The sequence below is a fragment of the Triticum aestivum genome, chromosome 7D (assembly GCF_018294505.1).
Source record: "Triticum aestivum cultivar Chinese Spring chromosome 7D, IWGSC CS RefSeq v2.1, whole genome shotgun sequence".
NCBI classification, from domain to species: Eukaryota; Viridiplantae; Streptophyta; class Magnoliopsida; order Poales; family Poaceae; genus Triticum; species Triticum aestivum.
This window is the reverse complement of record NC_057814.1, coordinates 580,849,780-580,993,958: the sequence shown is the minus strand read 5'-3', so window position 1 is coordinate 580,993,958 and position 144,179 is coordinate 580,849,780. Positions and strand designations below refer to the sequence as shown.

At 44.9% G+C, this 144,179-nt stretch overlaps 4 protein-coding genes and 1 pseudogene across 6 annotated transcripts; 2 read left to right on the top strand and 3 right to left on the bottom strand.

Moving 5' to 3' along the window:
- Positions 1-10,380: 10,380 nt before the first annotated feature.
- On the top strand, positions 10,381-11,030 carry LOC123169571 (uncharacterized). Its single transcript, XM_044587436.1, has one exon. The coding sequence runs from the start codon at positions 10,502-10,504 to the stop codon at positions 10,823-10,825; it is 324 nt and encodes a 107-aa protein (XP_044443371.1). The 5' UTR covers positions 10,381-10,501; the 3' UTR covers positions 10,826-11,030.
- Positions 11,031-14,869: 3,839 nt separating this feature from the next.
- Positions 14,870-18,356, top strand: LOC123169880 (receptor kinase-like protein Xa21). Its single transcript, XM_044587741.1, has 2 exons — positions 14,870-17,679; positions 17,814-18,356. Exons 1-2 carry the CDS (start codon positions 14,925-14,927, stop codon positions 18,164-18,166), a joined length of 3,108 nt encoding a protein of 1,035 aa, XP_044443676.1. The 5' UTR covers positions 14,870-14,924; the 3' UTR covers positions 18,167-18,356.
- An 8,955-nt stretch (positions 18,357-27,311) lies between these two features.
- Positions 27,312-30,391, bottom strand: LOC123165305 (wall-associated receptor kinase 2-like). Its single transcript, XM_044582932.1, has 3 exons — positions 29,452-30,391; positions 29,166-29,333; positions 27,312-28,513 (listed from the first exon to the last, which is right to left on the bottom strand). The coding sequence occupies exons 1-3, from the start codon at positions 30,389-30,391 to the stop codon at positions 27,312-27,314; spliced, it is 2,310 nt and encodes a 769-aa protein (XP_044438867.1).
- An 8,916-nt stretch (positions 30,392-39,307) lies between these two features.
- Positions 39,308-89,453, bottom strand: LOC123169126 (wall-associated receptor kinase 5-like; annotated as a pseudogene).
- Positions 89,454-97,038: 7,585 nt separating this feature from the next.
- Positions 97,039-105,272, bottom strand: LOC123169778 (tau-cadinol synthase). Of its 3 annotated transcripts, XM_044587645.1 has the most exons (8): positions 105,077-105,252; positions 101,186-103,848; positions 100,506-100,761; positions 99,113-99,485; positions 98,768-98,995; positions 98,215-98,350; positions 97,877-98,125; positions 97,039-97,498 (listed from the first exon to the last, which is right to left on the bottom strand). In XM_044587645.1, the coding sequence occupies exons 3-8, from the start codon at positions 100,747-100,749 to the stop codon at positions 97,208-97,210; spliced, it is 1,521 nt and encodes a 506-aa protein (XP_044443580.1). In that variant the 5' UTR covers positions 100,750-100,761; positions 101,186-103,848; positions 105,077-105,252; the 3' UTR covers positions 97,039-97,207. The 3 variants fall into 3 exon arrangements, with proteins under 3 accessions (XP_044443580.1, XP_044443578.1, XP_044443579.1); XM_044587643.1 differs by lacking the exon at positions 101,186-103,848 and having other exon boundaries at positions 105,077-105,272; XM_044587644.1 differs by lacking the exon at positions 101,186-103,848 and having other exon boundaries at positions 98,768-98,986; positions 105,077-105,272.
- Between the last annotated feature and the right edge of the window lie 38,907 nt (positions 105,273-144,179).

Genomic DNA, 144,179 nt, shown 5'->3' with positions numbered 1-144,179 from the left:
CCTTGCCTTGGGGGGCAAGGCACCCCTTCCCCCCCTTTGGCCGCCGCCCCCCCTTGGAGATCCCATCTCCCTGGGCCGGCGCCCCCCCAGGGGGCCTATATAAAGGGGGGGAGGGAGGGCAGCAACCTACAGCTTTGGGCGCCTCCCTCCTCCCCTGCAACACCTCTCTCTCTCTCGCAGAAGCTCGGCGAAGCCCTGCCGGAAACCCGCTACATCCACCACCACGCCGTCGTGCTGTTGGATCTCCATCAACCTCTCCTTCCCCCTTGCTGGATCAAGAAGGAGGAGACGTCGCTGCACCGTACGTGTGTTGAACGCGGAGGTGCCGTCCGTTCGGCACTCGGTCATCGGTGATTTGGATCATGGCGAGTACGACTCCGTCATCCACGTTCATTGGAACGCTTCCGCTCGCGATCTACAAGGGTATGTAGATGCACTCCTTTTCCCTCGTTGCTAGTATACTCCATAGATGCATCCTGGTGAGCGTAGGAAAATTTTAAAATTATGCTACGATTCCCAACAGTTTTTTCTTTTATGTTTCCCCTTTTTACGTTTTCCGTTTTCCCTTTTCTTTTTTTCATGTTTGTTTTTACTTTATGAAAGCCTAGGTCTGACCGAGTTGGGTATACCTGGCAATGACGATGTTTTACATCATTACCTTGTTGAAGGCATTGTTCGGAATGCTCAGACTGATTCTTCAGGATTAAAGTCTAGATTCTAGCCCTGGGTGGCTGGATCCGATGACGGCGACACTTGAGTGTCGCTCCCTTCCTGAAGGTGTTGCTGTTGAAAAATCTCGTCGTCCATGTGGTGTCATGAGATGGTCGGTGCAGATATGGTCATTGTTATAGTTGCTGATCACGGATCTGATCGTTTTGTGGCATTTCTCTTTCTTTTTTCTTGCCTACGCATAGTTTTGGTCTTATATGACTTTGCTATTTGCCGGCATGTTTTTGTGTGCGTGCATTGGTGTTGGCGGTGTGCATCCTACACATTTTGTTTGTATCCTCTTGATGGTCCATTTTAAGTCAATAAAGTCCACCCTTTATAGAAAAAAATCATTTATCTTTTATTTTATTTTACTTTGCTATTTTTTCTTTTTTCATTTTGCAAACATCTTTTCAAATTTATGAATATTTATTAAATTCATAAAAAGTTTTAGATCATGAAAAGAATTGTAATCATGAGCATTTTTGAAATTCACAAACATGTTTTCAACCAATGGAAACTTTTAACAAATTCGCCGACATTTTTTTGAAATTGTAAACAGTTTTTGAAACTCGTGAACATTCCGTTGAATCAGGAAACAGTTTTTGAATCAATGAATATTTTTCAAAATTTGGAACAATTTCGAAATTGACAAACATTGCTTTGTTTGACGAGCATTTTTTGAAATGCAGGAACATTTTTCGAGTTCATTGACACTTTTCAATCAGTGGACATTTTTAATTGATGATGTTTTGAATTTAGGATTTTTTTTGCAATTCACAAACATTTTACAAATATTCTGAACATTTTTTAATTCTGATTTTTTTTTCAAAATCTTGAACCTTTTTTGATTTCCGCAATATTTTTTCAAAATCATGATCATTTTTTGTATATGCAAATAATTTACAAAATCACGAATATACTTTCAATCCACGAACGATTTATGATTTCCCTACCATTTTTCAAAATCATGATCATTTTTGGAAATCACGAACATGTTATGATTTCTCAGGCTTTTTTATTAATTCACAAATTTTCTGAAATTTGGAACTTATTTGAAATCCCAAGATATTTTATTAATTTAAAGAATAAAAAAACGAAATGAAAAAACATAGGGGCGCCCTGCCCCACACATGGGCCGGCTTAAAAACGCGTGCGAGGTGAGCGGGAGCTCCGCTTTTCCCACATATTCAACGCTCGTTAGCAAACCCATAATAATAATAATAATAATAATAATAATAATAATAATAATAATAATAATAATAATAATAATAATAATAAAGGCGAGTTTTAGATCTTGATTATAGTACTACATTAACAGTATGATTATTTGCTCATCAGCCATCAGGGCACTCACAATGCATCCTCTCTTAGCACATTATCATAGAAATATAAAAAACTTAAGAGACAACTAGTCCAATGCATTGTTTCATAGGGGTTGTATCTAAATTTAATGATTCGACGCTCATGCATACATGTGATTAGGATCGCGTTTTTTTGTTGCCTATATGGTCACGTGTAAGGATTGCATGTTACTCACCCCCCCCCCCCCCCTCTCTTCATTAACTACTATGCCACATCAGCAAAGTACTTATCAAACCGGGCAAGGCATACAGAGAATTGATTACAGGAAATTAACCATAATTAACGGGGATAATCGAGGGGAAAAAAACCTGGACAACGGTCTATGTCTTGTGGTGCAACACGGAGCATGTAGGACCAACGGGTCAGACGACCTTGACAGGATCGTGGAAATGATGTGGTACGGAGAGGACATTTGTTTTTTTTGGGGGGGGGGGGGGGGTATTTTGAGATTCCTGAATCCGAGGAGGGGAAATATGTTTCCTCTGTTTTCCCGTCTACATAGGGTAATAAAAAGATAGGGAGCGACGAGATAGATGGTTAGGAGGATAGAGGTATCCCCAGCGCATCAGGGTTCAAATCCGGGTACTTGCATCTTCCTGAATTTATTCCAAAATTTCCGGCGATGCGCGTTCAGTGGGAGGAGATGTTCGCGTCGACTACGAGGCGCCTGTGGTGAGTTCGTCAATGTCAAGATGATATGTCGGCTCAGTATCTTGGAGATACTCATAAGGATATGGTGTGCTTGTGTGTTATAGGGATGAGTGTATGCGTGTGTATATGAGCGCATGTGTATGTACTGTGTTCTATGAAAGGAAAAGGAGTGAGAGGACGAGATCGCAAACTGAAAACCACGCCGGCCGAGCTACATCGAGAACAGTGCTAAGTAGGGCGGGTTCATTTTGCTAGACGGCGTGGGCTTATCAGCAAGATTTCAAAGGCCGATAAGACCATCACTAGTAAGACGATGTGGCTGCCAGCGGACGCGGCGTGATTTTTCAATTTCGTCACAGGCATGCCAAGTTTAAGGGCATGGCCAATGCTCCAGCATAGCATGGACAGATGCCCAAGCACGCCACGTAGGTTCAGATAGCTGAGCTTAGGAAAAGGTGTAATTTGTAGAGATAGATAGGATCCTGCAGAAGAGGCCGGCTCTCCCCTGACAAAAATGCAGACGCTGCCAATGAGGGAGGGTTGGACAAGCCTACTCTATGGTGAATACAAAAATGCTGCCAACCCTGAGGACCATACCATTGCTTCCATTGGATGAAGGTAGAATTAGATAGTGGCTTTAGGAGTGGGCACGATCTGAACCCAGGGGCATCTGCACCAACTTTTCAAAAAATGCATTTTAAGTACGTTTTAAAATCTCAAAAAAATCAAAAGAAAATTCCATTCATACATGTTCACAAATGTGTGTGCGCGGCGCAAAGTTTTGTGAAAAAATATCTTTTTGTTTTGTCTCCGTAAAAAAGACAAATTTTAGTGCTTCTAAATAGCGTTTCACGACACAATTTTTTTATCTTTTTTGCACTGGCCACAAAAAAGGTTATTTTTCCGTGAAACTTTATGCACGCACATAGAACATGAATACGTACCCGTGCCATGTTTTTTAGATTTTTTTTAGCATTTAGAAATGTGTTTTTCAAAGTGAGTTCATATGTATCGGGGTTCATCCATGCACTTCCAGTGACTTTAATTACTTTTATCTACATGAAACGCTCCGGCAGTGGTGTGGTGCTGCTCCCATTGTACATGCCCTAAGACCATAGTGCAACCCTTCGGAAGTCCATATGTGCGTTGTTGTTTGTGACCTAGTACACGTACGCAATATAACTCTCCGCAAGACAAAACAGCGATTGGCGATTAATCAGATGGCGATGAGAATGCTGAGTAGGGTCATGCATTCGGGCAGCCGTATGTCGTCAGCCATGAGCAACGGATGTGCATGCGTGCGTGCATATGACGGGGCTCTCAAACCATGTGTGCGCCCACCGGCGTGTATATTCCTTGGCGGCTCGAGATATGCTGCCAGTGGGTGCCATTGGCATGTCGTGCTGACCATTGACCGGTCAACTTTGCATGACGAGGACGGGACGTGGATCTGCTTCTTCTTGGAAAACCGTGGGTGGGCACCCGGCTTTGCTACACGTACAGGATGTTACAGGAAAGAGGAGGTTACAAGATGATATGGTAGTTTTTAATTGGTCATTAGCAGTGGCAAGGGCTCATCCCCATTGAAATCAGGGGGGATGTTTAGAAAATTTGGAAGGAGCCTGTAGAACTCCTGTAAAAGCCTGTACGTCTAGCATTTTTGATGGGCACCTGTGTGGCACGCAAGCTGCACGCTGTCGTTTACATCGTGCAACACACTTTTTTTTTTTTGAGGGAGTGCAACACACTGTTTAGGCTAGCACAATGGTGACTCGTTTTCGTATGCAGCTGCTGGCCGATGAAACTGACACGGAGTTCTGACGACACCCGGTCATCGCTAGTTTATGGTGCTGGATCCCCTTTGGAAGCCATACGTCCACGGCTAGATCGAGTGAGCAAGACGTTGGACTGACTCCTTTTCGCGTGGGAGAACAAACTTGTCTGTCCTTTTGTTTCTTTTTATTAATCTATACACAGTTGATCGTTGGTTTAAGATCCAACGATCAATCACTACATGATTTCTTCTCTACACCATTCTCCTATCGGACCTCACAATGCTTCAAAAATGACTTTTACGTATCAATTTTTTTTCCTATGCAGAGCACCATGGATGCTAGTTTTTCAAGAGAATACATGCATATGTATAACACTCAACCTTATTTGTTCTCCCCCCTCCCCAACACCCCCCCCCCCCCCACACACACACACACACACACCGCCATGGCTATGTGCCTATGTCCGTCCTTGGTTGAGATATTTTTTCTGAGGCCTCTCTGTCAGCCTATCACTCCTTCGTTAGTTTTCACCAACTAACATCCCTTTCGGGGGTGAATCGACATCCTCTCGGTGCATGCTCAATGAGTCCGCGTCTCCCTCTGCGTCATCCTAACCTCACCATGGGCAAGACAACCATAATGTTGAGTGTGCGATGGCTAGGGGTTAGCAATAGTGCAACTCCCTAGTGGTGGAACCCAGCGCCATCTTGTGTCTGCGGTCTCAATGTTGTCGTTGCCTGTTTGCTCTCGTGGGGACCTTTGATCTTGCCACCTTGTTGTCTTGCTAGTGCTACACTTTAGATGGTTTGACATAACCTGTGTTGTTCCTCCCAACCACCTATTTCTTTAGTTAGTTGGCCTTTGCGTTGTGTTGTAACTATGTATGGGGTGCTTTGTGTTTACCTGATCTTTGCCCTAGGGTTGTATGGTATTTGGGTTCGGTATTCCTTATACATTGGATCAAGGTTTTTGATTTGGTATTCCTCATAAACGGGATCATGGGGTTCGACCTAGTTTCCCTCATAATCGGCTTATTTTCTTGGAATAGAGATCATATTCAAGTGGGGATCCCCCTTGCCCCCTCCCCATGCCATGTTCATTTTTTTCTGAATTTTATTTTGTTTACATATTTGGGGTGTTGGTAAGGATATCTTTTAAACAAGACCAATCATGAATATATTTTCAAACATTTTTAAATACGAAATTTGGAACAACAACAACAACAACAACAACAACAACAACAACAAAGCCTTTAGTCCTAAACAAGTTGGGGTAGGCTAGAGCTGAAACCCATCAGATCTCGCAACCAACTCATGGTTCTGACACATGAATAACTAGCTTCCACGCACCCATGTACATGACTAGTTCTTTAGTGATATTTCAGTCCTTCATATCTCTCTTTACCGACTCCTCTCATGTCAAGCTTGGTCTACCCCAACCTCTCTAGACATTATCAGCACGACTTAATCATCCACTATGCACTGGAGCTTCTGGAGGCCTGCACTGAATATGCCCAAATAATCTCAGACGATGTTGGACAAGTTTCTCTTCAATCAGTGCTACCCTAACTCTATCCCGTATATCATCATTCCAGACCTGATCCTTGTGTGGCATAATACTCTAGAGTGTGTTAATCATTAGTTTTATTGTAGTTCATTATGTATCATAGAGTATCATATTATGAAATGTGTGTAAATGAGTAGTCATGTCGTTTCAAAGTGGTTCATCGTGTTCAAAGTGTTGGGGAACGTAGTAATTTCAAAAAAATTCCTATGCACACGCAGGATCATGGTGATGCATAGCAACGAGAGGGGAGAGTGTGTCCACGTACCCTCGTAGACCGAAAGCGGAAGCGTTAGCACAACGCGGTTGATGTAGTCGTACGTCTTCACGATCCGACTGATCTAAGTACCGAACACACGGCACCTCCGAGTTCAGCACACGTTCAACTCGATGACTTCCCGCGAGCTTCGATCCAGCAAAGCTTCGCAGGAGAGTTTCGTCAACACGACGGCGTGATGACGGTGATGATGATGCTACCGATGCAGGGCTGCGCCTAAGCACCGCTACGATATGATCGAGGTGGATTATGGTGGAGGGGGGCACCGCACACGGTTGGGAGACATCAACAGATCAACTTGTGTGTCTATAGGGTGCCCCCTGCCCCCGTATATAAAGGAGCTAGGGGGGAGGCGGTCGGCCAGGAGGAGGGCGCGCCAAGGGGGGAGTCCTACTCCCACCGGGAGTAGGACTCCCTCTTTTCCTAGTTGGAGTAGGAGGGGAGAAGGAAGGGAGAGAGGAAGAGAAGGAAAGGGGGGCGCCGCCCCCCTCCTTGTCCAATTCGGACTAGAGGGGGAGGGGGGGCGCGGCTTCCCTTGGCCGCCCCTCCTCTTCTCCCACTAGGGCCCATGAGGCCCAATTAACTCCCCGGGGGGTTCCGGTAACCCCCGGTACTCCGGTATATGTCCGAAACCTTCCGGAACCTTTCCGGTGTCCGAACATAGTCGTCCAATATATCGATCTTTACGTCTCGACCATTTCGAGACTCCTCGTCATGTCCGTGATCATATCCGGGACTCCAAACTACCTTCGGTACATCAAAACACAAAAACTCATAATACCGATCGTCACCGAACTTTAAGCGTGCGGACCCTACGGGTTCGAGAACTATGTAGACATGACCGAGACACGTCTCCGGTCAATAACCAATAGCGGAACCTGGATGCTCATATTGGCTCCCACATATTCTACGAAGATCTTTATCTGTCAAACCGCATAACAACATACGTTGTTCCCTTTGTCATCGGTATGTTACTTGCCCAAGATTCGATCGTTGGTATCTCAATACCTAGTTCAATCTCGTTACCGGCAAGTCTCTTTACTCGTTCCGTAATACATCATTCCACAACTAACTCATTAGTTACAATGCTTGCAAGGCTTATAGTGATGTGTATTACCGAGTGGGCCCAGAGATACCTCTCCGACAATCGGAGTGACAAATCCTAATCTCAAAATACACCAACTCAACAAGTACCTTCGGAGACACCTGTAGAGCACCTTTATAATCACCCAGTTACGTTGTGACGTTTGGTAGCACACAAAGTGTTCCTCCGGTAAACGGGAGTTGCATAATCTCATAGTCATAGGAACATGTATAAGTCATGAAGAAAGCAACAACAACATACTAAACGATCAAGTGCTAAGCTAACGGAATGGGTCAAGTCAATCACATCATTCTCCTAATGATGTGATCTCGTTAATCAAATGACAACTCATGTCTATGGTTAGGAAACATAACCATCTTCGATTAACGAGCTAGTCAAGTAGAGGCATACTAGTGACACTCTGTTTGTCTATGTATTCACACATGTACTAAGTTTCCGGTTAATACAATTCTAGCATGAATAATAAACATTTATCATGATATGAGGAAATAAATAATAACTTTATTATTGCCTCTAGGGCATATTTCCTTCAAAAAGCCTATCATAATGTTTCTTTTCGTGTCTATGTAATTCAAACTCAAAATTACAAGTTTGTAATAAACATCAGTTATTAACTTCTTATCAAGTTTTATTGTTTTCTGGAGTGCATTATTGTGTTTCTCAATAAAATAAATTGGCATGAAACGAGTTTCATACACTATATCACAGGGTATCACCATTCTTCATAAGGCTTCATCATGTTTCAAAACTAAAAAATTTATACTTATCAAAATATATTCAAGAGTGACCTTGTTAAAATACCTTGTTGTCAAGAACATAAATATGAAAATGAAAGTTAAATCAGGCTTTCTGTTCCTAAAAAAAATTAAACTTTGAAATCACATAAAAAACATGGAAGCTGCCTGCTCACAAAATGGTTAGCAAGCATGGGAAATAAACTGCTGAGAAATGAGGATACAAATCTCCAACTAGATGAATGACCAACATGCACGAGATATCCCATATGCATTTCTCACCAGGTGAAGTGTCCCGCTAAGCGCATTCGGGCGCCCCATACCTGCTTCAAATGCCCGGGACAGGCGGCCCGACAAAAAAAGAAACTTGGCCCATCCGGGCGTTTCAAACCAGCCTCAAACGCCCGGGTTGACCGGGACACCTCACATCCAGCCCAAATCTGGGGTAGATATGGGCGGCTCGGGCGCGTTCGTGACGTTGGACTGATGATCATGTCCCATACGAAATCGCCCGAAAACCCAACTGTCCGACAGACATCTCCTCCGTGGGTGTGTGAATGCCACGTGGTGCCGCACCGGCTCTGCGCCTGAGGGCCAAAGTCGGCTATTTAAGCCGGACAACGACCCCCAGCCCTAGCCACATCTGCTTTCTCCCTCTCCGTGCCGCCATCCTGAGCCAAATCCACTCCTCTCCCTCTCTTCTCGTTGTCCATGCTCACCATGGCCCAACAGAGGTGACCATGTATACTATGCTGACACTGGAGCAGTGCTTCCAGCTGCTCAAGGAGATCCAGCCTAGGCGTGCTACCTAGGTCGCAGCCGGCTTGCCTCCGCACCCTGCCTCCGAGGAGGAGGAGGACGGCAGGGGGGGACCGCAACCAGAGGCGGAGCAACAGACGGAGCCCATGGAGGAGCCGGAGCCAGTTGTGGGCTTCCCATGGAGGACGTCATGGCGGATTTGAGGTCGCCCAAGCGGCGGAAACGGCGGAGCAGACCGTTATCCTGAAGTCCATCCAGAATGAGGCCTATGTGAAGGCCAACCGACACTTCATGCGACAATAACGGGTGTAGATCGACGAGCATTTGGCCGAAATAGAGGCGGAAGAGGAGGCAGAGGCCGACGCGGAGGAGCCGGAGTTGTGGTTGTCGTCCATGTACCCGGAGCCCAACACGAAGATCGTGGACATCTTCGACCACAACGAGCAGTGTAGTATATATTTTAGTTGATCTAGATTTTTCTTTTGCATAATAGAGCAGCATAAGTCTCGACCGTGATCTCTCGTCCGAGCAAACTTGGGGAGTATTGCAGCTGCAAAGACGGACAGGGCACATGGCGGGGTTGGGGCGCGTGGCCGCAACGTCCGTCTTCATCGATCGGACCGACGCCCGGTTTGCCACCCTTTCCTCGGACGCGAGCGCGCATGCAGAGGCCCCGCGGGACACGGCCGGAGTGGCTCCGGCGGGCGCTCGCTCGCACGCACCGCCCCACTGCCACTTGCCAACGGCCGTCTCCCGCCTTCTCCACCTCGGTACGAGCAAAAGGTCGAAGAGTTGTTGTTCCATTTTCTCGGTCTTCGGAATCCGTCAAGTCCCATGCATCGTCAATGTGCATGCACATGCATGCTTCTGCGCGCCGTCCCTACTACGTGTCTACGTACGCCTAGTTTATTCATAGGTCCCCGCTGCGTGTAGTAAAATGTAAACCCTTCTTTGTTAGGAAATGCGTAATCGATGTTTTGCTGGAGGGCCGGCTAGCTTGCTGCAGTGCTGCTTACACACATCATCCCTTGATTCCTGGAGCTCGTCAAGCTAGCTGCTCCCTAATCATCATAGTGTTAGCTACACTAACGAACCAGGTTCATCAGTTAATTCTCTTTTGCAACCGAAAAAGCAACTCGCTCGAGACTTGCTCGCTAGTCTAGGAACTAGGTTGGATTGATGCAAAGAGGAGGCTCGTGGCTCATCCTTGCACTTCAAGCCACTTTAATTAGTTTATCATCCTACGATAATGAACCAAGAAAGAACCATACCTACTCTACACTGGCTCCAGCAGAAGTGTACTTTTCTATACGCTCTCGTACGTCCGGGCCACATGCGAGACGCGAAACCGCTGCCGTCGTCACCGGTCACCACCACCCCGCTCCAGTAGTCTCCTCCCCACAACCCCGCTCCACTCCACTCACTGGCGGATCAGCTCGACAACTCCTATAAATCGGCACCACCAACACCACGGAATCTCCCACCTACGCCTCCAAGAGACCAACCAACCACCAAGATCCATACATTCTCCCGGAATCAACCGGAGTAGGAGCGGTCGATCGGGATGGGGAATCCGGGCAATGCATCCTCGTCGTCGTCTTCGTGCCGCGGCCGGCGGGGCCCGGCCGGGTTCGGGCTGGCGCTGGCCCGGCTGGTGCGGAGGATGCGGAGGCGGAGCAAGATGCTGCTGTGCACGGCGGCTCCCACGGGCGCGTCCTCCCGGTGCCGCCAGTACGACCCGCTCAGCTACGCGCGCAACTTCGACCGCGACGGCTTCGGCTCCGCGCTGGACGACGACGTCTCCGGCGCCGGCAACCTCTGCCACCACTACACCTTCGCCTCGCGCTTCGTGCTCCCCTCCTCCTCCTACGGCCGGCAGCAGCAGTAGGCCGGCCGGCCGGCGAGCGAGCTGGTCGCAAGTAGCACTGGCGTAGCCAGAGCTGCTCTGTTTTTGTTTCGTTCTTTGTCCCCCGGCTTCAGCTAGCGGAGTGGCTAGCTGGTCTGCGTGTTCATATGTGGGGTCGAATTCCAGGCCGGCCTCCTTCTGTCCTAAAATTTGTGACCACTTGGAGAGCTGCAGGAAAATTAGCCAAGTGGATGAAATGTTTCCAAGACATAAAAGCTAACATTTCTTGAATTTGTCGGCCTTTTATTTCCGTCTCTAATGTTCCTGATAGTACTAATCATCTCTTCATACGCCCTTTGCCGGGGGGAAAGAAAATCCTCTCTTCATATGCTCTGAAATTATGCATCGACGGAGGCATCTCTGGGACCTGGAGGTGAGACGAGGCTGGCATTGCATCAAGTGATCGAGACTGGTTGGAGGAGTACAATAATTGCTGCTACTGAGGATGCAGTTTAGAAAATTCTAAACTCACGGGCTTTTACGGGGATTTTCTGTGGGGCTGGGATTGTTCGACTAGTCACCGCAGCGATTGTTCGAATGGGAGTAGGACGCGCCATGTCCCACGGGTGGTGCCGATCAGTGGCGGTCTTCGTTATTTCACCAATATTTTTATATCCCTTTAACATTTTTCAAATCCATAATTACCATGGTTTGATGTCAACTTGTTTTCACACATCTTGTACATTTTTCTCATACAAAATGCGCATTTGTTCATACATCTTTAATATTTTCAAAATACATGATTAAAAATTTCTTAACTATATGTTGTCAACTTTTTTCAGACACATTTTACATTTTATTATACATCAAAACATTTTTATACAAATTTAACGTTTTTCAAATACATGATTAACAAATTTCAAATATATGTGTTTAAAGATTTCTTTAATATGTATTAAACATTTTAAATGTCACAATATTTTGGAATCATATCGATGTTATCAATTTTCTACACTATGTTAACATTTTTCAAATTCATGATTTGAAAGAAAATTTAGTAAATTTAAATTTTGGAATGTCAGTATTTCAACTATTTTTTGAAAATATAAACAAATGTAAAAAGGAAAAAATGAACGAACGAAAATTGAAAGAAATGGCTTACTCGCTGTTGGGTCGGCCCACTATATGCGTCCTTGACGCAACACTGCCTTCCAGCTCGCACTAAGCGAGGCATAGGCAGGCTAGGGAATATGGCCATATCTGAATGTAACGATGCGTTTGGTTGCTTGCACACGCAAACAGGCTCGCTGGATGCAGAAAAAGCCTCTTTGTTTGCGTACACAAGAGCCTGGCTCGGACGCATATGAACTTTGAAGTATCCCAGAGCGTGTCTCACTAGGAACAGCCAAATCAGTTGTTTTCAGTGAGCCATGCCGAGTAGAGCGCAAAGGGGGGGGGGGGGGGGGGGGGGGACACTTCATGCCAGGCGATGCAGGGGGATTCAACAAGGAGATGGCGGGAGACAAAAATTCTATCTGCACTGGATGGTGCAAAATATGTCTTACCCTTCACCCATGTTACCCGCTCACCTCCAGCTGTAGGACAAATCCAACGTCATTTCTGGGCACCGAGGGCGGCGGTGGTGGCCGCTTAGGCGTTAACAAGTTAAATCTCCAACATCATGACCTACTTGTCTCCTTCGTCTTCGTCTCTGTCTCGTCTATCTTTGTCTCGTTCTTCTCGTCTACGCCATGGGTGGATCATCGACTCCATCAACGGTAAGCACCATAGAACCACCCTCTACTATTTGGTCGTTAAATAGGGTATAGGGTCGATTTCGCCATTACGTACTTACTGCAAGATTAGTTCCACTAGGACGAACGAATGACGTTGGTTGTTCAGGCAACAACACTCTGGATGTGATCCGGGCCTGAGTCATGTTGGTCCTCGAGAGAGATCGGTTCGTCATGGTGATAAGCATGTGATCCGTTATGGTCCATTGTTACTCCGTGATAGGGAGAGGATGCCGAATATGGACCACATCTACAATATCAACTACGTAGGGGCTGTTAACATGCTTCAAATGCGAAGAGCACGTTTTGCAAAGTGAAGACTTTTAGGCATAAGGGATTTCTATAAGATAGCATCTACACCGCTGTGAAAGAGTAAGTAGCAATGTTTCTTCATGTTATGGGTCATAATGAAAGGCTCAGAGTTAATCACAGCACATCCAAAAGATCTAGTGAGACAATTTTTAGATATTTCAACAAAGTATTGTAAGCGATTTGGGAGCATATGTGAAGTAAAACCCACGACAACATGGAGAGTGGATTTTCTCCCACGCACGATCGAGAGGTCCTGTGCATGAATTAGTCCATTGATTATTTTGGATGGCCTATGCAATCAACCTTTTGCAACTTTTGGCAACTCCACCCATCCCACCCCCTATAATTTTTCTTTTGACTTTCAATATTGAATCTTTTATATTTTTGAACGACAAATCCAGCTTATTTTTCGTATTCACATTCATGTTGCTTGTGACGAAGGCTTTCAAATAAGATCCATTTTGAATACGTTTGATGAATTTATAAATCTCCGTTAAGTTTCAACTGCTAGAACTTGGTACGAGCGAACGCAAAATCACAAGTTTCAGAAACTGAAACTTAAAATTTGGTGTGCCCCCATGGGGAATCCAATGATTTTGCGGATCACAAGGGAAATCGAGCGGCCATGTAAGTTTCAACTACTAAAACTTGATTGTAACGATGATAAATTTAGCAAGTTTCAAAATGAAAACTTAAACCTAAATCCTAAACCATAAGCACTAAAGCTCTAAGCCCAGAATCTAAAACCCTAAAAGCATATGAATTTTGGTAAAACTTGACGTTAGAATTATGAAGTTTCAATATCTGAAAAAAAATAAAGTTGTTGAAGTATATATAATCAAGATTGGTCTTGTTCGAAAGTTCTCATCACGACAAACACAAAACATGCATCCATGAGCCCCTCCAAAAATAATCAATGACTAAGCCATACACGCAAACAAGATAAGAATGCAAGCATGCGAATCTCCAACCAAATAGATGGCCGAGGCATGCATGCATGAGACCTCCCGTGTACAGGGAGAATATCTTTTTATCTGTCCTAAATCTGAGCCCATTTTTCAGATCCAATGTACAAATGTCTGCAGATGCTACGGCCATGATTCCCGAGAAAGAAATGCCATAGTTTCGACATGGACGTGACATGTTCAGCAGTCCAAACCACGATGGAAAACTTTTAGCCTCCATGTAATGCGGCAAGATTCCCGTACTGAAATCTCCACAAAATTTTGATGTGTCTTCCCATTTTCCACTTGTCCAGTCAGGCCTAATCAGTAGCCTTTAGCAAACATGGCCTACGTACAGCAACAGGCAAACGATAACGTGGAATAGAACTTTTCCACATGAATAGAACAAAACCATTAATTGCTGTTTTGGAACAGAACAAAACCATTGCTAATACTCACAAGAAGACCGCAAACCAGGTCAACACACTGCCACAATAGCTTGTAGTAACATCATTTCGTCGACACCGTACCTCTGGAGTCTTGTGAAGAAAAAGGTCCCATGTATGTTGATTGCCGGAAGAAAAATGCCACTGTTTGCGACTTGCATTGCAGCATGTATCGCCCCGAAATTCCCGTACTAAAATTTCCAAAAAAATTCTATGCATATTCAACTTTCCACTTCTCCAGAGAAGGTCTTCAGTGGCCTTTTGCAAACGTGGCCTACAGGCTACAGCTAACATGTATAGATTTTCCACAGGATGAGAACAAAACCTTCGCTGTTTTAGACAGCCACCAGCTAATGCGTACAATTAAGAAGACCGCAAACCAGGTCAATACCCTGCCAATATAGCCTCTAGTGACATCAATTCATCGACACCTCTGGAGTCTTGTGAAGAAAAGGGTCACCCACTAGTCACCCCACGGAAGCCCTACTCGGCACGGCAAACCGAGACACCAGCGCTTACACTGCCACCAGCACGGCAACACGCCTATATAACTTGTGTGCGAGCCAAAGCTGTAGACACACATGACCCAACCAGCTTTCTTGATCACTTACTCTACGGCCCGCAGTCCACCCTAGCTAGCCTAGATATGGCAACCATGGCACGGCCTGTGGGAGCCTTGCTACTGCTGCTCTTGCTGACCGTATGGCTAGCGGCGGCGAGCAGCATTCGCAACCCCGAGCGGGACGCGCTGCGGGCGTTCAGGGCCGGCGTGTCGGATCCGGAGGGCAAGCTCCAGTCGTGGAACAGCACGGCGCACTTCTGCCGGTGGGCAGGGGTGAACTGCACGCGCGGGCACGTCACTGCCCTGCGGATGATGTCCTTCGGCCTCACCGGGACCATCTCCCCTTCCTTGGGCAACCTCACCTACCTGGAGAAGCTCGACCTCAACCGGAACGCCCTCTCCGGCGCCATCCCGGCGAGCCTTGGCCGGCTGGGGCGCCTCAGCTACCTTGGCCTCTGCGACAACGGCGGGGTGAGCGGGGAGATACCCGACAGCCTCCGCAACTGCACTAGCCTTGCCACTGCTTATCTCAACAATAACACCCTCACCGGCACCATCCCCGCATGGCTCGGCACGCTGCCGAACCTCACTACCCTCTGGCTAAACCACAACTTGCTCACCGGCGGAATCCCACCATCATTTGGCAACCTTACAAACCTTGATAGCCTCTGGCTACACCAGAACTTTCTGGAAGGCACCCTCCCCGAAGGCCTCTCCCGTCTTGCTCTCCTTCGGGAACTCAATGTCTACCAAAACAGCTTGGGCGGTGATATCCCACCAAGATTCTTCAACATGTCCTCGTTAGAAGACATGTCCCTCGCTAACAATGAGTTCACCGGAAGCCTGCCATCACACGCAGGAGCTGGGATGACAAAGCTTCAGGTCCTCCTCCTCGGTGGGAACAACCTGACTGGGCCGATCCCAGCATCACTAGCCAATGCCACAGGCATGACGCAACTCAGCCTCTCCAACAATAGCTTCAACGGATGCGTGCCTTCTGAGATTGGCACGTTATGCCCAAGCAAGTTAGAGATGTCAGGCAACAAGTTAACTGCAACCGATGAAGACGGCGGTTGGGAGTTCTTGGACCGTTTGACAAAGTGCAACAGCCTAGAAATTCTTTCTCTGGAAGACAACAAGTTCAGTGGCACAATGCCACACTCCATCGGCAACCTCTCGAGGAAGCTTTTGGATCTAAACCTCGGGGGTAACCGCATATCTGGTTCAATTCCATCTGGTATTGAGAACCTCATTGCACTGCAAACCTTGGGGCTAGAATCCAATCTCCTCACCGGCACCATTCCGGAGGGGATTGGGAAGCTCAAGAACCTTACAGAGTTACGGCTGCAGGAGAACAAGTTGTCGGGGCCGGTGCCATCTTCCATCGGGAGCCTGACAGAGCTCCTTAGGCTTGTGCTTAGCAACAATGAATTGAGCGGATCAATTCCATTGACCCTCGGCAACCTACAGAAGGTGGCTCTTCTCAATCTCTCCAGCAATGCGTTCACAGGTGAAGTCCCAAGACAACTCTTCAACTTGCCATCGTTGTCGCAAGCAATGGACTTATCGAACAACCGGCTTGATGGCTCGCTTCCTCCTTACGTCATCAAGCTTGGGAACCTCGCGCTGCTGAAGTTGTCGGGAAACCTCTTGACCGGTGAGATACCAAAGCAGCTTGGTAGTTGCCAGAGCTTAGAGTTCCTCGGTTTGGACAACAACTTCTTTAGTGGAAGCATCCCACCTTCCTTGAGCAAGCTGAAGGGGCTTCAGATGCTGAACTTGACGAGCAACAAATTGTCGGGAAGGATACCTCCGGAGCTCGGAGGCATGTCCGGGCTGAAGGAGTTGTACCTTTCATGGAACAATCTGACTGGAACAGTCCCAGAAGAGATGGCGAATATGAGTTCGTTGATCGAGCTGGATGTGTCACACAACCATCTCGAAGGACACATTCCACTTTGGGGTGTGTTTGCAAACATGACCGGGTTTAACTTCACCGAGAATGGCGATCTCTGTGGTGGCGTGCCTCAACTCCATCTTCCACAATGTTCGGTGGTAAGGTACGGAAGCCATACTAATTGGCCTCTTCATATCATGGCACCAATCGTAGGCATAGTTCTCATCTTGGCCATACTCCTCGCCATTTACCTATGCTACAAGAGAAACTCGAGACACACAAAAGCTACGGCACCAGACATACTTGATGCCTCGAACTACCAGAGGGTCTCGTATGCCGAATTGGCGAAAGCCACAAACGGCTTTGCGGATGCCAATCTGATAGGTGCAGGAAAGTTTGGTTCTGTGTACCTTGGAGTTCTCCCGCTGGATGACAACGGAACACTCGAGAGTGTTCCTGTGGCGGTGAAAGTGTTTGATCTTCAGCAAGTCGGAGCCTCCAAGACATTCCTGTCGGAATGCGAGGCGTTGCGGAGCATAAGGCACCGGAATCTGATCCGGATCATCACCTGCTGCTCCAGCATCGATGGCAGGGGCGATGACTTCAAAGCTCTAGTGTTCGAGCTCATGCCCAATTACAGCCTAGACAGGTGGTTGCATCCGACACCTGAAGCGCTGAAGAACGTAGGCAGCCTAACCGCAATCCAACGGCTCAACATTGCCGTGGACATCGCCGACGCGCTGCACTATCTTCACAGCAACTGTGTACCCCCGATCATACACTGTGATCTCAAGCCGAGCAACATTCTTCTCAGCAAGGACATGACGGCCTGCATCGGTGACTTTGGCCTCGCAAAGCTGCTCCTTGATCCGGGGATCCATGACACCATGAATTCAGAGAGCACCATTGGAATCCGAGGCACCATCGGCTACGTCGCAGCAGGTAAATCAAACTCCTGCTTAACAGTGTCTCATGTACATATAAACAACAATTGGTAGCAAATTTAATTAGAGACTACAAGTAGAATAACTTTGTAGGTATGTAAAGGAATAACTTATCTGTACTTTGCATTGCAGAGTATGGAACGACCGGCAAAGTCTCGACACACGGCGACGTCTACAGCTTCGGCATCACGCTGCTGGAGATCTTCTCCGGGAGGTCTCCGACAGACGACATCTTCAGGGATGGCCTGACGCTGCAGGGGTTCGTTGGCATGGCGTTTCCTGGCAGAATAGAGGAGGTCCTCGACGCGACGCTCCTGGCAACCAAGGAATTCGATGGTGACAGCGGTGTCTCGGTGCAGGATTGCCTGGTCTCTGCCGTCAGGGTCGGGCTTAGCTGCACGAGAGCGGCGCAGTACGAGAGGATGAGCATGAGGGATGCCGCCGCCGAGCTGCGGGCGATCAGAGATGCTTGTGTCCGGGCCTGAATCCCGGCTACTGCCTACTGAGTTTTTCTTCTGGGAGGGATGTGTAGTGCAGACGTGTAGCACCGTGTATGTTTATGTTCAGGGTTCAGGCTTCACAGAGATTATTGTTTAAGATACACAACTTGAAACTTTTATCATAAGAGATAATAATGTTACTAGTAATTCATGGCTGCAAATGGATCATGATTACTTCTTCTCACTTTCTTCCCGTAAGATTTGTATTAGCATGAGTGGAGTAGTGGGCAGAAAATTTACCTGAAACATCACCTCCCTGTGCCATTTACTTCAAGTAAGTTAGTAAGATAGGGTAGGGATGTGATCAGTTTCAGATCACCTGAATGGAGTGAGGCGCGCGAGTACACCATGACAGATTGACAGTGAAGCGGAGTGACCCTGAGCGTGGAGCGCCTTTGGACTGTAGCAACTTGGCGAGCCAGGCTTACCTCGGCGGTTTGGCCGGTTGGCCCCTGCCGCTCGTCTCCTCGAATTAATTATTAATTACACAATAGTATCATATTTGGGGCTGTCTTGGCAGATTGGTACCAGTTTTCGTAATTTTTACGTGTCAATACCAAATTTCGGACAAACCGTTGCAAATCGGGCTAAACTATGTATTGACAGCATATCTGACCGACGGGGCCATATGTCAGGTGTCAACGTGGCATATTTGTATAGAAAACCCCCTTACTTCATATGTAATCACGTCAAGGCACATTATTTTTGGGGGTAAAGAGTTCCCGTGAGAGTCTTTTATTTTCGTTCGGACTTGTTTGAAAGTTTCGGCCAACTGGCCAAATAAATAAAATTAAATTAAAAGTAAAATTAAAATGAGGCGCCGGCAGGTTTTTCAAACCTGCGACCCACCGTTCGCAGCCGACAAGCGCTAGCAACCAAGCAACCCATAGGTTCGTGCTATATTACATGCGGGCATTCATTTATAGTAGTGTGGACACGCTGGGCCGGCTGTTGGGCCCAGCGCGGCCGCTTGCCCTTAATTACTCGTCTTTTAATCATAATATTAATACGTTTACAATTATTGCGTATCCTCATTATATTATTCAAATACGCAAATAATAGAAATATTATATGCCAAACACATAGTGTTTTTTACTTACTCGTATATTGATTATATTTTTGTAAACGCCCTATTATTAAAAGGTTGACAACATGTATTAAAAATAAAATTGTAAACATAATAAATTTTAGAAATGCATTAAAACTTTTCCAACTATTATTAAGAAAATCTACGTGTTTCTCGAAATGCTAGAATGAGTTTACGCAATAAGTTTTTAACACATGCTGAACATTTTTTGAAATGCACATTGTGAAAAAAATTCTCCATATATTAAGAAAATGTTCAACATAAATTACAAAAAAAATTATTGTGTATTAAGAAAACTTTTCAACATATATTACAAAAATGTACAATTTGCATTTAAAATTTGTTCAACGTATGTTGCCAAAAGTTCAATATATTAAAAAATATTCACCGTTTGTAAAGAAAAGTTCATCATGCATTAAAAAGTGATTACTATATGCAGAAAAAGTGCTCTGCATACATTAAGTAAATCTTCATGCATATTTGAAAACATGTTCAACATGTATTTGGAAACATGTTCATCATATATTGAAGCCTATCTAAAAAAATATTCAGTCAGTATGTCAGAAGAAAAACTAACCCAGTGAATGAGATAAAAGAAAGAAAAAAAAGAAAAACCTGAAAATAAGCCAAAACGAGAAACAAAAATAAAGCATAACAAAATGAAACGAAAAGAAACCTGGGCGAACGAGCCCCAGCACTCGCGGCAGTAAAACGCGAAACGAAAAAAAATTGCAGGCCTCGCTTGGCCCAACAGCCGGCCCAGCGTTCGCTTCGTATAAAAGTTATACTGCGTGGAATCTTTCGCGAACGTCCGTGTAGCCTGTTGGCTAGCGCGCATCACCTGCGTATGGCAGGTCGCAGGTTTGAAACCTGCCCGCGCGTGGTTTTTCGTTTATTTTATTTATTTATCCATTTCGACGGAAACTTTCAAACAAGTCCGAATGACAAAAGACTCTCACGGGAACCCTTTACCCGCAAAAATAATGTGCCTTTACGTGATTACATATAAAGTAAGGGGGTTTTCTGCAAAAATATGCCACATCGCCACCTGACATATGGGCCCTGCCGGTCAGATACACTGTCAATACGTAGTTTAGCTTGATTTGCAACGGCTTGCCCGAAACTTGGTACTGACACGTAAAAATTACCAAACTTGGTACCAATACGCCACCGCCGCCCCAAATGTGGTACTATCGTGTAACTATCTCTGTCTCCTCTGGTGGCGCTGCAAGCCGAGCGGCCTGCTATATGGCACAACCTTTTCGCTTCTAAATTAAAAGGCCCATAGGCCACACTTCACAACAAAACCTATAAAGCCCACAAGATTAGGGTCAGCCGAAATTTAGGCAGATACAACTCAGCCCAGTGCCGAACATTCCAGCCAGCTGCAGGTTGAGGGAAAATCCCTATAGTATGCTCGTTGCGTGATAACGTCGAGCAAACGCACAGGGATAGAGCGGGACGAGTGCACTGGGAACTCCTAGTCAGCGCCTTTAGCGCCACGCAAGCTAACCGGCGCCTGCAGCCGCGGCTGGATGGGCCGGCCCACAACGGCGCGGCAAGAAAAAGACGGTCGGAAAAACTGCTATTGATCGAGATCGATCTTGCGCCCTCACGCTTCCAAAGAGCGAGGCTAACCACTTGACCAGCCAAACTATAGTACCAATACGCCACCTCCGCCCCAAATGTGGTACTATCGTGTAATTATCTCCGTCTCTTCTGATGGCGCTGCAAGCCGAGCGACCTGCTATATGGCACAACCTTTTCGCTTCTAAATTAAAAGGCCCATAGGCCACACTTCACAACAAAACCTATAAAGCCCACAAGATTAAGGTCAGCCGAAATTTAGGCAGATACAACTCTTAGCCCAGTGCCGAACATTCTAGCTAGCTGCAGGTTGAGGGAAATCCCTATAGTACGCTCGTTGCGTGATAACGTCGAGCAAACGCACAGGGATAGAGCGGGACGAGTGCACTGGGAACTCCTAGTCAGCGCCTTCAGCGCCGCGGCTGGATGGGCCGGCCCACAATGGCGCGGCCGAAAAAACTGCTATCGATCGAGATCGATCTCGCGCCCTCACGCTTCCAAAGAGCGAGGCTAACCACTTGACCAGCCAAACTGTAGTGATTATTTAGAGCGTGAAGTTTAAAAGAATAGAAACACAGACGCACTATTAATTTCACATTACACTATAGCGTTTAGATTTTCCAATTATTTAAAAACATGTGCACATATTACAAATGAAGTTCATGCGCATGCAAAAATAGTTCGTGTACTCAAAAAATAGTTCAACGAATAAAAAAAGTTAATGTATTCAAAATAAAGTTCACATATTCAAAAGAGTTCATCGATTTTCAAAAAATGTCCATCGAACAATAAAATTAGTTCATCAATTTGAATAAAAAAAGTTCATAAATTTTAATAAAAAAGTTCATCGGATTTGAAAAAAGTTCATCGGATTTAAAAAAAGTTCATCTAAATTGAAAAATCTTCATGGATTCAAAAACAAGTTCACAGATTCAAAAGAGTTCATCGATTTTCAAAAATGTTCATCGAACAATGAAAGTAGTTCATTGATTAGAATAAAAAAAGTTCATCTATTTGACAAAAGTTCATCAGATTTGGAGAAAGTTCATCAGTTTTGAAAAAAGTTCATCAATGTTGAAAAAAAGTTCATCAATTTTGAGAAAAATTTCAAACAAATGAAAAAGTTCATCAAATTTGAAAAATAAGTTCATTGATTTTGAAAAAGGTTCAAGAGTTTCAAAACAACAGTTCATGGATTTTGAAAACAAGTTCATCTATTTGAATAAAACAATTACGAATTTGGAAAAAGAAAGAAGAAAAGAACAGAGAAAAAAGAAAAAGAAAGAAAAATGGAAAAATGGGAGGTATAAATGGATGAAAAACGTCTTTGTTCTCACAGTTAGTCGGGTTGGTCACGCCACGATCGCTGATAACCGGCGATGCTGGGTTCGAATCCTAGCTCGCGCTGTGTTTTTGCAGTTTTCCATAGAGTTTAGACAGCGGAAGAAAAATGAAAGATGGGCCGGCCCACGAGATCCTGCTGCAACCGGCGCCTGCAGCGCTACTAGTTATATTCCCATCTGTGATCTGTTATATTCCCATGCATACCACTGAACCTCACAAGTTCCAACTACCAACGAATCAGCAAGCACACACAAATACATGATGAACACACGGATAATGGGCTCACAAGCTTTACTCCATGCATCAACTAAAACCAAAAAGGCAAACATCTGAATCACTACAAGCTTACACACGTATACCGGACTTGAATCTTCTAGTTCCTGTCTGGTTTTATCGGTTTTGAGAACCTTCCAGAAGGTTCTCTGAACCGGGTTTTGCTGTTTTTTTTCCTATTCCTATTCCTTTTTATTTTTATTTTTTTTCGTTTTTCCCTTTTCTGTTTCTCTTTTTATTTTGTTTTCCAACAAATTTTCAGGAATTTAGAAAATGTTTGCATTTTAAAATTTTGTTCACAAACTCCGACAATTTGGGGAACTTTAAAAAAATTCCCATTTTCAAAATTTTGTTCACAAATTTTCAAAATGTTCATGTCTTGAAAATTTGTTCGCAAATTTTAAAAAAAATTCGGGAACTTGAAAGAATGCTCCAAGTTTCTAATTTTGATCATGAATTTGAAAAATGTTCATGTTTTGAAAATTCATTATGTAATTCAAAAAAAGTTCTGGGAATTTAAAAATGTTCGCATGTTTTTGTTTACAAATCTAAAAAATGTTTGGGAATTTCAAATATTGTTTAAGCTTTCCAAAATTTTTCACAAATTCAAAAAATATTCACGCTTTCAATTTTTTTCGTAAAAATAAAAATTGTTCACAATTTGGAAAAATTGTTCGTTATTTTCAAAAAATGTTCATGTTTTCAAGTCTTCTCCTGTTTTTCAAAAAATGTTCGCGTTTCTAAGAAAGATCATAAATTCAAAAAATATTTAGTTATTCAATTTTTTTCCTCTTTCTTCAAAAACCGTTAGTGTTGCAGAAAATATTTATGTTTTTCAAAAAAATCACATAGGAGACTGATAGCTAATGAAAAGTGGAGAAAAAGCATAGGAACAAAAAAGAACTTCTCCTTTTGTTAAAAAATAGCTAATGAAGAAAATATTCCTTTGCCCTCAGTTTCAAAGGAAAAATATGGGAATTTTACAATTTATTTGGACCTCTTTTTATAAAAATTTCAAACATAAAACGACCGAGATCCTGAGTGAAATAATGACACACTAATTATACCTAATCAGGTTTGATTCTGATTTGACTATTTTAATTAGGAAATCTGTGTTTTTTCTATTCATGTGAACCAAGCAACTGATTCTGGAGATCCTATCAAATTTCTGTGTGTGTTATCTGCATTTTTAGAATTATATAAACCAAAGGAGGCCGCATGAGGCTACGGAAACAGAAGGATTAATGTTTGGATAGTGGCTTAAGTTCTCTTTGATTTGTTTGTACATCCTAAGCGAGCCAGTGGATGATGTAGTTTACATCATCAAATTGTGGTTGGAGTAAAATATACATCACCAAAAGGTGGTTTTATTGTCACAAAAAATCTCCAACTCCAACAGATGATATAAAATAGGTGTTGCAAAATACATCATGACTGTCTTCTTGTGGGTGCCGTATATTACATCAAGTTGGAGCACTTGGTGATGTAAAAATAGCACTTGGTAATGCAAATTTTGCACGTGGTCCCCTGGTGATGTAAAATTTGCTCTGGAGAATCCAAGTGATGCAAATTTGCATCACTTGGTGCCCCTATTTTTACATCTAGAGCAAATCTTGAGTAACAATATTTGCATCTACATCATTTATTGGAGCAGTATTTTTGCTAAAAATGACCCCGAGCTATTTTACATCATCTATTGGAGATGATCTAAGTATGTGTATTATTTGTTCACGGCAAGCACGGGTGAGCTCGGCCTGCTCCCCCCTTGAAATTATTTTTTTAGAATGATGTGACTTTATTCATTAAAGTAAATAAATTACATCAGATCAAATAAAATGACTCATAGATGGACAAAAAAAAAATCTTTGAGACAACTATAAATTACATCAAAGTTCTCTCAATTGCACTTTCACATTTACTTTCACTTTTCCTCGAGACTCCGATTAAAAACTATGGAAGATCAAACCTGCATAAGCTGTACTAACCTAATAGGTTTTGAAAAGCCGCATGAGCCGGCCAACCCGAATGGGTGAGAAGATAAGATCATTAATCGCACTGTGGTCGGGGAAACACCCCTTCATGGTAGGTTGTCGGACGCCGCTTCGTTGCCCTATTGTCGAGGAAGAAGATCGAGAACACAAAAAGGTGAAACGGGATAACCATTGACCATATGAATGGACTCCAACTTGCCACCATCACTGCCTTGATAGGTCGAAGCATTGGAAAAATCATCCACTAGGTCTAAAATCGACAATCCATGGGAAGACAACACCACAGACTCCCTGATGTGTGTCGTATCAGCCATGATGACCACACCAAGACGAAGACGAAGTCGTGGGACTTTTTATTCGCTATGACATTGCCCCCACCGTCGACCCATCGCTACCATGAACACAAAAAACAAACATGAAAAACAAGTTAGACTACACTCCAACTCAGTTTCCTGGTTCGCGCCTCTCGTGGTGGCGAAGTGGCCACTGTAGATGAGGGTGAACCGATGAAAACCGATGTCATACAAGTGCGCAAGGTTGAGTTGTATTTCAGACTAAGAGTATCGATCGTACATGGAGCTATGGAAGTGGTCTTTATGCCTCTTGAAGAGGTTTATCGAAATGCGCCTCCAAGTTAATTGTGATTCCAAGCAAAAGCGATGCGAGAGTCGAAACAAGAGTTGTTGTGATGAGAATTAAAGTGCGCAAGGATAAAAATAAAGAACAAGAGAGTAATGAAAGTGATAAAATTTGCAGTAGGGCTAAGGCATTATAATGGAGATTGGATTCATCACTAGTATGTATGTTACTTAATTGTGCGGATGCACAACTTTAGGTTTCGAGAATCGGGCCACTTTATATGTTTCTATATGTGAGTGAAGCCAAATACAGATACATGCATATTGTTGTAGCTCCGTATCACATACGCCATCACTGACCCTTTCCTGCCGGATAAAGGCAACAATGATTAAGGGTCTCCACGTGAACATAGCTAAAGCGGTCTCCGTTATTCCCCTATCTAAGTTCCGCATTGAGAGGGTGGTAGCTTCTATCATTGCAATACCTCTTCGTCGTTGTTTCCCTTTGAGAGTAAAATCCTTCTAAGCCCATGAAAAATGTTGTGAGGTCGACTTCACACAACGTCATGAAAAATAATTAACACAACATACAACGAGAATCATCTATCTTTTGGTCCTTCGGCTCATACACATACTAGGGTTCCTCCATATACTTGAGAACACGGCGGTGTAATCAGACATAGAGACAACATGCACCATAAAAGCTTTCATGGCAATTGCAGATGAATGATTAATGTAACACACACAAGAATCCAAATTAGGGTTTGGTATTACAATGAGATGAATGATGTTGAGGATGTGGATGACGATGATGATGAAGATCGATATCGTAGTCCCCTTGATGGTGTGGCGGTGCCCTTCTGCCGATTCCCCCTCTGGATCACTCCTGGAATTGAAGTTTTCCAATTCTGCTTCATGGTTCTGGCCTCTCTATTTGTCACCTGCGAAATCCGATCACGCGAGGTTGAAGTAGTTGACCAGGTGGTGATAGTGTCGTATCGTATGAGCATCCATGTTCTTATCACACGTCTTTGCCTCCAGAAAGTCTTGTGCGGCTGGTTTTATCCCACATAATCTTCTCTCCAGAAAATATCCTTCTTCTTTGGTAACCTGGCGAAATCAATGAAAAAGGGTGCATGGGCACGGTAAAATTTCCAAAATCCTAAAACTGTTATGCAGAAACAAGGGATAATTTAGGGGTGCAAAAAGGGACTCACCAACTCCCTTGAGTAACAAACTGAGGGATCACGTAACAAATTGCATACACATCAATGAGAGGCTAAGGTTCCACAGGTTCAACTGCCACACATTTCGTTTCATTCCGCATGCATCTAGCCGTCATGCTGCGAGGTGAGGGGAACTTCCATCTCCGTAGTTGTATTCAAAAGTTTTATTAGCTTCATGTCTTCAGTTTTCATTGGCAACATCGTAGCATGCCATCGAGAATAAAGATGCTTTGGTTCTTTTCCTGCCGTGGCAAAGTCTTATCGGAGTGCGCTAAAGAGCCATACAGTTTGTGTCTCTCCAGGCTTGATGTGTCTGACATTGCAGATTTTAGGTTTATGTCCTCGCATAATCGTTCATATAGTTTGTGCTAGTGTTCTTTTCACTTTTGTTGTTGTGATCCATTATGATTTTGGAGTCATGCTTTGGTAATCTATTGAAGATTTTGTGGTTCGACGACTTGTCCCTTTTAGGGATTATCCTCGTCCCAAGTACGCTCAACGCTCATGGCTTCCAATATTTTTGGATGGGCAAGTAAAGATGGTTTCTGAAACCTATGAAGGTAGCCAATTCGTGTAGGTGTATGAGTGGTGGTGTCTCTGCTCCGACCTGATTGAAGCCTTGATGGTATTTCACCTCGCAAATGTTGATGCCATAGAGAAGATGATTCTAGAAATTTCACTGTAATTCTTAGTTAAATGTGTTATTTTTTAATTTCTTGGATCTAGGACCCTAAGCATTGTACCTTTAATTTAATTTTGTCAAGCTTGAATAAAGTTATAAGTCAATACAAAAAATTACATTCCCTCAAAGAATGTAACAAACTACAAGAATCCACAGATACTGCTTTTAATTCCTCATGGGCACACTTCACAAATAATATTCCTTTCGCTGTATCACACATTATTGTTACATAGAAAACAACAATGCCATTAGACCAAACGGATCAGTGACACCTTTAAACAAATAGCATAATAGTGCACACAAATCCTTGAAAATTAATTATCAAAATTGCATGTTCTAAAAACTTGGTTAAGCAGACCTACCTACCGAGGGTACCTTGAGGATAACATAAACTCATCTTCTAAGCTGTATTGTCTTGTTGAATCATCATTGTTCCTTTCGGCACTATTAGTTGATGGTGGAATTATTGCAACGCCACCCCTCTCAAATTCCTCGGCCACCTGACCATCTAGAACATGGTCCGTGGATGTTTGAAGGCATTCTAGTGTCATTTCCACTTGCCTCATGGTTGGACGATCCTCTCCTTTAATTTTCACACATGTTACCGCAAGCTTAGCCACTTCTTCAACTTCTATGCCTCCCTCTTCGATCACTCGTGGATCTAATATCTGCAATAAGCTGCCTTCTGCAAGCAGGGTAACAAAATTTGCAACAAGGCTATCACCTCCAGAGGACATGTATGAAAAGAGCTTCTTTCGAGTCAACAGTTCTACAAGAATGACACCAAAGCTATAAACATCACTCTTATCCGTGAGGCGTGATGTGTAGAAGTACATAGGATCTAAATATCCTATTGTACCTTGCACCATTGTTGTTACCCCTGATTGCTCCATTGGAATGTACCTTGAAGCTCCAAAGTCCGCTACCTTTGATGTTAAAGTATCATCCAAAAGTATGTTAACAGACTTGATATCTCTATGGATGATAGGTATTGAGACGGACGAGTGAAGATAAGCAAGAGATTTGGCTGTTTCAGTGGCTATGCGTAGCCTGTCGTCCCACGACAATGACCTGGCATGAAGGTGATCATAAAGGGTCCCATTGGATACAAACTCGTAGACCAACATTGGGACCTCTGTTTCAAGGCAACAACCATAGAGTTTTACAACATTTCTATGGTTGACTTGGGACAAGATAGCAACCTCATTAATAAACTCACCAATCTCTTTCTGCACCACCACCTTAGGCTTCTTGATGGCAACTACATGGAGATCCGATAAAATCTCTTTGTAGACGGTACCATGCCCGCCGCCACCAAGCTCACGAGATTTGTCAAAATTGTTCGTTGCCTTCTCTAGCTCTTCCAAACTTATGATCATTCTTTCTGCAGTATCAACTCTCTGAGATACCAATTGTTGCAACAATTGACCACGATTTTGCTCAAAGAATTTATGTCTCAATTTTGTTGCCCTTTGGTGTTTATACTTTTGCATCATGAAAAATACCATGACAATAAAGACAATAACACTTGCCCCACTGCCAACTCCTATTCCGGTGCTTAAACCTGAAATTATGCATATTGTTATTTTCTTGAGCTCGTGCGCATAAGTAGAGTGGTAGGCTTCTACTGTCGTGTACTCCCTCCGTTTTTATCTAGTCCGCATATTAACTTTGACGAAAGTCAAAATTTATAAAGTTTGACCAAGTTTATAGAAAATAATATGAACATTTACAATAAAAATTTATATGAGGTGAAAACTAGCAAAAAGGCCCGTGCGTTGCAACGGGAGAAAAAAATCCTGTCACATCTCTAGCTGGGTTAGTCAAACAAACTGTGCGTGGCCGGTTGGCGGGTTATGAGATCGAACCCTATCATCGTCTATTTTATTTTTTGCCAGCTCTCCGGACGTGGGCCACAGTGCGCCGTCAGGTGTGTTTCCTCCGTTGGGCCAAAACGGGTGGCAAGTAACGAAACCACATAGCGTATGTGAAATTAATTAAAGCGGGACCAAACAAAGCGGGACGAAACCAAGAATATCACCTCCCTTTAATAGTAGGTATAGATATAGATAGATATAGATATAGATATATTCAATGATAAATCTAATAGTATTGATTTGGTATTGTATATGTTAAAGTTTGTAAAGTTTGACTTCAGACAAAGCTAATATGTGGAGTAAAGGAAAACCGAGGGAGTAATGTAAAACGGTGCTAACCTGTGTTTCTGGGCTTTGCAGGCTGCTTGGCGGGTTCGATGCAGCCATTGGGCAGGGCATGGTTGCCAATGGTTCCTTGCGGGCAACGACACTCGAAAGATCCCTGTGTGTTGGTACATTCGCCATAGCACTCGGTGTCTTTTGCAGGGAAGTCGCACTCGTTGATATCTGCATATATATAGCCAGCCGACACTTGTGAGGATTATTATCGATCAAGGAAGAATGAAAGTCAAAATCGTTTCTGCCTATAATGAGAAAGATAAGTGTATAACCAGTGCAAATTAACCTTGGCACCCGTCGGTGATGTAAGGATTGCCTTGGTAACCATGCCGGCAAGAGCAAATATAGCCTCTAGTAGGTTTCCGGCAGCTGCTTTCGCTGCTCTTGCAGACGTCGCGGGCTTCGACCGAGGTGCACCTGCCGTCGGTCAACTCCGCGCTAGCCAGCCGACCTGGGGCAACGATCAGCCAGTCCAGAAGAAATGGAACTGCCATCTTATCTGGTCTATGATAGTCCATTTCTAACGGAGGATACCACCCCTGCTCCGCGACGAACACCATCGCCCGCAACATTTTGTAGATGCTGCCGTTCGAACCGAAATATTTTAACCTCACCTGGCCCGGAACGCCATTCCCGACGTAGTGCGCGGGGATGAGGGGCGCCTGGCAGCTGCCCATGTTGTATTTGGTTCCGGGGGAACTCCCTCGTTCCTCCAGATAAATCGCAGTCGCATTGTCTGCGACGAAGACTTCGTCGCAGAATGAGGCACAACCGCTCAGCATGGTGAGCTTGTTCTTCTCTTGGAGTATCGCATACACGTTGCAACCAACTGCGACGAGCTCGCTAGAGTTAGACAGCGTGTAGGGGCCGTCGTCCGCAAGGCCGCAGCCGAACAAGCCGTTGCCGGCAGCGTCGACTTCTACATCGCCGGCGCGCATGACGCGCACCGTGCTGTTTTTGATGGAGATCTCCGCCACTTGGAGGGTGCCGTCGCCGAGCAGCAGCCTTGGCGCCTCCTCCCGACCGCTCGTGTGGCAGGTGAGGTTGAAGCCCGGCCAGTAGCATTCGGCCGGGCCGACGCCGAACGGGTACGGCACGCTCACGTTGCCGCACATGCGGGTGCAGCTGTTAGGCGGTGGAGGCACGTCGGCCGCCGCCGCTGCAGGGAGCTGCAACGCCAGCAGCAGCACTGCTGCCAACGCTGTTGCCGAGCTGGTCAGCGCCATTGGTAGATCCTAGCAGCTAGCTAGCCAGTCCTAGATTTGAGTGTGGTAGCTAGAGTCCGACCAAACGCCGTTATATGGACATTATCTCGCGTCGAGACGAGATCGACAAAAAACTATTTCCGTCAATTACTACGCGCAGGTTCGGTTGATTGACCGGAGAGGATGCGCACGTTCGAATCATGGTGGTGCTCACGTTGCTAATAGCCCGGTGTACCTGATAGGTTCCCCATGTTTTAACAGAAGACATTGCAGCCACTCCTCTTTTGTGGCACCGCGTTCATCGAAGATAATCGCATGCATGATCGCTAATTGGGTTGTATATCTACCCTAAAAAAGCTCCAAAAATCCAAACTACTCCCCACAATATAAGATCGTTTTTAACACTACACTAGTGTCAAAAATGTTCTTATATTTTAGGACAGAGGTAGTATCAACGAAGACTTTTATGTCGGGCCTGTTAAACTTAAAACAAAGACTTCTCCAACATTTATCCCTGGAGTTGAAGCACCCCCGGATACCCTTTCATGTCGTGCAAGTGACAGACTTAGAAGAAAAATATACGAAAATAATAAATCCCGAACGTTCAGAATTTAAGCATGGCAATCCGAACGTTTTTCATGGTAACTTTAGTTCACGCGGGGTTGGCAAACATGACAATTTTTGGACAAAAAAATAAACTGCGACAAAGTTGCCATGTTTTAACAACTGAAGTTGCCACCTCGCCTCAACTGAAGTTGCCATTAAAAAACGTTCGGGATGACATGCTTAAAATCCGAAGTTTCGGGATTTATCGAGGTACAAAATATACACTCCTTCCGTTCCTTAATAGAACATGTATTATTTTTCCTTAAAAATTAACATTTACTATTATTATTTTTATTTTCCCCAAAATTCTCTATGTTTGACCTAGCTTATAAAACAAAATAGAAATAACTACAATAACAAATTAGTATCATTAGATTTGCCATTAAATATATTTTGTATCTTATTTATTTGAATTGTACATATTAATAGAAGTTTTTATAAAGTTGATCAAATATAGATACACCTTATATATTTTAAAACGGATGGAGTATTGCAGAACTAATGTTGAGGAAATATTTGATGCAAAACACTTTTGTTCATGTTAAGATCCTAATGACATATATGTACTTGGGGAACAAGTGGGACAACTATAGCTATACAATGCGCCAGCTACCCCGCCTACCCCCCCCCCCCCTTGATGCTAGCGATGCAAAGACTAGACCAGAACTCCTAGCTAAAATGTGGATGCAAGCCATTCGTCATGATATCCACAAATTGTTGCGTCATGGGAACGTGAAGAATTCGAACATCAAGCTCTATATGCTTGGTGCGTCGCTTATGTACCGGGTTAACGGAGAGGTAGACCACAGAGACGTTGTTGCAATACACCATAGTTGCTTTGTTGACAGGGCAGCATTGTTCAAAGAGGAGTTGGCAAAGCCACATGCATTCGGCAACGGTGTTAGCCACTGCTCGATACTCCGCCTAGGCGCTCGAACGGGAGACCGTGGGCTGCCGCTTGGACGACCATGAGATAAGTGATGGCCCAAGGAAGAAACAATATCTGGAAGTGGAGCGTCGAGTGTCAGGGCAGCTAACCCAATCAACACCAGGATATGCAATAAGCTCGGTGAAGGGTGATGCCGTGAGGGTGAGCCCAAGTTTGATGTGATGACGGATGTAGTGCAAGATCTGCTTCATCCAGGACCAATGAGCATCAGGAAAAGGAGCATGCATGTGAAGGCACACCTGCGGAACAACATATTGTAAGTCCTGGCGAGTGAGCATCAAGTACTGGAGAGCGCTAATAACAATGGACAAGTAGAAGGAGGCGTTCGGAACTGGGGAGCCGTCAAAGGCGGATAACTTGGCCTTCGTGTCCATTGGCGTGGCCGTGGGCTTACAATTAAGCATTTCGGCACGGTCAAGAAGCTCATGAGCATACTTCCGCTGGTGGAGGAAGAACCCGTCGGGTCGGCACACCACCTCGATGCCGAGAAAGTAGTGCAAGGGCCCCAAGTTGTTAATGGTGAACTCAGAATGGAGGCGAGCAGTGAGCCGCTAGAGAATATAGCCGGTGCATGCTGTCAGGATGATGTCATCGACATATAGGAGGAGGTAAGCAGCATAAGTACCCTGACAATAAACGAACAATGAGGCATCCGAACGGGTGGAACGAAAGATGATAGCTGATAAAGAAACGCAACGATACGCTAGTCCCACATGTGTGGTACTTTCTTTAGACCATAGAGTGAGCATGAGAGTAGACACATGTGATTCGAGTGGGTAGCGTTGACGAAGGCAGTACGCTACTGACAGTACACTTGCTCCTTAAGGTGACCATGAAGAAATGCGTTGGAGACATCCATCTAGTGAACTAGCCAAGCTTGAGACATAGGAAGTTGGAGGATGGTGCGGATCGTGCCTGGTTTGACAGCCGGTGCAAATGTGTCGGTGAAGTCAACGGCGGCGCGTTGGCATAATCCGCAAACCACTGATACGTCTCCAACGTATCTATAATTTTTGATTGTTCCATGCTGTTTTATTATCAATCTTGGATGTTTTATAATCATTTTATATCATTTTTTGGTACTAACCTATTGACATAGTGCCAAGTGCCAGTTGCTGTTTTTTTCATGTTTTTTACATCGCAGGAAATCAATATCAAACGGAGTCCAAATGCCACGAAACTGCACGATGATTTTTTATGGGCCAGAAGGAAGGCAATGGACCCTGGTTGCACCTGGGGGGTGCCCCGAGGGGGGCACAACCCACCAGGGCACGCCAGGAGGCCCAGACACGCCCTGGTGGGTTGTGCCCACCTCGGGTGCCCCCCGGACCGCCTCTTTGCTCTATAAATACCCCAAAAATCCACAAACCCGAGGGGAGTAAAATATTCATCCAGCCGCCGCAAAGTCCAGAACCACCAGATCCAATCTAGACACCATCACGGAGGGGTTCACCACTTCCATTGGTGCCTCTCCGATGATGCGTGAGTAGTTCTTTGTAGACCTTTGGGTCCGTAGTTAGTAGCTAGATGGCTTTCTCTCTCTCGCTGAACTCTCAATACAATGGTCTCCTGGAGATCCATATGATGTAACTCTTTTGCGGTGTGTTTGTTGGGATCTGATGAACTTCGAGTTTATGATCAGTCATATCTTTTTATATCCATGAAAGTTATTTGAGTTTCTTTGATCTCTTATATGCATGATCTCTTATAGCCTCGTATTTCTTCTCCGATATTTGGGTTTTGTTTGGCCAACTTGATCTATTTATTTTGCAGTGGAAGAGGTGCCCGGTAGTGGGTTCGATCTTACGGTGCTTGATCCCAGTGAGAGAAAGGGAACCGACACGTATGTATCATTGCTACTAAGGATAAAAAGGCGAGATCTATATCTACCGCCATATAGATAAACGGATCTTGTCTACATCATGACATCGTTCTTATTGCATGATACGTCTCCAACGTATCTATAATTTTTTATTAGTCCATGCTATTATATTATCTGTTTTGGATGTTCAATGGGCTTTATTATACACTTTTATATTATTTTTGGGACTAACCTATTAACCGGAGGCCCAGCCCAAATTGTTGTTTTTTTTGCCTATTTTAGTGTTTCGAAGGAAAGGAATATCAAACGGAGTCGAAACGGAATGAAACCTTCGGGAACGTGATTTTCGGAACAAACATGATCCAGAGGACTTGGAGTGGACGTCAAGCAATCAACGAGGAGGCCACGAGGCAGGGAGGCGCGCCTGCCCCCTGGGCGCGCCCCCCACCCTCGTGGGCCCCTCGTAGCTCTCCTGACCGACCTCTTTCGCCTATATATACTCATATACCCTGGAAACATCAGAGGAGGAGCCAAAACCCTATTTCCACCACCGGAACTCTCTATACCCGTGAGATCCCATCTTGGGGCCTTTTCTGGGGCTCCGCCGGAGGGGGCATTGATCACGGAGGGCTTCTACATCAACACCATAGCCTCTCCGATGATGTGTGAGTAGTTTACCTCAGACCTTCGGGTCCATAGTTATTAGTTAGATGGCTTCTTCTCTCTCTTTGGATCTCAATACAAAGTTCTCCTCGATTCTCTTGGAGATCTATTCGATGTAATCTTCTTTTGCGGTGTGTTTTTCGAGATCCGATGAATTGTGGGTTTATGATCAAGATTATCTATGAACAATATTTGATTCTTCTATGAATTCTTTTATGTATGATTGGTTATCTTTGCAAGTCTCTTCGAATTATCAGTTTGGTTTGGCCTACTAGATTGATCTTTCTTGCAATGGGATAAGTGCTTAGCTTTGGGTTCAACTTGCGGTGCTCGATCCCAGTGACAGTAGGGGAAACGACACGTATTGTATTGTTGCCATCGAGGATAAAAAGATGGGGTTTATATCATATTGCTTGAGTTTATCCCTCTACATCATGTCATCTTTCTTAAAGCATTACTCTGTTCTTATGAACTTAATACTCTAGATGCATGCTGGATAGCGATCGATGTGTGGAGTAATAGTAGTAGATGCAGGCAGGAGTCGGTCTACTTGTCACAGACGTGATGCCTATATACATGATCATACCTAGATATTCTCATAACTATGCTCAATTCTATCAATTGCTCGATAATATTTTGTTCACCCACCGTAATACTTATGCTATCTTGAGAGAAGCCACTAGTGAAACCTATGGCCCCCGGGTCTATTTTCCATCATATTAATCTCCCGTCAACAAGCTATTTCTGGCAACGTTTATTTTGCAATCTTTACTTTTCATCTTTATCATAAAAATACCAAAAATATTATCTTATCATCTCTATCAGATCTCACTTTTGCAAGTGGCCGTGAAGGGATTGACAACCCCTTTATCGGGTTGGTTGCAAGGTTCTTATTTGTTTGTGTAGGTACAAGGGACTTGAGCGTGGCCTCCTACTGGATTGATACCTTGGTTCTCAAAACCTGAGGGAAATACTTACGCTACTTTGCTGCATCACCCTTTCCTCTTCAAGGGAAAACCAATGCAGTGCTCAAGAGGTAGCATTGCATTACTCCGTTTTTCCATGAACTTAATACACTAGATGCATGCTGGATAGCGGTCGATGTGTGGAGTAATAGTAGTAGATGCAGGCAGGAGTCGGTCTACTAATCTTGGACGTGATGCCTATGTAATGATCATTGTCTGGATATCGTCATAATTATTTGAAGTTCTATCAATTGCCTAACAGTAATTTGTTTACCCACCGTTTGCTATTTTTCTCGAGAGAAGCCACTAGTGAAACCTACGGCCCCCGGGTCTTATTTCTCATATTTGCCTTGCGATCTACTTTTCCTTTGCATTTTTATTCAGATCTATTAAACGAAAAATACCAAAAATATCTTTCTGCATTTTATTTTATTTGCGATCTATTATTTCAATCTATCACAATTTTTCTCTCGTCATCGTGGCTTGAGGCGCCGTACCCCGAAAGGGATTGACAACCCCTTTAACACGTCGGGTTGCGAGTGGTTGTTATTTGTGTGCAAGGGATGTTTACGTTGTGTTGCTTGGTTCTCCTACTGGTTCGATACCTTGGTTTCATTACTGAGGGAAATACCTACCGCTGCTGTGCTACATCATCCTCTCCTCTCGGGGGAAACACCGACGTAGTATTGGCAAACATCATCAACCACCCATCACGCTTTGTAATGCTCAAGTGTACCGTCAAGACGAAGCATTTGTCGGAACACCCACTTGCCCTTTATGATGTTGGCATGACGAGGACGAGGAACAAGTTGCCATGTCATGCTACGCTACGGTGCCTCGAATTCCTCCTACATGGCCCACGAGCCAGGAGGGATCTCGAAGGGCGGCCCAAGACGACGTGAGGAGCAGCGATGGGGCTGAGGTGGACACCATGCATACATACTCATCGTCAGGGTAGCGAGTACTCAGGCAAAAGACACACGCACGGGCGCGAGTGACCGGTCCCACCATCAAACCGACCGTGGTAGACGGAGGTGCGGCTGAAGCAGCTGGTGTGGTGCTGAGGCGGCCGGTGAACTAGGCAGCGGGTATGGTGTTGAGGCGGTCGGAGCAGCAACTGGCGTGGCCGGCATCGAGGCTGCCAGAGAAGCAGCCGGCATGGCTGACGTCGAGGCGGCCGGCGAGGCAGCCGTAGTGGCCGAGATGGCCTGTGAGGCGACTGGGGTGGCCGGTGAAGCAGCCATGGCGCGCGGGCCGCGAGGCTGTGGGGGCATCGAGGCCTACCTGGAGACGTCCAGTGGTGGGCGAGGGGCCAGGGAAGATGATGGCGGTGCCTCGGCGATCCTATTAAGCTACTGAAAAGGAAAGCTCATCTCATCAAAATAAACATGTCGTGACGTGATAACCCGGTGAGACACCATATCGTAGCAGCGATAGCCCTTCGTGTTTGGTGGGTAACCAAGAAAAATGCAAGGCAAGGATTGCAGTGTGAGCTTATGTGGAGTGGTGGCGGCAATGCTAGGGTAATATAAACAGATGAAGATCCAGAGATCATCATAAGATGGTGGTGAGCCGAAGGGAAGCTGATGTGGTGTATAGTTCCATCGAACACGGCAAGGTCGAATATTAATGAGAAGAGTTGTCGTGGTGAGTGCACCAGGCCAAAAGCGATGTGGAGCATGAGCATGAAACAAGAGAGTGTGGACACAATCATTAATGGAGTGGAGCACACGTTCGACACGACCGTTTTGTGGCGAGGTGTAAGGACACATGACCCGAACGATGGTGCCATGGGATGCAAGAAGATTGCGGATGGTAAGGTTGTCGAACTCCTTCCCGTTATTAGACTACAAAGCATGAATGGATCTTCCGATCTGTGTACACACATAAGAAAAAGATATGGTGGGTGTAGAGGGAACATCAAATTTTCGGCAGAGAGGAAAGGTCCACAAAAAAGGGGAAAATCACCCTAGATCACAAGATAATAAAGATAACCGGAATTACTTGGAATAAGTGAGGTCCAGACATCACTATGAATGAAATTAGTGAATCCGCCTGCTGAATTTGTTGCTTATAGATATTCAGTTGGTCATACTAATGCTATACAAATTCTTCAAATTTAAACATTATCACATAATGTATACTAAAGGTATTTTCAGTTAACTAATGCATCCATCTGTGTTGAGTTCAATATATGTGCTACATATGTAATTAATAAGAGTGCTGCAAAACTTAGAGAGAAAGGTTTGGCATATAACCCGCACTCGACATCCATAGACACGCCTTCCAGTAAAGGTCTCATCAAAAGCTACACACTTAATAGGCCTCATGTGGTGCATCATGCATTGGGGTTCAGAATCCTCAAGTTAGCCACATAAAAGGGGATCTACAATGGTGTGAGGGGTCTCCTACATCCACATAACCACCAACAAGAGATTTTACCACCACTCAAACCAAAATGAAAGAGAACAATACATTTAACCAATAATCCCTAATTCAGCAAGAACCCTAACACTAGCTCAGCAAAATCCTTACGCTAGCTTAGCAAAATCCTAACCCTAGCTCATGAACAACACTAACTCTAACTCAGCAAGATCCATAGCAGTGACACAATAAGAACCTTAACCACTGCCAAGCAATATCCATAACACTAGCTCACACAGAACCCTAACCCTAGCTCTAGGCAAGAAAATAACTTACCTAAAGCCCCATGTCCATGCTGGTGATCTCGCAGTCATCGTCTAACCTCGTTTCCCTGTCATTCCAGGAAGGCATGGCGGAAGGGAGCGAGGCGACCGCGGCTGTCTTCAGCGAGCTACGCGGAGTGAGCCAGAGAAGTGAGAGTGAATGGAGTGGGAGAAGGGGAGCAAAGGGGAAAGCGGCAACTCCGGTATTTATTTCCCGGTTTCGACCACATCGGGCTGGAAACAGACGTTAGCGGTCGTGTCGTCTGCGCTCGTGCCCATTTGGCCTGACTAGCGGGCCTGAGAAGTCCGAAAATTGTTTAAAACACTTGCAACACATGGTTTGGCTTTTTTGAAACAGCCGACCCCAATGTTGGTAGTTATCAGCGAAAAACGGTAGTGTTTTGGAATCCTAGCCCGAATTGTAGCCGTTTTCGGTATTTACTCATGAGAATAAAGCTACTCCGGTTCTTTTCCTAATCTCGCAAAGTCTTACCGGGCAGCGCCACATATCTAGAGAGTTTGTGTCTCTGTAGGTTTTCCGTGTCTAACGTACGGATTTTAGGTTTATGTCCTTGCATATTCGTTTATATAGTTTGTGTTAGTGTTTTCGGTTTTGTTGGTGCAATCCATTACGAATTTGGAGTCATGCTTTGTCGATCTATTGAAGATCTTATGGTTAGACGACTTGTAATTTTGGATGATTATCCTTGGCATAAGTACGTTCAAATGCTCATGGCTTCCCATATTTATGGACTGGTAATTCAAGAGGCTTTCTAAAAGCTATGCAGGCAGTCAAGTTCGCAAAGGTGTACGAAAGGTGGTGTCGCTGCGCTGATCTGATTGAAGCCTTGGCAGTATTTCACGTTGCAAATATTTTTTTACATGACGTTGCAAATATTAATGCCATGGAGAAGATGATTTTGTAAATTTCATTGTAATTCTTAGGTATAGGAGTTTTTTTTAATTTCTTGGATCTATGGTCCTAACCGTTGTACCTTCAATTTTATCGACCTTGAATAAAGCTACAGGTCAATCTAAAAAAGCAACAAATTGCATTCCCTACAAAATGCATGGATCTACAAATAATGCTTTTATGTCCTCATGGGCATGCTTCACAAATAATTTCCCTTTGTGGCATTGCACATTATTGTTACATAGAAAACAACGATCATGCAAAATAATGCACACAAATCCTTGGGAATTAATTATGTAAACTACATGTTCTAAAAACAAGTTTAAGCAGACCTATCGAGGGTACCTTGCGGATAACATAAACTCTTCTTCTAAGCTGTATTGTCTTGTTGAATCATCATTGTTTCTTTCGACACTATTTATTGATGGTGGATTTATTCCAATGTCACCCTTCTCAAATTCCCCGACCACTTGACCATCTGCAACGTGATCCATGGATGTTTGAAGGCCATCTAGTGTCATTTCCACTAGCCTCATGGTTGGACGATCCTCTCCGTTTAATTTCACACATGTTACAGCAAGCTTGGCAACTTCTTCAACTTTTATCCCGCCTTCTTCGATCACTCGTGGATCTAATATCTACAATAAACTGCATTCCGCAAGCAGGGTAACAAAATTTGCAACAAGACTATCACCTTCAGAAGACATGTATGAGAAGGGCTTCTTTCGAGTCAATAGTTCCACAAGAATGACACCGAAGCTATAAACGTCACTCTTATCTGTGAGACGCGATGTGTAGAAGTACATAGGATCTAAATATCCTACTGTACCTTGCACCATTGTTGTTACCCCTGATTGCTCCACTGGAATGTACCTTGAAGCTCCAAAGTCTGCTACCTTTGCTGTTAGAGTATCATCCAAAAGTATATTAACGGACTTGATATCTCTATGGATTATAGGTATCGAAACAGACGAGTGAAGATAAGCAAGAGATTTGGCTGTTTCAACTGCTATACGTAGCCTATTTCCCCATGATAGCGACCTTAAACGAAGATGATCATAAAGGGTCCCATTGGATACAAATTCATAAACCAACATTGGAACTTCCGTTTCAAGACAACAACCATAGAGTTTTACCACATTCTATGGTTGACTTGTGACAAGATAGCAACCTCGTTGATAAACTCATCAATCTCTTTCTGAACCACCACATTTGGTTTCTTGATGGCTACGACATGTAGATCTGATAAAATCCCTTTGTAAACAGTACCATGCCCTCCCCCACCAAGTTCTCGGGATTTATCAAAATTGTTTGTTGCCTTCTCGAGCTCTTCCATTGTTATGATCATTCTCTCTGCAATATCAGCTCTTTGAGCTACCAGTTGTTGCAATAATTGTCCACGATTTTGCTCAAAACATTTATGTCTCAACTTTTTGGCCCTCTGATGTTTAATCTTTTGCATCATGAAGAATACAGCGAGAATAAAAAGAATAACTCCTGCCCCACTGCCAAGTCCTATCCCGATTAATAAAAACCTGAAAAAAATATGGATGTCGTTATTTTCTACACATGTCGAGTATCAGACTTGTACCATAATCCTACATAACTAAATAGGCAATCACCACTAAACTATTTCTTATGCAACCCTGTCACCTCAACAGCCCACAGTGCATGAGAAAAGGCCCGCCTAAACATGCAACCATGCATGCTAGTTAAATTCAATAAATATTTATAAAAATACAAAAACTAAATAAAAATTATATTATATTCAGTTTTAGTTCTCATATTATTGATCCAACTATTCATGTTTCATAACAAAAAAAGTCTCAGTGAAATATATCGGAACCAATTGTTGTAGCAACACACATGGTACATTTTTAGTGTAATACAAAACATGCTCTATGTCCTGAAGTTGACGTTCTGGATTATGAGCATGTTTTCCATTTAAATAATACTCCCTCCGGTCACAAAAAAATTACGAAAGGGCTGTGCACACGATGGTCTGTGAACGATTCAAGGACGATGCATGCTTCCAATGGCAGTGATTAGTAATATGCTGCAATCTAATGGCTGATTCGCCCCATCGTGTGCGGATCAGCCAGAAACTTGTCGTCCCTATATGAGTGCTACACGTACGACAACTTTTCATCCGATGATGTACGACATTAGTCAGTCACCCTAGGATCAAGTCACTTCTTTAAGAACAGACGTAGGATCAACATACTGTATGCAAATCGGATGTAATCAGTTGTACGCAAAGCAATTTCGTTGCTCTTCCTCCACACACAATTTCTCTCCTCTCCTCTCCCCCAAAACGCCACCGCCGCCAGCAACTCAGCTCGCCCTGCTTCGCCCGCGGTCTCCGCTCTGCTCTGCCTGTGATGGCCGCCGTGCCCACTCCTGTGACGTGCCGATCTGGCGGCGGGACGGCCGGGCGCGATCTGGAGAGCCGGCGGGCGATGGTGGTCGCGCAAGCCCGCGGAGGACGGGATCACACCCATTCTGCGCTGCTCTTCCCACCCCACCACCGCAGGCAGGCGCTCTTGCCCCTGCTCCTGTCGTCTCGTCTTCCTCGGCCATCGCCGGCTTCGCCGCCCATCGTCGTCGAGACCAATCAATATGGCGTTCGCCGTGGCAAACGGGGTCAAGATGGAAGCCGCCACTGCCGCAACGACAACCACCGCCTCCGGTTCTTGTTCTCGTGTGTCCGTCCAGGAGGATGAGGTGATATATCTTTCTCAAACCTTCCGCATATTAGGTTGGATTCTGTTTTATTCGGTTGGGCGTGATGTTTAAATTTCGTCAAGAGAGGTTTTCCAACAATTTTGATCTTTCTCGAGAAGAAAACAAAAGAGGAGCGGAGAAGGTCGTCTACAGGGGTAGGAGGCAGGGATCAGGTAGGAAGACAGCTCGGCCAGACCGCCAACACCCCGGCCGCGGCTTCTGTCGGGCGCCATCCCCTTCATCTTTCCCCTACCCTTGAATCGAACAGGCAAGATAGGTGTGTCCTGAAATATGATGTTTTCTCTATTGGGCCTTATCCCTTCCGTTGTTCCCACTTTTCAGGAAGTAGTATGGATGTAGTTTGCTTAGCTTTGCATCTGTACTCTTATGCTTTTCAGGTCATTCTATTGGGTTGCAGCTTGTAGGGTGGAACCATAATTTGGCATGGTTGCTTCTAAGTTTTGATTGGTCGATTTGCTGATGTCTTCGCCCTATGTGTCCAGGTTAAAGTTCAATCCTGCATAATTGTCAGTTTGCGAAGTCTACCCAAAACTCTGAGATTGCCCATGATAGATGTAAGAAGTGCATAATTGATTGATGGATCTGTTAGTTTGATAGTTTTTTTGAGCGTTGCACCTTTCTCTTCTACAAATTGCAGATGTGCTCACAGTTTTGTGTGTTCAGTTTAGGAGTTGGTCCTTGCGAAGCACAAATAAAACATTATTGGCAAGTTAGTGCAGTTTTGTTACTCCCAGGTATCTACAATTGAGTAGATGAAGGAATATTTGTTACCAGGACGAATTATAATGTCTTTGAAACTGATGTTGTTCTCATGATCTTGCCTTTTAATTGTTTGACCACTCAAAATTTGGCATGGAAACTACAGAGGTACTATGTATTGTTGTATTAGTTCTGCCGGATTCAGAGGTGTATAAATGTGCATTAGTTCTTCCGGATTCAAATGATACTTTGTACTGATGTATATTTTCTGAAGATGAACTTAAGTGTATCATATATATACTCTTTATTTTTTGACACATTCCCATTCTGTTAATCCCCCCAAATACCATGCTATATATCTTATGAGATATCCAATAGCAATACTAATGTTCTATGCTGCTATCATTTCAGTCCGCATAGTCATTATCAAAATCGGTGTTGCCATATCATTACTACTTTGGCTAATTCAACGACCCACTTCCAAGTTCTTAATTTGGTGTCCAGCTGAACATGTGGTTATCTTACATCTTGGTATGTCCATAGGATACGGTCATCCTGATACTCGATGCATTGTACTGTGACCGCGACTATGCCAAGTTCTTCGTGCTCGAGACCATCACGAGGGTGCAGTATTTCGGTGAGGGGCTTGTCTTACTTACAGAATTTTGCCTTTACTATATCTATATTTATATGTGGTTTCCACATGGTAGTGTATCTGCTGTTTTGTTGACTGATTGACATGGTAGTTCGCTGAATTTTGTCGTCTTCACCTATTTTGAACAGCATGCAGAAGTCATGTACGCCGGGTGTAATGCTCTTCACCGAGTGCTAAAATACGGACACTCGGCAAAGCAAGATTTGCCGAGTGGCACTCTCAGCAAACCCACCGTCACGGCAAACTGACATCTTTGCCGTCACTGCCTCACGACAAAGAGGCACCGCACGGCAAAGTTGCAGACGCCGAGAGCCGCTCACGGCAAAGAGGAGCCACGTGGCATGCCCGTCCGCAACAGACGGCTCCGTCAGTTACTGCGTACTTTGCCGAGCGTCACCCTCGGCAAAGCATATGCAACATCCTATTTTTTTTTTGCGTGTGTGTTCTTTCTAACTGACATGTGGTCCCACTGGTCACATTTATCAGTAAAAGTTTTAAATAACTTGCTAAATATTTTTGAAAAAAAATGACGATATCTTTGCCGAGAGCTGCTCTCGGCAATCCTTCTAACCAGTACGACAGCATGGCCCACATGGGGGCTGACACTTTACATAGCTTTGCCGAGAGCTATGCTCGGCAATGCTCGCCTTCTTTTCCGAGAGCTGCTCTCGGAAAAGTTGTGGCACAACAGTAGTGTCCCAGACGACCATGTTTTCGAGAGGAGCTCGCGGTAGTATATCGTTTTTCGAGTGTTGCTCTCGGAAATCTTTCCCATCCATTCTGCTGTCAAGCTATTTCTTTTCTGATCCCTGTAGATAAAAACAACTGCAGTGCAATTTGATCATATATAGGCATAATTTGATCTAGTCCACACATATATAGGCATAATTTGATCATATATAGGCATAATTTGATCTAGTCCACACATATATAGGCATAATTAGGGATAGTCCACATATTGTCACACACAAGTCAAATGTATTATCCTAGTAGACGTCACACACAAGTCGCAAATTCATACATATTGTCACTACTTGCAAAACACGTGCACGTCACAATAGAAGTACACTTGTTCATATATAGACCATCTTGAGGAGGAGAGGCCATCGGGTTAACATTCCGGAGGAGGAGGAGGGGCATCACTTGCACTGCTTCGAGATTGCATAAGAACCTATAAGATGAGGGTCACGTGAGGGTGGTTCGTCCATATGTAATGAATCTTCTACTCTAGTTTAGATAATGTTCTACCTGTAGTTGATCCTCAAGCAGCTTCAACCTATTGTTCGTGTCTTCCCGTTCCTTTTCTCTGGACTTCTGCTCAGCCTGCCGCCTTTGCTCCTCTTCAACAGCCCGCTGCGCCATTAAATCCTGTAACATGGCATTAGGCTCATATAGGTTGGAACGGTGCTATTTCGAGGCATGGACATAAATGAAAGGTTAGGATGCTAACCTTGAGACGCGCTATCTCACGTGATGCGGCGGTTGGGCGACTCCGTATGGACGGAGTTGAGCTGGTGCTCAACGCGCGTATCTCGTGCAGCTTGCGATGCGAGGAGGTGGCGATCGCCCCGTTGCAAAGGAGGTGGCGGCCATGGCCCTTCCCCTCGCCAGCAATGATGAGAAGCTCAGGATCAAGGGGCTTGGACGTAGGTTCGGCTTCCTGCCCGTGCACCTCCTGGAAGACCTCTTTGAAGGTCCCCCACTTCTCCTCCGCCGACTCGCTGCAGAACTCGGCGCCATCCTTCCCCTTGTGGCCTTCTCTCCAGGTTTCCAGGATGTGGACCACGCGACCAGCCTTAGCCTCCTGCAAAATTAACCATCAAGTTGAATGAACCAAGATGCACCGTGCGAAAAAGTTAACATCTTAATCCACATACCATGTGTTGCTTGAGAGCGGTTAGGTTCCGGCTCCCCTGGACATGAGCCGGGCCTGGCATTTTGGCTCGTTCGTTTCCCTTCTCCACATGCTGCGCCTGCCATGCTGGGTCACACCACATGTCAACCAAGGCCTCCCAACAATCCTCCTTCATCCAGGGTTCCTTCACCTAGTCAGACAAAATCGAATAATTGAGGAACAAGAGGGATGAATCAAAGTACTAGCAACCGATGTAGTCACTTACCACTGACAGGTATTCTTCTCGTGACAAGTTGGTCTGGCAAGCAGTCTTCCTTGTCATCTTCTCTCCCTTCTCATCGAGCGGCCGACACTGCATCACGGCTTTGTACCGCAGCGTGTGCTTGGTGTCAGAGAGTATCTTTCGGGCAGATTTCACGATGCCTTTGATCGCCTTCTGCTTCTCACCATCCACGCAAGAAAATGTTTGCTACAAGAAAGCATATGGCATCTTCTCACCATCCACGCAAGCAAGGATTTGGATATGGAAAAATGTAGTGGTCGGAGCGAAAATGTTTGCTACAAGAAAGCATATGGCATCTTCTCAACGACACTCTCTCGCGTATATACGGTGGACACTCTCGCTGGTGGTGGTATATATGGTGGACACTCTCTCACGGGTATTTCAACTTTCGGTGATGGTTGAGCTGGGTGAGCCCCTCGTGCGTTATCAAGATATAACATGAGGAGCTCACACAGGTCAACCGTCATCGCTCAAAAGTTGATTGTTCTTCCTCCAAGAACAACTCTCATCAACACTCTCTCACGTATATACGATGCACACTCTCGCTGGTGGTGGTATATATGGTGGACACTCTCTCACGGGTATTTCAACTTTTGATGATGGTTGAGCCGGGTGAGCCCCTCGCGCGTTATCAAGATATAACATGAGGAGCTCACACAAATCAACCGTCATCGCTCAAAAGTTGGTTTTTCTTCCTCCAAGAACAACTCTCATCGACACTATCTCACGTATCTCATCGGTCACATCCGCACATAGCATCCATGCATACAACATTATCAACAATTATCTACATTTTTTCTTTTGAAAAAAAATGTATCTACATGGCATCCATCCATCTATCAATGCACCCATCTATCAATCCATCCATCTATCTATGCATCCATCTATCAATCCATCCATCTATCTATGCATCCATCTATCAATCCATCCATCTATCAATCCATCTATCTATACACACATGGAGAGGAGGAGGGGGGCTCACTGGAGGGAGGAGCTCGGTGTGGTGTGGGGGGCGGCGGTGGAGGGGCACCGGTCGGTGGAGGGGCGCCGGTCGGTGGGGAGCAGAGGAGAAGGGGCGCCGGTCGGTGGGGAGCTGAGAGAAGAAACAACAGGGGGGAGATATGCTTAAGTAGTCGATGTCACATTTGCCGAGTGCTTGTCGGTGCGGCCCTCGGAAAAGAAATCAACTCTAGATCTAGGTTAGATGATTTACCGAGAGGAGCTCTCGGAAAATACGTCCCCCTAGATCTAGGTTAGATGCTTTACCAAGAGTCACCCTCGGAAAACGTAGACATTCCCGAGGGCCGATAGTCGACCCTCGGTAAGTACTGCTCTAATATTTTTTTCCCTTCTCTTTTTGTCTTTGTTTTGCACTATCTTTTTTGTATCTCATATTTCATATGATTTTACGACCAAAGTTTATAAATTCCATGACTTTTGATGATTTTTTTTCAAAACTCAACTTTAAAGAGTGTAAAGTAAAAAACATGAGAAGAAGCAGTTGTTGACCGTGGGGGGTAGCAATGCCACTGGAGCATCGCACCGGGCCCTCATACATGCCGTACAGTGTGGTGGCATGTCCGAAGAGGCGGCACGCGTCTCTGGGGTGTGGCCCCCCTCACGGATGGCGATGACACAGTAGTAGACGTTCTGCGGTAACGATGCGGCGTGAATATTATTAAATACTCGAAGCGCGATAAAATCATGAGTTTTTTACACGACGTGGGAACATGTGCTATAGGACTGATGGTAATTTTTCATAATTTTTGGTGATGGAGAAGTATCTGATAAACTTCCCTCTCCGCGGATTGCTCTTCGCGTGTCTACGACTGTGGCCGGCGGCCTCCGGGGGCTAGCACATGCCGCCAAATCTTGCGTAGGCGGTCTCTCACAAGTCTGGAAGTGTTGTGTCGGTTGCAAACGCCCGGCCCGCGTCTCCGGGGTGTGCCCCCCTCACGGACGGCGTCGCCGCCGGCACCTGGAGGGGGGAAACGGACGCGTCGGGTCTACACGGATGGGGTCTTGTTGTGGCTTTGGCCCGGATGTTGCTCCAAAGTGTTTCGATGGGCTGACCTAACACAACCGGGTGGAGAGTTCCACTGGTCAAAGCCCGTCCGTGCAAAGTCAAAGGGCTAGATCCCGTGGTCAAACGCTACAGGGTTAGGCGGGACGGGGGCCCTGGGGGGGTGGGGTAGCAATGCCACCGGAGCATCGCACCGGGCCCTGATACATGTCGTACGGTGTGGTGGCATGTCCGAAGAGGCGGCACGCGTCTCCGGGGTGTGGCCCCCCTCACGGACGGCGATCACACAGTAGTAGACGTTCTGCGGTAACGATGCGGCGTGAATATTATTAAATGCTCGGAGCGCGATAAAATCATGAGTTTTTTACACGACGTGGGCACATGTGCTATAGGACTGATGGTAATTTGTCAAAAAATTTGGTGATGGAGAAGTATCTGATAAACTTCCCTCTCCGCGGATTGCTCTTCGCGTGTCTACGACTGTGGCCGGCGGCCTCCGGGGGCTAGCACATGCCGCCAAATCTTGCGTAGGCGGTCTCTCACAAGTCTGGAAGTGTTGTGGTGGTTGCAAACGCCCGGCCCGCGTCTCCGGGGTGTGCCCCCCTCACGGACGGCGCCGCCGCCGGCACCTGGAGGGGGAAACGGACGCGTCGGGTCTACACGGATGGGGTCTTGCTGTGGCTTTGGCCCGGATGTTGCTCCAAAGTGTTCCGATGGGCTGACCTAACACAACCGGGTGGAGAGTTCCACTAGTCAAAGCCCGTCCGTGCAAAGTCAAAGGGCTAGATCTCGTGGTCAAACGCTACAGGGTTAGGCGGGACGGGGGCCCTGGGGGGTAGCAATGCCACGGGAGCATCGCACCGGGACCTCATACATGTCGTACGGTGTGGTGGCATGTCCGAAGAGGCGGCATGCGTCTCCGGGGTGTGGCCCCCCTCACGAACGGCGATGACACAGTAGTAGACGTTCTGCGGTAACGATGCGGCGTGAATATTATTAAATACTCAGAGCGCAATAAAATCATGAGTTTTTTACACGATGTGGGCACATGTGCTATAGGACTGATGGTAATTTTTCATATTTTTGGTGCTGGAGTAGTATCTGATAAACTTCCCTCTCCGCGGATTGCTCTTCGCGTGTCTACGATTGTGGCCGGCGGCCTCCGGGGGCTAGCACATGCCGCCAAATCTTGCGTAGGCGGTCTCTCACAAGTCTGGAAGTGTTGTGTCGGTTGCAAACGCCCGGCCCGCGTCTCCGGGGTGTACCCCCCTCACGGACGGCGCCGCAGCCGGCACCTGGAGGGGGGAAACGGACGCGTCGGGTCTACACGGATGGGGTCTTGCTGTTGTTTTGTCCCGGATGTTGCTCCAAAGTGTTCCGATGGGCTGACCTAACACAACCGGGTGGAGAGTTCCACTAGTCAAAGCCCGTCCGTGCAAAGTGAAAGCGCTAGATCCCGTGGTCACACGCTACAGGGTTAGGCGGGACGGGGGCCCTGGGGGGTAGCAATGCCACCGGAGCATCGTACCGGGCCCTCATACATGCCGTACGGTGTGGTGGCATGTCCGAAGAGGCGGCACGCGTCTCCGGGGTGTGGCCCCCCTCACGGACGGCGATGACACAGTAGTAGACGTTCTGCGGTAACGATGCGGCGTGAATATTATTAAATACTCGGAGCGCGATAAAATCATGAGTTTTTTACACGACGTGGGCACATGTGCTATAGGACTGATGGTAATTTTTCATAATTTTTGGTGATGGAGAAGTATCTGAACACTTCCCTCTCCGCGGATTGCTCTTCGCGTGTCTACGACTGTGGCCGGCGGCCTCCGGGGGCTAGCACATGCCGCCAAATCTTGCGTAGGCGGCCTCTCACAAGTCTGGAAGTGTTGTGTCGGTTGCAAACGCCCGGCCCGAGTCTCCGGGGTGTGCCCCCCTCACGGACGGCGTCGCCGCCGGCACCTGGAGGGGGGAAACGGACGCGTCGGGTCTACACGGATGGGGTCTTGTTGTGGCTTTGGCCCGGATGTTGCTCCAAAGTGTTTCGATGGGCTGACCTAACACAACTGGGTGGAGAGTTCCACTGGTCAAAGCCCGTCCGTGCAAAGTCAAAGGGCTAGATCCCATGGTCAAACGCTACAGGGTTAGGCGGGACGGGGGCCCTGGGGGGGGGGGGGGGGTAGCAATGCCACCGGAGCATCGCACTGGGCCCTGATACATGTCGTATGGTGTGGTGGCATGTCCGAAGAGGCGGCACGCGTCTCCGGGGTGTGGCCCCCCTCACGGCCGGCGATGACACAGTAGTAGACGTTCTGCGGTAACGATGCGGCGTGAATATTATTAAATGCTCGGAGCGCGATAAAATCATGAGTTTTTTACACGACGTGGGCACATGTGCTATAGGACTGATGGTAATTTTTCATAATTTTTGGTGATGGAGAAGTATCTGATAAACTTCCCTCTCCGCGGATTGCTCTTCGCGTGTCTACGACTGTGGCCGGCGGCCTCCGGGGGCTAGCACATGCCACCAAATCTTGCGTAGGCGGTCTCTCACAAGTCTGGAAGTGTTGTGGCGGTTGCAAACGCCCTGCCTGCGTCTCCGGGGTGTGCCCCCCTCACGGACGGCGCCGCCGCCGGCACCTGGAGGGGGAAACGGACGCGTCGGGTCTACACGGATGGGGTCTTCCTGTGGCTTTGGCCCGGATGTTGCTCCAAAGTGTTCCTATGGGCTGACCTAACACAACCGGGTGGAGAGTTCCACTGGTCAAAGCCCGTCCGTGCAAAGTCAAAGGGCTAGATCCCGTGGTCAAACGCTATAGGGTTAGGCGGGACGGGGGCCCTGGGGGGTAGCAATGCCACCGGAGCATCGCACCGGGCCCTCATACATGTCGTACGGTGTGGTGGCATGTCCGAAGAGGCGGCACGCGTCTCCGGGGTGTGGCCCCCCTCACGGACGGCGATGACACAGTAGTAGACGTTCTACGGTAATGATGCGGCGTGAATATTATTAAATACTCAGAGCGCAATAAAATCATGAGTTTTTCACACGATGTGGGCACATGTGCTATAGGACTGATGGTAATTTTTCATATTTTTGGTGCTGGAGTAGTATCTGATAAACTTCCCTCTCCGCGGATTGCTCTTCGCGAGTCTACGATTGTGGCCGGCGGCCTCCGGGGGCTAGCACATGCCGCCAAATCTTGCGTAGGCGGTCTCTCACAAGTCTAAAAGTGTTGTGGCGGTTGCAAATGCCCGGCCCGCGTCTCCGGGGTGTGCCCCCCCTCACGGACGGCGCCGCCGCCGGCACCTGTAGGAGGGAAACGGACGCGTCGGGTCTACATGGATGGGGTCTTGCTGTTGTTTTGGCCCGGATGTTGCTCCAAAGTGTTCCGATGGGCTGACCTAACACAACCGGGTGGAGAGTTCCACTGGTCAAAGCCCGTCCGTGCAAAGTCAAAGCGCTAGATCCCGTGGTCACACGCTACAGGGTTAGGCGGGACGGGGGCCCTAGGGGGTAGCAATGCCACCGGGGCATCATACCGGGCCCTCATACATGCCGTACAGTGTGGTGGCATGTCTGAAGAGGCGGCACGCGTCTCCGGGGTGTGGCCCCCCTCACGGACGACGATGACACGGTAGTAGACGTTCTGCGGTAACAATGCGGCGTGAATATTATTAAATGCTCGGAGCGCGATAAAATCATGAGTTTTTTACATGACGTCGGCACATGTGCTATAGGACTGATGGTAATTTTTCATAATTTTTGGTGATGGAGAAGTATCTGATAAACTTCCCTCTCCGCGGATTGCTCTTCGCGTGTCTACGGCTGTGGCCGGCGGCCTCCGCTGCTAGCACATGCCGCCAAACCTTTCGTAGGCGGTCTCTCACAAGTCTGGAAGTGCTGTGGTGGTTGCAAATGCCCGGCATGCATCTCCGGGGTGTGCCCCCCTCACGGACGGCGCCGCCGCCGGCACCTGTAGGGGGGAAACGGACGCATCGGGTCTACACGGATGGGGTCTTGCTGTGGCTTTGGCCCGGATGTTGCTCCAAAGTGTTCCTATGGACTGACCTAACACAACCGGGTGGAGAGTTCCACTGGTCAAAGCCCGTCCGTGCAAAGTCAAAGGGCTAGATCCCGTGGTCAAACGCTACAGGGTTAGGCGGGACGGGGGCCCTGGGGGGGGGGGTAGCAATGCCACTAGAGCATCGCACCGGGCCCTCATACATGCTGTACGGTGTGGTGGCATGTCCGAAGAGGCGGCACGCATCTCCGGGGTGTGGCCCCCCTCACGGACGGCGATGACACAGTAGTAGACGTTCTGCGGTAACGATGCGGCGTGAATATTATTAAATACTCGGAGCGCGATAAAATCATGAGTTTTTTACACGACGTGGGCACATGTGCTATAGGACTGATGGTAATTTTTCATAATTTTTGGTGATGGAGAAGTATCTGAACACTTCCCTCTCCGCGGATTGCTCTTCGCGTGTCTACGACTGTGGCCGGCGGCCTCCGGGGGCTAGCACATGCCGCCAAATCTTGCGTAGGTGGCCTCTCACAAGTCTGGAAGTGTTGTGGCGGTTGCAAACGCCCGGCCCGCGTCTCCGGGGTGTGCCCCCCTCACGGACGGCGCCGCCGCCGGCACCTGGAGGGGGGAAACAGACGCGTCGGGTCTACACGGATGGGGTCTTGCTGTGGCTTTGGCCCGGATGTTGCTCCAAAGTGTTCCTATGGGCTGACCTAACACAACCGGGTGGAGAGTTCCACTGGTCAAAGCCCGTCCGTGCAAAGTCAAAGCGCTAGATCCCGTGGTCAAACGCTACAGGGTTAGGCGGGACGGGGGCCCTGGGGGGGGGGGTAGCAATGCCACCAGAGCATCGCACCGGGCCCTCATACATGCCGTACGGTGTGGTGGCATGTCCGAAGAGGCGGCACGCGTCTCCGGGGTGTGGCCCCCCTCACGGACGGCGATGACACAGTAGTAGACGTTCTGCGGTAACGATGCGGCGTGAATATTATTAAATACTCAGAGCGCGATAAAATCATGAGTTTTTTACACGACGTGGGCACATGTGCTATAGGACTGATGGTAATTTTTCATAATTTTTGGTGATGGAGAAGTATCTGAACACTTCCCTCTTCGCGGATTGCTCTTCGCGTGTCTACGACTGTGGCCGGCGGCCTCCGGGGGCTAGCACATGCCGCCAAATCTTGCGTAGGCGGCCTCTCACAAGTCTGGAAGTGTTGTGGTGGTTGCAAACGCCCGACACGCGTCTCCGGGGTGTGCCCCCCTCACGGACGGCGCCGCCGCCGGCACCTGGAGGGGGGAAACGGACGCGTCGGGTCTACACGGATGGGGTCTTGCTGTGGCTTTGGCCCGGATGTTGCTCCAAAGTGTTCCTATGGGCTGACCTAACACAACCGGGTGGAGAGTTCCACTGGTCAAAGCCCGTCCGTGCAAAGTCAAAGGGCTAGATCCCGTGGTCAAACGCTATAGGGTTAGGCGGGACGGGGGCCCTTGGGGGGGGTAGCAATGCCATCGGAGCATCGCACCGGGCCCTCATACATGCCGTACGGTGTGGTGGCATGTCCGAAGAGGCGGCATGCGTCTCCGGGGTGTGGCCCCCCTCACGGACGGCGATGACACAGTAGTAGACGTTCTGCGGTAACGATGCGGTGTGAATATTATTAAATACTCGGAGCACGATAAAATCATGAGTTTTTTACACGAAGTGGGCACATGTGCTATAGGACTGATGGTAATTTTTCATAATTTTTGGTGATGGAGAATTATCTGATAAACTTCCCTCTCCGTGGATTGCTCTTCGCGTGTCTACGACTGTGGCCGGCGGCCTCCGGGGGCTAGCACATGCCGCCAAATCTTGCGTAGGCGGCCTGTCACAAGTCTGGAAGTGTTGTGGTGGTTGCAAACGCCCGACACGCGTCTCCGGGGTGTGCCCCCCTCACGGACGGCGCCGCCGCCGACACCTGGAGGGGGGAAACGGACGCGTCGGGTCTACACGGATGGGGTCTTGCTGTGGCTTTGGCCCGGATGTTGCTCCAAATTGTTCCTATGGGCTGACCTAACACAACCGGGTGGAGAGTTCCACTGGTTAAAGCCCGCCCGTGCAAAGTCAAAGGGCTAGATCCCGTGGTCAAACGCTACAGGGTTAGGCGGGACGGGGGCCATGGGGGTGGGGTAGCAATGCCACTGGAGCATCGCACCGGGCCCTCATACATGACGTACGGTGTGGTGGCATGTCCGAAGAGGCGGCACGCGTCTCCGGGGTGTGGCCCCCCTCACGGACGGCGATGACGCCGTAGTAGACTTGGTCTACACGGATGGGATCTTGCTGTGGCTTTGGCCTAGACTTGGTCTGTCATCTTGCGATGACATGCACTAACACGGCGAAGCAGTTATTCACCGTGGACTACACCCTCTCGGTGCCGATCAACGCCCTAAACTGTCGGGGCCACCAGAGGGGTGCCGGTCTCTAGAACCGGGCGAGGCCCATCATTTGAAAAAGAAAACACAAGACGGTAATTATGATGTGCTAAGGTTGTTTGCCAAGCATGGAAGAAAACAACAAAAAAAGTATAATACATATTATGGAGAATGCACAACAAGGATGCTTTACCGAGAGTTCCTCTCGGAAAATGCGGCCATTGCCGAGTGCTGCTGGACGACCCTCAGTAAATTCTGTCAGTGCGGCTCTCGGAAAAGCCCCGGAGATCTAGGTTAAGACTTTTACCGAGTGTCGTTAAAAGTTGGCTCTCGGAAATGTTTCCCGCGGGGACTTATGCAAAATTTCCCCCTCACGCGCGCTCACTCCTCTCTTCTCTCTCTGTTTCTCTCGCCCCCGCCCCCTCTGTCCGCCGCCGTCCCTTAGTGCCGCCTCCCCATCCGGCGAGCTCTGCCGCCGCCGCCGCCACCGGGAGTGCCTCCCCCGACCCCTCCACCTCCACCGAGCCCCCCACCGCCACCTCCACCGAGCTCGTCCACCGCCACCATCTCGGCCAAGCTTCACCGAGCACCATCGGAGCGGCATCCCCTCCACTGAGCTCTACCTCGTCCGGCATCCACCTCCCCCGCCGCCCCCTTGCCCCGTTGGTGAGCCCCTACTCAATCTCGTTTTTTTGAAATAAAAGGGGTTCCCCCCTCTCCATTACAACAAAAGGTGTATATATATGCATAGTGAATAATGTGTGTGAGTGTGTGCTTTGTATGTGTGTGTGTCAGTGAGTGATGTTGGTGTATGTGTGCATATATAATGAATGGTTTTTTTATATTTAGGTGTGTATGTGCATATATAATGAATGGTGTATGTGAGTGTGTGTGTGTGGGAGAGGGGTGCTATTGATGTGTGTGTGTGTGCATGTGTGAGTGAGTGTGTGATGTGTGTGTATGGATATGTGAGTGTGTTTGTGTGTGGGGGGTGTGTGAGTGAGTGTTATTGATGTTTGTGTGTTTGACATATGATTGACACAACGTCGTTCTTTCATGCAGGGCATGCATCTATTTTGACAATAGAGAGAGTGAATTCCGTTGCACGCTTCAAGGGTAATCTCTTCCCGTTCATGTGTAGGTTTTCATTATTTGTAGATCACCTAAATAGTCGCGTAACCTAGGTGTCTCCCGTTCGGAAGGGTTGTATCTATAAACATGCAAGTCTTTGCATATTTATAACCTCAACTCTTTCGAATTGTCCACGTTTTCCATGGACAACCCGAGGATGTGTAGGCGGGTCGTTTTCATGATGTACTTAGATCCGAGACAGAATTTCGACAGTGTCTCCTTGTTGTTCTCTAGATACACATCCTCTTGGCTTATTGCCGAGACGTGTATTTGGAGAACAGCGGGGAGGTGCTGCCGAAATTTTGTCTCGGGTCGGAGTACGTCATGAAAGCGGACCCAGCATACACATTCTCGGGTGGGATTAGGACCTATCTTTACCTATTACATAGCTCAGTGCATGTCGTAAAACTTGATGGAACCACTTGTTACATAAAAAAATTATGTGTGTGTTTCACTTTATATCAGAGGAGGGAAAAACGTGAGTGGATGTACACCGGACATCCCAGCATGGAGGGTATGACCCCTGAGAGGAGGTCGAAGACCAATGATTTCCTGGAATTAGTATTTGCTGGAGAAACGCCAGTTCGTGGAATTTGGTGCCCATGCACGGAGTGTGATAACCAGACTGAAAGAGATAAGATTACTATGAGTAAACACTTAGGCAAATATGGGTTTAGGCCAGGCTATTACCGGTGGATCTTTCACGGTGAGACAGAACAGTCCAGGGCGGAGGTGGTGCGACAACGCACCGGCGAATATGATACTCGGATTGAAAACCTGTTAGATGACATCCGCCGTGCGGATCCGCAGGAGGACCCGAACTCCGAGGAGCCGCCGGAAAGCCCTGAAGATTATCATGCAGCTTTGTTTGTGGCACAAAAACCCCTTCACGCCCATATAGAGGTTACTCAACTAGATGGCATTGCACGCCTAATGGCCCTCAAGGCAAACCATAACATGAGCATAATTTGCTTCAATGAGTTATTGTCAGTTATTGCTAGCCTGTTGCCTAAAGAAAATATATTGCCAAAGAACATGTACGAGTCGAACAAAATCCTCGGTTCACTTAAGATGTCGTATGAGCAAATACATGCTTGTCCAAACGGATGCATGTTATTTAGAAATGAACATAAAGATACGAATTATTGTGCCAAGTGCAAATCCTCTAGGTATATTGAGGTAATAGATGATGATGGTAGCAAGAGGCAGCTCACAATTGCCGTCAATATCCTTCGATATCTTTCATTCACAGAAAGGATCCAGAGGCTTTATATGACCGAGGAAACTGCCCAATATATGAGATGGGCCGCCGAAGGGAAGATGTACAATACAAAAAGATGCAACATCCACGGGATGGTGAAGCATGGAAGAAATTTGTTGAAATTCATAAGAAAACAGATGACTGGAAGAGTGTAGCTGTTGGGATAACAACCGACGGGTTCAATCCATATGGTTTGATGGCTGCCATATACAGTTGTTGGCCAGTATATGTTATCCCCCTGAATCTTCCCCCTGGCTTTTGCATGCAACGACATCACATGTTCCTGACGTTGATAATTCCAGGTCCTAACTATCCCGGGAAGCATATGAGTGTGTATATGGAGCCATTGGTGGACGACTTACTTGTTGCTTGGAACAACGGGGTCCGGACATACGATGCCGTGTCAAAGAAGCACTTCAATATGCATATATGGTACCACACATCGCAACATGACCTACCGGCACGTGCGATATTTTGTGGTTGGTGTGTAAAGGGGAAGTGGCCTTGCCCAGTGTGTCGACAACGTGTGACTTTCATTTGGCTGGCTAAGGGTCACAAGTATGTATGCTTTGACCAACATCGGCAGTTCCTTCGTCTTGATCACCCATACAGGCAAGACGCTATGCACTTCCAAAAAGGTGTTATTGTTGATGACCCGCCACCACCTATTATGGCTGGTGCCCAGCTTAAGGATGAGTTAGATGCTCTCGAGGAAAAGCTCGATGGGAAAGGTTTTGTGGGATATGGAGAGACACACCAGTGGACTCACATTCCAAGCTTATGGAGGCTCCCTTACTTTAAAGATCTTCTACTTCCACACAACATTGATGTAATGCACACTGAAAAGAATATTGCGGAGGCCTTACTCGGCACGCTCCTCGACACCGAGAAGTCAAAGGATAACATTCAGGCTAGGATCGATCAAGCCAAACTATGCAACAGGCCAAAATTAAATTTGGTGCCTCGTGCAAAAGGTAATTCTTGGAAGAAGCCACCAGCCCCTTTCACCCCTTCAATGCCCCAAAGGAAGGAAATTCTCCAATGGATTGTGAACAACTTGTACTTCCCTGATGGATATGCAGCTAATATCATGAGGGGAGTGAATATGGCTACAAAGCGAATAGGAGGCCTCAAGAGTCATGACTACCATGTATGGCTTGAGCGGATAATGCCTGTGATGATTCGAGGGTATGTCAGAGAGGATATTTGGCGAGTGCTGGCGGAGTTGAGCTACTTCTTCCGTCAGCTTTGTGCCAAAGAACTAGATTATGAAGTGGTTGCAAAGTTGGAGGAACAAGCACCTGAGTTGCTATGCAAGTTAGAGATGATATTTCTGCCAGGTTTCTTTAATCCGATGCAACATATGATCTTACATCTCGCGTATGAGGCTAGAATGGGAGGACCTGTGCAGTTCCGATGGCAGTATGCACCTGAACGGGAGTTCAAGCATCTTCGTGGGAAATGTAAGAATAAAGCCCGCATTGAAGCCTCCATAGCCGAGGCATACCTGAACGAGGAGGTGGCCACGACCACGACAAAGTACTATCATGACAGTATTCAGACTAGGTTAAATCCAGCTCCTCGTTACAATGAAGAACCCACCAGTAATGTTTCCGACCTTAGCCTCTTCGAAGGCCAAGGTGGCAAAGCAAGTGGACCGAAGCCCAAGAACTTTTCACCTACTGAGTGGTCGACTATTATGATCTATGTCTTGACCAACATGGAAGAAGTGCAACCGTACATAAAGTAAGTGTAGAACACCTTTATTGACAACTACTCACTAGTCTTGAGTTCTAACTCGAATTCTTCCTATTGCTAGGGAATTCCAGAACGAATTCTGGAAGCTACCACGGCCTCCTAGCAACGAAGAATCAGCAGACCTTCTTGAAGATACCAATGCTGATGGCGGTTTCATCTCTTGGTTCTCAGGAAAAGTAACTTTTCTAACTTTATGTTACTTCAAGTTGATCTTACTTGCCTGTAATGCTTCCACTAATGAACCAGACAATCTCCTATTAATCTTGTAGGCATATCAGGAGGTTGATATGGATGCCAAAGTGAGAGAAGTAGCCAAAGGTTTTGAATACGAGGCCAAGTCATTTAAGGCTTACGACATGAATGGGTATCGCTTCCACACTGATAAACACATGCGTGAGAGGCCCAACCGAAGGTCAATAAATAGTGTGGTCTATTGTCTAGGGACAGATGGACGTCACTACTATGGAACCATCGAAGAAATGTATGAGTTGCAGTATTGTGGTTTACAAGGAGTGAAGCCCATCGTATTCAGATGCAGCTGGCTCAATCCTGAGAAAGTGAGACGAACCCCTAGTATTGGCTTTGTCGAAGTTGAACGAACATCGAAATATGCAGGAAATGATGTCTATATTATGGCTCAACAGGCTACACAAGTGTTTTTTCTCCCATACGCGTGCACATCTACGAAATATATCGATCTCTTGAAGTGGGATGTCGCGTACAAGGTACCCCCGCGTATCAAGGTACCTACCCCAAACAAGGACGATTACCATATAAACCCTAACACATACGAGGGAGAGTTCTTTCAAGAAGCAGACACTGACGAAGACGAAGATGATGCAAAGGAAGATGATGGCGTGCATCACGAACATGATGCTATGGAAGATGAGTTCATGGATGACATGGAAGTAGATAATGCAGAGGACGAATACGAGGATGTTTCTGACCCTCGAGATTTGGCATTACTTATGCGATGGCACATGGGGCTAGATGAGGATGAGGGCCCCCCGAAGACTTTGAGGATGAATGTATGAATGGGCGTGATAGCGATGATGAAAGCCCTGATCCAAATGTTGCACCTAATATTGACCCTTATTTCTAACAACTCCATGTAATCGTGTGAGAACTCTATGTATGTGTGTCACAACTCTATGTATTCGTGTGTGTAACAACTCTATGTATTCGTGTGTGCAACAACTCTATGTATTCCTGTGTGCAACAACTCTATGTATTTGTGTGTGTAACAACTATATGTATTATTGTGACAATTCCATTTATTCTTCATATGTGATATATTTATTGTATTTACATCAAGTTGTATCATCTGTACTAACTGGTTTGTTCTTCTTCGTATCAGGTGATTGAAACATGATAGGTAGCAAGAAGATTCCAAAGGAAAGTTTGAAAAAGTGAATGATCTGTACAATGATCAACCTGCTCGACCGGTGAAAGCGGTGGCCGCTCCTTCATCAGTTGCCACAACCGCCAAGAAGGCCAAAGGATTGGCGGGTCTAGACACACGTCCGGCAAAACATGCGAAACAAGGTCGAGTACCACGCGGGGGAGGAGTAGCGGATGAGGAGGGGGAGTAGGTGAGGCAGGAGGAGGCGGACGAGGAGGGGGAGTAGGTGAGGCAGGAGGAGGAGGCGGACGAGGATGGGGAGTAGGTGAGGCAGGAGGAGGCAGACGAGGAGGGGGAGTAGGTGAGGCAGGAGGAGGAGGCGGACGAGGAGGTGGACGAGGAGGGGGAGGGTGAGGTAGGAGGAGGAGGCGGAGGAGGAGGGGGAGTAGGTGAGGCAGGAGGAGGAGGCGGACGAGGAGGGGGAGTAGGTGAGGCAGGAGGAGGAGGCGGACGAGGAGGTGGACGAGGAGGGGGAGTATGTGAGGCAGGAGGAGGAGTACGCAAAGCAGCCCGGAGTAGAGCACCTCTTTCTTCTCCTCGACCCTCTGATGCAGTGCTTCACCGTGCTCAGGAGGAGGAAACAGAGGATGGGGATGAGGCGTGTGAGGAGGAGGACGAGGAGGATTTTGCGGAGGAGGTGGTGGAGGATGAGGAGGAGGAGGTGGTGGAGGACGACGCCGTCGAGAGGAGGCTGGTTGTTCGTCAGGTTTCTGAGGGTGGGGATGGACCCTCACGGGTGACAGAGCACCACGAGGTGAGCGGTTCGCAACAGAGCGGTTCGACTATCAGCACTACTTCCGGAGGGAAAGTGTGGCTGCGTGGTCCTTCAAAGCTTCCAAGACATCCATATGTGCATAGAGACGTGTTGATTAAACCAATGGGAGAGAAGTAAGTGGTTATCTCGACTCATCCCATATAAATTGTACCTTTTGTCATTTCCTCACATATAATATGACTTCACTCTTCGAAATGCAGAAGCTTAGTAAAAGGTGGTGAGAGGCGTCTGCCACGGTCGCCGAGTGGCATCATTGGGGGTCTTTGTAGGTTAAATTATCCTGGACTGGTCACTTTGCCGAACGGTATCATTGAGCCAGCTTGGTCATGGGATCACTACAAACTTGCACCGGATTTCCTGGATATGCGTCAGAGGGTTTATGATAACAGAGCCATGCGAGTGGTCAACGATTTCTGGGTAAGTCCTTTCAAACACCTAAATGTCAATACCAAAAGGTTTAAATTTGCCATAGTCATGATTTAACCCTTCTCACATGTATGCATGTTTGTAGGATTTTTATACATGCGTTGAGGGTCAGAAGGATCATGCAAATTTGGTGGTCGAGAATATTTGCCAAGAAACTAGTCCACGACATGCACTATGAGGAGCGCGTCCGGTTAGTGGTCAAGTATCACGCGGACTATCTCAACCATAGGATTTCCAAACAGGAGGCTCGAGGGACGCATCTTTCACAGGACAATTACTTCAAGGCAAGTGACGATGGATGCTTGCTATTCCCTACATTACCGCAAAATTAGAATCCTTACTAAGATGCATTTGTTTAATTTACAGGTGATTCCTCGGTGGTGCGCTGACAAACGTCCGTGCTGGAAGAAGATCGTCGAACGGTGGACAGATCCAGGGTGGCAGGATGAACACAAAGTAATATCTGAACGGTGTAAGTTGATGGGGGTCGAGGACACCGTCAAGGCAACCTCACCATCCCAGGTGTCGTCTCAAAACATGTAGGCAACCACATCCTTTTCATCATGTTCTCTTTCATTTGTGAGCATCCCCTTGATTGTTTGGATCGCTTTCTTTTGCAGAAAGAAGACACTGGCAAGGATATCACTTACTTCGAGGCATGGACCATCAAACGTACCAAAGACGACAAGGACAAGGACCCTCTCCACCCGGAGAGGGACTGGATCAGCTCTAAAGCCCGGTCAGATGGAGAGAACTACACCAAAAAATTGAAGGAGACGTACGGGCCTGACGCTGATCCTCACGTGCTACCGTTTGAGCCTCTTGTGGCCATTGCCGCGGCAGGCGGTAGACCGAATGGCCGGATGGCGGTTCACCTTGATTCTGTCATAACCTCCTCCCTTCCGAGAGTCAACACGCTCCGTGCTATGAGTACTGGCTCTACTCCTACGGTAGAGCGTCACGTACCACATTCCGTGAGCATTATTGAGGATATTCAGGTCAGTGCTTCTTCATTGATCCTTCATGGTCCTGCATATTTGCATTTCAACATGAATGACATTTGCATTGCCATATTGTAGACTCGACTGATTGACACCGAGAAAGAACGAGATGAAAACCGGGCCAAGCTGAAGGCACAAGATGATCTAGTGAAGTCTTTACAACATATGGTGGCCAATCTTTATTCCATGCAATGCCAACCAGTGCTAGAGATGCCACCGACGCCAGAGTGGAACATTGTGAGTTTCGTTCACACTATTTCTATCACCATTTTCGGCATTACCATATGCATTCATCTGACTATTGGGTCAATCCATCACAGCTCAACCCATCACAAGGGTCGAACAATGTTCCGGTAGTTCCACCTAAGTTGGTGGAGTTGGGGCAGCAAAGGGAATGATGCCTTCTAATGTTGATGTTATCACTCCGATTGATGGAGTTGGGGCAGCAAACGGAATGATGCCTTGTAATGTTGATGTTATCACTCCGATCTCCAAAATTGCGTGAACTTCATGTTATGTTATGTTTGAAACTGTTCCTTATATGTTGAGAACTCTTGCATCTTGAGACTTGTAAACTTGTGGTTGTCGAGTGTCTTCACTACTATTTCACCTTTTATGCACTATTGCTTTTATGTGGAATGCTTTTCAGAATCATTGCTTCTTTTGTTCAATGATGCCTATATGTGACATGTTCTATGTGTGATGAACTATATGTTGCTGCTGTACATGTTTCGCTGCAGGAAAGAAACAGAAACAGAAAAAAGGCTCCTGGGCACACCATTACCGAGGGTGGCTCTCGGTAATAACTGTGAAACTGGACCATAATGCACCTTTACTGAGAGGCCTCTCGGTAAACATGCACTGGTAGAAAAAGAGGCTTCCATACGCCCCCATTAGTCCCCAAAACAATCGAACCGCGACCAAAGGGGTCTTTAGTCGCGGTTCGGGAGAAGACCCGCGACCAACTATCTGGGCCCAGCGCGCTCGGTCGACAGCTGGCGGACGGGAGGGGCTTTAGTCCCGGTTGGCCTGGCCAACCGGGACTAAAGGTCCCCGAAGGCCTTTAGTCGCGGTTGGCCAGGCCAACCGGGACTAAAGGCCCATCCAGCTGGCGGACGGGAGGGGCTTTAGTCCCGGTTGGCCTGGCCAACCGCGACTAAAGGTCCCCGAAGGCCTTTAGTTGCGGTTGGCCAGGCCAACCGGGACTAAAGGCCCATCCCTATATATAGGACTCAGCTCACTTCACTTCACTCAGCTCACTTCACAATTTTCAGAAGGGGGTGGTGGGTTTGCTTTTGGTTCCTCCTATGCACACAAGGTGTTTGATGAAATGCCCGAGAGCCTGAAACAAACATGATATGAAGTGTCCGAGCCACACTTGAGCTTTCTCATTTATTTTTCCTCCGCGATCGCGGTTAGCAACTTGAACCTTTCATGTGTCATTGATAAAATATGCATGTGTGTAGTTCATTGTTTAATTTGTATTATTTCTAGCTAGTTAGTTTAACAAATGCATGATGGTTAATTATATACTTTATATAATAATAATGCAGATGAATCGGCAATGGATGTACGGTCCCCGACTCTCCGGCGACTTCACTACGGGTTTGAAAGATTTCCTCGTAGTGGCAAATGCGAACAAGCAGCAAGGTTTTATTATCTGTCCATGTGCTGTCTGTAAGAATCAGAAGGGTTACTCCTCCTCAAGAGACGTTCACATGCACCTGCTTCGGCACGGTTTCATGCCAAGCTATAATTGTTGGACCAAGCATGGAGAAAGAGGGGTTAGAATGGAAGAAGGTGAAGAAGGGGATGATATCGATGACAACTATCATGATCATTTCGGTGATACTTTCATGGAGGATGATGCTGAAGGTGGGGAAGGGTTAGGTGAAGGTGAAGAAGAGGCACATGATGAGCCCGCTGATGATCTTGGTCGGACCATTGCTGATGCACGGAGACGCTGCGAAACTGACAAGGAGAGGGAGAATTTGGATCGCATGTTAGAGGATCACAAAAAGTCGTTGTATCCAGGATGCGATAATAGTCTGAAAAAGCTGGGCTGCACACTGGATTTGCTAAAATGGAAGGCACAGGAAGGTGTAGGTGACTCATCATTTGAAAATCTGCTGAAAATGTTGAAGAATATGTTTCCGAAGAATAACGAGTTGCCCGCCAGTACGTACGAAGCAAAGAAGGTTGTCTGCCCTCTAGGTTTAGAGGTTCTGAAGATACATGCATGCATTAACGACTGCATCCTCTACCGTGGTGAATACGAGAATTTGAATGAATGCCCTGTATGCACTGCATTGCGTTATACGATCAGAGGCGATGACCCTGGTGACGATGTTGAGGGCGAGAAACCCAGGAAGAGGGTTCCCGCCAAGGTGATGTGGTATGCTCCTATAATACCACGGTTGAAACGTATGTTCATGAACAAAAAGCATGCCAAGTCGTTGCGATGGCACAAAGAGGACCGTAAGTCCGACGGGGAGTTGAGACACACCGCTGATGGAATGCAATGGAGAAAGATCGACAGAGTGTTCAAAGATTTTGCAGCTGACGCAAGGAACATAAGATTTGGTCTAAATACTGATGGCATTAATCCTTTTGGCGAGCAGAGCTCCAGCCATAGCACCTGGCCCGTGACTCTATGCATCTACAACCTTCCTCCTTGGTTGTGCATGAAGCGGAAGTTCATTATGATGCCAATTCTCATCCAAGGCCCTAAGCAACCCGGCAACGACATCGATGTGTACCTAAGGCCATTAGTTGAAGAACTTTTACAGTTGTGGGCCAGACCTAGTGTACGTGTCTGGGATGAGCACAAAGGAGAGGAATTTGACCTACGAGCGTTGCTTTTTGTAACCATCAACGATTGGCCTGCTCTCAGTAACCTTTCGGGACAGACAAATAAGGGATACAATGCATGCACGCACTGCTTACATGAGACTGAAAGTGTACGTTTGGTTAATTGTAAGAAGAACGTGTACCTGGGTCATCGTCGATTTCTTCCCCGAAATCATAACGTAAGAAAGAAAGGCAAGCATTTCAACGGCAAGGCAGATCACCGGCCGAAGCCTGCGGAACGTACTGGTGCTGAGATATTTGATATGGTCAAGGATTTGAAAGTCATCTTTGGAAAGGGTCCTGGCGGACAATCAGTTCCGCGGGGAGTTGACGGGCACGCACCCATGTGGAAGAAGAAATCTATATTTTGGGAGCTAGAATATTGGAAAGTCCTAGATGTCCGCTCTGCAATCGACGTGATGCTTGTTACGAAGAATATTTGCGTGAACCTGCTAAGCTTCTTGGGCGTGTATGGGAAGACAAATGATACAAAGGAAGCACGGCAGGACCAGCAACTTTTGAAAGACCCAGATGACCGGCATCCGGAATGGTTTCAAGGTCGTGCCAGCTACGCTCTTACCAAAGAAGAGAAGGTCATTTTTTTTGAATGCCTGAGCAGTATGAAGGTCCCGTCTGGCTTCTCGTCGAATATAAAGGGAATAATAAACATGGCGGAGAAAAAGTTCCAAAACCTGAATTCTCACGACTGCCACGTGATTATGACGCAATTGCTTCCGATTGCTTTGAGGGGGCTCCTACCGGAAAATGTTCGAGTAGCCATTGTGAAGCTATGTGCATTCCTCAATGCAATCTCTCAGAAGGTAATCAATCCAGAAGATCTACCACGGTTACAGAACGATGTGGTCCAATGCCTTGTCAGTTTCGAGTTGGTGTTCCCACCATCCTTCTTTGATATTATGACGCACCTCCTGGTCCACCTAGTCGAAGAGATTTCCATTCTCGGTCCTGTATTTCTACACAATATGTTCCCCTTTGAGAGGTTCATGGGAGTATTAAAGAAATATGTTCGTAACCGTGCTAGGCCAGAAGGAAGCATCGTCAAGGGCTATGGAAATGAGGAGGTAATTGAGTTCTTTATTGACTATGTTCCTGACCTTAAGCCGATTGGTATTCCTCAATCGCGGCACGAGGGGAGACTAAGTGGAAAAGGCAAGATCGGAAGGGAATCCACGATATGTATGGACGGTCATTCTATGACTGAAGCACACCACACAGTTCTGCAAAATTCCAGCTTGGTGGCTCCGTACTTCGAGCAACACAAGAATATTTTACGCTCGGACAACCCGGGGAAGCCTGAATCCTGGATTAGAAAGGCCCACATGGAGACTTTCGGCAGTTGGTTGCGAAAACATTTAATGAATGACAATGATGTTGGAGATCAGCTGTACATGTTGGCCAAGAAACCATCTTCGACTATAACGACTTTCCAAGGGTACGAGATAAATGGGAATACATTTTACACCATCGCCCAAGATAAAAAGAGCACCAAGCAAAACAGTGGTGTCCGCTTTGATGCAGCAACCGAGAATGGGCAAAAGGTCACATATTATGGTTACATAGAGGAGATATGGGAACTTGACTATGGACCCTCCTTTAAGGTCCCTTTGTTCCGGTGCAAATGGTTCAAGCTAACAGGAGGTGGGGTAAAGGTGGACGAGCAATACGGAATGACAATGGTGGATTTCAACAATCTTGGTTACCTTGACGAACCATTCGTCCTTGCCAAAGATGTCGCTCAGGTTTTTTATTTGAAGGACATGAGTAGCAAACCGAGGAAACGGAAAGATAAGAAAACGATCAGTACATCATGCGATGATCCAAAGCGCCACATTGTTCTTTCAGGGAAAAGAAACATCGTGGGAGTGGAGGACAAGACAGACATGTCAGAAGATTATAATATGTTTGGTGAAATTCCGCCCTTCAAAGTGAACACTGACCCAAGCATTAAGTTAAATGATGAGGATGCTCCATGGATACGGCACAATCGTAAGCAAGCAGGGACACAAGGGAAGAATTGATGTGTAATAATTTATTGTACCAAACTTTGTATTTGGTCGATGAACTGAATGATGTATCAAACCTTTTGTCAAACCTTCAAGGGATTTTTAAATGAATTAGTTTTATTTTTTTGATTTTTTTGATATACAATTGTATTTTTAAGATTTTAAAATGAATTAGTTTTATTTTTCTGATTTTTAAAAGGAAAAAAGGAAGAAGAAGAAAGAAGGAAAAAGGAAGAAAAAAACAGAAGAAAAAACAGAAGAAAAAAGGAAAAACAGAAGAAAAAACAAACAGAAGAAAACATAAGAAAAAACAGAAGAAAAAACAAACAGAAGAAAAAAAACAGAAGAAAAAAGGAAAAAGGAAAAAAGGAAGAAAAAAAAGAAGAAAAACAAGAAAAAGGAAGAAACAAACAGAAGAAAAAAACAGAAGAAAAAAATAGAAGAAAAACAAGAATAATATAAACTTTAATAAAATATATAAGTACAAACAAAATAAAATAAATTTTAATAACATAAATAAATAAGTAATTAGAAACTTTAATAGCAAAAATAATTATCATAAAGTAAAATAAATAAGTAATTAGAAACAAAATAAAATAAAATAAATAAGTTTTTTGTTGTAAGTAGAAACAAAACAAAATAAATAAAGCAAAAAAGAAAACAAAAACAGGCAAAAAATAAAAATACGCCACCTACTGGGCCACCACGGCCTGAATACGACTAGAAACCCATTAATGGGCCAGGATTCAGGCCCGCAGAAGGCCCAGTAGGCCCACAGGCACAAGTGACAGAATAGGCCCGTAAGCCTGCATTTGACAGGAGCTCGAAGTGGTGAGCGCAGCCGCGCTTATAAACCACTGTCGAAGCCTCTCGGCTAGCGAGGTGGGACTAAACATCCCACCGCACCGCGCCAGTTCCAGCACAGACCCTTTAGTCCCGGTTGGGGAGGCGGACCGCGACTAAAGGGTACCCTTTAGTCGCGGTTGTTGTCCCCAACCGCGACTAAAGGGTCTTTCTGCGCGGGAACGAAAGCGGCGCCAAAACCCTTTAGTCCCGGTTGGGGAGGCGGACCGCGACTAAAGGGTACCCTTTAGTCGCGGTTGGTGTGGCCAGCCGCGACTAAAGGGTACCTTTAGTCGCGGTCCGCCTCCCCAACCGCGACTAAAGGTGCGTCTATAAATACTGCACTTAGCAGTTTCGCCACTTCCCATTCTCCTCTCTCTCGACGCCGAAGCGCTGCCCCGACGCCGATCGACGCCGAAGCCCTGCCCCCGATGCCGACGCCGACGGCGAAGCCCTGCCCCGACGCCGACGCCGACGCCGAAGCCCTGCGCGCCGCCGCCCCCGTCCCCAGTGAGCGCCGCCTCCGCCCGTGCCCTGCCCTTGCCCGCCGCCCGTGCCCTGCGCCGGCCCTTGCCCGCCGCCCGCCGCCCGCCGCCCGCCGCCCTGCCGCCCGCCGCCCGCTGGCCCTGCCTGCCGTCCTCCGCGCGCCGGCAGAAGAAGAAGAAGGAAGAAGAAAAAGAAGAAGAAGAAGAAAGAAAAAGGAAAAAGGAAGAAGAAGAAAGAAGGAAGAAGAAAACAAAAGAAAAACAGAAGAAAAACAAGAAAAAGGAAGAAAAAAGGAAAAGGAAGAAAAAAAAGAAAAAGGAAGAAAACAACAGAAGAAAAACAAAGGAAGAAGAAAAAAGAAAGAAGAAAAAAAAGGAAAACACAAGAAAAACAAACAGAAGAAAAAAAACAGAAGAAAACAAAGGAAGAAGAAAAAACAAAAGAAAACAAAAAAACAAACAGAAGAAAAAAACAAAAAAAGGAAAACACAAGTAAAAGAAAAAGGAAAAAGAAATAAAAAGAAAACAAAAGAAAACACAAGAAAACAAACAGAAGAAAAAAAGAAAGGAAGAAGAAAAAAAGAAAGAAGAAAAAAAAAGGAAGAAGAAAAAAAGAAAGAAGAAAGAAAGAAGAAAAAGGAAGAAGAAAAAAGAAAGAAGAAAAAAAGGAGGAAGAAAAAAAGGAAGAAGAAAACAAAGGAAGAAGAAAAAAAAAGGAAGAAGAAAAAAGAAAGAAGAAAAAAAAGGAAGAAGAAAAAAGAAGAAGAAAGAAGAAGAAAAGGAAGAAGAAAAAAGGAAGAAGAAAAAAAGAAAGAAGAAAGAAAGAAGAAAGAAAAAGGAAGAAGAAAAAACAAGAAAGAAAAAGGAAGAAGAAAAACAAAGGAAGAAGAAAAACAAAGGAAGAAGAAAAAAAGAAAGAAGAAAAAGGAAGAAGAAAAAAAGAAAGAAGAAAGAAAGAAGAAAGAAAAGGAAGAAGAAAAAACAAGAAAGAAAAAGGAAGAAGAAAAAATGAAACCAAATGAAAACCAAAAGAAAGAAGAAAGAAAAAGGAAGAAGAAAAAAAGAAGAAGAAAGGAAGAAGAAAGGAAGAAGAAGAAAGAAAGAAAAAGAAAAAGGAAGAAGAAGAAAGAAAGAAGAAAGGAAGAAGAAGAAAGGAAGAAGAAGAAAGAAAGAAGAAGAAAGGAAGAAGAAGAAAGAAAGAAGAAGAAAGGAAAAAGGAAGAAGAAGAAAGGAAGAAGAAGAAAGAGGAAGAAGAAAGGAAGAAGAAGAAAGAAAGAAGAAAGAGGAAGAAGAAGAAAAAAAAGAATTTTTACTTAAAGAATCTTATTTTTTAATTCCTCCTCCTCTATGTCCCCTTAATCTTATTTTTTAATTCCTTTATACTTAAAGAATTTTTACTACATGCAGGAGTGACATATGGCGGACGATAGAACCGAGCCGCTTAGGGATCCGGAGGCTGAACGTTATTTAATGGGCATCATCAACAACGAGATTCCTTATGTGCCGGGCTCAGAATATGAGCAACAAAAGGATGTAGTCTCTTCTTATCTGAACCTTGACGGTGGAACAGAGATTGTCGATGATCAAGAAGGTGAAGGAACGGACATTGTCGACGGAGGTCAACCGTCAACAACCGACGATCTCGAATTGCAAGTAGCAACCACCTCCGGCGAGGTATATATATACATTGAGCCTCTCGTGATACAAACTTACTGAAATGTGAATACATATGTATTAACGCGCGCGACTCTCTTTCTTTTTTTAGCCCTCCGGATCGAGTACGACAAAGCGTGGCAAATCCAAGGCGATGAAAACAGGAGAAACATATGCCATTGAGTTTGTCAGTGAAACCGGCAAGCCCCTACAGCACACCTCAAAGTTTATCAACCAATGCGGAGTCGTTGTTAGAGACAACGTCCCGATCACCGTCCAGGAATGGAAGGAGCCAAAGAAGGCACGTCTTGGTTTCAGTTTTGTCGACAAGAGAACGAAAAAGGATTGCTGGAGAAAGCTTATGGAACATTTCATTCTACCTCCGGAATACAACAAAGTCGATGAATTCGGTAACGAGGTTCCGGGTGGACGTCAGAGGAGGAGGCTAGTTAAAGAGTTCGCTCTTCAGAAGATGGGCGAAGCATTCCGGAACTTCAAGAAAAATTTAACCCGTGACTATGTCAACAAGGGCAAGACTCCGGATTTCAATGGACAACATGAGAAACTGAAAGATGATTGGCCAGAATTTGTGAGGCAAAAGCAATCGGAGCATTTCAAGGAAATATCGAAAAAAAATAAGGATAATGCGAGTAAGAAAAAGTTCCATCATATTATGGGGCCAGGAGGATACCGCCTTTCGGAGCCTAGGTGGCAGAAGATGGAGGAGGACCTGAGGGTGCGAGGAATCCCTCTAGGTACAGAGGGATGGGACCCAAGGGCCAAAAGCTGGTGGTACGGGCATGGGGGATCGCTAGACCCGGAGACAGGGGTGTGTGTTCACCGGCAGAGACAGTTTGCTCCCACCCAAGCCCTTATTGACGCAATGACCCAAGCTCAAGAGGGCTTGATCAAGTTCAACAGAGAGAAAGACGCACTGACAACAGCCCTCGGGAATGATGAACACGGAGGACGTGTACGAGGCAAAGGCAAAGTTCCGTGGAAAGTAGGGTTTTCCCAGGACAATGACCCGTACTGTTACAGAAGCCGTAAGAGAAAGACGGACCGGGATGCAGATCTTATGACGAAGTTTGCATCGGAACTCCATGAGTTGAAGCAGACCGTGCATGAACTAGTGAAAGAAAAATCGGCTGCAGGGCCGCATGAAGATCATGAAGCGGATCGCGGAAGCCAGCAGCGGAGAAGCAGCGTGGCTTCCACGGATGCCCCGCCTGGTGCTAGTGCACCGATGATCGAGATTCGTGCACCGGAGCCTCACTACCCCGTGGATGATGTAAAGGAGATGAAAGAATGTGATCTGCATTATCCCGTGGGGAACGTTTCCACGAAGGTAGCTAGCGGCAGTGCTTTACCCTGTACACCTGGAGCACTCCACCACAACAACCCCATTGCATATGGCTATGCTCGTGTCACGGTGGAAGACATAGTCCAAGGGTTTGAGGACCTGGAGATTGACAAACCTACACCCGAAGGGGAGAGAAGACTTGGAGATGTCAAGCGCCAGTTCATTCTATGGAAAAAGAAGTACATAGTGTTTCCAGGCGAGGCGCCAAGGCTAGCAAGTCCACCCCCCTCCGATGGTGGTGGTGGTGGTGGTGGCGGTGGTGGCGGTGGTGGTGGTCGTGGTGGTTCACCTACACCTCCTTCACGCCATTCGACGCCGTCCCCCGATCCACAACCTCCGGCGGGTACGACGCCCCCCAATCCTCCTCCGGCGGGTACGACGCCCCCCAATCCACCTCCGGCGAAGAAGCAGAAGCAGGCGGACAGCAAGGAAACCCGCTCCTGGACTATTAACCCGGACCCTTATGTACCTAAGACCACAAGGGTACCGGAGCCATCACTGAAGCCTCTCCTCCCAAGGCCTGGGGAACTTAGTGAAGCTGAAACCAAATTGGCCGCGTCTGCTGATTATGAGAAATGGAAGGCGGATATGAAGGCGAAAAAAGAGCCTGAGCCCAAGCAAGTATTCACTGAGAAGCAAAAGAAGTGGGCTAAGGATTTTTTGACGACACCGTCCCAAGCCGAGCTGAATATGCCTGACGACTATGGACATGAACTTCGTAGGCAAGCAAAAATATTGAAGGAGGAGAAAGAAGAAAGTAAAAAAAGCGGGAAACAAGTTGACCAGCTCGGGATGCAGAAGAAACAATCGATCCCCCCGCTCATAGTGAAAGCCGGTCCGGAAGAGGACCCCGAGATCATAGCAGCTGCGGCAGCACTTGGATTGACTGTAGCGGGTGCCATGAAACAAGCGTCCGAGATGGGTTTGACTCTTCGTGCCTTCTTAGGCCTTGAGGATGCGCCAGTATGTGAGATAGCATTACAATATGTGCGGAATGGGCCTCTCGTCGAGCCTGCGCGGGAAAAGAGTCTACCACCACAAATGCGAAATCTGCTACGTTGGTACAAGCAATTCATAACATGGGCCGACAAAGAATATGTTTATGCGGATGTTACAGATGAGCATCACACCAAACGGTACTCTGTAGAAGTTCATATGAGTGAATTGTTCCAGCTGTTCAATCTGCGCGACCTCGACAAATCTATGCTGAGTTGCTACGTTCTGTAAGTGATTTATTTCTACCTCATCTCGTTCTTCATTGCCTGCACTATATATATATATATATATTGTCCTAACTATATTGTTGCGTACGCTATTATGCAGATTGAAGATTTGGAATGCAAAATAAGAAACATCCATGATGTTGGGTTCATTGACCCACATATCGTTAATGGACATGTGTTACAACATCACCCCGAAGACGTGGAGAAAGACTTGTACAAGTTTCTTAGAAAGCATCAACTCAAAAGTCATATTCTATTTCCTTACCATTTTGGGTGAGTGTTTCTCTCTTGTGCCCATTCTCTTTTGTTTACTCCATGCATGGTATGTCTAATCGATGAGTTATGCATGACTGTGCATGTAACGTGTCCGCAGGTTCCACTGGATTCTGCTAAATATTGAACTTCACACCTCCAGAGTTCTAATCATGGACTCTATGGATTCGGATCCAAAGCGTTGGGCCGACATGAGAAAAATGCTGCAAAAGTAATTATTTTCAATCATTTGAGCTCTATATCGATCGGTCTCTTTCGTTCATTTCCTAATATCAAGTAACTAATAACTCCCTTGTTCATTTAATTTTCTTTGCCCTGTAGGGTTTGGAGACGGTTCTCAGAAGAAATTGTCGGTGAATTCAAACATAAGCTAGATTTCAGAAGGTTAGTGAATGTGGATAAGCAGCCACCGGGGACCAATCTATGTGGATACTATGTTTGTGAGAACATCCGGAGACACACCTCTGAGCGGAAGGCATCGGATAGCGTGCGGAACGCGACGGATAACTTGCGGAGGAGGCTTAGTCCAGAAGCTCGCTTCCGACCAATTCAAGAAGAATTAGCAGGATTTTTCATGAGGGAAGTCATCAATCCTAAAGGAGAACACTATACCGAGGACGAAGAAATTTATATGCATACCCGAGATTGAAACTTGTTCGAAGTTGTATATGGTCATCCATCCTAATTGTGTATGGAAACTTGTTCGAAGTTGTATATGGTCACCCGAGATTGAATATATATTATATATTCCTCTTGAATTCTTCTTGTTTGAAATTTCATACTGAAACTTTATCAAAATTAAAATAAAACACAAAATAAAATATAAAAGAAATAAAACACTCCAAACTAAAAAGAAACCAGGTTTAGGAGGGCTAAAACCCTAAACCTGCGGTGGAGGCCTTTAGTCCCGGTTGGCCACGAGAACCGGGACTAAAGGTCCTCCGCCCCGACGGACCACGGGCGCCCACGTGGACGGGCCTTTAGTCCCGGTCAGCCACAAGAACCGGGACTAAAGCCTTTAGTCGCGGTCCGTAAGGGGCGCGACTAAAGGGGGGGGTCTTTAGTGGCGCATATTTAGTCCCGGTTGCACAGCCGGGACTAAAGGCTGTTGCGAACCGGGACTAAAGGGCTTTTTTCTACCAGTGATGTACCAACCAGTAGAACCTGACACCTTTACTGAGAAGCCTCTCGGTAAAGGTAATAACTTGTGGTGCCCCTGACAACTTTACCGAGAGTGGCTCTCGGCAAAGAAGGCCCTCGGCCTGTTCGCCTGGTCCCACATGTCAGGAGCTGACACGTGTCAGCCACCTACTGGGTGGCTTTGCCGAGAGTGGCTCTCGGCAAAGTTGGCCCTCGGCCTGCTCTCGTGGTCCCACATGTCTGGAGGTGACACATGTCAGCCTCCTACTGGGTGGCTTTGCCGAGAGTGGCTCTCGGCAAAGTTGGCCCTCGGCATGTTGCCTGGTCCCAGATGTCAGGAGCTGACACGTGTCAGCCTCCTAGTGGGTGGCTTTGCCGAGAGCGGCTCTCGACAAAGATGGCCCTCGGCATGTTCGCCTGGTCCCACATGTCAGGAGCTGACACGTGTCAGCCACCTACTGGGTGTCTTTGCCGAGAGTGGCTCTCGGCAAAGATGGCCCTCGGCATGTTCGCCTGGTCCCACATGTCAGGAACCGCCGGCACCGTCTGCTATCCGTTAGCTACTTTACTTTGCCGAGTGGTACTGTTTGGCTCTCGGCAAAGTCTTTGCCGAGTGCCCGTGTTCTGGCTCTCGGCAAAATCCTGTTTGCCGAAAAGGTGTATGCCGGGTGGCTTTCGTCGAGGGTGACACTCGGCAAAGGCTTTGCCGGCGGTTTTCGGCCCTTTGCCGAGTGTCCGTGGCACTCGGCGTAGCCCAGAATTCCATTAGTGTTCCTTCATATCCTTTATTGTAGATCACATATTCCTTTGCATTAAAGATGCTGGTAAGGACTAGCAACCAATCAACTTTGAATATGCTATTTGTAGACATCTATACTGACTTCTTCATTAAAAATTTATTTGCGCCGACAGAGTTTCTGCTTGAACTTCTAAAGCAATCACTGTTCTTCTCATGGGATTTGTTTTGCAAGGATTACTATAGTAATTTTGAACTCTTCACAAACTGAAGCAAAAAATTTATATATTGTTTTGTAGGAGTTTGGATTGTTCTGGGCACTTATTTTAGGAGCTTGGATTACTCTGAGCAATTATCGCATGATGAGTTGAGAGTACTCTGAACACTAGCTATAGTGTGCCACGACGACCGCTTGAACTATAGGAGGCTCACGGCGCAGGTCATCTTTCTCTCCTTTCTACTTCTCCAGCCGCCCTCGTTTTAGGTCTCGTGGTAGCTTTTATGTGCAAGAGGTTTGATCATGGGCATAAGCACAGAAGATTCACATTTCATTGCTGCTTGCGCATGAGCAATGAACCTAGAAGGATTTCTTTTCTATGGTGATTTGCTTCATTACTGTATGCATGAGCATCATTCCTAAATATATATAGCTCATCATTTTTGCCCTCTTTTTGGTTCATGAAGATGGCGATGTTCCTATTGAAACAAAAGTCTGGAATTGATAATTTCCTGGATTAGTAGTCATCAGGGTGTGCCTCATTTTGTGTTTGCTTGGTCTCCCTTTGCTATCCTGAAGATTTCCTGTCAGGTTTTTCTTCACTATGAGAAGTTACACACACATCCAAGAGGCATGATAGATGGATTCCTCATATTTCCTTTTGATCTGATATCTTTGTCTTCCTTTTTTTATACATTGTTCCTCACACAGCGTGAGTCTGGTTTCATGGAAGGAATTCTAGAGGTGCACTCCACAAGTATTGGTCCAGCAAGACTGGGCTTAGTGTGATTCAGAGGAGACTGGTTCGAGCTCATTCAGATGGTCAATACGTTCAGGTTGGCTTCACTATTTTTCCGCTCGCTTTAATGTTGCCTTTTATATTTATAATAAATTTAGAATATAGTTATGTGTTTACTCTTTAGTATACTACTATTTTCAAAGTGATGACCAGTGATGTGAATCTTGACAGATACTCTATTTATTTGGTGATCTACTTTAGCTAAGATTATTGGATTTTTGGTCAGATATAATTTCAACAAGCGAATCTGTAACTGTTTGTGTTTGCAGCAGATACTTATATTTTTATATTGGCTGTAATGATGCCCCTTTGTGATCATGTCAGATACATTCCTTCAATTTATTTGAACTTGGCAAGACAAGTTATTTTAATTATCTTAAAGTTGCCTCCGAGATGATTATTCAATGCAAGTTGGAATAAGTCATGAACCATCAAGCACTATGAACTGATTTGGCTTCTGTACGTCCATGTATTTTCAGACAATTAGTGAGGATATATTATATATGACAAGTATCATCAGCTGAATTAAGCCACTTCACTGGAGATTCGCGTGGAGTACATGTTACAATATCTTCACTTTAGGAAATTCTTTGGTCAGGAATTCTTTTTCACAACAAGAGATGAAAATGCTCGTATTGTACCTTCGCTTTTGTGCCGCGCGAGTTGCTTTTGAACCACTGTCGTTTATGTCGTCGGTCATGTAAACTATAAGGACATTAATATCTGCGACTCCTCAGGCTGATCCATGCTATGATTGTGTTGCATTTTCACTGTTCTCTTTTTTCAGTCAAGACCATGCAATAACATTGTGAACTACACCCAACAACGTGGCGGGGGCGCCTCTGACTTGGCACCGCCCTATCTCTCAGCCGGCGCCACAGGGTGGTGCCCCAACCACTATAACATAAAAGGCTCACCACAACATTACTAAAGAATATATTATATTTTAATTAGAAAGTATAATTACTTTACTGAACCAGTGACCGATCAATGTTGAATTAGCTTTGAATATTTTGTTGTAGTTCATTGGATCATTTGTCTGAATCTTTATACCAACCACGACTGTTTCAGTATAAATAGGGGAGTGGAAAGGACGCCTCCCATCTGGCACCGCCCCAATTTACTCTCAAGCGGCGCCACCGGGTGGCGCCCCAACCGCTAGTTATCTATCCGGTACATCTCTGAGGCAAGGTTGTTAATTTCCCTTTTTAGATTTCTGCTATTCCATTAGGTTTGTGTTGTGATTGCAATTTAGTTTTGCTATAAATACTAAGTGCTTCATATATATCACATATCTGTATCGTACATCTAGATGAATTGGCAAGACAACAGTGGTTTTTTAGGTTCGACATCTTCTTCCCATTGTAACAACTGCCCCTTTTGTTGTGTTGCATTATATGAATATTATGTTTCCAAATGTCTGTACTCCATATGTATTATACATGTGCTTCTTCTCTATGTAGAGTTTGCGTCATTCTTCTTTAACCAATCTTACAATTTTTATAGTTTGATTGCATTAAATTAATGTTTTCAAATATGCATGCTTCTTGTGTATTGTACTTACTCCAGATAGCTTGTGGCAATAGTCCACAATCAGCTTGACAGTTATTTCTTGGTTTATGAAATAGTTCATCACATTCATGTTTATGATTATATTAACAACAACATGTGTTTATATTAGATAATTAATGGATTGTATGTTCTTAAATATTCGCTGAACACAATTTTCCAGCACCAATCATGCTACCAATCATAAAAATCCATGCTTTGAGTGTGTTTTATGCATGTTGAGATAAAAATGAAGCTATACTCTTCCTAGCAGCCATGTTTCCTACTTTTATTTCATGCATATGTTTCTATCGTACTGTTTTTTTTGCTACAACCACTGTAAGCGTATGCTTCTTTTCTTGATCGTTGTTCCCATTGTACTATTCACCTATCCATGGCACACTTGGATCATACCCATGACCAGCTAGTAAATAGTGTTGTTGTAATAATCTTTAAAAAATGAGTTCTAATATTGCACTTATAAAGGATTAATTTGCTTCGACGCTTGATCATTATTGTTCTGCTTCCACGTGATTTCTCTGCGAAGCAAATGTTTCCATCATATAAAAATTGTTTCCAGAGCTATAAATAGTATAGCATCGATCAAATGCTTATGTTGAGCATTGAATTTCTACCGCACCACATAGTAAATTATTATATGCAAGAGATGTCGCATTAAAATGTGTCTACAACACGATATACTTCAATTGGCCAAAGTAATGTTTCCATGGCACACGAGCTCTGTCTCATTAAAATATGTCTCCCGTAAAACATAATTATTGTATCATATTTAGTTGTATTGTATGCTTCCATCCGGTAAAAAAGGATGTATGCATGGCAAAGCCATGTTGCCATGGATAATGATGTAAATTATCTCCAGTAAATATAGATATTGAAACATTGGAAGCAATTCTTGGAAGAAGTTCGTAACAAAAAAATTCAATGAAAACTAACTACCGTCAAGCCCATCCCTGAAAAAAGGAACTATCACCGGGCTCATGTACATGTAGCAACTAGAGTATAATCCACGCATGAATGCGGGAATTGATTGATGAAACTTGGGTTGATAACATAAGAACCAAAATAAAAAATACATATGACTTGCTACATTTGACTATGTATAGTTCTTACAATATTTTTTGAATATAAGTAGATAATTGAATGGAAAATATTTTTCATGCCTGGTTGAATATGATGGTGGGTCTTTTTCATGCATGATTTCATGTTGAGGTGGGCCTTCCCCTATTCATAAATGTAGGACGCGGTGACATGCACTTATATTTTTATTTATAGGCATGTTGAGATAAATAAGTTAGTAAGGATGAATCTCTTGGGTATATAAGATTAACCATGTAGCAGTCAATTAATGCTACAATCCAGCAAACCACCCCTGCGAGCTTACTAACAGATCGGGCGAATGACGTGTGTTTGATTGGATGGCCTCCGATACTTCCTCTCTGTTCCAAAATATTTAGAGTTCTACGTTTGTCCTAAGTCAAACTCCCTTAAGTTTGACCAAGTTTATAGAAAAAATATTAATGTCTAGAAAATCAAATATAAATATATATATATAGTATAAAAATATACTCCCTCTGTAAACTAATATAAGAGTGTTTAGATCACGTGTTTACATCACTAAAATAGTGATCTGAACACTCTTATATTAGTTTACGGAGGGAGTACTTTACAAGGAATCTAGTTAAGCAAATTTGGTGTTGTAGATGTTGGTATAGTTTTTATAGACATGGTCAAATGTAGAAAAGTTTCACTCAGGACAAACTTAAACCTTTAAAATTTTGATATTTTGGGATGGAGGGAGTAAAGCAAAGAATCAGCAGTCCGATGCCTAATGGTCTCCTTAAAGTTAGGACACGGGTCTTAGCAGGCTTTGCAGCAGGCTTGGTGGTGGTAGGTTGGAGTTGGACGCAGCCATTTGGTAGGGTATGGTTGCCAACGGTTCCTTGCGGGCAACGACACTCGAAGGATCCCTGTGTGTTGGTACATTCTCTGTAGCACTCGATGTCTTTTGCAGGGAGGTGGCACTCGTCTATATCTACAAATGGCCAGCCAACAGTACTGGATTAGGAGAAGAACCCGAAATCGATTCTCGCCATAATGGAAAATGCATATCTGCCAAATTAAATGAAGTTGGGGAGGATTGCTGAGAAACAAGTAGAGCATATTAACCTTGGCATCCATCGGCGATATAAGGATTGCCTTCCTAACCATTTTGGCAGTAGCAAAGACGCCCTCTGCCTGTCGAACTGCAGGCGCTTTTCTTGCTCTTGCAGACCTTGAGGGCTTCTTTCCTGGTGCAACCCAAGGACGTACTGTCCTCGTTTGACGGGGGGCGCTCTTCGTCAACGACCGCCCAGTCCAGAAGAATGGGAACTGACATTGCATCTTTTGACGGAGGATCTGCCATTAAACCATCATAGACCAATTTCTGGTCGAACCACGCTTTCTCCGCGACGAACACGCGCGAACGCGGTCCTGGCTCGTCCACGCTATGGTTCGGACGGAGCCATTTGATCTGCACGGAGCCCGGTAGATTCTGACGGGTTTGGGCGATGGCCGCCTGTCAGCAAACCATGCCGTCACAGTACTTGCGACCGGTCGAATTTAGTAGTGTTTCAAATGTGCTAGTTGCGGCAAGAAGAGCGTACATCGCAACGACGTCGTTCGGGCAGAATGAAGCACAACCGCTTATGATGGCGTTTGTATTCTTCTCGTGCAGTGTCGCGTAGACGTTGCAGCCCACCACGACGAGTTCATTACCGAACGACAGACTGTAGGGCCCGTCGTCGTCGCTGAGTACGCCGCTAAACATGCCGTTGCCGGTGGCGTCGACTTTTATGTCGCCGTTGTGTATGACACGCACCGTCGAGTTGTAGATGGAGATCTCCGCTAATTGGAGCGTTCCGTCGCCGAGAAGCAGCCGTGGTGTGCCCTGGCCGCTCGCACTAGTAGAAAAGAGGGCTTTGGTTTAGGCCGGGTCAGCCCATTAGTCCCGGTTCAGTCCAGAACCGGGACCAATGGGGCACTAGTCCCGGTTCGTGAGGCCAGGGGCCTGCCGGGCCTCGTGGGGGCATTGGTCCCGGTTCGTCTGGCCCCTTTGGTCCCTGTTGGTGGGACGAACCGGGACCAATGGGCCTCGCTCCTGGCCCACCACCATTGGTCCCGGTTGGTGGCTTGAACCGGGACCACAGGCTGCCCTTTAGTCCTGGTTCATGCCACGAATCGGGACCAATGAGGTGCCTATATATACCCCTCGCCCGCGAGCAGAGCACTCCAGTGTTCTGTTTTTCTCTGGCCGGCGAGGGGAAGGCTTTGTGGTGCTCTAGATCACCTCCTATGGACATGAGGTGTTTGATAAAATGCCCGAGCCACACTAGTTAAGCTTTCTCCTCTCGAAGTTCGACCTCAAAACTCCATTTTCCTCGAGATTTGTCTAGGTTTAGCGGCCCGTCACGTCCCATTCCCGTCTTCACCGCCGTCGATCGCCCGCGCCGATCTCGTCGCCGGCACCACCGTGGTGAGCCTCTTGTTCTTATCTTCTTTCTGAAATAAAAAAAATTCTTACTTAGATAGATGCTTGTCTAATTTTCTTACTATTTTATTGCTTGTTATTATATAGTGCGATGGTTTTGGTATCCGCCCCCGTCGGCCCTCGTCCTGTCTATGATTCGGATGTGGTATATATTATCTTTATAACTATTGGTTCATTTATTGTTTATGAAAATTATGTCGACCAACGTGACATAGATTTTATTTATCTAGGAGGTATGTGAACCGGAAATTCCAACCGACCCTATTGTCGAGAGGTTAAATTTAGTTGAAGAAGAAAACAATTTCTTGAAGGAAAAAATAAAAAAAAAATTGGGTTTTGTGTTCATCTAGTCGACGAGATTGTCATTCTGGGGCCCGTATTTCTACACAATATATTCCCCTTTAAGAGGTTCATGGGAGTCCTAAAGAAATATGTCTGTAACCGCGCTAGGCCAGAAGGAAGCATCTCCATGGGCCATCAAACAAAGGATGTCATTGGGTTTTGTGTTGACTTCATTCCTTGCCTTAAGAAGATAGGTCTCCCTAAATCGCGGTATGAGGGGAGACTGACTGGAAAAGGCACGCTAGGAGCGGACTCAATAATATGCAGGGACGGGCATTCTTGGTCTCAAGCACACTACACAGTTCTACAGAACTCTACCTTGGTGACCCCGTATGTCGATGAACACAAGAACAGTCTGCGCTCCAAACACCCGGAGCAGCGCGACGACTGGATTACATGTGAACACATCAGGACTTTCAGCAGTTGGTTGAAAACACGTCTCAGAGGTGACAACACTGTTTGTGATGAGCTGTACTCATTGTCCAGGGGACCATCTTTGACTGTATTGACTTACAAAGGATACGAGATAAATGGGAATACATTTTACACGATCGCCCAAGATCAAAAGAGCACCAACCAAAACAGCGATGTCCGCTTTGATGCAGCAACCGAGAGGGGAAAGGACACATTATGGTTACATAGTGGACATATGGGAACTTGACTATGGACATGATTTTAAGGTCCCTTTGTTTAAGTGCAAATGGGTCAATCTGTCAGGAGGCGGGGTATAGGTAGACCCACAGTACGGAATGACAACAGTGGATCTGAAAAATCTTGGGTACACTGACGAACCGTTCGTCCTAGCCAATGATGTGGCACAGGTTATCTATGTGAAGGGCATGTCTACCAAACCGAGAAAAAGAAAAGATAAGGAAGCGAATACATCATACGATGAGTCAAAGCGCCACATAGTTCTTTCAGGAAAAATGGACATCGTGGGAGTGGAGGGCAAGACAGACATGTCTGAAGATTATGAAAAGTTTCATGAAATTCCTCCCTTCAAAGTCAAGGCTGACCAAAGCGTCCTGATATACGATGAAGATTATCCATGGTTACGGCGCAATAAGCAAATGACACAAGCGAAGAAAAAGTAAAGACTTTCTCCCGCAACTATTATGATGACACCATGCCAACTTTGTAACAGACGAGTATAATACCATTGTCCGTTTTGTACACGAAGTGCATCCAGTTTTTGCCGTAACCCTCTCAACTTTCTTGCACATGCTATGTGGATGAAATGATGATACCATGCCAACTTTCAACCTTTTCAGAGTTCATTTGAAATGCTTTTCAATTTCAGGGTCTTATAGCTCAAAATAATCAATAAATGCATGAAAAATAAGAAATGAAGTCAGAAAGGGTTGAAAATTGATGATGTGGCTTTGAATGGTGCATTTTAAACACACAAAAAGTCAGGAGTTCAAATAAGTTTTAAAAAATGAAATCCCTTTGTAACAGACGAGTTTCCGTATGAAATCCTGATACTTCGAAAGGGATTGTCTGTTTTGTACACGAAGTGCATCCAGTTTTTGCCGTAACCCTCTCAATTTTTTTGCACATGCTATGTGGATGAAATGATGATACCATGCCAACTTTCAACCTTTTCAGAGTTCATTTGAAATGCTTTTCAATTTCAGGGTCTTATAGCTCAAAAAAATCAATAAATGCATGAAAAATAAGAAATGAAGTCAGAAAGGGTTGAAAATTTATGATGTGGCTTTGAATGGTGCATTTTGAACACACAAAAAGTCAGAAGTTCAAATAAGTTTTAAAAAATAAAATCCCTTTGTAACAGACGAGTTTTCGTATGAAATCCTGATACTTCGAAAGAGATTGTCCGTTTTATACACGAAGTGCATCCAGTTTTTGCCGTAACCCTCTCAACTTTCTTGCACATGCTATGTGGATGAAATAATGATACCATGCCAACTTTCAACCTTTTAAGAGTTCATTTGAAATGCTTTTCAATTTTAGGGTCTTATAGCTCAAAATAATCAGTAAATGCATGAAAAATGGTGCATGAAAAATAATGAATTAAATAAATAAGTAATTAGAAACAAAATAATATAAAATTTAATAAAATATATAAGTACAAACAAAATAAAATAAACTTTAATAACATAAATAAAATTTATGAAACTAAAATTATCAAAGTATTTTCTGTTCAAAACATTATAAGCAACCTCTAGTATTATTGAAACTAAAATTATATAAAATTGATGCAACTAAAATTATCGAAGTATTTTCTGCTCAAAATCATTGAAAGCAAAAAGAATATTCATAAAGAACTTTTTTTGTTAGAAACTTTAATAGCAAAAAGAATTATCATAAAGTAAAATAAATAACTAATTAGAAACAAAATAAAATAAAATAAATAAGTTTTTTGTTGTAAGTAGAAACAAAAAAAGATAAATAAAGCAAAAAAGAAAACAAAAAAACAGGCAAAAAATAAAAAATATGCCACCTACTAGGCCACCATGGCCTGAATACGACTAGAAACCCATCGATGGGCCAGGATTCAGGCCCGCAGAAGGCCCAGTAGGCCCATCAGGCATAGCAGTGACAATTAGGCCCGTAAGCCTGCAATGGAGAGGAGCTCGAGAGGGGAGCGGCAGTGGGGCTTATAAACCACTGCGCGCCCCTCTCAACTAGCGAGGTGGGACTAAACTTTCGACGCGGGCGCAGCAGCACAAGGCCTTTGGTCCCGGTTGGTGGCACCAACCGGGACTAAAGGGGTGCATTGGTACCGGTTGGTGGCACTAACCGGTACCAATGCCCCCTTTAGTCCCGGTTGGTGCCTCCAACCGGGACCAAAGGCCACCGCTTCCCGCCCTTTGGGCTGCTGAAAAGATACCTTTGGTCCCGGTTGGTGGCACCAACCGGGACTAAAAAGGGGCATTGCTCTCGATTGCTGCCATGAACCGGTACCAATGCTCTCCGTATATAAGCAGGACTTGTAAATTTTTCAGTTTCAACGAACATTTGCCCCCCGACGATGCCGAACTCATTGATGCCACCAGGCTGCCCGTGCTCGTCGTCGCCGCCCCGCGCCCTTGCTGCCCGTGCTCGCCGACGCCGCCACGCTACCCGTGCTCACCGTCGCCGCCCCGCCACCGGCTCCTCGTCACTGCCCACTCCTCGTCGCCATTGCCCCGCGCCGTTGCCCTGCCCCGACGCGCCGCCCCGGCCCGTGTCCCTGCCCCGACGCGCCGCCCCGGCCCGCGCGCCCCAGACCCGACGCGCCGCCCCGGTCCGAGCCCCTGCCCCGACGCCGCCCCACGCCCCCGGCCTGCCCCGACCACACGCCGCTGCCACGTTCGGTCCGGCCGCCGGCCTTCCTCTCTGTTTTTTCATATATATGATTTTTTTTTCAGATTATGTGCATAGGTGTGATTATATGTATGTGTGTATATATGATTATATGTCCTGTTTTTTCAGATTTTTTGTTCATATATATGATGATTTGTTTTTTGCATTTTTATAAAAATGTATATATGTATGTATGTTCTCTGTGCATATAAAAGTTAAATGTTTAGTACATTTGGATACATTTTAGGTTAGTTTTATCTATATATGTACTCTGATTTAGTACATTTTAGGTTAGTTTCATTTTTAGAAAAGTTTTATATATTTAAGAAAAGAAGGAAGAGAAGGAAGAAGGAAGAAGAAGAAAAAGTTTTATATATGCAAAGGTTACATTTTTAGAAAAGTATTATATATCTTTTTTTTTTGACTGGGAAGTATTATATATCTAGCTAGGAAGATAATGAAGAAGAAGAAGAAAAAGAAGGAGAGGAAAAAGGAAAATAAGAAGAAGAAAAAAGAAGAAAAAAAAAGAGGAGAAGAAGAAAGGAATAGAGGAGAAGAAGAGAAAATAGAACTTTTTTTTCTTCAATCTTCTCCTTTATTAATATCTTCTTCTCCTCTTTTTATTTCTTCTTCGTCTTCTTATTTTTTATCGGATATGTCGTTGTCGATATACCCCGTGTCCCGATAACTTCAACACGAGGGGGGGGGTCGACCTACCCCCTCCCCGATAACATTATTTTCCCATGTATGTATGTCGTCGTTGTCGATATAACCCCCTCCTCGATAACTTCGACCGTGATAACTTATACCACGGGAGCACCCCCCGGCCCTCTCGCTCGACCAAAACTCTCGAGGACACCCAAACCCTAGAAAAAAACGATGTCGGTCTCCTACCCCCTCCCGCCGCGCCCCTACCCTTGAAGCGTTGCCGAGGCCACCCCAAACCCGGAATAGGCTAGGTCTACGTTTGCACTAATATATCCACCTGCTGTCATATTTGTGTAATAATTGCCATGTTGTAATATTTGCAGAAACAATGGAGCACGGGCGAGACGAGGAAGCAGAAGAGGTGTTGGGGGACATAATGTTAGCCGGAGGTGATGTCTTGTCGTATCTTAACGACAATGATGGTCTGGAAGAACAGGGTGAAGAAGCAGGCTACGGTGATCGAAGAGTGGAGGAGGAAAGACATGATTATGATGGCTCCGGTGACCCAATGCTGGTGCAAGAAGGAGCCCGTGGTGACGGCTCCGGTGACCGAACAGAGTCCAGCCAGGTAAATATATTAGTTAAGCCTGTGCTCACTAGCTAATTGATGCATTCATTGTTTTGATATGTACATATATTAATTAACTCTCGTCTTTCTTCTTTTTTCTAACCCTCCGGATCGAGCACAACTTCGGTAAAGAGACGAGGCCCGAAGAGAAAGTTGCGCTCCGATGAAAGGTTTGAGATCACAGCAATCGCGCGCGACGGCCAACCGATTGAACCCATCCGGACAAAGGAAGCATTTGTTGCTCAGTGCGGGGTTCTTGTTAGGGACAAGATCCCGATCAGCATCCACCAATGGTATAAGCCTAAGAAGGAAAACCCTGAGGTGTCTTATGTCAATGATATGCAGAAAGATGATCTTTGGACTGAGCTGAAGGCAAATTTCACCCTACCGCCAGAGGAGGATCCGGAGAAGCCAGTTAAAGAGCAATTAATCAAGTCTCATGCTCTTAAGAAGATGGCAGACCTATTCAGGAGGTGGAAGAATGAGCTGAAAACGTTTGTCGACAAAGAAGAGACACCAGAATTAAACGGCAAATATGAGAAGATCAGAGATCACTGGCCCGCATTTCTGGCCCACAAGACATCGGAAAAGAGTAAGAAGTTGTCAGTGACAAACAAGAAAAATGCTGCGAAGAAGAAGCTTCACCATCGCACGGGGTCAGGTGGCTACCTCAAAGCCCGGCCTAAGTGGGCCAAGGCTGAGAATGATCTGCTTGATAAAGGGATCGAACCAGAGATAATGAACTGGCCAGACCATTGCCAGACTTGGTTCTTCGGGGCTGCCGGAACCTTGGACCCTGTATCAGGGAAGTGCGTTTGGACGGACGAGATTTTGAGAATACCAGTCAAGAGGATTCAGCACTATATCGATGCAGCGCAGCAAGGGAGGTTCGTTCCAGACAGAGAGAACGACGAGCTCACAATGGCCCTCGGGAATACTGAGCACCCTGGACGGACACGAGGCACGCCAGGCTCCGTTCCGTGAAAGGCTGGTTTTCCGGACGCAGGCGGTTACAAATGCCAGGAGAGGAGGAAAAAAGTGGAGCAGACCCAAATTCAGAAGCTGCACGAAAGGGTTCAAGCGCTAGAGGAACGAGACGTAGCTCGCAGCAAGCGACCTGCCGAAACTACCCCCGAAGCTACCCCACCATCTCAGCGGAGAAGCAGTGTGGCTTCCACCGAGCTGCTTCAGCCGAAGCATGTCTTGACGGCTCCTGCTAGCTACCCCGTGGATGCTATCACGGAGTCTCAACATTGCCACCTTATGACGCAATGGCAGAACTTCAAAGTCAAGGCGGCTGTAGGCTCTGTTCGACCTCCTGAACCCGGCGCAACTTTTCACTGTCGTCCGATTCGAGAAGGATATGCTAGGGTGACGGTGGACGAAATAACGGAGGGATTTGAGGACCTCCATCTTGACCACCCTACCAGTGAAGGGGAGACTCGGCTGGGTTCTGCTCTGAAGACTCCATGCCTATGGCGGAAGGAGCTCATCAACCTTCCGAACTGGACGCCTCCGCCTCCTCCTCCTCCTCCGGCGAGTAAGGGCACTCCGCCTCCTCCTCCGGCGAGTGATCAGGGCACTCAGCCTCCTTCTTCGGTGCGTGGCGGCACTCCGCCTCCTTCTCCGTCTGCGCCGGCGCGCCCGAGGAGCCAGCCTCCTCCTTCTCTGTCTCGTCAGCAAGGGCGGAAGAGACCCGCCGCCGCTCAGGCTGCTCCGGCGCATCGTAGTCCTTCTCCTCCGCCTCGTAAGCAAGGAAAGAAGACAGCCGCAGCCGCTCCGTCTGCTCTGATGGTGTCTAGCAGTACAGGCAGAGGCGGGAGGCAATACAGATTCGGTCCTTCTCTGAAGACTTCAGAGAAGTTACCATACGAGAGGACCGAGGAGGAAACCACAAAGATCATGCGAGCCGAAGTGACGAACTTCTTTGAAGGGGTGAAAGCAAAGAAACATCCACCTCCGGAGGAGAAGGTAGATCCGGTGAAAGGGAAGCGCACTCTGGCTACCCTGACAAAACCACCAAAGTCTCCGCCGAAAGGCAAGTATGAGCGCATTATTGCAAAGACATTTGTCGAAGCGGAGCGGTCGGGAAGTACTGTCAGTGATCAAAGGTTAAAAGAACGATGAGCTGGAAAAAAATTGCCTAGCTCGGCGAACAAGCGAACCAATCGTGCCCCCCGCTCAAGGTGTCTAGCGACATCGTCGGTAATGCTCCGAGGATGGTCCCCGGTTATAGCAATCTTGGAGATTACCTTCCCGACTATGTACATTATGATTTCTTGGAGATGGACGAACACAAATACCATTACGGGAAGCCTCTCGTCAAAGATGAAAGATCTCTAACAACAATGATGCGAAGATTACATGATTGGTACATGAAAACCTGCAGAGAATCTGGGGGGAGGAATACTTTGACGCTGAGAGTTAAAGAGGAGCATGACCTCGTTGGAATTGAAATGTTGAATGTTCCATTTGAGGAGTTCTTCCAGTTTTTCAATCAAAAGGCCCCCGATAAATCAACGATCACTTGCTACTGTCTGTAAGTAGTACTACTTCTGTCATTAAGTCTCTATATATAGGTCAGCTCTTTCATTGCATGTATTTATAATTATCCTCACTATATTATGCAGGTTGAAGATCGCCGAATTGAAGAAAAGACAAATCGGTAATATTGGATTCATTAACACAAATCTCATAGATGCAACTGAGGTTAAATATCATGCCCAAAATACCGAGGCCAACTTGCTACGATCGTTGGTAATAAATGAAAACAAAGATATAATACTCTTTTCTTACAACTTCAAGTGAGTGTTACTGTCTTGTGCATATTCGGTTTCCCTTATTAGTCTAGGTTATAGTAATGTAATTGATGACTTATGCATGCGTGCGTAGCTTCCACTATATTCTCCTAGAAATTAAGCTTGAGCAGGGACTAGTAACCGTCTTAGACTCGAGACAAAAAGATCCCCAGGACTATGCGGACATGACTCAAATGCTCGGGAAGTAAGTTAAATCGATCATTATCCACCATATCAGCAACTTTGTTCATTTCCTGATATCAAGTAATTGTTTTCTTTGTCTAGCAGGGTTTGGAGAAAATTCACCAAAAAAGCTCCGGGACTGCCGAAAAAGCTGCAATTTAGAACCCGAAAGTAAGTACTATAGTAGCATGTTCCGTGCATCTCCTAGTGATTCAAGCGCTAGTTTCATCAATACCATTTAGCATGCTTGCTTATCAGTTTGATTGACCTCTATTTCTTGTAAAGTGGTTGTGGCAGGAACCCGGAAATAATTACTGTGGATACTACGTTTGCGAGTCCATCCGCTACACGACCTGTGAGCGGGGCTACTCTGACGAACAATATAAAGTGCGTAAGCAATAATATTCACAATTTCATTTTATTACCATCATTTGTGTTGAGTTTCATTTATTCATATATATATGTATTGACCCCTTCTTCAAATTAGATCTTTCGGATGCGGGATGAACTCCTACCACCAGATCGTATGCGAGCAATTCAAGAGGAATTGGTGGCATTGTTCCTTGACCACGTGATCGTTGAAAACGGAGAATACTATGTGGACCCTGTGTACATATATAATCAGGAGATTATATTGTAAGAGATAATTATTGTATATATGTAGCCAGTAGTGTCGGATAGATATACGAGAACTTGTTGTTCGACCAATCTCTCGGACAAGGAGAGGTGGTCAATATCACTTCTCTCTGTATGCATATATATGTTCATGACGATCTTCTGTTTCCTTCATTTGCTTACTAGCTACCGTGTCTAGTCCTCTCTATACGTATATAGTACGTAGCGTCGACCAAGCATGGAGATAAGAGAAGGACACTTCTCTCTATTAATTAGCTAGCTAACACAATATATGAAACACCTAAATTAACCCCCCAAAACCCCCAACCCCCTCTTTAAAAAACAAAAACCCCAGCCCCTGAAATGCTGACGCGTGGATGCCTATTGGTCCCGGTTAGTGCTACCAACCGGGACCAAAGGCCCTCCTACCTGGGCTCGCCACACCGGCCACGTGGAGGCCCATCTGTCCCGGTTCATGTAAGAACGGGACTAAAGGTTAGGGCATTAGTAACGACCCTTTAGTCCCGGTTCAACAACCGGGACAAAAGGTCCTTACCAACCGGGACAGATGACCCTTTTTTAATAGTGTCGTGTCGCAAGTGAGGTTGAAGCCCGGCCTGTAGCATCTGGCCGGACCGACGCCAAATGGGTACGGCACGCTCACGCTGCCGCACGTGCGGGTGCAGTGTGCGGGTGCAGTTGTCAGGCGGCGGAGGCACGTCGGCCGCCACCGCTGCAGGAAATGCCATCATCAGCATCACTGCTGCCAACGACGAGCTTGTCAGCGCCATTGATCGATAGAGATTCTAGTAGCTAGCCAGTCCTAGGTTCAAGTGTGCTGTGCAAGAGTTCGAACAAACGCCGTTATATGGACATTATCGCGCGTCCAGATAGATAAAAAAGTTTATTTCCGCCAATTACTACGCGCGCGCAGGTTCGATTGATTGACCTGGTTCAAGTGTGCTGTAGCTAGAGGATGCGCACGTTCGAATTCGAATCATGGTGGTGCTCACGTTGCCCACGCTTGGCATTATCATGCCAATAGCCCGGTGCATCTGGTACGTTTCCCATGTTTGAACAGAGGACACTGCAGCCACTCCTTTTTGGTGGCACCGCGTTGATCGAAGATAATGGCATGCATGATCGCCAATTGGATTAGATATACCTTAAAAGCTCCAAAAGTCCAAACTATCAAAAACGACGTTTATGTCTGGACCGTTAAACAAAGACTTCTCCAATATTTATCCTTGGAGTTGACGCACCCCCGGATGCCCTTTCATGTCCTGCAAGTGGCGGACTTAGAAGAAAAATATATACTCCCTCCATTCCTAATTATAATGTGTACTATTTTTCGAAGAAAAAGTAATCAAACTTCTCTATGTTTCACCTCACTTGTAAAGCAAAATAGCAATAACTAAAATACCAAATAAGTATCATTAGATTTACCAAAATGATAAGTATCACACATGTGGCACGAAGCACTCCGGCCCTGACATTTTTTAAAACTAAAGTTGCCATCCGAAAAGAAAAAACAAACTCCAAAAGAAAACTGAAACTTGTCATCCAAAAAAAAGTTGCCATGCTTAACAAGTAAAGTTGCCATCCTCATGTCATTAAACTTGTCATAAAAAACGTTCGAAGTTGATATGTGTCTGTGCCACACGTGTGGCACTTATCAGGGTCCTATATTTATCATGAAATACACTTTTATATCTTATGTACTTCATATTGTACATGTTCATATTATTTTTAGAAAGTTGGGTCAAACATAGGTACACCTTATATTTTAAAACAGATGGAGTGTTACATAACTAACTCTAGTTTTCAAGAAAAAAAAAGTTCATCAAAACCTATTAACATGGTCAGTGAAAAAAATAGCGCGCTATAGCATCTGAGAAACGCCTCACTATATAAATTGGTGTATAATGTCTTACTAATAGCACGCTATAGCGCGATATAGCATGCTAATTGCATATTTTAAGGCCCACAAAATTTTGTCATAGCACGCTATCTTTTTCACTCATCTAGTTATGAATATCTTGACGCGAGAAATCCAACGGTGAAAACAGTTTGTTATTTGGATGCATGGTTCAAGAGATAAAATATTTGAATGAATGAATATACAAAAAAGAAAAAAATCTCAGGTTGCGACAAGTGGCCCACATGCAGTGCGCCATTTGTCATCGCTTGCGAAGGTGGGGGGTAACCCTTAACTAGTGATTTCACCATCTATCGCTTGTCCCCCGCAATAGTGACCCAACTCGTCTAGAGTTACATGGGCTGATAGTTGGTATGATCCATTAGCTTGTAAAGCTTATTTTATCTAAATTCTAGAAGAGTATATTCATTTCACTAATATTCTATGATCATTTTATAATAAGAAAATATTCATGTTTTGCAAATAAAATCCCATATATCAAAAACAAATCTTTACGTAATTCAAAGGATGTTTCACCTGCTTTTACAATGTTGTATGTGAAAGAAAAAAGTCCATTTTACTACCCTGAATAAAGTGGGTGGTTCACTTTACCTCCTGATCTATTTTTCTGGTTTCTTTTACCCCCCAAACAAACCCAAACCGGACAAAACACCCCCCTGGCTGGTTTTTCTCCATCCTCTGCTGATGTGGCACTAGTCAACGGCGGTTTTGACCTAGGTGGGGCCCTCTTGTCAGGTTTCTCTCACCTCTCTCTCTCTCTCAAGGTACACCCGCCGGCGAGCAGAGTAGGGCCAGGCGGGGTCGGCAGGAGGCGGTGGCGCACGGGGCCGAGGCGGTGGTGGCAACCACCGGCGGTGGGTACTTGGGGCGGGCTCGCGCGGCGGCGGGATGGCGTGGCCGGCGGGGTCGACAGGAGGCGGTGGCGCGCCGGCGAGCGGAGCAGGGCCAGGCGGGGTTGGCAGGAGATGGTGGTGCACGGGGTGGAGGCGGTGGTGGCAACCACCGGCAGTGGGTACTCGGGGCGGGCTCTGGCGGCGACAGGATGTCATGGCTGGCGGGGTCGGCGAGGCAATGGCGGCGCGGGGGCGGGGCAATCTGCGGCGGCGCGGGACGAGGCTCCTCTGGCAGGACGTCGGCGCGATGGCGGGGAGAGGGCGGCGGCTCCTGGGCGACGTGGTGAGGGAGGTGGGGCGCGGGTGGCTCGGGCCCGGGGCGAGCTCCTTCGGCGGCGGCGGTTCTGACCTAGAGATAGATAGATAGATAGATAGATAGATAGAGAGAAACCTGTCAAGGGGCCCCACCCAGGTCAAAACCGCCGTTGACTAGTGCCACATCAGCAGAGGGTGGAGAAAAACCAGCCAGGGGGGTGTTTTGTCCGGTTTGGGTTTGTTTGGGGGGTAAAAGAAGTCGAAAAATAGATCAGGGGGTAAAGTGAACCACCGACTTTATTCAGGGTAGTAAAATGGACTTTTTTCTATGTGAAAAGACACATCCAGGTGCTCGAAAATATATTATTAGATTAAGAGTTCTTAAGTATATTAAAAATATTTAGTGAAATTAATCTTCGTGTGTTACAAGGAAATATGTTCACTCTATTGAAAAAATATATTTTTTATTTCAGAAAAATGTTTTATGTATGCAAAATAATACATTCATATATATTAAAAGAGGGGCTCATATTGTTTAAAATAATATGCATACATTACAAAAGAAGTTTTCTTGTATCTCATATAAACATTCATGTATTTATTTTAAAAAATAAAACGAATAATAAAAGAGAGAAATCAAATAACACAAATAAAAACGGAAATATGAAATGGATGTGAAATAAACAAAAAAGATTAGAAACACAATTAATGTTTTTAGGGGTAAAGCCTAGTCATTATTGATCAAACACCACAAAGTGTGGGATAATGTTTACATCATGTGGTTGGGCAAACCACACATGACTCACATGAGCTAAATTAAGAGAAAATCTAGCCAAGCAATGTGGTTGGCCAAACTACGTAAACGATGCATTACACACATCGTCCTGCTACTTCATCAGGACATGCTATCGGACTACCTAAATTTGGCATGTTCTATCTACATACTGATATGCAGAAGATCATCTACGGCTGCCCTTGCGCTTCCCAGCCCTCTGGCAGTCCTTCTCGTGGAAGTAGCGGCCGAACTCGCAGTATGAATCGAGTCTGATCTGCTCATTGTCGGAGCTGTCCGACCTATTGTTGTCTTCCTTCTCCTCCTGGGGAGGTGGGGGGGGGGGGAGATTGGGCTGTCCGGCCATGGCAAAGACCGCCCGATTCTACTCTCGGGCGATGTGGCGTGTGTTTCTCCGCTGCAACTTCTTTACAATGTGAGCGCAGATGGCTTCCTCCTCCGCGGCAGCCCGTGCGTTGCATCAGTCGCCTCCGTCCCCGCGTCGACAGTGAGGTGGGCCTCCGCCACCCTCATCCCCTCCTTCCCACGGTAGGCACACCGGTCTCAGTAACATTCATACTTCGGCGGACCGGTGATGGGGAAAGGGAAATTAGAAGGCTCCCTGGAGCACCGCAATGATCCAGCCCCGGAGGATCCGAGCGCCCGATGCCCCGACGCAATGGACTCGCGTCGGACAGATCCCGTCATCGGTCGGGCGCTGTCCTCCCGGGAGCGGCAGAGTGCAATGCAGACGGCCATGATCTCCTGCAACCCGCATGGAACGACACCCCACTCGACGGATCTGGACTGGTCAGAGTCAGATCCGCTGCCCACCATGCCGGAAAAGACCGGAGATGGCAGGATGGGAGCTTGAGTGGAGGGGAGTGGAGTGGAGTGGCTAGGGTTTGGTCCGCGAAACGGATGAAGACGAATATATGTGGGGTCAGCTGAGCCAGCGTGGGCCGGTCCGATGTGGCGGATGCGCCCGGTCACACTCGGGCTTCCCCATATCCGTCCTATTTTTGGGCTGGATATGAGGGGATGTCGGTCAACCCGAGCGTTTGAGACCGGTTTGAGATGCACGTCTGGATCAGCTTTTTTTTACCGGTTAATGACCGGGCCGTTCGTCCGGACATATGAGGAGGGTTTGAAGCGTGCGGCTGTAGATGCTCTTACATAACCAACTCTGTCTTTTTTTAGGTACACAGAACAAACTATTTCACTTACATACTGTGCACATACACAAGTCTATCAAATTACTGTTTGTCGACCGGTGTCCTACATATACATCACTGACATGGCCAGTACTAGATTTTGTTTTCTGGGATAATGGCCAGTAGATGTATAGTAATTTCGGGAGACCCTCATTTTGTTTACTCAAATTTCAGGAGACCTTTCTATTCAGCGCATGAAGCGCTCCGATCACACTGACGCTCGCACAGAATTGCTAGGCTGCCCGCGGCCCATTTGTGCACAGCTGGCATGCTTGCTGGTCCTGTTCGATCGCTAACTTCGCTCACGACACGCTCAGCCTGGCTGCGGTCGCTCGCTCCTATAAGAAAAAAAAACCTTTTTCCCGTATTTTCCATAAATTTTTCAAAAATCATATAGTAAAAAAGTTTACGAAATAAAAATTTCACGAATTTGATTTTTTTACATAAAAATTCATTATTTTTTTTAAATCATCGATTTATAAAATGTTCACGAATTTGGAAATTTCATGCATTTCCAAAATGTTTTACTATTTTGAAAAAATGTTAACGGACTTGAAATTCGTCCGCAATTTGGAAAATGCTCATGAATTTACTAAAATGTTGTGAGCTAGAAAATTGTTGATGAACTTGAAAAATGTTCATGTTTTTTACAAAATATCGCGAGTTTGAAAACTGTTCGTAAATTTTAAAACTATTCGTGAATTTAGAAAAGTTAAAAAATGTGTAAGAATTTAAAAATCATGAGTTTCAAAAAATGTCACTAATTTGTAACAAGAAAATAAGCGAAGAAAAATCATGTGAAATTCCAAAAAAAAGACAGAAACAAACTGGCCAAAAGCTGCCAGGCGTTTCCCAATACCGAAACTGTTATGTGGGCCGGTCCATTAAAGAACGTAGGCTATATAGGGTGTGCGGTGGTTAACTAAACGCTAGTATTCGATGCCATAAATGCCAAATAGGAAAATTTCAATAATTTTGCCGACGCGCCTCTTTATTTTTCGATTGATAAATTACTAATTCTCAGCCAATATGCATCTGTAGTTTTTGGGGGTCCTCTTATCTGTCGGTTGTTCGGAGCAATAGACCCAACTTGTCTAGAGTTACATGGACTGACATTCGGTATGATCCATTAGCTAGTAAAGTTTGTTTTTTCTATTTGATTTTAGTCTAAAATAGTATATTTTCTTCAATAATATTGTAAGATCATTTTAATAATAAGAAAATATTCATGCTTTGCAAATAAAAGTCCATATATCAAAAAGAATTGTTCATGTGGTTCAAGCGGACGTTTTATCTATTTTTTTACAACATTGTACATCAAAAGACATATCCATTTGCCACAATATATATAATTGTATGAAGAATTCTTAAGTATTAAAAAAATTAGTGGAGAAAATGTTCACCTGTTAAAAGGAAATATGTTGACTATATTGAAATAAATATTTTCGTATTTTAATCTGGTGCTATATTTTATTTTTATAATTTGCACACATTCCAAAGATAAGTGTTTGTGCATCTTACAAGTATATTCATGTATTAATTATCAAAAAAATAAAATGAATAATAATACTGATAAATCAAATAACAAAAAAAATGAAAGGGAACATATGAAAGGAAAGGAAATAAAATAAAAAGGAAATGTAACACAACTAAACAGAAATGAAAAGGAAAATGATTCACATTAGGCCACGGCCCTTGCAGGATCATGCATACACAATCACGGTTGTTGTGGTTTTGCTGCGTTTGGGTCCTCCTTTGTAGATACAAATCTTTGTCAGGGACTAGGACGGAGGAAAGCCACAAAGGTGCACCCTCACACACGTTCCTGAGTGCTATGGGGCTGGCTATTTAATTTCAAGTTTCTGCCGCTTTAACCGGTTTCTATTTTTTATTTTGCTTTTTCTAATTTTGGAGAACTTTAATATATAGGTTTCAAAATTTAGTTTTTTTTAATTCCAGAAAATTCCTAATACTTTCATGAGTATTTCAGATTTTTTAAAATCAAGAGCATTTCTTATGATTTAATGAGTATTTTTCTAATATTTTTGAAATTGGTGCACATTTTGTAGATTCTGGAACATTTCTGGAACACTTTTTGAAAATCCATTAACAATTTTTTATATTGACCGATATTACAGAAGTTCATGGTCATTTAAAAAAAAGGGGGACATTTCTGGTAATTTTGATTTTTTGAAATTGGTAAACATTTTAATTGTACATTTTCAGATTTTCATTCATATTTTTACATTAAAAATTTTGTATATAAATTCCAGATTTGGTTTTTAAAATAAACACACACTTTTAAAATACGTGAATTTTTTGAACAAATAAGAAACTAAGACATAAAAATACAAAAAAAAGTAAATCTAAAAAAAGGAAAGGGAACGAGAAAACAGGCACACCACCTCCACACTAGGCCGAAACTAATCCGAATGTGGTGCGCGTTTGCTCACCAAGTCCCGGTGCGTGGGGGAGTTTCTGTGTCGCGCATATCCGCAATAGGAATGGAGCAAACCCGTAACTTGCGCATACTGGGCCGACCCAATTACTGACCAGCCTTTGTCACAGGGGAATATTACATGAAATTAAAAAACGTTTAAAAAATTATCAGGAATATTGAAAATGTTCATTAAATAATTGTGTGATAGTTTTAGAATAAATCATGCATTGACATTTTTTCTGGAGTTTTAAAAAGGACACAAATTTGCTATAAATATATGTGCAAGTTTAGAAAATGTTCCAACATTAAGAAATTTTCATGCATTTTCTAAAAAAGTCCCAATTTTGAAAAAGTCAACCTTTGTAAATTTGACAAAGTTTTCATATCCCCTCCTTGCCAAACTATAGCGTATGTACGTTTTTTTATTCTAAAGTCGAACTTTGTAAACTTTGACCATGTTTGTAGAAAAACATGAACTTTTACAATACTGAATATATGGCATATATTGTATAGATTTTTCTCTAAACTAGATCGAAGGTAATTTCCAAAGTGTGACTTTAGAAAAAACTTGTATGCACAATAATGGGAAGAGGGAGTATTTGGTACTACATGTCAATTTCACTAGCATTGGACACGCCTAAGAGAAATACATCTCTAATTTGGCACAGAAGCTGCCCATGAATCATTTGTCACGTTGTCCCAGCAGGTAGGCCCTTTCATCGGGCTAGTCACAAAACATAATTCGTGGTTACATTTAACGCTAAAAAAAATCCAGTTTAGCATGTTTAAAAATCTAAAATCTGTTTCAAGCAGCCAGGTTGTTAGAATAGCTGATTGAAAGTGAAATTTAACCAACACTAAGATAACACACGTACATCGAATTTTATTCCATCTCATCTCATAAACAATACATATAACTGTTTCTCTTACTAGAAACCACACACTGTCACACACATGTGTTTATTGGAAAGCAGATTGGTGCTTGTTACAGTGATAAATAGTAGTACGGCAACAAGCTAGATAGCTCCCTACCTAGATGGGAATGGGGTTGACGAAGAGGGCCTCAATAGTCTTGTGAAGATGCTTGCTGAATGTGAATGCATCGTTCCCTCCACCATAGTATAACGGCATACTAACAGCGAATCTGATAACCCGCTGCACTGCAGGGAGCAGCACTCGGTTCCCAAAGCGAGCTTGATTTAGGCTTCTCCATTCGTCTTCTATGAGTGACTCGATCGTGGCAACTGCGACCTCCCTCGTGACCCCATGCTCCGCGATGTACCACTCTACTGAATTCGTTGCGTCTACCTTGCTTCTTCCACGCTGCGTATAGTTACATATGGAGTAAAATTTATCATGCATGCCTGCTGATGGTTGCTGCTAGGATTAAATATTTCAAACACGCCAAAATTTAATAGTCTTGGTAATTATTTATTGCCATGTCTTGATAACTTAAAATTGCACTATGTTGCAAACCAGTGAGTCAAAGTTGCTGTCTTGGAGTAAACATCTAGCAGAAGCTTAATGCAATTTAGTCTTTGGTTAGTTACATATGGAGTAAAATTTGATGATAAACTAATATTATTGATTGAATAATATTATGTTCTTTCCCGCAAAACATTAATATTGTTATGTTTTGCCACAAGAAGTTCAGAAACATGGCTAGGATGTAGAACTTTTTGGATAAACGAAATTACTTACTTTAAATGAAGCGATGTCATTCATGAACCGTGTAAGCTTTGCGCATGCCATGACGACATCAGGGAAACCAGCTACCCACTCGCGTGTTTCCTTGGGCATTGCATCGCCCATGCCAACAAGAAAACACACACATACTGTTGGCACACATATGGTCATGGAGGTCAGATTCACTAGCTCTTCAAAGCTCGGCTTGTGATTCTGGTGTAACCATTCGACTTCTTGGAGATAATAAATGAACTGTTTCTGGAACTGCACACAAAGAAGGTGAGAAATTAACAATATGACAGTTATATGTGTCAAACAATTGTTTTATCTACCTGTTTTTTCAGCAAATGTACCTGTTTCTTGATGTAGGCAATCTCGTAGTTGTTATTCTTTGCCATTTCACTCCCAAACTCCTTAATGTTCGCCAACAGTTCATCAAAGAACTTCTTCAAGTAATCCGGCAGAAGAGAAACATCGCTCTCATCCCATCTGCATACAGTGCGAATTGCATTCTATAAATATAACTAATTAAAGTACATGTTAATTTTTTTTTAAAAAGTACATGTTTGTAAGCTAGTTTTTAAAGGAATCTTCTAGAAAATCATTTATTTGCATGATCACTCCTTGTGCATAGCCCAGATGGTCTCTTGCTTACAGTGCACATTTTCTATGGGAAGTGTCGAGCGTACATGCAAAATTCCTGCTTTTTAGGCAATATGTTTGTTGAAACTAGAGTTGTTAGCATTTATGGAACATAAATTACATTGATCTCATAATCCCACCAGACTAATGATAGAAAATATTTTTTCTTCTCATGGTCAACATGGAAATTCACTCGTTGTCAACATTCAATTTATGTCCAGATAGAAGTATATGTATCAACATAGCCAGGCTAATGAATGTAACCTTTGTACGGCTTCAGTCAGCTTCCGACATTCCTCTATGGTGGCATGGGCATCAAATGTGTCATCCATGACGGTAAGTAGCACATTTATTTTGGCACCGATCACCCGTGCGAGCTCGTAGTCTTTCTCATAGAACATCACATGGGACCAAAGATAGTTCTCCACCACACGATCACGAACATAGGTCAGCTCGATGCATCTGGAAAGTTCTTTCCACCACCTATGAAAACTAAATAGTTATTTAGGGTGATACACTATTTAAACATTACATGCAATTGATAAGATTGTAGACAATCAAAATGAGTCGAGTATTTTGCAGTGGAGAGATTACAAAGGAAGAGCATACCCACTAATAGCTTTCAACTCCTTCAAGTGTACATGTTGTAGAAGGTTAAAGTCTAGCTTTGCAAACTCCAATAGAACAGGGTTGTGATATTCCTCTTCTTTGTACTCCGAGATGTAATGTATTGTTTCCATCCTCTTATAAGTCCTTGGCAGTGGCAAGTGAAGGGCACGTCTAACTTGCTCGGCTAAGGGGAACTCGAGACTCGCAATCCTTGATTCAAGATGGTACTTTGCGAAAGTGATGGCTTCTTCTAGTGCTGGCTCACCATGGATGAGAAGATGAGCTGCATTGTATAAACTTAATAATCCCCTTGTATCATAAGTAATGTCCTTGTTGAAGACCCCGCCTTCACATTTGAATTTGTTGAAGACATCTGCAAGAAAAAATGTGTCAGGCCCATAATGCGAACCTATCTGCATGTAAGTGGATCTGGATCACTTAGTGATTACTTTCTAGTTGCCGAAAACCTTTGTAATCCTCAGTCAACTAATATTACACATTACGATGTACAACTAGCAGTTTTTCCTCTTTTTTAGCTAGGCTCTTCCCATATTATTCATAGAGTTTCTTTCTTATATATTTTTCTATCGCAAGATAACTACTGAGAAATGGGTTCAACAAAAATGTTAAACAATCAAAGGGTTGTAAAAATCACGGTAAATATAGTAGGGAGAAATCAAAAGGTACACTGGACAACTAGTAGCAAGTGAGTTTAGTACACAACAACTAATAGTATAGTACACAACTGAGAGAAAATGCAATAGACAACAAGTATAATACAAACTTGGCAACAGACAACAAGTGTAATAGAGATCAATCTGGAAGAACACTATGAACTACACAACCGAAGAAATGCAATTGGCAACTTTCAAAACCAGCCTACAAAAATATAACTATAAGTAATGCGGTATAAATTACATAGAATGGAATACACATTAATGTGACGACGCAATTGAGACAAATTCAGAAAAGCATATTTATGGGGAATCGCTTTTTGGATATCTCTTCAACATAAAGAGAATTGTATTGACACTCTGTATGGGAACGCTGGTTTAAGTGGTTGATATCAAATATTATGGTGGCTTTTTATAACCAACAAAGCAAATGTGTAAGGGTGCTATGACAGGGCAAACCCAAAAAGTATATAAAACACATGGAAATAGAACTGTAGCAGAAATATAAATGCTTCGATCCAATCCTACGGAGTGCACATGCACTCATTACCATATTACTTAGTCAACCCACTACATGTATCCACAAAAAGGAATGAGGCATAATTGAGAATACCGATTTTGGAGGTGAACAAGTATAAGCCAAATATTTCACTAGATGTGGGTTAGCTTGTAAAACCGTGGCGTGGTTTCAACACATCATATATATGATGAAGAGGTACCTGGAGATACCCAATGACCCTGCTCCCTAAGCAAGCGAAATCGAAGAGCGACCTCATGGAGACTAGAGCAACTAAATTCACTCCCAAGGATTTCGCTCAACATATTGTCAATCTCTTCTTTAAAGTGGTGATCAATTCCGAGATGTTGGAGTGAATCCACTAAGAACATTTTCCCCAACGCTCCATCGCAACTCTGAAGCAACATGTGGATTTTATCTTTCAGTATATCAGCTCTCGCCATCATCCATTCCTCGCTCTGCATATGCATACATACAAATAGTTAGGTTCAGCTGGCCAAATGAAATTGTATATACATCAAAACAACGAATGAACTCACTCTAAATATGCATATTTGCGTCTAGATTTTTGAAATATACATGTCATTTATATTTCGATGCACTCCTCAGTACAATCATTTGACCATTATGTTTTGTACCAATATGCTTGGATTAAATGTAGATGATTGTATTATGAAAAAACTATGGTGATTAAACAATACTAATTTTACTCAAACATCATAATGGTTTCAATTGACACATGTAGCAATAGCCTATGTTAGAAAAGGTTTGTCGGGTATGTTTGCAAGGTTCATTGTCTATAGGTAATTAGACGCCAACCGAATAATATCTTGTTACGATGCTTCGTTTTTTTCTGAGAGACAAATCAACAAAGAAACAAACCTAAATATTGATGTCTCATTTGTAAACCTTGTATTCTTTTGCTGAATCCACCTCATCATTGGTGATGCCACAATAACACTATTCCATTACATCCACCCATAAGGGAAGCTAGAAACTGATGAGGAGTGAGTTCACCTCCATTAATGCTAAATCGTTGGGTCAAGCAAACCAGTGATGCTACTTCATTTCTTTAACTGAACCCGACAACCAAGCGGTAGATCCACTGCTACTTTCATGCTTGCCCATCCTACTATTTTTTATGTCATCCATCTATCTATATAAGAGGCATTTACATATAGAAAAGTTTAGTGGTAAAACTGTGTCTTCAGGAAAAAAAAAATCATGCCTTAGTAGAAATCTTGCCATTGAGTGTTTTACATACATTACTAGCAAAGACATTTGTTTGTGCAAATGGAAATTGATGACATTGACTATGCGATCAATTATGATTTTTTTAGAATTCCATACTAATATTTAACTTTTCTTCTTCATCCATCAATGCCATCTTTCCATTCATAAATTTTATATACTGTTACCACATATGAATTTCAATACTGAAACATTAGGACTATATCTTGTGTTCTCTTCCTCCACCAGCCTTGTGGTTGGCTATACTGTGGTTGTATTATCTTATATAGTGTGACCTAGTATCTCGATTCTAGGAAACTAGGTCTACATGCACCCAATTTAACATTTGAATTGGAAAAAAGGAAAACAAGCAAGACATTTCTATTGTTATTGTTGTTGTAATAAATATGGTCTAGTAATATACTCATGTGTAAAGTTTCATGAGAAGAAATGACTTTCGTACAATTATAGGTGAAACAAAATTGCAAGTACAAAAACTGCAATGGTAACTTTATATAATATCGTGTCCTTTCATGCAGAATACCATAAAAAGTCATTCCTTCGCATAACTTTACACATTCTTATATTTTTAGTTCTTCTTTCACTTCTTTCTTCTTAGGTCATGTAAAATGATCTACATAGGATACTTGGTCATGTGGAAGAGAGAGAAACACAAAAGAGATACTTGCCTTCTCTTAGATAGTAGATGATTTCTTAGTAAGAAAGATATGACATAAGACATATGTCTCTATAGTATGAGATGTCTTTTCTTATTCACATGTTTTTTAGTTTGGTTTTGAACGCCCCATACTTTAGGCAAACTATTAAATTAATGATAGTGACAATATTAAGGGATAATCCATTGCATAATATGTTGAACTACATTCTCTAAATTGCGTATAATAGATTGGAGAAAGCCAACTTATAAACCATTGTACATGCCCTTACAATGTCGTGTGGTTGTAGATGTTTCCATTTATTACTTTCGACTGTTCACCCATTATATGCCATGACAATGCAAGATCTTCTCTCTTCTCTCCCATCCATGCATGTTGTCGTGTCCTTCAGAATGAATACATATATCGGGTAGATACTTCTAAGTGTGTAACTTCAATATATTCTAAATCTCATACGTGCCTATTAAGATTATCGATTAATATATATCCAGTTTATGTTGGCATATGTCGGGGCTCGGTTGCCTCATGTTTGAATAATTTATAACATGGTTATTAAGATCAATGACTAATATCATGTTAAATTATTTAGACATAGATGGTGGCCTGGTTGCCTCGTATTTGAATAATTTAATAATAAGACACTATAAGTTCTATATGTATGCAAATTTGTCATCCTATTTGTCTTTCGGATGGGAATCCTCCTCTTATAGAGAGTGGATATGCATGCATGCATGCAGAAATTTCCATGTTATAGTAACATAAATTGACTTGTTACCAGCATCAGTTACCACAATAATAGTATGTTTATATTTTAAAATTTATTTGGACGTGTGCATCATGATGATGCAGAGGCCGAGGTCTTCTCCTTTTCGAGAAAATTATTGTAACAATATGTATGTTTTTAGGAATTACAATGTTATGCATCAGAGAGTGGATAACGAAGTGTTAACAACAACTGAGAGATGATATCAGCCCATATGAATATCTCGTCGTAATCAAGTTAACCATGATAGAGCATCGTTAATCTGCTAAATGTTTTATGGAGCTACGTGTCTCCTGGATACTAAACGTTTGCTCCTCCCCACGACAGACTCCCATGCGTCTAGGGTTTCCCCGCCTCCATCCGGCGACGATTTGCTTCGTATTTTGTGGCCTTAGAGCCATGGAGGCATGGTGGATCCTGACCCTTTATATATGGTGGGATGGCTCCTGCTTCATTTTGAGGTGTTTTTTAGTTTGCTTAGGATTTGTGTCCCACTCAGGAAGGCAAGGCGGTTGCGGCTCCCTAAGATGGAATAAGGTTCTCCCCGTCTAGACCCCATCCCGGCGGTGTGTCTCGTGTCCTCAGAGGGAGTTTGGAGGTGTGTCTCCGCAGATCTCGCGGGATTCGGTCGGTGTTTGTCTTGGGTGGATCTGCATGAATCTGGCCTTCATTCATGTGTCTACGTATTGGATCCTTTGATATGCGCTTCTCTTCATTGGTGACTGCTACTGTTCCATGGCACTGTTCCTTTCGGACTTAGCACGATGACTTCATGTCTGTCTACTCCAACAAGATTTGCCCGGCTCATGTGACGGAGGGGCGATGAGTGGTCATGCCTTCGGCTCGCTCCAGTGCTCGTAGTCATCGTAGGTGGTCTACAGACATGGATGTAATTTTTGTCACTTCTGAATTCTTTGTACTGTCATGATATTGACAAATAGATCACAATTATCCTCCCCCCGTCCCTAAGAAAACAATGTAGGTAAATGATTGAGAGATAAAAGTTTTCAAAATTTAATACTGAATAAATCTTTGTCATGGATGTGGCCAGGAAGTTCACACGCGGGGTGACAATGGAATATGTAGAGCGTTGAATGGGGTCATAGATACAAATTTGGGGATTAACTCCGCAAGTCCACATATTATACGGGGTAGGTTTGAGCGATAACTTGGAGTAAGAGCAAGTACAATAGCAGGCTTATAGCCCGCTTACATGACATTTTTGTCTATGTGGAGGAGAGAGATATGAAAAAGTAAGGGAAGTGAGCTCTCATTCAAGAGTCTAGCTGTATAGGTACTCCTAAGAAAATACAATAAATGTGGAGAAAGAGAAAGTATGAAAAAGTACTAATGTAATAGCCAACCTTATATGAGTAGGGCGTTTTGGTGATCGGGCTCCAAGGAGGCCGAAAATTTTAAACAATTTAAAATTTACACTTTCATGTGTTAAAAATATCTGAAAAGTATATGCATACATATAAGGATGAAATGTATGTGTGTGTGTAAACATTCACGATGAAATATCTTGAATTGCAACCTATACAAAAAAGGAACAAATTCATGGACTTTGGGGAGGAATAGTATAATGGGTTGAAAAGCTAAGGATTTTTTTCACATCCCTCATTTCAACGTATTTCATAGTAAAAATTTATACGCATGTACATTATGACTCCATGTATATCTGTATTTTTCAGAACTATTTTAAGCATAAAAAAATATGATTTTCGATTTTTTTAAAACGATCTTCATGGAGCTCGGCTTCCAAAAACTGCTTTCGACCTTATAGCCTACATTACTATATGAGTGTATAGACGATCTCTATATAGTCATCAGCTAGCTATATTATTAACCATGCTCTAAAGTCCTTGCTAGTAGTCTACATATCTGAGCCCTACTGGAAAAAAATGCAATTCTCTCCAATCCGTACGTGTATATATGTACTAAGCTAGTGTTCGATATATACAACGACAAACGTGTTTCATCAGATTGGTGTCCATGGATGCATTCATGGATATATAAACCGAATAAATTCCTCCGTACTTTTCTTTTGCGGGACTTTACCTGAAAACATATTAGACCCTATATATCTGGATTGACGGGTACCTGTAGTGGTTGTGGCTCGTAACTCACGAAGAAGTCACCCCACAGAGAGGGCTCAAAGCTCGACAGCTTCCCGGGAGGGCCGGACGCCATCTTGAAAGTAGTAACAATATAAATGTCGTGTTAACTATGTTGCTCAAGGAGAATAGAAACCGGGAGTGCTTAGTGCTCGATGTCTGACTAGCTTAGCTATCTGGCCCTCTTACGCCGTGGAAATATATAGGTGCGCGCGAGCGTGGTAGGACGCTCATTTGGTCCAAGGCCTCTCTATTGCGGGCACACGTGCATGGTGTGATGAGAAAAGAATGCAAACTAGGGACGCAACGTAGGTAGACGAGGTTGAACGAGGTCGCAATATTCGTCAATGGACACAAGCCTACGAGAAGGCATGGCCATTCGTCCACCGTTCATTTAGAGAAACGTGATTGGTGAACTAAGAAAACGTGATGGGATAAGCTACGCTGAGGTGAGGTGAGAAAGGCTGCGGCACTAATTGGCTGCATGCCGATACGACAAAAAAAAAAAGTAAACATCAACATAGTACAATAGTTGCCAAGTGTCCTACCAACTGTCCTGGCATCGAAAATTCTCCCGCATCTCGTGTCACTTCGCACCAGCGACACGCGTGGCAATGGGCACCCCGTCTTCTCCTTCCTCTCCTCACACACACGTCTTCCCATCGTGTTAGGTGGCGGCGGGGCATTTCCCTCCGTCCGTGGTCGTCCTTGTGGCAAAGTCGTGCGGCGTCCGTGCGCAGGAATGTCGATGGGACAGCATCGCATTGCCTTCTACCAGTGCAAGTGCTGCGTTTATTTGATCCGTTGGGTGGTCGACACCTGGATAGGACGGATGCGGCGAGGTGGCAGGCCTGGATAGGAGGGATGCGCCGAGGCACAGCATCAACACTGTGCTACGTCACGTCTATATACAGCCGCGTCCAGCTCCGCAAGAGACGAGTCAAGCGTCGCGATATATGTTAATAAATTTTTATACATAGTACTACCTCCGTTCTAAATTATAAAATATTTTGAATATTTGAATATGAACCACATACAGACTGAAATGAGCGAACAAACTCACTAAAATGGGAGATGATTTAGGGCACGCAAGTCCGGGGGCGCGCAGACTGTAGTCCATCAATTTGCGCCAAGATTTGGAAATTTGGGTTTCTATTTCGTGTATTTGCGAGCCTATATCTGTTCAGATGTATCTGTATTCGCCTTGTAAAGCTAAAGTATTATACCTCTTTCTGTGGGTCTTCTTTTTAAGATACAAATATGTTGATGAACAGTTCCTGTAACAAGCGGCTACTAAACGTTACGCTTGTGCTCAAAAGAGTGCCTTCTATTCCTCTATCTCACTTTTCTCTTGTGTGAAATATGGAAGCGTTCCTACTCTTCAAACAGGGAGAGCCGCAGGTATTTATTGATATCTGACGAGAGACGTCTCGTGGCGTTACAGGGAGAGGGATCGATAGAACGAACCCCAGAGATACATACGTGGTGTTATAGGGAGAGGGATCGATGGAACGAACCCTAGAGATACATACGGGATAGGGAGAAGAGATAGAAAGTTAAAACAATAAATCAACTCTATCTCTAACTACCTACCTTGTCATACAAGATATATGGCGCACATGCAATGTACGTAACTCTTATGATGTTTAACACTCCCCCATAATCAAAACCGAACTAGGTTGAGATTACGACGAAATTCTTCAAAGCTCCTGGTCGGTAGTGCCTTTGTGAACCTATCTGCAAGTTGATCCTTGGATGGAATGAACCGGATCTCTAACTCTTTGTTTGCAACTCTTTCTCTGACAAAATGAAAATCTATCTCAATGTGTTTGGTTCTGGCGTGAAAAACCGGATTAGCAGACAAATAAGTTGCTCCAAGATTGTCACACCAAAGAAGTGGAGTTTCAGTTTGCAATATTCCAAGCTCTTTTAAGATAGCTTGAACCCAAATGATCTCAGCGGTAGCATTTGCCAATGCTTTGTACTCGGCTTCAGTACTGGACCTGGACACAGTAGCTTGTTTCTTTGCACACCAAGAAATCAGATTTGGTCCATGAAAGATAGCAAATCCCCCCGTGGACCGACGATCATCCACACACTCAGCCCAATCCGCATCAGAGAAGGCACTGACTCGAGTGGAGGAGGATCAATTTATCATGAGACCCATACTTACTGTATTCTTTACATACCTTAGGATAAGTTTTGCTGCCGTCCAGTGAGCTGTGGTAGGTGCATGCAGAAATTGACAAACTTTGTTGACTGCAAAGGAGATGTCAGGTCTAGTAAGAGTTAAATACTGGAGTGCACCAACAATACTCCTGTAGCTGGTACTGTCTTCCTGATTCAGGAGTTCTCCTGCTGTCAGGGAGAGAGGTTCTGAGTTAGACAAAGGAGTTGGTGAGGGTTTGCAATCCTGCATGCCAATTCTACGTAAGAGATCAGTAACATATTTTCCTTATGACAGATGGATGCCATGCTCAGTCTTCTGAACTTCAATACCTAGGAAGTAGTGCAAGTCTCCTAGGTCTTGAGAGCAAAGTCTATTCTGAGATCATTTAACAAGGCTGTCACTGCGGCACTAGATGAGCTAGTAACAATAATATCATCGACACAGTTGAGAACAAACATGGTAGTATGAAACTTGTTGTAAATAAACAAAGATGTGTCAGACTTGGAAGGAGCAAAACCAAGTGCTTGCAATTTCATACTCAACTGCGAGTACCATGCTCGAGGGGCTTGCTTGAGTTCGTACAGGGCCTTATCAAGCTTGCAGACATGGAACGGTGCATTTTTATCCTCAAAGCCAGGAGGCTGTTTCATGTACACCTCTTCTTCCAGAACACCATGAAGAAACACGTTCTGTACGTCTAGCTGTCTGAGACACCATCCCCTGGAAACAACAACAGAGAGCACAAGACGAATAGTAGCTGCTTTGACGACAGGACTGAAGGTGTCCTCGTAGTCAATGCCATAGCGTCGTTTAAAACCCTTTGCAACTAGGCGAGCTTTGTAGCGATCAATGGAACCATCAGATTTCCTCTTAATTCTGTAAACCCATTTGCAGTCAGTGAGATTTGTACCTTCTTGACGAGGGACGAGATGCCATGTCTTATTACGTTGCAAAGCAGAGAATCCTTCCTCCATTGCATGTTTCCAGCTCGAGTCACCAAGAGCTGCAGCTAAAGTCTTAGGCTCGCTAGATTCTCCTGTTAAACATGTGAGACCATATTTGGAAATATTCTTGTAGTGACTCCCTTTTGTAACCTGGTGCGTGGTGGCGTAGGGGGTGCTGTAGAAGGCGCAGCCACAGGAGATCCAGGCGACTAGAGCGGATCAACCGCAACGGATCCCGAAGGCAATCCAGGAGCGCTGACAGCGCCCAATCCCGAGGGCGCGTCGTGGGCTGCACCGGCCAAGGCGTCAGACGGATCCGCCTCGGGAAAGAGCGGAGTGTCGACCACGCGCGGGTGGTCGGGCGAGACCGCGTGAGTGGAGGGCCCAGGCGTGGGGGACCGCCACGCGGAGGCCTCTGGCTGGTTGGGCCGGCGTGCATGCATCGGGTGGGGAAATCCTGGTGGAGGCCCCGCCGACCGCGCGGATCCCGCGGCAGCTGGGTGCGCTGCACCTGACGCGCCTGGCGCGGCCTCCTGGGAGGATCCCGAGGGCGATCACGCTGCAGAGGGCGGTGACCCCGAAGTAGATACGCCAGGGGAACCCGTGCACATAAAATGTTGCATTGTAGCATCAGTTTCATCTTGATTTTCTGGTGGATTTTCATCATTTTCTTCGTTGGGACTTGCTGAAACAGTAAACTCAGGCAAACCATTAGGAGAGTTAGACAAATATTGATCATTGCAATTATTTTCTTCCCCACTAGCTGCCCGAAGAGATGTGAGGGCAAGAGAAGGATTTCTTTTCTAAGGAGAGCTCCGGCATTAGGATGAAGAGTGGAGAAAGGAAATTGTGTTTCATCAAAAACCACATCATGGGAGATATACAATCGTCCGGTGGAGACATCTAAACACTTGACTCCTTTGTGTTGTGCACTGTAGCCAAGGAAAACACATTGTTTTGACCGGAACATAAGTTTCCGATTGTTACAGGGACGGAGATTGGGCCAACAAGCACTCCCAAACACACGAAGTGGTGCATAGTCAGGTTTGACATGCAAAAGGCGTTCGGTAGGAGTTTCATTCTTGATAACACGACTAGGCAGAATATTGATAAGGTGTACAGCGGTGAGAAAGGCTTCGTCCCAAAATTTCAGTGGCATAGATGCGGCAGCAAGTAATGCGAGGCCTACTTGAACAATGTGTCTGTGTTTGCGTTCAACAGACCCATTGTGCTGATGAGCGTGAGGACATGAAACATGATGAGATATTCCCAATTTCTGAAAAAACGAGTTGAGTTTCTCATATTCACCGCCCCAGTCGATGATTTTGCTATTAAACTTTCTTTCAACAAGTGCTTGAAAGTTGTGGAAAACTTGAAATACATCGGATCTTTTCTTGAGAAGATAAATCCACGTATACTTGCTAAAGTCATCAATGAAGCTAACATAATATGCATGTTTACCAACAGAGATAGGAGCAGAGCCCCACACATCAGAAAAAAATGAGTTGTAATGGTTTGGTAGAAACACTAGTTGAGACATGATATGGTAACTGATGACTTTTGGCTCTTTGGCACGAATCACAAATTGTTTCAGAATTATGCTCTCCAACAACTGGGAGTTTATTCTTGCTAAGTACTTGCTTGACAATAGTAAAGGAAGGATGACCTAAACGGGCATGCCATCGCTCTAAGGAGAGTCTAATGGCGGCACAAGCTTGTTTATTGAATCTGCTAACTTTGGGAATCAACGGGTAGAGTCCGTCCACGCATCTACCTCGGTAGAGGATTTGCCTCGTGACCTGATCCTTGATCAAGAAAAAGAAGGGGTGAAACTCTAAAAACACATGATTGTCAAGAGCAATGCGATGAACAGATAAGAGATTCTTTGATGAACTAGGGCAGTGATGAATATTATTAAGATGAATATCTCTATGAGGGGAATGAATAATTGAATGACCAATATTGCTTATCTCCATACCTGTTCCATCAGCATTGTGAACTTGATCTTGCCCATGATATCTCTCATGCATTGTGACCTTCTCGAGCTCATGGGTGATGTGATCAGTTGCTCCGGAGTCCACATACCAATTGGTGTCTACACCATAGGATGTGTTGGCTGCCGCAGCAACCTTCTTCTTCTGAGAGTTGTCTTCAGCATACCTCCACTTGCATTCTTTAGCTATATGATTAGTTTTCTTAAAAATCTGACACTTGCCTTCATACTCATCATACTCACGAATATTGTTGTTGTTGTAGTGGTTTTGGCCGCCCCTATTGCTGGTGTAGAAGGGTCGGCCTCCTCCCTGATGATTGTTGTTGGAGTAGTGGTTGCCACCGCCGCCACCATAGTGGTTGCCATGGTCGCCATAGTAGCCCCCACCGTCGCCGTTGTTGGGGTAGCCTCCGCCACCGCCGTTGTTGGGGCACTGGCCGCCGCCGCCGTTTCCAGGGCCATGACGAGGACCGCCACCACCGCCGCCGTGATACCCCTTGGACGAGCCACCTCCACGGCCACGTGATGCAGCGTTGGCTGACGATTTGAAGGCACCAGCACCCGTGCCCTGAAACATCTCTACCCTCTGATCGAAGGTGGCCACCATGCCGAAGAGCTCATCGACGGTGACATCGTCAGGACGCACATCAAGTGCAGAGATGATTGGCTGATAGTCCATGTCAAGACCGGATATGATGTGGGAGACGAGTTCATTCTCTGTGATGGGGTTTCCCGCTGCAGCTAGCTCATCAGTGAGACCGCGCATATGCCCGAAGTACACAGCAGCGGATTGAGTCCCCTTTTGGGCAGTGGTGAGAGATATGCGAACGTGATTGGCTTTGGATCTGGATTGGGCAGAGAACATGTTGGCAAGGGCTGACCATATGGCGGCAGAGGTTTCTAGGGATGCTACCTGAACCGGTACTTCCTTGGAAAGGTTGCGGAGTAGGTAGGCAATGATCTGCTGATCTTGGATCAACCAAGGCGTATAAGCAGGGTTTGGAATAACCTGATCTTTGCCGTCGGAGTTTTTGCTGGTTAGGGTTCTTGGTGGTTCGGCTATGGTTTTGTCGATGTACCCAAAGAGTCTGGCCCCCATGATCTGGGAGTGGGCTTGAGCACGCCAGAGTATGTAGTTGGATCGGGTAAGTGCTTCGGAAACATTGTTGTTGAGACCGGAGGTCGACATGGTCGAGTTTGAGGAAGGGGATGGCTAGACGAGATGGAAGAAGGTGGCCCTGATTACCATGTGAAATATGGAAGCGTTCCTACTCTCCAAACAGGGAGAGCCGCAGGTATTTATTGATATCTGACGAGAGACGTCTCGTGGCGTTACAGGGAGAGGGATCGATGGAACGAACCCCAGAGATACATACGTGGCGTTACAGGGAGAGGGATCAATGGAACGAACCCCAGAGATACATACGGGATAGGGAGAAGAGATAGAAAGTTAAAACAATAAATCAACTCTATCTCTAACTACCTAACTTGTCATACAAGATATATGGCGCACATGCAATGTACGCAACTCTTATGATGTTTAACATCTTGAAGTACACTATGCTTCTCTTCTTAAAATATTTTCTTAGACCTGTTGTTTAAGTAGTATCGTTGTTTACGAGAACGGATTGAAGCTATTTTGTTGCGAATTACACACGGTCCGGAACAACTCAAAGGCAGCAAGAGACGCATTGCGTAAGCTTATCAACCAGAGGTTAGTCCATGGTGTATTCCCCTGTATGTTTGATGCTCTTCCAATGTTTTTGTATGCATAGTGTCGACATAAGGTTGTTGGCTATTTGATCGTTTCTTTTTTAACTCCTTTCTATTACTTTGTCCTCTTGCAACAACTCAAACCTTTGGCTTAACCAATTTTTTTGGAATGAAAAATTTGGTATAGATCTTAGAACAATAATAATTGGTAGGTATGAGGTTTACTCTAGGACGTGATTGTATATGTCAGAAATTAAAAGTCAGAAACTTGGAAAGTAGGTATGTTCAAGACATTGAAACTTAGGCTATCCTCTATATCTAAATAGCTAGCCCCCACAAATTATTTCTCTCAACATGCAAGCATGACACATCATCGCACAACATGCATGAGAAAAAGCCCACCCCACTATCATATGTCTCTCAACATGCAAGCATGCCACTTCATCATGACATGCATGAAAAAAAGACCCATCTCAACATGCAAATATACATGAGAATTTTCATTCTATTATGCTATATAAATTTAATAAAAAATTACAACTATATAGTAGTCAAAAATGATAAATTATGAGTGAAGTGCATCATAGGTCCTCGAACTATTTCAGAGGTGTTGCATAGGTCCTCGAACTATAAAAATCGTCATCCAAGTCCTCAAAGTGTAATATGTGTGTCATCCTGGTCCTCAAACTATTTCAAAGATGTCACATAGGTCCTTAAACAATTCAGAGGTGTCACATATATACACACTCATTACACTTCAAGAATTTTTTAGGACCTAGATGACACTTTTTTTAGTTTGAGGACCTACATGACACCTTCGAAATAGTTCGAGGACCTAGGATGCACTTCACTCATAAATTATATGTATTTTAGTTTTAGTTTTTTATATTATTACTTCAAATATTCATGTTACATACACCAAATCGCATTGAAATATGTTGCAAAATATTCCCGCAACAACGTGTGGGGCATCATCTAGTTACATTAGTTAATCAGACGGAAACTTATAGCATAGATGTACTATCATGTACCTTTAGTGGAAGTATCAACACAAAGTTCTTAAATGTTTCTACAATGTAGATTTATAATATGCATTATGACGGTGTACAAAAGTAGGGGCACATCTTTGTCCCCCTTTACTTGTGCACGGGCAGTCGGAGCCGCACGCCAAGGCCACACCAAGCAGGGCAGAGGAGGGGAGCCGGAGAAAAGCCGAAGCACAAGATGGCCAAGGCAACGCCAAGACCAAAGATACCAAAGAGCGAGAGGGCGAGGTGGACTCCCTCGGCAAGGCCCTTGCCGGGGCAGCCTCCGCGGCCCCGGCAAGAGCCTTGCTGGAGCAACTTGCCCGATGCTAACAGAGCGAGCCACCCTTGAGCCCATGGGTTCCAATTCAACCAACCACATTGGAACTAGGGCTTGGGAGGCACTTCCGTGGTAGCATGCAAATCTTTGTCAAGACCATAGAGATATGAGATCAGATGAGAACCAGAAGACAGCGACCCTCGGCGGGATCCTTGCCGAGGAGATCCACAAGACCCCCGGCAAGCGCCTTGCCGGGGACGACTGCAACGCCACGGCAAGGCCCTTGCCGAGGGCGTCAGCGGGGCCATAGCCAGGCTCGCGTCGACCAAGACTCCACCGCCGTCCCCAAGCAGCTGCTAGCTCAACCAGCTGGGCAGTCACCTGTGTGGCGACGGGCGGCCTCTACGCCAACTCAGCAAGAACCTGCGTGGTGGCATGCAGATCTTCGTGAAGACCCTACCACCGCGCCACCTCAGCTGCCTGCCTACCTGCATGGCGCCGCATGCATCGCTGGCCTGGGCGTGTGTCGAAGCAAGGCGAGGCGGCAACGGACGGGACGGGCCTCTCCCGTTCCCAATAAAGCTAAGAGACACCTAAGCTACGCATTAAATGTGTCTTGTCCTGTAACACGAGCGATAAGCTCGCAGCACGGTAGGCCTTTCCACCTCCTGTGTGCCACTGTGGCAGCCCCTTCCGACTATAAAAGGAAGCCCTTGGCATACTGGAGAGGGATTCAACTCTTTTGAACTATGCAGCCACCATAGCTAGTTCGAGAGCTCAAGAACTCTCTCAAATACACACCAAAGCAGGACTAGGGTATTACGCATCCTCGCGGCCCGAACCTAGGTAAACGATCCTTGTGTTGACTGCTAATCCTGCTCTTCTCACAACCCCGCGCCCCGACAACCGTAGTAGGGATTCGTGTGATCCCATAGGTGTCGTTTCCCACTGACATCTTTAGCGCGCCAGGTAGGGGCGCAGTTGTGAGAATCTGGTCTAGTAGTTAGCCTAGAAGTTCTTCATCGCCATGGCCTCTAAAGAAGAGGACGACCAGGAGAAAACCACGCCGCTTGCAAGCGCGAAGGACGCCAGTGCTGCAACAGAAAAGCTAAGTCATCCAGAGCCTTGAGCAATTTCCTTTTATACATGAGGTTATTGTCCTCGGAGATCTTGCCTATGTATGGAAAACCTGCATGCAAAGGGGCCCTCCCGCAATTGGCAACGCCCTTGTTCTGTTTCGAGTCCGCTCAACAGCTCAAGCGGCCGCGTCGAGAGTGGCAGGGTAGCCTTCCACAGCCTGGCAACGCTCTCGATTCTGACTATAGTCAAGCTCGACAGTTCCAGCGGCCGCGTCGGGGGCGGTAAGGTGGTTTGCCCGGCAGCAAGCACACCCGGCAGGCCAATGGGGATCCGTCCTCAAGACGCCGCCCTGGGTTTACGCGCCAGCAAGCCTACCCAGTTAATGTAGGGTGGACATACAAAGGAAAATCGAACAGGAAAATAACATGAATAATATCAAAAAGTGCTGCAGAGTTATATTACATCAAATTGTTGCTGCGGTTCTAACTAAAGATAGAAATTGTCTTGGTCATGAACCTGCAGCGGCGATAAGAAACGGGGTGCCTAATCCCGGCGCTGGCCCTCCACCCTTTGAATTCCGTCGATGAGGTTGATGATGGGCTCGATACGCTCCTTGAGCGGTGCGAGGTCAGTACCCTCCGGCAAGCTCTCCAGCGCGGCGTCGAAGTCAAGGGTGGGGTTCCAGTACGCCACCTTGGTGAGGACCTTGGTCATGGCACCCCGGCAGAGCCTTCGGTTCTCGTCGGCCACTTAAGCCGCCCTATTGGAGTGGAACTGCTCCAGGGCCCCGAGAACACCCTCGAAGAACAGGGTCAGCTTGGCGTTGGTGGTCCCGCTGCGCTCTGGGGCGTACCTCACATTTGGCATCCCCATGGCAGCCAGCTGCGTGGTGATCCTGCTGGCGACGTCCTCGAGGCGGCTGATCCAGCGATTCTCGCCCTCCACGAAATCCTTGTGGCTGGCGGCTTCGTTCCTCCGCTGCAGCTTCTCGGCCTCCAGATCCTTGGCCAGGGTCTCCTCCCGAGCCTTGGCCTCTGAGAGCACCTCCTCGAGGCACTCCAGCTTCAGCTTGAGGACTTTGATGGAGTTGTTGGCCTCGGAGAGCTCCCCGGCCCTGCTGACGACCGCGCCTTGCGCCTCCGTCAGGGCGCCGTTGAGCGTGTCCTTCTCCTGGGACAGCTTCAGGGCCTGCTCCTTCAGCCCGTCCCGCTCCACCTCCAGCTCCTTCACCTTGCCGGCGTGAACCAGAGCCTGGGCATCGAGCGTATCCTGATAATCCCCAAGTGTAAGGAATCATCGTAGCAAATTCCAAAGGTGGAAGTGATAAGTATGGAGTGTCAAACCCACAAGGAGCTAAAGGTAAGATCAATATTCTCTCAAGCCTTATCTGCCACTGATACGACTCTACGTACACCAAACGTTTGCTTCCAACTAGCAACGATAAATAAAACTATGTTGTGGGTATGAAAAGGATAACATTGTATGATATCGGAGAGCTAAAATATAAAAGTAGGTGCTGTTGTCATAAAGTTAGAATATATTACTAAATATTATAATAGCGAGTGTGAAATAATGGTGGATCGGTGTGCGGAATTGTCCTAGGCAATCATTAACAAGACCGGTAATCACTATTGCAGTTTCATATGAGGGAGAGGCATAAGCTAACATACTTTCTCTACTTGGATCATATGCACTTATGATTGGAACTCTAGCAATCATCCGCAACTACTAAAGATCATTAAGGTAAAACCCAACCATAGCATTAAAGCATCAAGTCCTCTTTATTCCCATACGCAACAACCCCTCTTACTCGGGTTTGTGTTTCAGTCACTCACTAACCCACTATAAGCGAATCATGAACGTATTGCAACACCCTACCGCGGGAGTCCCTCACGCTTGCGCGACACGGAGGGCACCATAGGACAGCACCAAAATAAAACATACAACTCATACCAATCTAGATCATCAATCAACCCAAAGAGAAAAGATATCTACTCAAAACATCATAGGATGGCAACACATCATTGGATCATAATATGTGGCATAAAGCACCATGTTCAAGTAGGGATTACAGCGGGGTGCGGGAGAGTGGACCACGTAAAAGAGGTGAGGATGGTGATGATGATGGTGATGTTGATGAAGACGATCACCGTGGCGATGATTCCTCTCCCGATGGCACTCCGGTGCCACCGGAAGAGAGGAGGAGAGGTTCTCCCCCTTGTGCTTCCTCCTCCATGGCCTCCACCCTCTGGTCATTGGCCTTCACGGTGATGATGGCCCCTCCGGGATACTCCTCCAAGGCCACCGGTGATGATGGCCCCCTTCGGCAGGGTGCCTGAGAGGACCTAGATTGACTTCTCGTGTCTACAGAGGCTTGCGGCGGCGGATCTTCCGATCAGGTTTCTTTCTGGAAGTTTGGGTATATATAGAAGAGTTTTGCGTTGATTTCACGTCAGGGAGGTCTCCGGGCTGTCCACGAGGCAGGGGGGCGCGCCCCCCACCCTCGTGGGCAGCCCGGGACTCTTCTGGCCTACTTCTGGTACTCCGTGGGCTTCTTCTGGTCCAAAAATGATCTCCGTCAAGTGGCATGTCAATTGGACTCTGTTTGGTTTTCCTTTTCTGCGATACTCTAAAACAAGGAGAAAACAGAAACTGGCACTGGGCTCTAGGTTAATAGGTTAGTCCCAAAAATCATATAAAATATCATATAAATGCATATAAAACATCCTAGAAGGATAGTATAATAGCATGAATACTTCATAAATTATAGATACGTTGGAGACGTATCAGCATCCCCAAGCTTAATTCCTGCTCGTCCTCGAGTAGGTGAATGATAAAAGAAATAATTTATGAAGTGTGAATGCTAGCAAGTGCTTAAGTTTGATCAATGATAATTCCAATCACTTTTTGTAGCATCATTACATGTCATAACAGTAGCTCATCTCATAAAACTTCTCATGATCAAGTAACAAGAAAATCACATGTTAAAGTATAGATCATAAAATTTATTGAAAACTAACAAACAATATTCTCAGTCATCAAACAATTGCAATTCATCTTATTTTCAGGAAGAGTCTATGTCAGAGCTTTGATTTAGCAAACTTCACATACTCAACTATCATTTAGTCTTTCACAATTGCTAACACTCACGAGATATTTATGGGTTCAAAGTTTTAATCAGACACAGAGAAAGATAGGGGCATATAGATTCGCCTCCCAACCTTTTACCTCAAGGGTAATGTCAACAATAATAGTTCATGATGCCTTACATCCAATTGGATATATATATATATATCAGAATCTTTCCAACACAAGGTGCTTGCCAAAGGATAAAATGTAAAAAGGAAAGGTGAAAATCACCATGACTCTTGCATAAGGGTAGGAGATAAAAGTAAAAGATAGGCCCTTCGCAGAGGGAAGCAGAGGTCGCCATGCGTTTTCAGGGTTGGATGCACAAAATCTTAATGCGAAAGAACGTCACTTTATATTGCCACTTGTGATATGGACCTTTATTATGCAGTCCGTCGCTTTTATTTCTTCCACATCACAAGATCATATAAAGCTTATTTCCTCCACACGAGTCAATCATACATATTTAGAGGGCAATTTTTATTGCTTGCACCGATGACAACTTACTTGAAGGATCTTACTCAATCCAAAGGTAGGTATGGTGGACTCTCATGGCAAAACTTGGTTTAAGGATATTTGAAAGCACAAGTAGTATCTCTACTTAGTTCAAAGAATTTGGCTAGCATGAGGGGAAAGGCAAGCTCAACGTGTTGGGCGATCCATGAAAATATACTTTATTTCAGATATAAGAAAACATAACCCATTACATTGTCTTCCTTGTCCAACATCAACCTTTTAGCATGTCATATTTTAATGAGTGCTCACAACTACAAAAGATGTCCAAGATAGTATATTTATATGTGAAATCCCTCTCCCTTCAATATTCTTTCATGAATTGTTCTAGTGACCAATTCTACGTTTGCTAACTTTCAATAAGTTTACTACCTATACTTATTATGTGTGAAGTCATTACTCCCCATGTTATAAGCATATGAAACATATATAAATTCAGATTTATGACATTCAATTTATTCAACCATTTACTCATAGGATATACGTGAAGCTCATGAGTAAATGACAAACTACTCCAAAAGATATGAGTGAAGAACACTGAGTAGTCAAATAATTAACTAGCCATGGGAGGATTCTTTTTCATTCAATATTTCAGATCCAATGATTTTATTCAAACAGCAAGTAAAATTGAAAATACGCTCCAAGCAAAACACATATCATGTGACGAATAAAAATATAGCTCCCAGTAAGGTATACCGATAGTTTTGAAGACGAAAGAGGGGATGCCTTCCGGGGCATCCCCAAGGTTAGGTACTTGAGTATTCCTTGAATATTGCCTTGGGGTGCCTTGTGCATCCCAAAGCTTAGGATCTTTCCACTCCTTATTCTCCTCATATCGATATCTCACCCAAAACTTGAAAACTTCAATCACACAAAACTTAACCAAACTTCGTGAGATAGGTTAGTATGATAAAGAGCAAACCATTCACTTTGATACTGTCAAAGACAAGGTTCATAATTGTTCTCACACAATGCCTACTGTACCATATCATTTCTACAATTTATATTGAGAAATATAAGTCATAGAAATTAGAAAACAAGCAAACTATGCAATGAAAACAGAATCTGTCAGAAACAGAACAGTCTGCAATGATCTGAACATAAACCATACTTCTGCTACTCCAAAAATGATGAAATAAATTGGTGTACGTGAAGGATTTGTCTATTAATCTTCTGCAAAAAGAATCAACTAAAAAGCACTCTTCTGTAAAAAATGACAGCTAATCTCGTGAGCGCAAAGTTTCTGTTTTTATAGCAAGATCACATTGACTTTCTCCCAAGTCTTCCCAAAGGTCTTACTTGGCACTTTATTGAAACAAAAGCTATAAAACATGATTACTACAGTAGCTTAATCATGTAAACACACAAAAAAAGTGAGGGTAAATATTGGGTTGTCTCCCAACAAGCGCTTTTCTTTAATGCCTTTTAGCTAGGCATGATGATTTCAATGATGCTCACATAATAGACAAGAATTGAAACACAAAGAGAGCATCTTGAAGAATATGACTAGCACATTCAAATATAACCTACTTCCTATGCCTAGGGATTTTGTGAGAACACAATTTACAAGAACAACAATCAACTAGCATAGGCAGGCAAAACAAGTATAACTTCAAAACTTTAAGCACATAGAGAGGAAACTTGATATTATTGCAACTCCTACAAGCGTGTATTCCTCCCTCATAATAATTTTCAGTAGAATCATGGATAGCAAATTTGTTCTCATACTCAATTGGAACCTCTTCCTAAATAGTGGAATCATTACTAGCTAAAGTTGACACTCTTCCAAATCCACTTTCATAAATATCACACTAAGATTCAACACCCTCCAAGATAGTGGGATCACTAATTCCTAAAGTTGACACTCTTCCAAACCCACTTTAAATGATAGTATTATTCTTACTCCAAAAGATATAAGTGAAGTTCATGGAGCATTCTGCAATTAATATAGACTAACCAATATCCAAGCTCAAAATGTATAAGTGAAGCACATGAAGCATTCTATAAAACCATACTCAAAAGATTTAAGTGAAGCACAGAGAGCAATTCTATAAGATCATACTTAAAAGATTTAAGTGAAGCACATGAAGTATTCTATAAATAAATGAAGGGATATCTCATGCTAGCATGGTTCTTAAAGGAAAAACAAAAACACAAATGACACAAATCATGTGAACAAAACAAAAACCGAGGTATACCGATAATTGTTGAAGAAGAAAGATGTGATGCCAACCGGGGCATCCCCAAGCTTAGATGCTTGAGTGTGCTTTGAAATATTTACTTGGGGTGCCTTGGGCATCCCCAAGCTTGAACTCTTGCCTCTCTTTATTCTTCTCATATTGATAGCTCCTCAACCTTCGGACACTTCATCCACACAAAACTTTAACAAAAACTTGTGAGATCCGTTAGTGTAATAAAGCAAATCACTAACTTTAGGGTACTGTAATGAACTCATTATTTATTTAAATTGGTGTTAAACCTACTGTATTCCAACTTCTCTATGGTTCATACCCCCCGATACTAGCCATAGATTCATCAAAATAAGCAAACAACCCGTGAAAAACAGAATCTGTTAAAAATAAAACAGTCTGTAGTAATCTGGAAGTTTAGTAAACTTATGTAACTCCTAAAATTATGAACTAAATTTGAAAATTTGAAAAATTTGTACATAAGTAATGTGCAAAAAGTTTCAGACCCATTTGACTTTCCAGCAAAAAAATGTAAATTCACACACTACAGCCAAAGTTTCTGTTTTTGTTCTGCACATAGTAAACAAGCAATCTAATCATCCTAAAACCAAAGCTTGGCACATTATTTTTATAATACAATGAATATATACAAGGGGATAATTATATACAGAGAAACTTCCATGAAAAATTCTACATTGTTTCCGTGAGCATGAACACAAGTGCTCAAGGTCGACCCTCACTTCTTCAATGCATAACTTTCCAATCACTTCTCTTTTTGAAAAACATTTTAGGCAAGGAAGGCAAGTAATTCTTTTTGTATTTTCATTCTTAATTTTTTTTGTATGTTTCACCCACAACTAAACAGAAACAAAAAGGAAAAACAAAATCTACTTAGTGAAGAAAGCAAACAAGCACACACGAGAATATCAACCCCACGCTATTGCTCCCCGGCAACGGCGCCAGAAAAGAGCTTGATAATCCCCAAGTGCAAGGAATCATCGTAGCAATTTCCAAAGGTGGAAGTGATAAGTATGGAGTGTCGAACCCACAAGGAGCTAAAGGTAAGATCAATATTCTCTCAAGCCCTATCTGCCACTGATACGACTCTACGTACACCGAACGTTCACTTCCAACTAGCAACGAGAAATAAAACTATGTTGTGGGTATGAAGAGGATAACTTTGTATGATATCGGAGAGCTAAAATATAAAAGTAGGTGCTGTTGTCATAAAGTTAGAATGTATTACTAAATATTATAAATAGCGAGTGTGAAATAATGGTGGATCGGTGTGCGGAATTGTCCTAGGCAATCGTTAACAAGACTGGTAATCACTATTGCAGTTTCATATGAGGGAGAGGCATAAGCTAACATACTTTCTCTACTTGGATCATATGCACTTATGATTGGAACTCTAGCAAGCATCCGCAACTACTAAAGATCATTAAGGTAAAACCCAACCATAGCATTAAAGCATCAAGTCCTCTTTATTCCCATACGCAACAACCCCTCTTACTCGGGTTTGTGTTTCAGTCACTCACCAACCCACTATAAGCGAATCATGAACGTATTGCAACACCCTACAGCGGGAGTCCCTCACGCTTGCGCGACACGGAAGTAGGGATTACAGCGGGGTGCGGGAGAGTGGACTGCGTAAAAGAGGTGAGGATGGTGATGATGATGGTGATGTTGATGAAGACTATCACCGTGGCGATGATTCCCCTCCCGATGGCACTCCGGCGCCACCGGACGAGAGGAGGAGAGGTTCTCCCCCTTGTGCTTCCTCCTCCATGGCCTCCACCCTTTGGTCCTTGGCCTTCATGGTGATGATGGCCCCTCCGGGATACTCCTCCAAGGCCACCGGTGATGATGGCCCCCTCTGGCAGGGTGCCGGAGAGGGCCTAGATTGACTTCTCGTGGCTACAGAGGCTTGCGGCGGCGGAACTTCCGATCTAGGTTTCTTTCTGGAAGTTTGGGTATATATAGAAGAGTTTTCCGTTGATTTCACGTCAGGGAGGTCTCCAGGCTGTCCATGAGGCAGGGGGCGCGCCCCAGGGGGGTGGGCGCGCCCCCACCCTCGTGGCCAGCCCGGGACTCTTCTGTCCTACTTCTGGTACTCCGTGGGCTTCTTCTGGTCCAAAAATGATCTCCGTCAAGTGGCACGTCAATTGGACTCCGTTTGGTTTTCCTTTTCTGCGATACTCTAAAACAAGGAGAAAACAGAAATTGGCACTGGGCTCTAGGTTAATAGCTTAGTCCCAAAAATCATATAAAATATCATATAAATGCATATAGAACATCCTAGAAGGATAGTATAATAGCATGAATACTTCATAAATTATAGATACGTTGGAGACGTATCATATCCCTGTGCCTCTGCTCCAGCTCTTGGGTCCGCTGCGCGACAAGCTTCTCCACCTCCTCGTCCTTGGCGCGGAGTTTGGCGTCGAGGTCCGCCTTGCGTTCGGCGAGGTCCTCCTCCTGGGAGTTCAGCGCGGCCTGATGCTAGGTCCGAGCGGCCTCTACTGCAGCGGCCAAGCCCTCCGCCGTCTCCTGGGCCTTTTCGATGTCGGCCAGCTTCATGGTGAGCTCCAAGTCGCGCTTGGCCAGCTCGCCCTGGGCGGCCTTCTACTCTTCGCTAGCTTGGCGCAACCAAGTCTGCGCCTCGGCGACGCGCACCTTGAGGTCTGCCTCCGCCTTGTGCACTGTTGCCATCCTGGACTTGGCCTTGTCCAGGCGGGCGCGGTGGAGCGCCTGGAGCTTCCAGAAATTGGCGCCCATGGCCTGGAGAAGCCGCTCCTCCCGAGAGCCGTCGCCACCGGCGCTCGGCTCATCGACGACCTCGAGCCCGGCGGCGGCAAGCACCTCTTCGTCGAACACCTCTCCCTCGACGGGTGCCCTGGAGCTGCACGCCCCTGGGAGGTGGACGAAGAGGTCGTCGGTCACCCTCAGATACAGAGGAGGAAGGCTGGTCATCGACCACCTCCTCCTCGGTGGTGGCCTTGCCGGCCTCTCCGGTAGGCCCCTTGCCGGGCTACCCGGCGGGCCCCTTGGCGTCTTCGGCAGCACCCTTGGCGGACTCCTCGGCAGCGAACTTCTCGGCCTCTGCCGCGGCGTCCTTGGCGACGTCCTTGATGATGGCGTCTATGTCCTCCTGGTCCGCCGATGGACGATCTGGACACCAAGAAGGGAATGAGATAAAGCCAAGACCAAGAATCAGCAAGAAAAGAAAAAGAACAGGGACGAAAGGCGAGCGGCTTACCAGTGCCGGGCTAGGGAGCAGAGGTCCCCTCCCCGCCAACATTTGGCGCCGAGGCAAAGCGACCGGCACCCGAGTTCTCCTCCCCCTCCTCCGTGTGCATGGGCTCGGTGCTTGGCGCCCTTGTCGGGGACGCCCCTCGGGGCGGCGTGGTCGATGGGGGCGGCGTGTTAGGGGTAGCCCTCTGTGGCTCTTCCTACTGCTGTCCTCCTCCTGCGACTACAGCAAGGTCAGCACCGGGAGATCATGCCCCCCAACACATGTTGACGAGGGATGAATGATGAACTTACGCTGGGGGCTGTGCCGGGGGCTGCTGTCCGGGCTGCTCAGCACCAACAGTGGTGCCCTCGAAGTGCCCACCGGGGGCTGATCGCCTGCCGAGGCTTTGACCCTCTTCATCCTCTGGGCCAGCGTCTCCGCCTCCCTACAAAGATGAAAACAATTCAAGACAAGCGGTACAGATTGGGGAGACGGAGATGACAGAAAAGAGCAAAATATTTACTTGTCATCCACCTCTTCCTCTGTTGCTTTCCTCTTCCTCCTTGGGCTCAGGGACCCGAAGTATAAGGTGACCCCCGCGTCGACGTCTGCCGGAGGAGGGGAGGAGGGCGGAGTCTGCGCGCGCTTGGATGAAGAGGAGGCAGATGCTTTCTTCTTTGCCACCACGGCCTTGACGACCTTCTTCGCCGCCGCGGCCCTCGTCTGATGCACGGACTCCTCCGGAGACTTTGGCTGCTGCGCAGCCTTGACGGGACGTACCGGCTCGCTGGAAGTGGCCCGCCGCAGGACTCGCCCTCTCCCCGTGACCGAAGGGTCAACAGCCTCAGCCTCCTCCTCCGACGACTCGTCGACCAGCTCCTCGACGAGAGGAGCCCCGGTGCCGGCGCTGCTGACCTCCCCAGCGGCCTCCGCCCACTGGGCGAGCTCCTTCTCCTCCGCCTCTGCCGCGGCCTTGTCCTCCACGCCACCAGCGCTGCCGGCCTCCTCGGCAAGCTTCGCCTCCATCGCCCTGACAGCGATGTAGTCCAGCTCTGCCTGGGTGGTGTCCTAGACGAGACGCGGCTCGGCGGTGACGTACCCCTCGTGCAAGGTGTCGAAGAACTCCTGCACTTGAATTTCCTCCGGCTCGACCCAACTCGGGTCAAGGCCATGCGCGTTGAAATCCGGCATGATGGCGATGATGTCGGTCCAGCGTGAGTTGTTGCGCAGCGGAACCACTCCTGCCGGCAACTTGAACAAGGGCCCCTTGGCGACCTTGCCGGCCTTCGCGGCGGCCCTCGCGGCCTTGCCGGTCCGCTCGACCTCGCCGTCGCGGTTCACGTCGAGCTGGAAGAGCCGCTGGCAGAAGTGGGCGTGCCCCATCACTGTGAAGTTGTGGTCGAGGCCGGGGCGAAGCCTCATGATGTCGGCGGCGTTCGTGAAAAGCTAGGCCGGCCTCCCCTTGTTGTGCAGCGGAGCGATTCGACGGCGGATGAAATCCGCCTTGATCATCTCGAGGGTGAGCCCGGCCTCGGTGAGGCAGAGAATCCTGGTGGTGGCGACCGTAAGCTTCGCGTCAATCGCTTCTACGGACCGGCGGCACCTTGCGGACCCGGCAAAAGTCCGGCGGGTCCTTCTCCTCAATCCAGCACCACCGGCCCCGCCATTCTTCCCACATCTCCTTCATGGCGCCCTCCGGGTACGCCCCCTTGGACCTTGGGATCCAGGTGACGCGACCGGAAATGGCGCCCCCGGTTGGATCCGAGGGGAGAAGTAGTGGCGGAAGAGCGCCGTGTTGGGATGCACCCTGGCGAAGCCCTCGCAGAGGTGCGCGAAAAGAGCCATGCACGCCACGACATTTGCAGTAAAATCGAAAAGGTGGAAGCCATAGGTGTGCATGACGTCGCTTAAGAAAATTGGAGAAAGGGGGACAGAGCCCGCAGGAGAAGTAGTCGACAAAGAAAGGGTACCGATTTGGGGCGGCCTCGGCGCAATTGGCGGGGATGACGCGCGTGGCTGGATGCCCCGTCGTCTCTCCCCCCGTCTTCACCCCCACAGGGGTTTGAAGGCCTCCCGGAGCTCGAACTCGTTGACCGTCAAGAGGAAGTAGGCGAGCTGCGTCCGCTGAGCCGCCAGCGCACTCTCCGGCAGCTCCGTCGCTCCGGCATCCTTGGCCACTCCCTTGCCCTTGGTGGATTTGGGCGCCACGACGGCTGGGGAGAGCAAGAGACAGAGGACGGCGGAGAAGCAGCGGCGGCAAGCGAAGGCAAGAACCCGAGAAGGAGGAAGAAAGGGGGCGGCGTATCTAAGATTGGAGAAGACGCAGGGAAGAGGGTAAAGTGGGCAGCGCGCCCGCGGTTATTCCTTTTTACAGGGAAGGCGCGGGCCGCCTCCTTTCCCATTAACTGTGATGTGATGCATGCGTGCGAGAACCGCCCCACGCATGACCCCCACGTCATGCATGATCCTCCACGACGCGCGTTCAACGCGGGTCGTGGGGAAGCACAGCAGACGAAGAGTTACTGCGGTGAAAATCCACCCCGCCTGCCCACGCACCGTTCTGGGCCTGGCCCAACAACGTGTCGCGCTCATGTGTGGCCGTTACTGCGGTGAAAATCCGCCCCGCCTGCCCGCGCACCGTTCTGGGCCTGGCCCAACAACATGTCGCGCTCATGTGTGGCCTAGGCCCGGGGGCTCCTGTCGGTGTACAAAAGTAGGGGCACACCTTTGTACCCCTTTACTTGTGCACGGGCAGTCGGAGCCGCGCGCCACGGCAACACCAAGCAGGGCAGAGGAGGGGAGCCGGAGAGAAGCCGAAGCACAAGATGGCCAAGGCAATGCCAAGACCAAAGATACCAAAGAGCGAGAGGGCGAGGTGGACTCCCCCGATAAGGCCCTTGCCGGGGCAGCCTCCGCGGCCCCGGCAAGAGCCTTGCTGGGGCAACTTGCCCGATGCTAACAGAGCGAGCCACCCTTGAGCCCACGGGTTCCAACTCAACCAACCACATTGAAACTAGGGCTCGGGAGGCACCTCCGTGGTAGCATGCAAATCTTTGTCAAGACCATAGAGATATGAGATCAGATGAGAACCAGAAGACGGCGACCCTCGGCGGGATCCTTGCCGAGGAGATCCACAAGACCCCTGGCAAGCGCCTTTCCGTGGACGACTGCAACGCCACGGCAAGACCCTTGCCGGGCCGCCGGCAAGGCCCTTGCCGAGGGCGTCAGCGGGGCCACAGCCAGGCCTGCGTCGACCAAGACTCCACCGCTGTCCCCAAGCAGCTGCTAGCTCAACCAGCTGGGCAGGCACCTGTGTGGCAACGGGCGGCCTCTACGCCAACTCAGCAAGCACCTGCGTGGTGGCATGCAGATCTTCGTGAAGACCCTACCACCGTGCCACCTCACTTGCCTGCCTGCCTGCATGGCACCACATGCACCGCTGGCCTGGGCGCGTGTCGAAGCAAGGCGAGGCGGCAACGGACGGGATGGGCCTTGTTCCCGTCCCCAATAAAGCTAAGGGACACCTAAGCTACGCACTAAATGCGTCTTGTTTTGTAACACGAGCGATAAGCTCGCAGCACTGTAGGCCTTTCCACCTCCTGTGTGCCACTATGGCAGCCCCTTCCAACTATAAAAGGAGGCCCTTGGCATACTGGAGAGGGATTCGGCTCTTATGAACTACGCAGCCACCATAGCTAGTTCGAGAGCTCAAGAACTCTCTCGAATACACACCAAAGTAGGACTAGGGTATTACGCATCCTCGCGGCCCGAACCTAGGTAAACGCTCCTTGTGTTGACTGCTAATCCTGCTCTTCTCACAACCCCGCGCCCCGACATCCATAGTAGGGATTCGTGTGATCCCATAGGTGTCGTTTCCCACCGACACATTATTACCACTGAAGCCAAATACAAGTACTCACATATGCATATGAAAGGTTATTTAACTTTATGGAAAAGATATAAAAATGTAACAAGAAGCAGGTTACACATAGAAAGAGTGTATATATTAAGTTTGAATTTATGTTATCTACTGCTATAGTAGCAAATGAGTGTATATGTTAATCTACTTGGATTTGTACGTAAATTTATTTTTTAATAACATTAATAAATACTTCTCACAATTTTTTTAAGTATCATATAGTCTTCTATGATTGCTAACACTCACCGCATACACATGAGCAAAACGTTTCAACCGGACACATAAGAAGATAGGGGCTTATAGTTTCGCCTCCCAACGTATTCACCTCAAGGGTGATGTCAACAATAATAACTCATGCCACCCATATTTAACTGGACATATGTGTCGTGGGAGTAAGTCTGATAGTAAGAATAGGGGGTACATAGGAGGAGGCATGGCCCTAGCTACGGCGAGGTTGTACACGCAAGTTTACGAGTTCTGGCCCCTCTCGGAGGAGGTAACAGCTCTACGTCTCGGTGCCTGGAGGCTTGTCATCTGGAATATGCGTGTGAGTTACAGGGGGTGCGAACCCTTGTGCCAGAGGAGGGGGTGGCTTATATAGAGTGCGCCAAGCCCCTTCAGCCCTCAGTTACAAAGGGTTCAGTGTAAGTTAAGGCAGGGACGTTACTGGTAACACCTACTATAAATGACTATTAATGATCTTTAAGACTACGGAGTGAACACCTGATCGTTACCATAATGGGGCGACTGTAGGTCTTCTGTGCTCCGAGTGATTCTTCAGTATGGTGGAGTGACACTATCTTGGTCGAGTGGAATTGGGGTATCCGAGTGGAATAGCTGGTCGAGTGGATTGCACTCCAAGGTGATTTCAGTCGGTATCTTCTATTGGTCTTTGAATGTCTTTCATTCTAGGGCAGTGTCCTTGGGTAGGGCGTCTAGGTCAGGCCTATGACCCTACCCTAGGTACATGTCATCGTCATTAGCCCCCGAATGGATTGAGGTCCGAGTGAGGAAGGGTTGAAGTTGGTTCCGACTCGATTCTATGCTTCAGAGGCATTTCAGCAAGGTCTGGAAATCATATTGGAACTTTGACCCTGCACCAGTCGCCTTGATCGATTCTGAGGTCGTCGAGTGAATTATGCCGGTAATCTTCAAGTGAATTGGAGTGTGAAATCTTCGATGCGATTGATTGCTCTGTGGTTCCCGGATCTCACGGGATTCAAAAGTTTGGAGAAGCGCGCGGGACGGAGCATGCCGCAGTAAACGGAGCGAGTAGACAGGGATGCCTCGATCTTCGCGCCGCCTTTTTTGCCACTGATGTCTACTACGCAAGTTTATTCTTGTAGACACGTGTTGGGCCTCCAAGCGCAGAGTTTTGTAGGACAGTAGCAATTTTCCCTCAAGTGAATGACCTAAGGTTTATCAATCCGTGAGAGGTGTATGATGAAGATGGTCTCTCTCAAACGACCCTGCAACCAAATACAAGAAATCTCTTGTGTCCCCAACACACCCAATACAATGGCAAATTGTATAGGTGCACTAGTTCGGCGAAGAGATAGTGATAAAAGTGTAATATGGATGGTAGAAATATTTTTTTATAATCTGAATAAATAAAAACAGCAAGGTAGAAAATAGTAAACGGGCACAAAAACGGTATTGCAATGCTTGAAAACAAGGCCTAGGGTCTGTACTTTCGCTAGTGCAATCTCTCAACAGTTTTAACATAGTTGGATCATATGATTATCCCTCAAAGTGCAATAAAGAATCAATCCCGAGTTCCTATTAGCGGAGAACAAAAGATAGAAATTGTTTGTAGGGTACGAAACCACCTCAAAACTATTCTTTCTGATCGATCTATCCTAGAGTTCTTACTAAAATAACGCAAGCTATTCTTTCTGATCGATCTAATCAAGAGTTCATACTAAAATAACACCAAAGCAAATTCATATTCATAATACTCAATCCACACAAAGAACTACCAAGAGACCCCAAAGTTTCTATCGGAGAAAAGATAATAAAAACGTGCATCAACCCATATGCATAGATTACCCCAATATCACTGCAGGAATCCGCAAGTTGAGTGCCATAACATACATCAAGTGAATCAATATGATACCTCATTGTCACCTCAAGTATTCATACCGCAAGACATACATCATGTGTTCTCATCTCTGAATATTCAATCTGACAATACAAAACTTCAAAGGGTAAAGATTCAATTCATCACAACAAGAGTATAGAGGGGAGAAACATCATATGATACATCTATATTAACAAAGCCCATGATATATATCACGAGAGAGAGAGAGAGAGAGATTAAACACATAGCTACTGGTACAAACCCTCAGCCCCGAGGATGGACTACTCCCTCCTCATTGTGGTGGCCGCCGGGATGATGAAGATGGCCATCGGAGATGATTCCACCCTCCGGCAGTATGCCGGAATGGGTCTAGATTGGTTTCTCATGGATACCGAGCCTTGCGGCGGCGGAACATCTGATCTAGGTTAACCCCAAGGCTTTTCGGAATATTTGTGAATTTATAGGGTAAACAGGGGGTGCGGGTGGCCACAGGGGGTGGCCTGGCGCGCCCTGGTGGGCTGTGCCCCCCTCGGGGCACTCCCAGGTGCTGCTTCTGCCCATCGGGAGTCTTCGGGCCCATAAAAAATCTCTGTGGAGTTTCGTTGCGTTTGGACTCTGTTTGGTATTGATTTCCCGCGATGTAAAAAACAAGCAAAAAAATAACAGCAGCTGGCACTGTGCACTGGGTCACTAGGTTAGTCACAAAAAATGATATAAAGTTGCTATAAAATGATTGTAAAACATCCAAGAATGATAAAATAACAGCATGAATACTTCATAAATTATAGATACGTTGGAGACGTATCAGCATCCCAAAGCTTAATTCCTACCCGTCCTCGAGTAGGTAAATGATAAAAGAAATAATTTATGAAGTGTGAATGCTAGCAAAGTGCATAAGTTTGATCAATGGTAATTTCAATCACTTTTCCTAGCATCATAACAACAATTCTTTCTTATAAAATTTCTCATGTTATAGTAGCAAACACTTCACATGTTAAGGTTCAAACAATGAATTCTCTTGAAACTCAATAACCTATGTTCTTAGTCACCAAGAAATTGCAATTCAACTTATTCAACAGAGTTTAAGTAAGAGCTCCACATACTCAACCATCATATAGTCTTCTATGATTGCTAAAACTCACCGCGTACACAGGAGCAAAACGTTTCAACCAGACACATAGAAAGATAGGGGCTTATTGTTTTGCCTCCCAACGTATTCACCTCAAGGGTGATGTCAACAATAATAACTCATGCTACCCATATTCAACTAGACATATGTGCCTAGATCTTTCCTCACCACATGATGCTTGCCCAAAGAGAAAATAAAAAGGAACAGAGAGAAAAACTTTGACTCTTTGCATAAAAGTAAATACATAAAAGTAAAAGATAGGCCCTTCGCAGAGGGAAGCAGAGGTTGCCATGCGCTTATTTGTTTGTATGCTCAATCCCTTAGTGAAAAAGAACGTCATGTTGTATTGCCCCTTAAGATGACAACCTTTATTATGCAGTCTGTCACTTTTATTCTTTGCCATCCAAGTTCGTACAATGCTCAATCTTCTCTTACACTAAATGATCTCACACTTTTAGAAGCAATTTTTATTGCCTTAGTGCACCGATGACAACTTAATTGAAGAATCGTATTCAATCCTTAGGTAGGTATGGTGGACTCTTGAAAATAAGATTTGGGTTTAAGGGTTTTTGGATGCACAAGTAGTATCTCTACTTGGTACGGAATTTTTGGCTAGCAAAGATGGGGGGCAAGCACCACATGTTGAAGGATCTATGAAAATATAACTTCTATGTGAATATGAACAAACATAAATCATTACGTTGTCTTCCTTGTCCAATGTCAACAATTTTGGCATATAATATTTTGATGGGGGCTCACAATCACAAAATATTTCCAGGATAGTGTATTTGCATGTGAAAGTTCTCTTCCTTATACTAATTATTCGTGAATTGCTTGTATGACCAAAATTGTGATTGTCAAGCCTCAAAATGTTTCACATTCTAAACCCAATGTGAAGCTACCACTAGGCATGATATGATTTCAACTTCATGATATTCAATTTATTCAACAATTTACTCATAGGATATAAGTGAAGCTCAAACGAGTAGTTGAATAAATAGGAAGCTATTTGAGGACTCTCTCTTATTTAAAATCTTTCAGATCTAAGTAATTTATTAAAACAGCAAGCGAAACAAAACAAATTGACATTTCAAGGATAGCACACATCATGTGAAGAAGCAAAAACTTAGGCTAAACCGATACTAACCGATAATTATTGAAGAAGAAAGGTGGGATACCTACCGGGGCATCCCCAAGCTTAGATGCTTGAGACTTCTTGAAATATTATCTTGGGGTGCCTTGGGGATCCTCAAGCTTGAGCTTTTGTGTCTCCTTAATTCCTCTCATATCACGGTTTTCCTAAAACTCAAAAGCTTCATCCACACAAAACTCAACAAGAACTCGTGAGATAAGTTAGTATAAACCAATGCAAAAACTTTATCATTCTCTACCATAGATAATCACTAAAATTATTATTCAACATTGCATACTAAATGCCTCTGCATATTTAATACTCCTATCACACTAAATAGAATCATTAAACAAACAAACATATGCAAACAATGCAAACATAACAGCAATTTGCCAAAATAGTACAGTCTGTAAAGAATGCAAGAGTATCAATATTTATTCAACTCCAAACATTATGAAATTCTAGCACACTGTAGAAAATTTATCAGAGCTTATTATGCAAAAAGTTTCAACATTTTATCACACTAGCAGAGTGGCCCGCTCGATGCGGGGGCTAGAATTTTATGAAGCTTAATAACATCGATGGTAATTTTCTTTCTTCTAATATTATGAATCTTTTATATAAATTAATTTATTTTAATCGTAACATAAAACGCGCTATATACTTTTATAATTTAAAAGAGTGTTATGAACATTTGTTTAAGTAGTATCATTGTTTAAATAAATTTAATGAATTATCTAAAAAATTATTAACATTTATTTAAAAACATTTATACTTAATGGAAAACAAGTAGTATCGTGTATTTTCTTATAATTATTTTCAAATTGTGAGTAATATATTTGCCTTACAAACATTTATTTAAACAAGTAGTTGTTGAAACAACAAATTTAATGAATTATCTATTCCACTAATTTATTTATTAATCTTAAGGTCTTCATTTACGTTCTAGTGATAAAAATATGTCATCTAAGTCAAGTCATTCAACAAGTGGTACATCAAAATGTTATAGATATTTAAGATATTATTACACTGAAGGAGATGATTCAAGTGGAGAAAATGAGGATGATAAGTGTAACTCTGAATCTAGGTTGAAGGTAGATGTTCGTGCTGTTTTGAATGAATTCACTGAATACAAGAAATTTATGCTCTGGGAAATTAAATATGATGGGTTGTTGAAATTACATGCAATTAAAAAGGTTCATCTTAAGTTTATTTGATTTCTTGTAGGTGCAAAAGATGTGAAAGATTAGTGCATTAAGAGTCTCAAGATATGAAACTCAAATTCTATGCTGCGGGTATGCACAAAGTTTTGGGGTTTCCTTCTGGACCTAGAGATATTGATGGTATTGACGCTCAGACAACTTCTGCTTCATTGACTTCTTGAAGAAAAATATAGGTATGGTTGAAACTAATTCTCACAATTTGAAGGCAACAAAAAATTTCTCAGCCAGAGATATAACTGAGTTGTCAATTGAAGCTGAAAAGGCATGCTTGCTTAAGGCAGTATGTGTTATATTTAATATGGGCCATTTGAGGACACCTTCTTCTAAACATGACTACACTATTGTTGATTATTTGAGAGCTCTATGTAGGACTGATTACATAGGAGAATATAATTGGTGTGAGTATGCAATGAAGAAATGGCGAAAAATACTCCTGCCCTCCGGATGTGTAGAGCGTGCGCGTAGTACTAAACCTTCCCAAAGGTCCCGTTTTCTAATAGAACGCCGGAAACGATTGAGCTCGGTCGTATCAGGGGGGTCGTACAAGAGCCCAACAATGCAAGTAAATTAGTCATAACTTTGTTTATTTTGCTTCATTTTTGTACCGATTTGTTTCTACATGATCCTGACGACCAAGGGATGTTTTGGGAGAGGATTTGGCTCCCCTTGCGTCCTTGGATGAAAGCAGGAGAGGCCAAATCAATGGAGGAGACACAAAGAGGCCTCCCATATATTAAACCAAATGATAAGTGCCACACGTGTGGCAAATCTGGCCCTAACAATCTTTACAAATAAAGTTGTCATCCGAAAATAAAAAAAAATCCAAACAAAACTTGAACTTGCCATCCGAAAAGAATGTTTCCATGCTTCACAACCAAAGTTGCTATCCTCGCATTACTAAATTTTCCATAAAAACATTCGGGGCTGCCATGTGTTTGTGCCACACATGTATGGCACTTATCAGGGTCCTGTATTAATCTCCAGCCCTAGCCATCGGGATTAATTTCCTTCGCCAACCACAAGTTCCATGTACTGCCGGCACACCTCCATGGTTGCAACTCCACCATAGGGAGAGGGCCAAAACAAGGAAGAAGAGAGGAGGCGCCACCGACGTCTAGCGCCGGCCGGAGGGCCGGGCCCATCTCCATCAACACCACCATGCCTCTCTCCATCTCTAACACCATGTTGGCATGTAACTTGTATCTAACATCTATGTTCTTTATCTCCATGTTTGAGTAATTACTACTTCTAGGGAAATAAGGTTGAACTCTTTTGGTATTTGATATGAACGCCTACGGGAGATATAAAATTCTGTTTTCTATGTTTGAGTTAGTAACTATCATGAGTGTTGTGATACCCCGCACATTGTTGCGGATTTTTTTGCAATATATTCAGTGAGAATTGGTTCTATGGAACATGAATATGCAGAGTAACAATATGAAATAAAACTGAAAATAAATATGATTGTGGTGTTTGGTTATTGTATAATATAACTATCATAATAGAATTTCAATTCTCATGCATGTTTGCATGTTGAGGTGTATTTTTATTATGCATGGTTGAATGTTGTGGTGGGCCTTCTTCATGCATGTTGGATGATGAGTTGGCATACTTGCATGTTGAGAGAAATATGTGAGTGGGGCCTAGCTATTTAGGTATAGAAGATAGGCCACAATCAATATTATTGTCAAGTTTGTCCATGAAGCAAATTACTATCGATTGTAAAGGTTAGGATGTCGAGGTAATTCGAGGTGACAGTAAAGGCCTCACTTTTCGCCTTTTCAATTGATAGGAATAACGAAGAACTTCTAGTGGGAAAACCCTTAATCATTATAGAGAGAATAGGCATGGGGAAACTATGATGGTGGCATGCATGGTATGATGTCTACTTAGAGTAGAACGTATTTTGTACCCGGCTCCGCCCATATCAAACATATAAGGTGACTTACGTATCCGAACCTAGAACTATGCTTATGCATATGTTGCGTGGATCATACTAGCGACGAGGATTCGGAACCCCTTGACAACATCTTGATTACTCAAGTGTCATCTTTTATTTTATTCTCTTTTTATTTATGTTCTTGTCTTTGCTTACTTGTTTAGATAAAACCGTCCTTATTATCGTTTCGTTAGTAACCGACTAAATCTATTATTTCCAGATAACGCTATGGGTGTTAATGTAGCTGTGTGAATGACGATGTAGCTGCAGGGTTGGTAGTTGCATGCGCAATTCAATCATGCCTTATGGGGTCGACATACTTTACTTATCACAAATTCCAATAGCCATGTGCACTTACAGGCCATCATCTCTCAGCACTAATCCCCCCGCCTCTCCACCGGTCTTCACCACCACGGCGAGGTCCAACGTGCATGGGTCCATGCGGCCTACCTAAAGGTTTTGCCGTACTCGCCATCGAACATGGCGGAGTCCTACCATGTGGACGTGTGGTGTGAGTGTGCGTGTGTAGCATGGCCTTGCTCGCTATCGAACACGACGTTGAACTACCGGAGCAACGACCACTTATCTTTCCATGCCTAGCTTATCTGATCGGAGCCAGCTAGCTAGCTTCATACACACACTAGTTCTGTGTGCCTCACCTGTCGTTGAGCTATCGAAACTGAAATGCAGAGGAGCAGAGGTTGTTCCCCGGGTGGTGAGCACGGCTGGGCAACAGCAGATGGCGGGATGTGTCTTCAGCGCCAGGAGAGGGAGCTGGTGGCACAACTGCACGAGATGCTGTTCTCATCCACATCCCCATCTCCGAGAAGCACGTCATGGTTGTCCTTGTGTCTAGGTCTTGCTGCGACTTGTCTTGGGAGCACGGCAGCTCACAGGTGAAGGCAACGGCGTTGTGCGGCGGGGTAAACACCGGCGTGGGGGTCACAAGAGAGTGTTGGAGGATGAACGGCCGAATTTTATGAAGTTCCTGATCGCTGGAGTTGTGAGGGCTTTGAGGGTTCCATTTTCCATTCACTAGGGTGACCGACGGCTGGTGGCGTGGGTTCTGGCAACGGTGCATGAGAAAAAGAAGAGAATTTTTTTGAAGGAGCGGCGTCGTGGAGGAGTAAAAACATGAGAGTTTTTTTGAGGGCGTAAATACATGAGAGTTGGGCATCGTAGTAAACTTAGAGTAAAAAAAATCTCCTCTAATGGTTTGGGGATTGGTTAGGTGCGATTAACTCCTTATTTTGCTCCTCTAATGGTTTTTAAGGGATCGGTTAGAGATGCGCTTACTGTCTTACATACTTTGCACATACACAAGTCTATCAATTTACCATTTGTGGACCCAGTGTCCAATATATGCATCACACAAAGATGGCCCGTACTAGATGTATAATAAGAGCATCTCTAACTGACCCATTCCTCGCAAAAAAAAAAAACTGACCCATTAAAAAACTTAACTCCTCATTTTGAGAAGTTAACGGCACCTAGCTGATCTCTCAAACAGTTAGGAGTAAAGAGTATAAGAGTCAGCCTCAAAAAGCATCCCAATTCTCTCAAATATAGTCGAATGGTGCCCCTAGAGTAAATTTTCGGCCGCCTCTCTCTCCCACCCGAGCCGGCAACAATTCCAACCATTGTTGCCATTCTCGTTGCCACCACAACCCGTGCCCCTGAATCCAACCGGAATGGAACCACAAGACCTTTCCGCCACCGCTGCTGGCGCAACGCCACCAGAATCGACCCACACGCTGCCGCCCGTACCAAGGAAGAGGTTGGGGACAAAAAACACGCTTCGAGCCACTGCACTGTCAACCAATGCCGGCAGCAAGGGCGGTGGCAAGGCTGTAGCAGCCTCGACAATAGCAGGTCGCCCTCCCTTTTCTCCAGCCGATAGAAAGCAAGCGAGGAATCCGATGGCTACCATGAAGGCAAAGAAGAAGATGGTTACTCCAGCACCTCATCCTTTCCTGGAGCCTTGTACTATGTCTCCGTCCACCCCTACAACCCCTCATCTAGCACATCTGGCCGCCACAGCTGCCAACAAGGACAATGGCCGCCAAGTGGTCGACGAAATGTTGGAGATGTAAATTGTGTGCCTTTTATTTTCGGCAGATACATTGGTGATTGCTTGCGGGCGTAGGGTGATGAGCTTGTCGTTGTTGTTGTCGATTGTACTGTGAAGGAGTTGAATCCAACTGAATTCTTGTCTCAGCTAGAGGAGACACACGTGCTTGTCCATCATCTCTGGCCAGACATAGGTTACTATGTCAGGGGGATGCTGGAACATGAACGAGAAAGAAGAACAAAATCGGTAACGAGGAGACCGGTATAGTGAGCATGTTATGACTCAAGACGATACCGATACATCTCACCTTGTGTTTTGTAAAGTATAGGGAAGCAAAGGGAATAATACATGATAACCAAACATTCACTTGAATTTCATTTGCATATTCATAGGGATCGATATGGATGTCCACGGTTCCGCTATCGGTCATTGAACGAAAGGGGTTTTGTTCATGTGTATGTTTTACCGAACCTATAGGGTCACAAGCTTAAGGTAATCACGATCTTACGAGTGCTAGTAAGACGGGAGTAATGTGGAACTATTTTTGAAATAGTTTCACTAATATTTGAAATAGTTTCACTAATATTTGAAATAGTTTTGAGAGGACCGGAAGCGTTTCGGGGTCACCGGAAGGGTTTTGGAGTTTATCAGGCAACACCGGGTATTTCCAGTAAATAATATATAGGTGTAAAATGTTTCTAGTGATGTTAAATTAATAATAAAAGGCTCTAATAATAGTTAGGAGGATTTTATACTTAATTTAATATCAACGGGTCTTAAAAGGCCAAGTGATGGAAAGCATATTGGGTCACTTGGGCCCAATATAGGTGGCACCCCCTTCTCCCCATCGAAAGGAGGGGGAGGACGAATTGGAGGGGGAATCCTCCTCCTCTAGGCCGGGAAAGGAGGGACTCTACCCCCACCTCTCATGTGGCGCCCCCTTCTCTCCCTCCAACCTATATATACTAGAGGTTTTGGGCACTTTTGAACACACAAAAGTTTTCGAGCCTCCTCTAGTTCTCTAGTCTAGTTCTAGTTGTTCCAATTAGAGCTAGACCAAGATTCTATAATCCTCATAATTAGAAGCCCAGTGTGGTTCTAATCTCCTCTCTCTAATTCTCCGGTGATGATTCGCTCTGGACGGCGAAGCGCTGCTGGATCATGAAGACTGTATGCTTGCAATCTGTGGAGAGGCCATGCTTTCGATCTTCCGTTCGAGGAACGGTTCGTGAGCGGTTCGAGGGATCGTTCATCTATGGTTTGAGGGACTTCAAGTACGGTCTACACCGACTCGTCTTCTTTTGATGGAACTCAGAGTTGGTAACGATATGATCCAAACCGTTTATTGCATCTTCATAGGGTTCCTGGGTGATCGTAAGGCGATTTTTTTGTTTTCTACTACGTTTACCAATAGATAACTACTTCTGAAGGAGAATGTGAGTTTAGAGAATAGTGTTGTATTTAAATTAAACATGCATGTGTAATTTTGTTCCCAATCCATTGTTTGGAATCTAATGAGTATTATGTGAGGTACTTTGAGATAGAAGTTTATTCCCTTAGTTAGTTACTGAGAACTAATGCAGGATTAGCTACGAGATGGCGAAAAAAGTTGAGGAAGGGTCAAGAAGTAATCAGTACAAATACCCCCTTCCAATTCACACCTCTTTTTTATCCCATGTTATTTAAAACGGTGGGGGTTGAAGTCCTTTGGCTAATCCCTCCTCGATTCTCATCTCCTTGATCTACCCCTAATATGAGAGTACTTTGTTCTAGACTTGGCCTTGCTCATTGGAAGTGCCATCAGGGCAGTTTTGCCTCTTCCTAGATTCCCCTATGCATAATGGTGTTGCGAGCCCCGTTTGGAGGCCGGCTAGCGCCTTTCATAGAGCTAGGTGCTTCTTTCATAGAAAATATTGTTGCCCCGTGCCCTGCCCTACCCAGCGAAGCGACGACGGCACGAACAGACGAACCCAGCAAGCGACAGCTAGGCTTACAACGGTAGACTACAAGCAAGCATGCACAGTGGTGATGATGGACAATACACACTACACAGAAGGTAGTCGTGGAGGCCGGCACTGAGGCACAGGTTAGAGCACAGCCGCACAACGCGTAGCATGTAGTTTCTGCCGCAAAGTGATGCCTAATTTGTATGGTACTTTGATTTTGCATGGATTTTTCATGCTTTAGTGCATGCTTCACCTCAAATTGTCCTCCACCACTGCATGCCTTGTTAGCACATGAAAACACTTACTTGACCACAAGAGAATCAACAAGATGGAAATTCCAGGAACTCGAGGAGAAACCATTGTAAAACATCTCAAACACTCTAGTATTATTTATTTACTTATACCTTAGATAGACAATCGTTTACTCTAGAAATCTCTATGCAGATATTTGCTAGCCAACATACTTTAGAGATCTTTGCCAAAATATTTAAGTAAGAATGCACACACATATAAAACATAATAATTCATCTTACTGGCATAATTTATTATGTGCGGGATTGCGATTTGTCCTTTTTTATTTTTATCTCGTCCATCTATGTGGATCAATCCAAATGAAGATTTTATAGGAAAACTATCAATAACCAATGTAAATTTCCTAGAAATTTTTGAGTGACAATAAACACAAGTACATTTGCTTTGTTGTACACCACTTCTTATGAGAAATCATGGTTTGTGTTAATAATTATTAGCAGCATGGCTATATGGTTGATTTTGCTAAGTAAAGCAGAAAAATATATTTGTGAAAATAGTATATTGATGGAATAAGTTATAAATAAGTAAAAAATGTGATTTATTTTCATAAGCATAAGAGCTTACTATATGTGTTAAGGCCGTATATTGATAGAATAAGTTATAAATAAATATAAAATGTGACCGACTTTTCTAAGCATGATCGCTAAATATGTTTGTGGGGATCGTACATCAACAGAATGAGTTATAAATAAATATAAATATGGTAGGTTTTGTTGTATTTAATAAATATCCAAACAATATGATTAAATTTGCTAAGTGTAATAGAAAATTAAGACACAAAGATGTTAGAATTTTTTAATATAACTTTGTGCCATTGTCCCCACATGGTGCATCGGCTAGAACAATGTTCTCGCCACCATTTTTGCCCTTCACCTCCCCAATCATCCGTTGCCACCCTCCTATCCATCCTGCATTTAGTGGAAATATTAAGTCATGCTAACCACATCACGTGGGCATGTTTACCGTTGCAAAGTATCGATGTGGCGATGTGGGGAGTAAATGGAGCAAAGGAGAAAAAATATGCAATGAAGATGAAACAACACATGCTTAGGCTAGATTGGATCGTTGTCCAATTCGAGATAAATAATGTGATCACAACTTGTGATCGCGACTTGTCTCAAATTTGTGTGTGTGGTGGATTCCTATGTGATATGAATGATAATGATGTATGTTATGTGTATGACACTTATCTATCACTAGCATAAGAGGAAGACGCATCACTAGTTTTCTTTAGTCGCATAGTTAGAGTAGGTGTCCACTTGTCCTTTAACACATAAAGTGTCTCCACTTGTAAGATTAAAGGAATTATGTGATATCACCTTGATCCTTGGAAATGTGCTTAATTCTAACAATCTACGACACTTGTTTTCCAAGTGCAACTACATTCTTTATATGGAAGTGTGCTTAATTATAAAAATCTACGACACTTGATTTCTGAATGCAACTACATTCTTTATATGTATGCGTCTCCGTGAATCACTTTGCTTTGAGATTTTGTAATGCGTCTAATTTGAAAACTATCTTCTACCTAGTATAAGGGTGCAACTGAAGATGGAGGAGCATGCATGAGGTTGGGCAATGCCCCTAACCTATATCTCTATGTTTTTATCTCAGTTCGCTCGTGATCAATTATACTGTTGTGGGGAAGTAGATTTCCACACTTCTCTATGTTGCTTGTAACACCTCCAGTGTTAAGGCACAGTGATCCCATGCCAATGATGCCATGTCATCATGCCTGACTAAGCCAAATTGCATTTGATAAAAATCAAAGTGAAATTCAAATTTAAATCACAAGTAAAATATTTATATCTTCAAATATGCAAGCAAAATAGTTCATAATATTGCAAATATTCCCTAGGTAATTTGGTTAAGGAAAACAACATCACCTAAATTCCCAAATTGCCCCTGAAAATTATTTAAGTGAAACAACAACATATTACTTAACCTTTTAAAATTCTAAAAATGTTTAAACATTTCCAAATGCCCTGAGACTTCTTGTAGAGCACCAGAATATTGCAATGGAATCATGTCCCAAGTTTTGGCCCTTGCAAAATTCATTTAGCAGACAAACTAAATGCAAAACTGAGGCAAAATAGAAATCAGAAAAGAATAAAAGAAAAAGAGAAGAACTCACTGTGCACTTAGGCCTACCTGGTAGGCCCAGACCACCAGGAGGTCATCCTCAACCTCCTGCTCAAGGGGGCTTCGATGGTCGCGCGTGCTGATACGTCTCCAACGTATCTATAATTTATGAAGTATTCATGCTATTATATTATCCATCTTGGATGTTTTATGGGCTTTACTATGCACTTTTATATAACTTTTGGGACTAACCTATTGACCCAGAGCCCAGTGCCAGTTTCTGTTTTTTCCCTTGTTTCAGTGTTTCGCACAAAAGGAATATCAAACGGAGTCCAAATGGAATGAAATCTTCGGAAAAGTTATTTTTGGAAAGAAAGCAATACAGGAGACTTGGACTACACGTCAGGGGATCAACGAGGAGAGCACGAGGCAGGGGGCGTGCCCACCCCCCTGGGCGCGCCCTCCACCCTCATGGGCCCCTCGTGGCCCCCCTTACCGACTTCTTTCGCCTATATATATCCATATACCCTAAAACCTTTGGGGAACAGAATAGATCGGGAGTTCCACCGCCGCAAGCCTCTGTAGCCACAAAACCAATCGGGACCCTATTCCGGCACCCTGCCGGAGGGGGGATCCCCCACTGGTGGCCATCTTCATCATCCCGGCACTCTCCATGACGAGGAGGGAGTAGTTCACCCTCGGGGCTGAGGGTATGTACAATTAGCTATGTGTTTGATCTCTCTCTCTCGTGTTCTTGAGATGATACGATCTTGATTTATCGCGAGCTTTGCTATTATAGTTGGATCTTATGATGTTTCTCCCCCTCTACTCTCTTGTAATGGATTCTGTTTTCCCTTTGAAGTTATCTTATCGTATTGAGTCTTTAATGATTTGAGAACACTCACTAGTAGAAAACAGGGCATTGGTTCGGCCCTCGTAATACCATTAATCCCGGTTCACTCACGAACCGGGACCAAAGGAGGCAACTGTCCCGGTTCGTGAGCCCAGGGGGCCGGCCGGGCCACGTGGGCCATTGGTCCCGGTTCCACGCACGAACCGGGACCAATGCGCTTCGCCCCTGGCCCATGACCATTAGTCCGGGTTTGTGCCACAAACCGGGACTAAAGGGTTGGTCCTCATTGCGGTCAGAGTTTAGTCCCATCTTGCCAACCGAAGGGCGCTCACACCGGTTTATAAGCCCGTCCCTCTCTGCCTTGTTGAGCTCCTCTCAAAGTGAAAATAGATGCCCTTATACAGGGAATTTGACCTAAATTCAGAGTGAATTTCTCTGAAATTCATTGAAATTTATTATGAATTTAGGTTGAATTCTCTCTATAGGCGCATCTATGCTCATTTTTTTATGTTGGGGTTGGCGATCTTTACAGACTTTTTGTGTGTTGAATATGCACCATTCAAAATCAATCTCTGCTTTGAATGGCTCATTTTGAACACACAAAAAGTCTGGAGTTTAAATAAGTTCAAGAAAATGAAATCCCTTTGTAACAGATGAGTTTTCGTCCGAAACCCTGATACTTCGAAAGAGATTGTCCATTTTGTTCACGAAGTGCATCCAACTTTTGCCGGGACCCTCTCAACTTTTTAGCACATGCTATGTGGGTGAAATGATGATACCATGCCAACTTTCAACCTTTTCAGAGTTCATTTGAAATGCTTTTCAATTTTAGGGTCTTATAGCTCAAAATAATTAGTAAATGCATGAAAAATAACAAATGAAGTTAGAAAGGATTGAAAAATGATGATGTGGCTTTGAATGGTGCATTTTGAACACACAAAAAGTCAGGAGTTCAAATAAGTTTTAAAAAATGAAATCCCTTTGTAACAGACGAGTTTCCGTATGAAATCCTGATACTTCGAAAGAGATTGTCCGTTTTGTACACGAAGTGCATCCACCTTTTGCCGGGACCCTCTCAACTTTCTTGCACATGCTATGTGGATGAAATGATGTTACCATGCCAACTTTCAACCTTTTCAGACTTCATTTGAAATGCTTTTCAATTTTAGGGTCTTCTAGCTCAAGATAATTAGTAAATGCATGAAAAATAACAAATGAAGTCAAAAAGGATTGAAAATTGATGATGTGTCTTTGAATGGTGCATTTTGAACACACAAAAAGTCAGGAGTTCAAATAAGTTTTAAAAAATGAAATCCCTTTGTAACAGACGAGTTTCCGTATGAAATCCTGATACTTGGAAAGAGATTGTCCGTTTTGTACACGAAGTGCATCCACCTTTTGCCGGGACCCTCTCAACTTTCTTGCACATGCTATGTGGATGAAATGATGTTACCATGCCAACTTTCAACCTTTTCAGACTTCATTTGAAATGCTTTTCAATTTTAGGGTCTTCTAGCTCAAGATAATTAGTAAATGCATGAAAAATAACAAATGAAGTCAAAAAGGATTGAAAATTGATGATGTGTCTTTGAATGGTGCATTTTGAACACACAAAAAGTCAGGAGTTCAAATAAGTTTTAAAAAATGAAATCCCTTTGTAACAGACGAGTTTCCGTATGAAATCCTGATACTTTGAAAAAGATTGTCCGTGTTGTACACAAAGTGCATCCAGTTTTTGCCGTAACCCTCTCAACTTTCTTGCACATGCTATGTGGATGAAATGATGATACCATGCCAACTTTCAACCTTTTCCGAGTTCATTTGAAATGCTTTTCAATTTTAGGGTCTTATAGCTCAAAATAATCAGTAAATGCATGAAAAATGGTGCACGGAAAATAACAAATAAAATAAGTAAGTAATTAGAAACAAAATAATATAAACTTTAATAAAATATATAAGTAGAAACAAAATAAAATTTATGAAACTAAAATTAACAAAGTATTTTCTGTTCAAAACATTATAAGAAACCTCTAGTATTATTTAAACTAAAATTATATAAAATTGATGCAACTAAAATTATCGAAGTATTTTATGTTCAAAATCATTAAAAGCAAAAAGAATTTTCATAAAGA

Bases quoted from the DNA above. Each gene is read 5' to 3' on its own strand.
- LOC123165305 (XM_044582932.1), bottom strand. From the start codon at position 30,391: ATGGCGCTGACCAGCTCGGCAACAGCGTTGGCAGCAGTGCTGCTGCTG. The intron at 29,334-29,451 runs GTTAATTTGCAC...ATATATATGCAG, and splicing joins CATCACCGACGGGTGCCAAG to ATATCAACGAGTGCGACTTC. The intron at 28,514-29,165 runs GTTAGCACCGTT...GCATAATTTCAG, and splicing joins TGCAAAGCCCAGAAACACAG to GTTTAAGCACCGGAATAGGA.
- LOC123169571 (XM_044587436.1), top strand. From the start codon at position 10,502: ATGGGGAATCCGGGCAATGCATCCTCGTCGTCGTCTTCGTGCCGCGGC.
- LOC123169880 (XM_044587741.1), top strand. From the start codon at position 14,925: ATGGCAACCATGGCACGGCCTGTGGGAGCCTTGCTACTGCTGCTCTTG. The intron at 17,680-17,813 runs GTAAATCAAACT...TTTGCATTGCAG, and splicing joins CATCGGCTACGTCGCAGCAG to AGTATGGAACGACCGGCAAA.
- LOC123169778 (XM_044587643.1), bottom strand. From the start codon at position 105,166: ATGGCGTCCGGCCCTCCCGGGAAGCTGTCGAGCTTTGAGCCCTCTCTG. The intron at 100,762-105,076 runs GTACCCGTCAAT...ATGCATATGCAG, and splicing joins ACGAGCCACAACCACTACAG to AGCGAGGAATGGATGATGGC. The intron at 99,486-100,505 runs GTACCTCTTCAT...TTTTTCTTGCAG, and splicing joins GGGTCATTGGGTATCTCCAG to ATGTCTTCAACAAATTCAAA.